This window comes from Arvicanthis niloticus, chromosome 6 (genome assembly GCF_011762505.2).
Source record: "Arvicanthis niloticus isolate mArvNil1 chromosome 6, mArvNil1.pat.X, whole genome shotgun sequence".
Classification (NCBI taxonomy): Eukaryota; Metazoa; Chordata; class Mammalia; order Rodentia; family Muridae; genus Arvicanthis; species Arvicanthis niloticus.
In genome coordinates, this window is record NC_047663.1 from 47,888,642 (window position 1) to 48,032,820 (window position 144,179).

General features: G+C 37.6%; 4 protein-coding genes and 3 pseudogenes across 8 annotated transcripts; 2 read left to right on the plus strand and 5 right to left on the minus strand.

Annotated features, from left to right (window-relative positions):
• LOC117710273 (uncharacterized) overlaps window positions 1-12,091 on the minus strand; it is a 15,607-nt pseudogene extending 3,516 nt beyond the window's left edge.
• Window positions 12,092-23,573: 11,482 nt separating this feature from the next.
• Window positions 23,574-24,508, minus strand: LOC117710274 (olfactory receptor 1468-like; annotated as a pseudogene).
• Window positions 24,509-38,623: 14,115 nt separating this feature from the next.
• On the minus strand, window positions 38,624-56,555 carry LOC117710275 (uncharacterized). The gene is given in 6 exon segments (XM_076936354.1): window positions 38,624-38,977; window positions 38,979-39,812; window positions 40,494-41,530; window positions 55,131-55,226; window positions 55,682-55,808; window positions 56,541-56,555. Coding segments are annotated over 6 exon segments (2,196 nt in total). The 3' UTR covers window positions 38,624-38,890.
• On the plus strand, window positions 44,661-48,147 carry LOC117711700 (ZZ-type zinc finger-containing protein 3 pseudogene; annotated as a pseudogene).
• Window positions 56,556-71,088: 14,533 nt separating the features above from the next.
• On the minus strand, window positions 71,089-94,625 carry LOC117710276 (uncharacterized). 2 transcript variants are annotated; one of them, XM_076936352.1, is made up of 7 exons: window positions 92,386-94,625; window positions 91,524-91,650; window positions 90,959-91,054; window positions 73,888-74,071; window positions 72,275-73,809; window positions 71,889-72,019; window positions 71,089-71,804 (listed from the first exon to the last, which is right to left on the minus strand). In XM_076936352.1, the coding sequence occupies exons 1-7, from the start codon at window positions 92,398-92,400 to the stop codon at window positions 71,406-71,408; spliced, it is 2,487 nt and encodes an 828-aa protein (XP_076792467.1). In that variant the 5' UTR covers window positions 92,401-94,625; the 3' UTR covers window positions 71,089-71,405. The 2 variants fall into 2 exon arrangements, with proteins under 2 accessions (XP_076792467.1, XP_076792468.1); XM_076936353.1 differs by having other exon boundaries at window positions 71,089-72,434; window positions 73,032-74,071.
• Window positions 94,626-94,760: 135 nt separating this feature from the next.
• Window positions 94,761-99,931, minus strand: LOC117711005 (olfactory receptor 1468-like). Of its 4 annotated transcripts, none has more exons than XM_076936356.1 (3): window positions 99,692-99,931; window positions 97,094-97,203; window positions 94,761-96,398 (listed from the first exon to the last, which is right to left on the minus strand). In XM_076936356.1, exons 2-3 carry the CDS (start codon window positions 97,107-97,109, stop codon window positions 95,443-95,445), a joined length of 972 nt encoding a protein of 323 aa, XP_076792471.1. In that variant the 5' UTR covers window positions 97,110-97,203; window positions 99,692-99,931; the 3' UTR covers window positions 94,761-95,442. The 4 variants fall into 4 exon arrangements, with proteins under 4 accessions (XP_076792471.1, XP_076792470.1, XP_034362260.1 ...); XM_076936355.1 differs by having other exon boundaries at window positions 94,761-96,422; window positions 99,692-99,930; XM_034506369.2 differs by lacking the exon at window positions 97,094-97,203.
• Window positions 99,932-113,154: 13,223 nt separating this feature from the next.
• On the plus strand, window positions 113,155-117,663 carry LOC117711106 (olfactory receptor 1468-like). Its single transcript, XM_034506528.2, has 2 exons — window positions 113,155-113,383; window positions 116,344-117,663. Exons 1-2 carry the CDS (start codon window positions 113,365-113,367, stop codon window positions 117,297-117,299), a joined length of 975 nt encoding a protein of 324 aa, XP_034362419.2. The 5' UTR covers window positions 113,155-113,364; the 3' UTR covers window positions 117,300-117,663.
• The last annotated feature ends 26,516 nt before the right edge of the window (window positions 117,664-144,179 follow it).

The following is a 144,179-nucleotide window of genomic DNA, read 5'->3' on the forward strand; positions in this document are numbered from 1 at the left end:
GGGCCATTGATCTTCCTGCATCTTTGAAGGCATGCTGCCACCCAGGTCAATCCTTTGAGATCCCCACACCCTAATCCTCTGTCAGCTTGGTTCCTTGGCAAACACAGTAGCTGTGAGTTCTGTTCCATCAACTTCATGATGCATCTTTCAGTCCACACAACTACCTGCAGTCCCAGATGCCTGCAGCCATCAGAAACCACAAGCTCTGTCTGCATCTTCAGTGGCCAACTGGCACCGTGGATAAACAGAGGTATGAAGTCACAAAATACTATGACCTCTGACTGAAAACTTGAAAACTTGTTGCCACCCAGAGCAACCCAGCTCTACCTGAAATGATAGAGACCTGAAGGTACCAGGAACTACCAGGCATGCCAATACCAGAGAAAATCAGATGGCTAAAGACAAAGTAAGAACATAATCAAAAGTGCAGGGCAATATGGTACCACAAGAACACAGCTATCCTACCAAACTAAGTCCTGTATATCATAGCAAACCGGAGGTACAAGAAAATGACCTTGAATCTAATCTTATGATAATGACAAAGATGCTTAAAAATGAAATGAATAAATCTCTTAAAGAAATACAAGAAAATAAAATTAAAAAAGGCAAAGAAAAGAATAAAAAGGTTCAATATCTGAAAAGGGAAATAGAAGCAAAGAAGAACAATTGAATTGAGGCAAATCTGTAAAACGTAGGAAAGAGAAAAGGCACTGCCTGTTGTGGGAGGTATTTGAAATGATTGCAGCCTCTTGGCTGCCAACTCTAAGATCTAATGCTGGCACCAGAGGTGCAAAGAGGACTATCAGCTTCCAGTTCAAGCACCATTTTGACAGAATGTAGCATTACTAGAGGCCACCTTGGCCCAGCAGAGTGTTCTCATCTCAACAGTCTCTCAGGCAGAACCACACTAGCCCCATGCCAGGGTCGTCCACCCCACGGTCAGCTGCAACACCACCCAACAACCAAGTAAATCAAAACTCTAGATGCTTAAAGGTAACCAATCAATGTATATATTACCAAATGCTCAATACACAAGATGCCAGCAAATTTAGCATTGTTATCCCAGTTGTTCCTCTTCCTCTCTCCTAACTCTGCCTCTCTCTTCCCTATCAAATAACAGGGCTCTCACTGCAAATACTTTGGGCAGGAAATTTCTGCCACAGTTACATATACAAGTATCACCAACAGAATACAAGCCATAGAAGGGAAAATCTCAGGTATAAAAGATACCATAGAAGTAGATACGTTATTTCTAACACAAGACATGCAGGATTTGGGAGACTATGAAAGGACAAAACCTATAATCAATAGGCATAAAATACAGAGGATTCCTAGCTCAAAGAAACAAAAAATAGTTTCGACCAAATCATGGAAGAATATTTTTCTAATCTAAAGAAAAATATGGCTTTAAACATACATAAAGCTTACTGAACACCAAATAGATTGGATTAAAAAATACTCATACCACATAATATCCAAAAGACAAATTGTGTAGAATACAGAGAGAATATAAAATTCTGCAAGAGAAAAAGGCCAAGTAATATATAAAGACAAACATCAAAATGGCACCGAAATTCTCAACAGAGAATCTAAAAGTAAAAAGGGCTTGGACATAAGAGACCAGAAATGTCAGCACAGAAACAATCCTCTGAAGCACTGAGTCACTATTGATGGGGAAACCCAAAAATTTCACCCCCAAAAAACACATAATAAAAGAATCTGTCTCTAAATCCAGCCAAATAGATGATACTAGAAGGAAAACTCAAACATTAGGAGAGAAATTATAGCCAGGGAAAAATAAATTAATTATTCATACAAGAAAAAAACCAAAAAAGAGAATCTCTCTTGTGTATATATATACACACACACTATCACCAACATCAAAGTAAAAGGAATTAACATTCATTGGTCATTAATATCTCTCAACATAAATGGATTCAATACCCTAATAAAAAGAGGCTAACCAGAGTGGATGTGTGAACAGGATGCATCATTTTGCTGCATACACAAACCACACCTGAGCAACAAAGACAGGTACTTCATCAAAGAAAAGTGCTGGATAAAACAGTTTTCCAAGCAAATAAACCCAAGAAACAAGCTGGAGTAGCCATTCCTATAACTAATAAAATAAACATTCAACCAAAAGAAATCCAAAAATGGGGAAGAACACTTTATATTCATCAAAGGAAAAATCCACCAGACAATGTCTCAATTCTGAACTTCTATGCTGCAATGAACCCACATTCATCAAAGAAACATTACTGAAGCTCAAAACATACATTGAACATCAAACACTCCTCTCTGTCACCAATGGGCTGATAATAAAAACAGAAACTAAATATAGGAATAAGAAACTAGCAGACATTATGAATCAAATGAACTTAACAGATATAAAAAGAGCATTTTGCCCAAACACAAAAGAATATACATTCTTCTCAACAGGTCACAGAACCTTCCTCATTATTGACCATCCACTTGGGCACAAAGCAAGCATCATCAGATAAAAGACTGAAATAAACATCTGGCATATTTTCAGCACACTTTGGATTAAAGCTGGACTTCAACAACAGAAAAACAAATGCCTACAAACTCATAAAAGTTGAATAATTCTCTAATCAGTAATCACAGGGTCAAAAAAGAAATAAAGAATTTTATAAGACTTTTTAAATTTCATTGGAAGTGAAGTGAAAATATGCCTAAACTTATGAGACATAATGAGAAAACTTTTAAAAGGAAAGCTTATAGCACTAAATGCTTTCTTAAAGACAATAGACACATCACATACTAGCAAATGAAAAGCACAACTGAAAGCACTAGTACAAAAAGAAGCAAACACACCAAAGAGAAATAGAGGGCAGGAAATAAACTTATGGATAAAAGCAAATGCTTAGAAACACAGATAACAACACAAAGAATCAAGGAATCCAAGAGCTGCTTCTTGTCAACAAGATAGACAATTTCTAACAGAAACTACTAAAAACCAGAGACAATATCCCAAAAAAATATCAGAAATTAAAACATGGACATAACAGACACTGAAGAAATCTAAAGAATCTAAAGAATTCTTACTTCAAAAGTCTGTACAGTACAAAATTGGACAATGTAAATGAAATGAAAGATTTTTTTGGATAGACTCCACTTACCAAAGTAAAATTAAGATCAGATAAACAGTCTAACTTAGGAAATAGAAGCAGTCACTAAAATCTTACAACAACAAAAACCTCAGGTCTAGATGGTTTTAGCAGAGAATTCTACCAGAATTTCAAAGGAAAGCTAATATGAATACACATCAAACTATGCCACGAAATAGAAATGGAAAGAACATTGCCAAGCTCTTTTTGCAGGGACACATACACCCTGATACCTAAAGCATACAAGGATTAAACAACCAAAGAGAATTTCAGACCAGTGTCCATTATAAACATTGATGCAAAAATACTCAATAAAATGCTCGCAAACCAAATCCAAGAAGACAACAACAAAAAAATTCAACATAATCAAACAGGCTTCATCTCAGACATGAAGGTATGATTCAATATGTGAAAACTGAACAATGTAATCTACCATATAAACAAACTGAAAGAACAAACAATATGATTATCACATTGGACACTGAAAAAGCCTTTGACAAAATACAACACTCCTTCATGTTAAAGGTCTTGGATACATCAAGAATATACAGCTAAACATATGAAAAGCAAAAAAAATAAACAATAGCCAAAATCAAATTAAATGGTGGGAATATTAAAGAATCAGGGAAAAGGTCAGGCTATACTCACTCTTCTCATCTCCTCAATATAGTAATTGAAGTTCTAGTAAGAGCATGACCTAACAGAAAGAGATCAAGGAGATATGAATTGTAAAAGAGGAGGGACAGTGTCATCAACCACCTTTAAAGTTTTGACCCAGAACACTCCTGTCTAAAGAAATGCAGGCACAAACATGGAGAAGAAACTGAGGGAAAATGGTTTAATGACCAGCCCAAGATGGGATACATCCTGTGGAAAGGCATCAAACTCTGACATTATTACTGATTGCATGTTGTCCTTGCAGAGAGGAGCCTAGTATGGCTGTCCTCTGAGAGGCTCAGTGTACTAGCAGCTGACAAAGACAGATGCAAACACTTAAAGCCAATCATTGGTCTAAGCTCCACAATGCCTATAGAAAAACTAGGGGAAGGATTAAAGTAGCTGAAAGGGAAGACAACCCTATAGGAAGATGAACAATGTCAACTAACCCTGACTCTGGGGAGCTCCCAGACTAAGTCACCAATTTTGGATCATATATGTGGTCTGAGGTTCCTAGCACATATGTAACTGAGGACTGCCTTGTCTGGCCTCAGTGGGAGAGAATATGCCTAATAAGGTAGAAATTTGATCCTCCATAAAAAAAGAATGTGGGGAGAGGGGAGCACCCTCTCAGAGGCAAAGGGATGTGGGATAAGGTGAAGAAATCTAGAAGGAAACAAGGGCTGCAACATATGAGATGTGAATAAATAAAAATAATTTTTACAATTCATTTTTAAAAAATAAAGGAAAAGTATTGTTATTCACAGATTACATACTAGCATATGTAAATGAGTACAAAAACATTGTCAGAGAACTCCTATAGCTAAAATCTCCTTCAGTAAATTGCATGGTTACAAAGTTAACTCAACAAAATCAGTAGCCCTCCTTCATCTTACTGGTAATGGGCTGATGATGAAATAAGGGAAATAACTACCTTCACAGTAACCAGAAGTAAAATAAAATATCTTGTTGTAACTCTAATTAAATACAGGAAACATCCATGTTACAAGAAGTCTTTATATAAAGTGAATAAATTAATAAAGAAAATAGAAGTATTTTTTCAGCTGAAGTAGATATATCACATTTATCATCTCTTCTTTTCCTCCATCATGTCCAAGGAAACATTCCATTTCCCTCACCTTCCTTCTCAAGTTGAAAGCCTTTCTTTCCCTTTTCCTTTGATTATACTTGAAGGACCTACGTGTGTGTGTGTGTGTGTATGTGTGTGTGTGTGTGTGTGTGTGTTAATCTTTTAGCTATGTGTATATACAATTACATAAAAACATCTCTGTGAATGGGTTTTTGTTATTTCTGATTATATATTGTTTAAACCATGAATATTCTGCATTAGAAAACCCATAAAGCTGACCATATGTAGTGGGAAACTAATGCTCATCTTCATTAGTTTAGTAGAATTACATGGACAGTGATGGTGACAATTAGAGGCAACAAAATAGGAAAGGGGAAGAGTTTCCAAACTGGAGCAGGAAAAAGATCAATATAAGAAAAGAGGCAAGATTTCTGACAAATGATAAAAAACTGTAGTTTTGCTAATGCTACATAAATACGTTGTTTTATATATACTTAAAATTATACAAAGTACATATGTGTATGTGTATATGATATATGTGAAGATTTTACATAACTTAGAAGGCATAAATATAACAGATACATATATATATATTATGTTACTATAGATGACAATGCTTTTAAAAGGAACCACAGACCAACTCAAATCTAATTATAAATCAGAAAAACATCCTGTCAAGTTTTATATATAAAATTATCGTTAATAATAAGGATACTTTGACACTATTCCATACATATCATCTAAAACTCATTAAATGTCTTATTACTCCAGATGTGATTTCAATAATATATATTGAATATCTATGGAGAAAAAGGACAACCTTCCATTGCTCTTGATGTTAGTGGAATTGTTTTGAGAGTCTCTTCATGCAGAAGGCTGTTGTCCTAGGCTGGTTATAAACAACCTTTACTATCCCTAGACTGTCAAGAACCATAACATAATGATGATGTATTTGTTAAAGGCTTTTTCAGAGTCTGCTGAGATTTTCCTGGGGTTTCTATGGTGTAATTGTTTATTCACTTTATTACTTTTATTGACTAAATTATGTTGAACTATCGGCATCTCTGGAATGAAATCAACTTAAAAAATGGTTGATAATCATTTATATATGTTTTAGTAAACTTTCAAAATACCTTACTGCAAATTTTAGATTCTATATAAATATAGGAAGCTGAGACACACATCTTGGTTTAGTTCTTGAATCAAATTCATAGTGGCTTCTTAAAAGAAGAAAAGAAATTGAAATGTTCCTTGAGTTCTACTCTGAAGAAAAACTTAAAAATCTAGGTTTTAGTTCTAACTTGATGGTCTATTAAAACTCTGCCCTGAATCCATTTGGCCATGGGATTTCTTTAGTTGTAAGGCTATGATTACACCTTCTTTTTTCATTAGACTATTTGTGTTGGCTTAAAGGGTGAATTTCATCTTGATTCAATGTTTGTGAGCCATAAATACAACATTCCTTAAGGTTTTATAAAATGTTTTATCCCTTTGGATGTCAAAATATTTTAGATAAATAGATGGAGCTAGGAACAATCAATAAAAATGAGGTACTTCAAGAAAACCATGCAAGGATTGATTCATGTGCTGGGTTAGTGTTTAAAAGTTGGGTATATCTGTTACATTTAGAAAATCTATGGTGACTAGGTAGCAAGTTAGAGACCATGATACATGTGTTTGGTTTTCATAGAAGTAAAAATAAAAGACAGTGTCATAAAGGAGAAATAAGGTCAAGGTTAGATCAAAAGATAGGCCACAGAATACAGAAGAACCATTATGGAGAACAAAACAGTACAGGCCAATGTTTAATGTTATGTATGTACTGGCTTTATGTGTAGGAGTGTACATGTAATCAGGGGTGCCTTGTAGAATGCTTTTTCCATCAGGAGTCTTCTGGGTATTGAACTCACATAGTAAGATTGCAATGCCAGCAGCTCTAACTTCTGCACCATTTCTCTGGTTCACACTAAATATTGTTTAATGCCATATGGAAAACTACTATTATAAAAGCTTTCTAACAAATAAGTATATGAAATGAAGTTTAAATGACATTGCAACAAATTAAAACAGACAATACAAAACTACATGTCACATGACACTACACATAGCACAAAGTACAAGGAATGGGTTGTAACTATTTAAATTATAGGCCAAAGGATCTGTAGTCCACTGAAACAACACAGGTAATGCCATACACATTTATTTTGACTCCACACCTGAGGATATGTGACCACTGCAAAGACAGCAAGTAGGTAAAGTAGCAGGAATATTGGTACTGTGCTGGATATTAAACTGGAGTTTTCACATCTACTGAATTACAGTCTTAGTATTTTTAAGTACTACTTACTTATCTATAGGAGGACAAAATTGATTATTAGTCTCAGCCATCTATTTAACCTGTGATGTGCAATGCCGACTTTCCTGTAACATATGCTCACTGGTGTAAATAACACCATGCTTTGGTAGTACCTACCACTGTTTAATTGGCATCATGGTGGCTCTGTGAGTTAAGACCTATATCTGACACTGTCTATGAGGCCAATAATCTTAGACTAAACAGATCCTGTGTTCTATATTGAAATCTACTATTATTCCTACAAATAAAAAACATAAAAATATGACTCCTAAGGATATATTGCTTTTCAAGTAGATCTGTGTGCATCACTCAACCCTCAATAGAGAAGTTTAATATGGAGTCCAAACAACTGGAAAAGTTTATAAACTGAGAGAGTTTGGAGCACTGGGTCTTATGTAGTTACCCTTATAACACCCTTCCTAATCATGCTCAGGGGCCAATGCAGAAGATGAGATAGGAGGATTGTAAAGAGCAGCAGCAGTAAGTGATGCTCAATAAACATTTCCACACACAACAAGAGTGATAGCCATATAACTCACTGAGAATGTGATATCATCCACCAGACTAATACTAAGTTCAAGGCAGATAAAACCTGAGCTTGGAGAAGGGGTAATAGGTAGAAAGTGTCACACAAGGTAAGAACCTATCCATCATACATAGATTCTTGGAGAGGAAAAAGAAGTTTTATTCTAACATTGATTCGATTAATAATATTCCATGGATTATGTTAAGGAAAATTTGCCAGCACAAAGCGGTTGGATATAAACTCAACTCAAACAAATCAGTAGCCTTCCTCTGTTCAAAGGATAAACAGGCTGAAAAAGAAATTAGGGAAATGACACACTTCACAATAGTCACAAATAATGTAAAATACCTTGGAATGAATCTAACCAAGCAAGTAAAAGATCTGTATGACAAGAATTTCAAGTCTCTGAAGGAAGAAATCACATAAGAACTCAGAAGATGGAAAGATCTCCCATGCTCCTGGATTGGCAGGATTAACTTAGTAAAAATGGCCATCTTGCTAAAAACGATCTACAGATTCAATGCAATCTCCATCAAAATTCCAAATCAATTTTTCATAGAGATAGAAAGAGCAATTTGCAAATTCATTTGGAATAACAAAAACCCAGGATAGTGAGAACTGTTCTAAACAATAAAAGAACTTCTCAGGGAATCACCGTCCATGACCTCAAACTGTACTACACTGCAATAGTGATAAAAAATGCATGGTATTGGTATGGAGACAGGCAGGAAGATCAATGGAATAAAATTGAAGATCCAAAAATGAATCCACACACCTATGACCACTTGATCTGTGACAAAGGAGCTAAAACCATCCAGTGGAAAAAGAACAGCATTTTCAGAAATGGTGATGGCTCAACTGGAGGTCAGCATGTAGAAGAATGCAAATCAATCCATTCTTATCTCCTTGTACAAAGCTCAAGTCCAAGTGGATAAAGGATCTTCACATAAAACCAGATACACTGAAACTAATAGAAGAGAAGGTGGGGAAGACTCTCAAATACCTAGGCACAGTGGAAAAGTTCCTGAACAGAACACCAATGGCTTATGCTCTAAGATCAAGAATTGACAAGTGGGACCTCATTAAATTGCAAAGATTCTGTAAGGCAAAGGACATTGTCAATAAGACAAAACGGCAACCAACAGATTGGAAAACAATCTTTACCAATCCTCCATCTGATAGAGGGCTAATATTCAAGATATACAAAGAACTCAAGAAAATATACTCCAGACAATCAAATAACCCTATTAAAAATGGGGTAGAGAGCTAAACAAAGAATTCTCAACTGAGGAAACACGAATGGCTGAGAAGCACCTTAAGAAATGCTCAACATCCTTAGTCATCAGGTAAATGCAAATCAAAACAACCCTGAGATTCCACCTCAGACCAGTCAGAAGGACTAAGATCAAAAACTCAGGTGATAGCAGATGCTGGTGAGGATGTGGAGAAAGAGGAACACACCTCCATTGTTGGTGGGATTGCAAGCTGGTACAACCACTCTGGAAATCAGTCTGGAGTTTTCTCAATAATTTAGACATAGCATTACCTGAGGATCCAGCTATACAAATCCTGGGCATATACCCAGAAGATGCTCCAACATATAATAAGGACATATGCTCCACTATATTCATAGCAGCCTTATTTATAATAGCCAGAAGCTGGAAAGAACCCAGATGTCCTTCAACAGAGGAATGGATACAAAAAAATGTGATACATTTACACAACGGAGTATTACTCAGCTATTAAAAATAATGAATTCGAGAAATTCTTAGGTAAATGGATAGAACTAGAAATTATCATCCTGAGTGAGTTAACCCAATCACAAAAGAACACACATGGTATTTACTCACTGTTAAGTGGATGTTAGCCCAAAAGCTTGAAATAGCCAAGACTCAACACACAGATCACATGAAGCTCATGAAGTAGGAAGACCAAGTGTGGATGCCTAGGTCTTACTTAGAAGGAGTAACAAAAATATTCAAGGGAACAAATATGGAAACAAAATGTAGGACAGAAACTGAAGGAGGAGCCACCTGGAGACCATTCCACTTGGGTATCCATCCCAGGTACAGTCACCAAAGGTAGACACTGATGTGGATGGCAGGAAGTGCATGCTGACAAGAGCCTGATATAGCTGTTTTCTTCAAGGTCTGCCAAAGGCTGACACATTCAGAGGCCATTGCTCACAGCTAACCACAGATCTGATCAAGGGTTTCCCAATGGAGAAGTCACAGAGAAGACTGAAGGAGCAGAAAGAGTTTGTGGCCCCATGAGGAGAGCAACAATACCAACCAACCAGAGCTCCCCAAGGTTTAAACCACCAGCCTGGGAGCACATAGGGAGGGACCCATGACTCTATCTGTACATGAAGAGGAGGATGGCCTTGTCGGGCATAGGTGGGAGAGGAGATTCTTGGTCCCATGAAGGTTGAACACCAAGTAGGGGAGAATTTGAGGGTGGGGAGGTGGGAGTCGGGGATGGGTGGGGCCACATCCTCATAGAAGCATGAGGAGGGGTTATGGGATAAGTATAGGTTTCCTGGGTGGTGGGGTAAGGGAGGTTGGGGATAAAATCTGAAATGTAAATATAGTATCCAATAAAATTAATTTTAAAAATTCTTTACAAAAGTAATAAAACAATATTTTTTCAAATCTATTTAGCAAATACATGCAACAAAAAATGAAAATAGTTAGAATACTGAATAATCTTCTACTACTTCAAAAAATAGGTATGATATACTGCATTTCAAACCACCACTCTTCAGATAAATAAGGCAAAACTCATATAAAAGCCATGGAGTACTGTTTCTCGGGTGCATTATTCTGAAGAATTTATCTAATCTCACTTCAGGATTAGATTGCTCCTTGGTTTAGAATCATCACATCACATGTTATTTCATTTCAGATTACCTGGTTCTCTTACTTCTGTCTCCTCTCTAGCAACAATCCATGGTTCTTTGTTTTTTTCAAGACAGATAATTACCTCTTGTTTTGAAACAGCAACACCTGTATATTCAAACAGACATACCATTGAATGGAGCTGGGTTCAAGCATAGGAATGTGCCATGCATGTATCATGAAAAAGAGTGAAAAATGTGTGAATTACTTTCTTATAGTCATGTCTTTCCAAAATGTTTTACTCTCTATAACTCAATTCATTTTTTAAAAAATGAATTTATGTTTAAAATTACCACATTAGAAAAGACAAATGTGAAGTCAAAGTGGATTCACATATAAATGCTGAAAACTGCCTGTACAAAATGCATGTAAGACTGAAACTTCATTAGGTTAAATGTAAAAACAAGATAAAGGTATATAACATGTTACCTTTAAATAAGTCAATAATCAATGCCTACAAAAATTTAAGAGATAGACTAATTAATGACCATCTGATCCAAATACTAATAGCAGTTTTACATCCCCAAGATGAAGTTGAAATTATGGAATAAACATAATCTTACCCACAGAAACCAGGTTGTTGTAATTCTCCAACATGACATCTCTGTACAAAGCCCTCTGGGCAGAATCCAGACATTCCCACTCCTCCTTAGAGAACTCTATAGCCACATCCATGAACGTCAATACACCCTGAAATTAATTTTAACAGTATTCCCTCATTAAATTAGCTATGTTCTTAATTTGACACATGGGAATATTAGTTAACTATGTAACTTGTTCTGCTATCAAAAACTAATATATTAATTTTTCATGAATTATAATTTGAGAACAAGAATGTTGTGACTTTTCTGCAAAGATCCAATAGGCCAGCAGTAGTCAACCTGTGGGTGATTAACCTTTTATGATCCAATGTTGTCATCACCCCTAAATGACCTAATGGTCTAATGCCTAAGTCAACAGAAAGCAGAGATATTTACATCTCGCTTCACAGAAGTAGCATAATTATAGTTATGATCTACCAATAAAAATGAATTCACAGTTAGGGTCACAACAGCCTGAGGAACTCTATTAAAAGGTTGCAGCAGTAGAAAGGCTAGGTACTACTGCAATAAGCTCTCAGTATTTTTATACAAGTTATATATCATATATATTATAGAAATTAATATATAATAATTATTATATATTATTAATGTATTAAACTTAATATACAATAACTATTATGAATTTTAATAATATACATAAATTATAACTAATAATTATAAATTAAAATAAGTTATAACTTGTATAAGTATAACAGAGTATCATATGGAAAAATAGTTCTGTAATTGTGAGTTAGCACAGTGAAGGTTTGGATGTTTAAACTATGAAGTTATTTCTGTAAGAATAATCATCCTGTCCCATACCCATCCATGCATTTACCTGAGAAGAGCACATCTTTTCTCTCTCCTTCAGAATGGAATGTTTCACAAAACTTTATACTAAAATTTCACCTTCTAGTAGCCACTCTTATTCAGAGGCAGCAGATCCTCCCTGTCTCTGGTAAAACTGAAGAGTGAAAACAGGAATCAAAGTTCCGTGCCCTCTGCACAGGTGCCGAAATGATGAGCTTTAATAGGCAGAGAAACAAGAGACTTTCCTTTCCTGCATTCAGATGCTCTGGTTTTCTCAGAAGATGTTGTATTTCTCTACAGACCTGAGAGTGTGGCTGGAGTGACCTGCTCTACACCTCATTCAGGCAGGTTGGGATTTTAAATGGAGGCTGAGCACTGTTAAAATTGATATTCACCCTTTGCTTCCTTTACCTCTGCCTGAAATGGTTTATCACAACACAATTGGTGCCTCTTTTGTAATAATGGCCAGTAGCTGTGAGGTAACCCCAGCTGAAAGTATTTCTCATAATGACTAAGCAACAGGCTTTCCTGGGGCCAAGAAGAAACAAGGCGATCAATTGTGGCCTCGCCATTGTCTCCACTGAGATACTACCTTTGGCTTCCATGTCCCATCCTAAAATACCATGATTTTGCAATTTTAAAGAAAGACCCATGAATATGTATGTCACCAGGTTCCTTTTAACAGTGACATTGCTTCTTTTGGATTATCAAAAACACTATCTGTTCATATGTAAATACAATAATTTAGAACAATTCTAATGCCTTCACCTGTCACTGAAGACAGCTGAACTTCATCCCCTAACATTTTTCTTGTTAGCACATTTAAGCTAGAAAAAGGCTAAAAAATATATGATATATTAAAGGAATCATTACCAAATAGCAGTTTGTCATTTACTTTCTACAAAGAATATACTGCACAACATAGGGAGAGACATTGTTCTCTCCTGCAAAATGCACTCATACAATTTTTTTATCAGTCTCTAAAGGAAATACTAATAAGAACTCGAATCATGCCTCAATTATTAATGGGAATTTCCATAGATTTCTCCTTCATTTCTTTTTTCTCTTTCATTCTGGTATTATTTTCACATTTTAATGATCTGTGCTATGGATGCAAGGATTCAGAAAATTCAGAAATGCAAAGTGGAGTTCTAGTTCACAGAGAGATTTCAAATAGTATTGTGTACTTTTAAATTAATACAAACTATACTGCAAGTAATTTTATCTAAGAAAAAATATACTTCACCTAAGAATATTAAGACTCATAGCACAACATAGGCAGATGGAAATACTCTGTAAAAAAGACTGGTAGCTTAAGAATGACAGAATGTTTTATTTCTTAAACTGTATGGTTTTAAGAAATAAACCCATATGGCTAAGCAGAAACTCTGAAATAGAACCATGTTGGTTTAGTAATTGGGATATCATCTTTGTATACAATCCTCCAATAAATACTAACCATGGAGCCTGGCTGTTTTAGGCCAGGAAACATTCGTGAAGCCCAAAGAGCACAAAGGAATTGATTCCAATGCAATCACATTAGGATCTCTTTAATCAAGCACAAGTTTGGGCTCCCTGCAAACCCTGACACAACAGGAAGGTAGAGCCCTGAGCCTAGTTTTAGGAAAGCATTTATAGAGGCAAGAATGCAGGCTTGTACATATCACACTGGGGAGCTATTGTGGCCTTTAACTGGTTCTGGGGGCCAAACCATAAACTTAACATCTGCTTTTCTCCTGATTAGTAGTTGATAGGAATTAAATTTTAAGGGGCAGTCTTGTAACCTGGGGATACAGATTTATTGGGAATAACCTTGAAACTGGTGCTAGACACAGGTTTTTGGGGGGAATAACCTGAAACGTGGTGCTAGATTTAGGTCTTGTTGAAGGCTAACCTGGAAACTGGTGCTAGGTACTGGCCTGTTAGTTTACTTGAATTCAACTTTAGGTCAGGTTTTCTAAAATATAGTCTGAGCCCAAAAGATTTGGTCTCTTACATTTGATGATACATCAAACAAAGTAAATATTAAATCTAAAATATTCCTGACACAAAATCTCCAATAAATCTGGCATACTGCCGGGTCAAGCATGGCTATATAAGGGGAGGTGTTACATATTTCCTGTTCCTAAAGCATGGTCAGGTCATTAATCTTCATGACCCCCATGTCTGCTGATGGTTGCTGTTGCTCTGAAGACGATCTGCTATCTTTACTACACTACTTTCAATATTTCTTTCTGAGGAATAGTATTCCCTCATTAGTCATACCTAATCATGCCATAGTAATTGAAACAAATGTGGTTTTCACCAATGAGGACTAGAGATGGTTATTAGGCTGTGGCGAACAAGGAAAAGGCCTCCTGCTTGGACTTTAGGCCCATGTGAAAATATCTAGATGACATTAACACAAAGCCCATATAAGCCTACATGGTCCTTTGTAGACATAATTTATTGCAAGACTTGGCCTTGAATTTGGAATCATGAAGAATTACTTGTACCCTCCTGTCCAATGACTACTGCCTTTATTAGCCAGGGTGAACTTGGGAATATCAAGAATACAAAGTTAAAGTGGTAGAAAGAATAAACACCATGGGAAGAAAATAGGAATTATAAATTATTTAGGAATAAATTAGTATTAGAAGGAGAGTACAAGAGGCTATGGAATTGCTAGGATGAGGAAAGAAAGATTAGAGAATTAAAAGATGATGTAGAAGCATATTAAAGTTGGTATTTTGTTCTCCTAACTATTTGAATAATTGGAGATGATACTGTCTGGAAAGATATTAGAGAGAAATAACCATTTTACTTATGTAAATTTAAAAAACTTTGTAAGAAATCATTTCTACCTAAGTAGTCTATCACTTTTCTGCTCTTACATGAAAGTAGTTACTTTATCCTGCTGTCTGATGTACCAGAAAATCATAAGAGCTGTGCCCAGCTACCTAGGAAGAACAGGCTATGTAAAACTATAAGGAAATTTGTTTTGCATTGAGTTTAGTTTTTGCACTACAGAAACAGGGGTTGGGACTACTGATTTGTGATGCAGAATTTATGTATACCTATGAACTTTTAATGATGATTAATAATGATGAAAGCCTTGATGATGCAACTTTAATAAATAAAAACCTGGGTTCAGGCTCTCTTGTAGGGAGAACGCAATATCACGAGAAAGGAGAAATCAAAAGAATGAGAAGTAAAAAGGAAATATGCTGAGGAGTAAAGAATGATGAGAATCTTGAAGGAACACAGAGAGTACCTGACCTAGCAGCTTGCATCTACTACTGACTCTGAGTCATTATTGAACCATTACCATTCCCATTCCTGACTTTCTCAGGACCCTCCTCACACTGAGGCTGAACCTCTGCACAATACCTTGAAATATCTAATCTAAGAATAATATGAATTCAATAACATGAATAATCCTAGCTCCAAGGACCAAAAATTACTTTCAACAAAATAATAGAAGAAAAGTTTCCCAACCTAAAAGAAAAAATGCCTATAAATATATAAGAAACTTACCAAACACCAATTAGACAGGACCAGAAAAGAAAATCCTCCCACATGTAGCAATGAAAACATTAATTCTACAGAACAAAGAAAGAATAGTAAAAGACACAAGTTAAAATTGCAAGGTAACATACAAAGGCAGACTCATGAGAATTATACCAAAATTCTCAACATAGACTCTAAAAGCTATAAGGACATAAACAGATATTATAATCACTAAAAAAGCTGCATATGCCAACCTAGATACTCAAAATCTCTCAATCTCCACAGATGGGGAAAACAAGATATTTCAAGACAAATCTGGATTTCAAAAATATCTATCCACAAATCCAGCTCTACAGAAAATGATAGAAATAAAACTTCAACCCAAAACGGATAAGTATATCCATAGAACAGGAAATAATTCATTCTATAACAGCAAAAACAAAACAAAAGATGTACACACACTGCATTAAAATAACAGAATTTAACAATCACTGGTCATTAATATTTCACAACACCACTGATTCAATTCCCCAATAAAAACACACAGACTAACAAACAGATCCTAAAATAAGACTCGTCATTCTGCTACATAGAAGAAACATACGTCAGCATTTAAAATATGCATTACCTGAGATCAAAGGGCTAGAAAAGATGTTTTCCAAGCAAACAGGCCCAAGACCATTCTGGAATAGCTGTTCTAATATCTAATAAAATATACTTTCAGAACCCTCAATCTTTTCCTCTACTCTTTCATAAGAGTCCAAGAGTTCCATCCAATGTTTAGCTGTGGGTCTCTGCATCACTCTCAGTAACATGTATGGGGGGGGGGGCGGCTATCAGAAGTCAGACTTGCTCAACTCTTGTCAGCAAGCTTAACAGAGTGTCATTAATAGTGTCAGGAATTGGTACGTGCCCATGGGATGGGCCTTTAGATGGCCCAGTTTTTGCTTGGCCATTCCCTCAGTCAGCTCTATGCCCATCCCTGAAAACAGGCCCAAGAGCAATCTGAAAAAGCTATTCTAATATATAATAAAATATACTTTGAACAAAAATTCAACAAAAGATACAGGGAAGAATATTTCATCCTCAGCAAAGAAAAATCTACCAAGATGTTTTCCCAATTCAGAATATCTATGACCCAAACACACAGGTACTCACACTTTTACAAAAATAATGCTGAACTTAAACTGCTCAACGACCTCACTCATTATTAGTGGGACACTGCAAGATACATCCTCTCCAATCAACCCGACATCCAGACAAAAGCTAAATAAAGAAATAATGAAACTGGTGCTATCACTCAAAAGTGGTTAACAAATATCTACAGAACATTTCACCCAAACCCAAAAGAATATGCCTGCTTCTCAGTGTTGGGGAAAAAAGGCTGGGGATCCCAGGGCTCCTCCCGCCATGCTGTGGGTACTCGGCTGGGAACGCTCCGGGTTCCTCCAGCTGGAAGTTGGGCCCGGCTGCTCATTAACTAAAAGCCTCTCCCTTGCTCCCCACGGTTACTCATAATGGCACGGCCCCAACACACAAGGAAGCCCTTGGGTTTCCAAAACTGGTTTTTCACATCGCGGGTGGTGGATGGATCTGGATGCATACCCCTCAAACCCAGGATTGACCTGAGTTAAAAGGGGAGGGGAGAAGGGGAGAGGGACTGGGGAGGAATGTTTAATCGGCTCCACCTCTGGCCTTCAGGTACCTCATTAGTATGTAAATCTCTCTAGGGCCTGTTCGTGCCCTCCACCTGTGTACATGACTGAAGGGTGGAGGTGGAATGGAGATTAGACCTCCTGTTAGGCCCAACATCTCAGCACCTCATGGAACATTCTCCAAACAGGAACATATATTCAATCACAAAGATACAAATCAACAGATACAAATCAACAGATACAAAAAATGAAAATAACATCTTGTATCTTATTGAGCTACTATGGATTTAAGCTGGAAATTAACAAAAATATTAATATCAAAAATTCTGAACACTTATGAAAACTGAACAACTTCATACTCCATCATTGGTGAGTTAGGAACAAATAAAAAATAAAAGGCATTTTAGATGTACTTAATTAATTAATTAATTAATTAATTAAAAATGTATATTCACCATCATCCCAAATGAAAAAATCTTGAAACAATCACACTCACTTTAAAATTGATAAAATAGACATCACAGACTCAGTCAAATTACATTATCTTTTAAGTAAATGATAATCAAGCTACAATCTACAGATCCAGAGAGGTTATGTAAAGAGGAGGGAAGCATAGATCTCCATGGAAGGAGAAAATAAATATACACTGAGAGTGGACTGGGGACAGATGTGGACAGAAGTAGGAGGGATGTGGTGGAGGGGAGAGATGGAGAGCGGGGGAGAGAGGACAGAGAGAGACAGCTTGAATTGGGTGTGAGGTATTTGTGGATTGGTGAGAACCTGGTGCATTGGAAACTTTCAGGAATCTATGACATTGACCCAAGATAGGACTCCTAGTAATGGAGGATACAGAGTCTAGGCTGGACATCGATTTACCAGGAAAGGTTCCCTGTAGTGGGTTATATTTAGTTAAGTTATTGGCTGTGGTGGTCCTATATACATCCCTAAACAACCCAGGGTGATACTAAGACAGAGGTTACCTCTCTGAAAATTGAGAGGTGGGCCTTATTGCCAAAAATTCCAAATATCTCATCGAATATAGAAAGGTCAATTTAGCAAAAAATGGAAGTCTTCACTTCTACATTTTCATCTCTTTAGTGCAAGAAGTTACTCTGCTTACTTTGGAAAGAGAAACCATGACACCAACCCAACAACAAAACATTCCCACCTACAATCTGTCCGGCATGCAAGATATACTGGAGCAATGGTAGTGCAGAACTTGTGGGAGTGGCCAAACAATGTTTGGTTAAACTTGGGGCTCAGTCCACAAGGGGACATATGCACCCTACACTGCCCAAATGACAGGGAATTAGCAGCTGGATAGCTTAAAGACCTAAGGGAAAACCAAACATGACTGGAAGAAATAAAATATAAAAACCAATGAAATGATTCTCAATGATATTCTGGCATACTTCTTCATCAGTGCCATGTCCAGTCATCATCAGAAAAGCTTTATCTGGCAATAGACAAAAAGGGGTTATAAAATGATAGCAGTCATAAAAGGAAAACTCAGAGCTCTGAGTGCCTCCAAAAAGAAACTGGAAAGAGCATAAGACCATACACTAGCAGCTTAACAACACATCTGAAAAGCTCTAAACAAAAAGAAGCAAATACACCCAAGAGGAGTATATTGCAGGAAATAATCAAATTCAGGGCTGAAATCAAGAAGAAACAAAGAGAACAATACAAAGAATCAATAAAACCAGGAGCTAGTTCTTTGAGAAAATCAAGATTGATAAACCCTTGGCCTCTTTTTTCTAGACAATAACCAAAGGGCATAGAGACAGTATTTAAATTAACAAAACCAGAAATGAAAAGGTAGACATAACAACAGAAAATGAAGGAATTTTAAAAAAATCATCAGATCCTATTATAAAAGCCTACACTCAAGAAAACTGAAAAATCTTGATGAAAGGATGATTTTCTAGACAGATACTAGGTATCAAATTTAAATCAGGATCAGATAAACCATCTAAACAGTCCCATAATGCCTAAAGAAATAGAAGCTGTCATTAAAAGTCTCCAAACCAAACAAAGCCCAAGACCAGATGTATTTACTGCAGAATTCTATCAGATCTTCAAAGAAGACCTAATACTAATACTCTTCAAACAATTGCACAAAGTAATAACAGAAAGAACAATACCTGATTTGTTCTATGATGTCACAGTTATGCTGATAACTAACCCACAAAAAGGCCCAACATAGAAAGAGAACTTCAGACCAATTTTCCTTATGAATATTGATGCAAAAAATACTTAGTAAAATTCTTTTAGATGACATTTTCTTCTTTATTAGATAGATTATTTATTTCTATTTCAGATGCCATCCCCTTTCCCCATTTCCCTTCGCTAGAACACCCCTATCCCATCCCTCCTCCTCCTTTTTGCTTTTGTACCATTTTAATTACATGCAAGTACTAAGGTCAGTTCTAGGTTGAGGAACTAGTAATATAATAGATGCAAATAGTCAAGGAACAAGCAAAACAATAAACATAAATAGTCAAAGAAAAAGCAAGGCAATAAACAAAATTCCATGAGCACTTAGGTGATCACTGTTTGTAAGAATTTATCAGGATGCCTAAAATATCTGAGCCAAATTCCCTGCCCTAGTCCAAAGTCATCTTCATGTCTGAAGCCTACTTCTTTATTCTAGCCTAAGGTTTGCATTCCTGCCTTGAAGAAATCACACTAAAATCGGGAACTGGACAAGGCTGTCTACTCTCTCCCTATCTATTCAATGTAGTACTCGAAGTTCTAGCCAGAGCAATTACACAACAAAAGGATGTCAAAGGGATCCAATTTTGAAAGGAAGAAACCAAAATATCACTATTTGCAGATGATATGATGTGACTGTATGCTTAATAAACACAAAAATTCCACCAGGAAACTCCTTCAGTTGATAAACAACTTCAATGAAGTGGCTGGATATAAAATTAAATCAAACAAATCAGTAGCCTTTCTTTACTAGGGATAAACAGGTTGAGAAAGAAATTGGGAAATGACACCCTTCATAATAGTCACAAGTACTATAAATCATCTTGGTGTGACTCTAACGAAGCAAGTGAAAGATCTGTATGGCAAGAATTTCAAGCCTCTGAAGAAAGAAATTGAAGACCCCAGAAGATGGAAAGATCTCTCATGATCATGGATTGTTAGGAGTAACATAGTGAAAATGGCCATCTTACCAAAATCAATCTACAGAGTCAATGCAATCCCATCAAAATTCCAACTCAATTCTTCACAGATAGAAAGCACAATTCTCAAATCATTTGGAACGACATATAACCCAGATAGCGAAAACTATTCTTAACAATAAAAAACTTCTGGGAAATCACCATCCCTGACCTCAAGATCTACTACAGAGCAACAGTGATAAAAACCACATGGTATTGGTAAAGAGACATGCAGGTAGATCAATGGAAGAGAATTGAACACCCAGAAATAAAGCCACAGACCTATGATCACCTGATCTTTGACAAAGAGGCCAAAATTATCCAGTGGAGAAACCATAGCATATTCAACAAATAAAGCTAGCTCAAGGGGCAGTTGGCATGTAGAAGAATGCAAATTGGTCCATTCTTACCTCCTTGTACAAAGCCCAAGCCCAAGTGAATCAAAGACCTCCAAATAAAACCAGTTACAGTGAATCTATTAGAGGAGTTAGTGGAAAAGAGCCTTGAACACATCAGTGCAGAAAAATTTCCTGAACAGAACACCAATGGCCCAGGCCCTAAGATCAATTATTGACAAGTAGGACCTCATAAAAATAAAAGGCTTCTGTAAGGCAAAGGACACTGTCCTCAGGACAGAACTACAACCTACAGATTGGTACAAAGTCTTTACCAATCCTACATTTGATAGAGGGTTAATATTCAAAATATATGAAGAACTCAATAATAGAGACTCCAGAGAACCAAATAAGACTGTTAAAAATAGGATACAGTACTAAACAAGTAATTTTCAGTGGAGAAATCTTGAATGGGTGACAACACCTAAAGAAATGTTCATCATCATTAGTCATCAGGGAAAGGCAAATCAAAATGACCCTGAGATTCCTCGAATACCAGTCAGAAAGGCTAAGACCAAAAACTCAGGTGACAGCAGATGCTGGTGAGGATGTGGAGAAAGAGGAACTCTTCTCCATTGCTGGTAGGATTGTAAGCTGCTACAACCATTCTGGACATCTGTCTGGCGGTTCTTCAAAAATTGACATAGTACAAACTGGGGACCCAGCTATACCACTCCTGGGCATATATTCAAAATTGACTAACATATGGACAGATGCTCCACTATGTTCATAGTAGCCTTATTTATAATAGCCAGAAGCTGGTAAAAGCCCAGATGTCCCTCAACAGAAGAATGGATATAGAAAATGTGGTACATTTACACAATGGAGTGCTACACAGCTATTAAAAAAACAAGGACTTCATGAAATTCTTATGCAAATGGATGGAACTAGAAAATATCCTGAGTAACCAAATCACAAAAAAAACCCCACATATGTTATATACTCACTGATAAGTAGATATTAGGAAAAAAACTCAGCATACGCATGATACAACTTACAGCCCATATGAAGCTCAAGAAGAAGGAAGACAAAAGTGTTGATGCTTCAGTCCTACTTAGAAGGAGGATCAAAATAATCATGGGAGGGACTTGGGAGAAAGAGAGGAGAGGGATGGGAAAAAGGGGAAGGATCAGGTTGGAGGAGACAGGGGAGATATACAGAACATCAGGAAATTTAACAAAAGTATGTAGCAGTGGGGGATGTGGAACTTGGAAGAGCAACAAAAAAGTCCCAGATGCCTGGAAAGCAAGAGGCTCCCAGGACTAAACAGAGATAGCATTAGCTGAAATACCAAACAAAGGGAAGAGGGCACCTGTAGAGACCATATCCAGAAGTTAGGCAAGGCCCTTGGTTGAGGAATGGGGTTACCCACCCATTTCAAAAAATTTAACCCAGAATTGCTCCTGTCAAAAGGAAATACAGAAACAAAGAGTGGAGCAGAGACTGAAGGAAAGGCCATCTAGAGACTGCCCCACCTGAGGATCCATCCCATATGCAGCCACTAAACCCAGACACTAGTGGTGATGCCATGACATGCTTGCTGACAGGAGGATGGAATAGCTGTCCCATGAATAGCTCTGTCAGAGCCTGAGCAACAGAGATTCAGATGCTTGCAGCCTACCATTGGACTGAGCACAGGGACACCAATGGAGGAGTTAGTGGAAGGCCTGAAGGAAATGAAGGTGTTTTCAACCCCACAGGAAGAACAACATCAACAAACCAGACCACCCAGAGCTCCCAAGAACTAAACCACCAACCAAAGAGTATACATGGAGGGTCCCATGGTTCCAGCTGCATTTGTAGACTTGTTGGACATCAGAGGGAAGAAAGACCCTTGATTCTCTGAAGGCTCAATGCTCCCTGGCTCAATGCCAGGCAGGGGAGTTGGGAGTGGGTGGGTGGGTGAAGGAGCCCCTCATAGAAGCATATGGAATGAGATATGGTGTTTGCAGAGAGGAGCTGGGAAGGAGAATAATATTTGAAATGCAAATAAATAAAATAACCAATAAAATGTAAAAAATTTTAAAAAGTTATTATATTGTTACACACCAGAGATTATGCAAAGTGGTGTGTGTATGTGTGTGTAAATTAGAGGTCTTCATCAGTTCCCTCCCCTGAGAGATCAGAGAACACCAGAGAAGAGGAGGAGGATAGATATAAAAGTCAAAGGTGGAGGATACCAGGAGAACATGGCCCATCATATCAACTAAGCAAAGCTCACATTGGGCTTACAAGACTGAAATGCCATGCACTGGGTCTACCTGGGTCTACATCAGGTCCTCTCAGTAAAGGTTAAGTCTTTTAGCTTGATGTTTTTGAGGGACTCCAAACAATGGGTTTATCATTGACTCTGTTTTTCTGTTATTAAGACTAATTTTCTCCTATTTGAGTTGTCTTGTCCATCTAAATATGAGGGCGTTTGCCTTGTGTTATTGTATGTTGTTTGGCTGTCATCTCATGAAAGAATGTTTTTCTGAAGTAGAAATGAAGGAAGAGTATATCTGAGGAGGTGGGACAAAGCAAGAGTGGATGAGGGGTTCTATTATATGGATGGGTAGTAATTTATGTGAGAAGAATCCTTTTAACAATAAGAAACAGAATTCAAGGAAAGGAGATCTCATAAAAAGTGCCTGTTTTCTAATGCTTTTCTAGAATCACCCCTGGAAAGGCAAGGGAAGGCATCACTGAGTCACTCAGGTCTCTTGCCCATATTAAACTACTTTGTAAATTCCCTTTTATAGGGATACATTTTGTAATATTGATATCAATATAATTACTAGAAAAATTTAAGGTTTAAAACTCCAGAATAGGCATTAAAATGAGATTTGCTTTTTGCAAAAGACTTTGATCAGGGCCTCTTTTATGTCTCTGTTCCTCAGGCTATAGATGAAGGGATTCAACATGGGAGTCACCACTGTGCACATCATAGACATGACAGTCTCCCTCACAGTAGAGTTATTAGCTGATGGACACATGTAGACACCAACAATTGTCCCATAGAACAGTGATACCACAGAGAGGTGGGAGCCACAGGTGGAAAAGACTTTGTGCATGCCCCATGTAGTTAAAAATTTGAGAATGGTGCAGACAATTAGTACATAGGAAACAACAATGAGTAAGAATGGGATACAGTATCAAGGCCTCCCAAGAAAAATATTATTATTTCATTAATATAAATATCAGAGCAGGCCAACTTGAGAAGAGCAGATATGTCACAGAAAAATTGGGTGATCACGTTGTCCTCACAGAATGACAGTCTGGCCAAGAATAGAGTAAAAAACATGGAATGCAGAATGATAAATAACCAGGAGAGCACCAGCAAAGAAAAACAGTTTGGGGCTCATGATGCTGGTGTAATGAAGAGGGAAGCAGATGGCCACATAGCTGCAATAGGCCATGACCACAAGAAGAAATTTTCCCATGTTTCCAAAAACCATGAAAAAATTACATTTGTGTCAGACAGCCAGCATAGGAGATGTATGTGTCCTGGCTCTGCAAGTTCTGCAGAAACTTGGGCATTGTGACAGAGGAAAACCAGAGGTCAGTGAGGGACAAGTTGCTGAGAAAAAAAGAATATGGGTGTGTGGAGATGGGAGTCCAGTAGAATGAGGATGATGATGATGAGGTTCCTCAGGACAGTGGTGAGGTACATGGCCAGGAACAGGGCATAGAACAGGTGCTGGTGCTCTGGAGGGATGGGCAGGCCCAGGAGAAACTAAGAGATGACATTCTGGTTACTCATTATCATTCTTATTCTCCAGTATTCTAATGAGAAATTATCAAGGTTACTGAAAATTCAAAATAAAACTAAATATAGATTCAAGAAATAAATTGTACAAAAAAAAGCATCTCACATTCATCATAGTAGTTATAACATCAAAACTCCAAATGTCTGTAATCATTACATTCATTAATGTTCTTTTCCAACAACTCTTTAATAGGTTTTAATCTCCTCTTTTTTTCTAGATACTTCTATGCTGTTTCTACTGAGATAAAAATGAACTAATGTTTCTCTCTCCTGCTACCTGCTCATCCTGGTTGTCTGTTGTCTGTTCATTTGCAATTTGCTCTGTTATTTTGTATATTGATGTTATTGAAGAATTTTATGAATTTTATCTTCATAATTTTCTATAAATTTCAATAAAAACTCACATACTCCTATATATTAGAATGTTCTTTCAAACTTTAACTGGAGTGACTCTGTAAAATAGACAAATTTTCTCCACTGTAAAGTACTTAACTTCATTCCATTACTTAATGACAGGCATCAGACCCTCAAAAATCCCAAGCGAAATTAATTTTTTTCATTTTTGTTGTTTCCCAAAACATTCCTTGTTCTGCCTTTCTGATCTCCTATATTACAGTAACAGAATATAAGGTTTTCATTAGAAATCAATGATTTTAAATCCATTTATATTTTCTTTCCTTAAACTGCTGTCATACATTAAACAGAGTCCCCCTTAAATATTTCTCCTGTTTCAACCATTCCTCTCTAAGCTTATATCAATACAGGAGGACCATATTTTGTCTCTACTGGACTACAGAGGCAGACTCAGTAATGATCATGTTCTCATGTCTCTTGATCCTTCTCTTCTCCTTCATCACGTTTCATTTACACTGTGGAATTCTAATAAAGGAGTTTCATTATATTTTTTCTGATTTATTTTTCAGATTACCACTATTGCTCTGAGGATAAGGTCAAAGCTCCTACAAGGACATCAATGCTGTTCATTATCTTACTGATGCCAGTGGCACATCCCATATGGTCTTGCATTGACTCTTGAATATCTCTCTTTATCAGTGCTGGGATTAGAACTCTTCACCACTTTCATTTTACACTTGCACATCCTCTTTCCTATCACTTCCCTGTTTCCCCTTCCTCTGGCTCATCCTCACTCATTGGTCAGAGATATTGATTATGACATACTAAGCTGAATTTACTCTGTTCTTCCATACTAAGTTATCTCTTCAGCTATGTTCCCTATCATCATATTCTTACCCCATGTACCTAAAATGTTATTACTGTTTAATCTCTACTCACATTAATTGTAAACTATATGTAGGAAAGGTCACATATGTCTTCATTTTGTTTGGTTGTTTACCATCTTTTAGATTTTGCAACTAGGGCCAATACCTGTCATGATGCATGAAATTGACCAATGAAGGTTTGTTACGTGCTGCTCAAAATGACACAGATTTTTTATCATCAAACATAGAAATGTACCCATGTAAATATGAAGATTTGAAAAGACTACACTGTTCTTTGCTGACCTGATGTTGTGTTTCTGAAGTACTAGAGCTAATCATCTTTATCACTCCACAGTGATACTGATGACTGCACATCATATCCATATGGTTTTATACTCAAAATGCCATTGACACTGATGCAGCAAACAAACAGGATTTTAAAAATTATATGGATTAGAAAAAAATCAACATATAGTTTGGAAACTTCACTTGAATTATTCCTCAGATGTCTATAGTGTATGATAGAGAATTTATGCATAAAGTGGATTAAGACTGATATTGATTTGGACCATACTAGTTGCTATGCAGATTTTCGCTAAATGTCATTAAAATTTGTAGACTTTCAGTAAATCACTAACACTTCCTCACAATGAGAGCTTCATGCATTCAGATAAAGGAATTATGGGAAAAGGACAATTCAGCGTAGAAAATGTTCCATCTGCGTTAGGTACAAGTGTGTAATATCCACTCTTCTCAGTACCTCCAACATTATAGATAGTTCTTCACATGTTCCTCTGATCAGTCTCTAACACTAGGCAGTTTGACCCTAGTCACATGCATCAGAAGGCATGTATGTGTGCACCCGTATGAGTGTGTACACACACAGCAAGAGACACACACACACAGAGACATCTTATCTTATGGCTCTGTACATCAATGGCTATTGAATCAATCAGGCATCAACGTTGACACAACAGAAGAAACATCAAGAGATCTAAACAACTTTCTCAAAAATATTACAACCTAATTTGACTGCTTTCACCTTCACAGACTGACAGTTTTTCAATACAGCTGAATTCAGAGACTGCACACTTTGACTTTGTGGGTTAGCATTACAGAGGATAAACCATGTAGGAAAAAACATACACCATTTAAAAATTTGTTCCTCTTACATATTCCCAACTGGCCTCAAACAAGGATCACTCACTACTGCTGCATACCAAATGCTGCCATGACAAAAACATGCCACCATACGCTTTTTCTGCTTCTCATGTAAAGGAACAGTACTTATATGTTATGTAAGAATGTGTGCCACAATAAGAATCCAGAGAAGTCACTATCCATGTTTATCACTGATCAGCCAATGAACTTTCTACCTTTTCTATATTTTTAGACAGTAGTTCTCAAATTAAACAACACGTAAAAAGGGGCTATGTTTCTAACATTTGGTACACCTGCATATCTGCTTGGGTTCTCTAGAAGTACTGAGTGTGATTGAGTAACTTTATTATAGATTATATTATAATAACACCTAAATGTTGCTATTATCATTATTGATGACCGCTACTTAGGAGCAAACACATACAATAGCAGTGACACAGATATTTGCAAACTTGTACAGATAAAATTAATCATCATTTTAAGTAGGACAGCATTTCAGAGTTTGTTCAGACCCCAGATATTAAAGTACAGTTAACAAACCCTAAGCACTAAAGAACTGAACTCCATCTCTTGGTATATTCTTGTGTTGAAGTATTATGAATTGGTAAAAATCACATAATGAGTAATTATAATGACACAACAATATGAAAGGAGTTACATGATGACCATAAAATAAATGTTATCACAGTATGACTAAGAAAAGAAGAAATGTATCATACCTGGAAAACTTGTCTTTCATAAAACAGAAATTCCAGATGACTGCAAGACACCTGATTATGTTCCTGAACGTATCCAGCACTGATAAGCCTGAGTCATAGTTTCTGGATCATGATCATGATCACATTTATTTTATTTGCAGACAAAGGAATAGCAGCTGCTGTATACACATAACCTATCTACCATTCCTACTTACAGCCTTCTGCTGCCACCACTGGACCTTAAGTGCCCAGCATCACAGAAGTGTACAGATCCTGTATAACTCATTAAAGACATAGTAATTAACTTGGGCCATTCTAGGAACAATTTATCTCAGAGATCTCTAGTGGAGACCATATTCAATTATCACTATCTCCTATACTTAAGAGACAGTAGAATTTAAAGAACAACAAGCAAAATAATAAATATCATCAGTAATAATGCCAAAAAGCATGGAAAACCATACTCATTCCATGTTCAGATAATGAACAGAGCTTCTCTTGACTGGATGCCAATTTGTGAGTAAGAGAAGAAAAGAAGGTTGAATGAAAACCACTATACATCATCAGGAAATATTTTGAATGTTATTGACTTAAAGTGTCCTCATTCAATGAAAATTTAGACAAACAGCTATGAATAGTTTTTATATTTTTGGTTGTGAGCCTACCCTGAGCCATCTCCCCAGCCCATTCAACTGTAGTGTTTTAAGCAGAATGAGACTGTAGAAAACCACACACACTTCTAAGCTTCCAAGGACAACATCACAATTAAACATGACTATATGCAAGAGGATGTAGAGCAGAGATACAAACTTCTTGAAAACTTTAAATTTCATTTTACAACATTCTGTCTGTGCCAAGATGTGAAAAGTGCAGGAATAGGGCAACCACATGGCAAGTTTAAGACTTCCTCAAGCCAATAGAAAACAGTCCATGTTCCCACACCTTTTCACTCATTTTGCCTTCTTGCCTCCCCATGAAAACATTAATTGTACCTACCACCATAATTTTCCAATGTCCCTCCATATATATGAGATTACTTTAAAGTTCCATGTTGAATGAGTTGACCATTGATCACAAGGTCGGAGGTGACATTCATAATTCCTTCAGGATAGCTTTCTGAACATGGTAGCCATCAGTAAAATGAAGTTCTGTACATAATAATGAAACACAGACTTTCAAGCCAAGAGACTCTTGATCCTTACTGATCTAACCTTTACTGAGCTCTTAGAGATGATTTACTTTTGTTTTGCATATACAAATAGGAAGTGAGATCTAAGTAAGTATTCAGGATGTTAGGCACAGTGCTGCCTGTTCAAGTTGCACAGAACCATCACATTTTGTTTAATAATCAGTTGGTTTTAATTACCCCAAGTAGAAAGATGCCATCCACACTCTGAGTTTTGGAGGATATGAGAAATGAAAGTGGTTGGATAGTAGGACCAAGATCCAATTCAATCATCCATAAGAGCAGTGATGTAAGCATACATAATTATAACTAAATAGCCTTAGTATTTTCACTGACATTCAATGAGTCTACAATGCATTTTAGAACCCATTATTCCCCCATACACAATGAACTCCTGTGTTCATTCACACATACTCTCACCTCTATCTACATGCAATTCTACTTTATGTTCTTACAAGTTTTGTTGTTTTTTTTAATTTTCTTTAATCTATTTTCCGTCCAGATTTTCTTCCCCTCCCAGTTTTTTTTATTTTATTTAATCCTTTTTCTCTTCAGATTTTATCCCCCCCACCAGTCCACTCTCCGTCTGTTCCCCATCTCATACCTCCTTCACACACCCCTGACTCCACAAGGATGTCCCAAATCCATACCCATCACCCTACCAGACCTCCTAACTCCCTAGTGCCTCCAGCATCTTGAGGGTTAGGTGCATCTTCTCTGACAAAACACAGACCAGGCAGTCCTCTGCTGTATAAGAGTTAAGGGCCTCATATCAGCTGGTGTGTGATGCCTGGTTGGAGGTCAAGTGTCTGCGAGATCTCAGGGATCAACCTTAATTGAAACTGCTGGTTCTCCTACAGTGTCGCCCTCTTCCTCAGCTTCTTCCAGCTTTCCCTTAATTCAACCACAGTGGTTAGCAGATTCTGTCCATTGGTTGGGTGCAAATATCTGCATCTGACTATTTCAGCTGATTACTGGGTCTTTCAGAGGGCAGTCATGTTAGTTCCCTTTTTGTGAGCACTTCATAGCCTCAGTAATGTCAGGCCTTGGGATCTCCCCTTGAGCTGGATCCCACTTTGGTCCTCTCACTGGTCCTCCTTTTCCTCGGGATTCTCTCTGCTGTGATTATCTCATTTCCATCCCTACAGTTCTTTCAGATAGGAACAACTATGGGTTAGAGTTTTGAGTGTGGGATGGCAACCCCATCCTCCATCTAATGCCCTGTCTTTTTGCTGGAGGTGGGCTCTACAATTTTTCTCTTCCTACTGTAGGGCATGCCATCTAAGGTCCCTCTTTTTGAGTCCTGAAAATCTCTCACCTCTCAAGTCTCTGATACATTCTGGAGGGTCCCCCTACTTCCTACTTTTCCAGGTTGCCTGTGTCCATTATTTCTACTGGCCCTCAGTGCTTCAGTCTTTTCCCCACCCAATACCAAACAATGTTCCCCTCTTCCCTGCCACTGTCTCCTTTTCCACTCAGATTTCTACATCCCTCCCCCTTTATTATTGCTTTCCTCTCCCTCCCATGCAGGATTGAGGCATCCTCATTTGGCCCCTTCAGCTTATTGACTTTTTCAGTTCTGAAGACTGTATATTGGGTATTCTGTACATTCTTTTGTGTAATATTCTCTTATTAGTGAGTACATACCATGCATGTCCTTTTGGGTCTTGAGTTACCTCACTCAGGATGATATTTTCTAGTTCCATCCATTTACCTGCAAAACTCAGGATGTCCTTGTACTTAATAGCTGAATAGTATCTCAATGTGTAAATGAACCATGTTTTCTGTATCCATTCTTCTATCATGGGACATCTGGGTTGTTTGTGGCTTCTGGCTGCAAAGAAAGCTGCTATGAACATAGTGAAATATGGGCCCCTATAGCCTGGTAGGGTGTTGGGTGCCAACTCCTAGCAGAAAGTGGCTATCATCTTTGAAGCCATCTCGGACAATATACCCTGACAAGAGACTTGTTTTCAACAGCCTACAACAGCTGAGCCCACTCTGATAAACATCTTGTTTATCCCACAAATCTTGTTTTGCTGTTTAGAGCCACCAGCTGCAAGGCATATGGTATCCATGCCTTCGAGGCTCATGTGTTATCCACACCTACAAGGCATGTGGCAAAGTGTATAAATTCCCAGGCTTTCCTTTCAATAAAGGAGACTAGAGACTTGATCAGACCAAGCAGTAGCTTGGGCCGGGACACAGTGGCCCCCCAGCCAGGCAGTGTGGGCCTCAACAGTAGGGCATCTTTTGGGTGTATTCCCAAGAGTGGTATTGCTGGCTATTCAGGTATATCTATTTCCAATTTTCAGAGGAACCTCCAGATTGATTTCCAGAGTAGATGTACCAGTGCGCAATCCTACCAGCAATAGAGCAGTGTCCCTCTTTCTCCACATCCTCCAACATGTGCTGTCACCTGAGGTGACATGTATCTTAGCAATTATGATTGGTATAAGGTGAAATGTCAGGGTTGTTTTGATTTGCATTTCTCTGATCACTTGGGACTTTGAACATTGATTTGAATGGTGCTTCTCAGCCATTCAAGATTCCTCTGTTGTAAATTGTCTGTTTAGTGTTATACCTCATTTTTGATTGGGTTGTTTGCTTTTTAGTAGCTAGCTTCTTGGGGTTTTTATGTATGTTGGATAGTACCCTCTTTTGGATGTGTGGTTAGTGAAGAATTTTTTCCTAATGCTGATTTGTCCTATTGACTATGTCCTTTGCCTTACAGAAGCTTTCCATTTTACTTAGGTCCCATTTATCAATTCTTGATCATAGAGCATGAGCCACTGAAGTTCTGTTAAGGAAATTTCCCCCTGTGCTAATGAGTTCCAAGTTCTTTCCCATTTCCTCTCCTATTGGATTCAGTGTACCTGGTTTTATATTGAGGTCCTTGATCCACTTGGAATTGAGCTTTGTCCAAGGTGGCAAGTATGGGTCTATTTTCATTTTTCTACATACAGACAGCCAGTTAGACCAGCACCATTTACCATTGTATGTTTTTGACATCTTGTTCAAAGATCAGGTGTTTGTAAGTGTGTGGTTTTATTTCTGGGTCTTTATTTCTATTCCATTGATCAACAGGTATTTGGGGATCTGAGCTCCTCTATGAGTAGGTTCCCTTAGGTCAAGGGATGAGTAAAATGGGAGATATGAGCAGGCATGTTATACAGATTATTATCATAGAATCATTCTATGGTCTTCACAAACCTAGAATTAACTGGAAAGGATCTCAGGCTGAGATCTTTGTGCCTCTTGCTGCCATCCTATACACGTTGGGAAGGATTGTTACTATCTGATTGAATGTACTTCTAATACAATGTCTAGTGTTCCCAGATTATAAACTCTGCAGTGTAGAAGTTTAGATGTGATAACTTCTCTATCCTACAACTCTCTGCCTTTCAAGCCTTCAGAGGTTAGGAACACATGATCCAGAACTCTTACTCATTCCCCTCCCCATCACCACTCTCACCCAGTTCCCTCCCTCTATCTCCCTCCTATAGCTGTCTTCTTCTCCCTTCTAAATGAGATTCAGGCATCCTTGCTTGAACTTCCTTCTTGTTTAGCTTTTTTGGGTCTGCAGATTGGAGCATGTTAATCCTGTATTTCATAGCTAATATCCACTTATCAGTGAGTACATACCATGCATGTTCTTGTGGGTATTGATTTCCTCACTCAGGATAATATTCTCAAGTTCGATTTATCTGCAAAATTCATGATGTCTTTGTTTTTAAAAATTGAATAGTATTCTATTGTGTAGATGTACCACATTTTCTTTATACATTCTTCAGTTGATAGATATCTAAGTTGTTTCCAGTTTCTACCTATTATGAATAAATCTGCTATGAACATAGGTGAGCAAGTGTCCATGTGGTATAGCAGGACAACTTTTATGTATATGCCCAAGAGTAGTATATCTGGGTCCTCAGGTAGAACTCTTCCCAGTTTTCTGAGAAACTGCCAAAGTGATTGTCAAAGTAGTTGTACAAGTTTGGAATCCCAGTGGCAATGAAGGAGTGTTTCCCTTGCTCCACATCCTCATTAGCATATCATGATATGCTATTAATTGAAATTTTTATCTTAGCCATTGTGATTAGTGTAAGATAGAATCTCAGTGTTGTTTTGATTTGCATTTCTGTGATGACAATGACTTTGGCTTTTCTTCTATTTCATCATTTATTTAGCTGTTGAAGCTCTCACACTTTTTACAAGCTGGTAAACAATGACAAATTATTTCCCCAAAGCCCTATAATCACATATTCCCAAACAGTATAAGTATATGGTTGAAATAGCATCAATAAACATCACCATTTTATTAATTATACAACAAAGCAAATGATCAAGTATCCAATTATGAAGTTTCATATATCAAAAGGCATATAAAATATTTCTGCTCATTTCATTAGCAGTTCCTACTTTTTCCTTATTGCAAGAGATTTGGAAGAGAAGGCTTAAACCATAATTTTAAAAAGTTGGAAAAATTCTGATAAGTATGTAAACACAAGAATTTCAGAAATTTTGATTAAGAATTAGTTAGTTACAACATGCATCTCTACCTCTTAAAAATAGCTACTAAATTAAAAGCATACTCTACATATCCTGCACAAGATAAAATCAACATATTACTAAAAACATTTAATAGCCTCATCTAATTTTTTTCAGGCTCTTGCTGTTAAGTTGCACCTCTGGGTGCAAACATTAAATTAACTTTAAGGCTTTTTGTCTGGAGACATTCTAGAAGAGATGTACTTCAAACAGAGTTGAATTTCAAACAGAGGTTTCTCAAAACAGAACAAAATAACAGAGAGAAATTAAGTAATTAGCACAAAATTTGATTTTTAAAAATTGATGGCTAAACAAACCTAACGTATTTAAGTGTTTTTTCAGGCATTCAAAATTCCTCTCTTGAGAATTCTCTGTTTAGCTCTGTACCCCATTTTTAAATTGGGTTCTTTGGGTTGTAGGTTTCTAACTTCTTTATAAACTTTGGATATTACCCCTCACTCAAATATAGAGTTCATGAAGATGACTTCTCAATATGTACACTGCCATCTTGTCCTATTGACAGTTTCCTTTCCCTTCAGAAGATTTACAGTCTCATGAGGTCCCATTTATCAATTGTTGATATTAGAGCCTGAATCATTGGTGCTCTGTTCAGAGAGTTGTCTCCTGGACCAATGAGTTCAAGCCTATATCCCATTTTCTCTTCTATTTGATTTAGTGTACCTTATTTTGCATTGAGTTCTTTGATCCACTAGGATTTGGTTTTCACCAGGGTGATAAATATGGACCTATTTGCATTCTTCTGCATGCATGCATCCAAATAGAGAGTACCTTTTGTTCTAGATGCTTTCATTAATTTATTTCTGTATTAATTAAAAATATTAATTGATACTTTGAGGATTTTTAAATACATGTGCAATCTGTTTTGGTTCTATCCATCCCCACACTCCTCTCAACCTCATGTCATCTTCTTTTTTATTTCCACTGAGTCTACTGATGCTCACATGTGCATGGTTGTGGTGATACCCAGGACATCATGAGCAATTTACCAGAAGTAACAGGGCAGAAGAAAACTGACTGTTATCTAGCAGCCATCAACTGACCATAACTCTTCAGGTAGATGTGAGGTCTCAGGATCCTCTCATCTTTCTGTGCAAAAATGTTGACTGGCTTGATATTATCGTCCATACAACCATAGCAGCTCTGGGTCCATGGTGTAATGGCCCTGTTACACCAAAAGGACATATTTTCCTTCAGTCCATCCTATTTTCTGGCTCCTACAATATTTCTGTCCTCTTCTTCTGTGGTTATATTTTAAGCCTTGAGGAAAAGGAGAATGATACAAATATTTATATAATGCTAAATAGCCCAGAATAACTCTTCTCTACACAGTCACAATTGTAAGTTTCTTTATAAACTTCTTTTCATTAGAGGGGGAGTTTCACTGTTAATGGTTAAGAGCTGCACTAAACTTTGAGTATAATGGCAAATATTTATAAGACAGTTTGGTACTATGTCTGTTTGTTAAAATAATAGTAATAGGGTCTGCCCTAGGTCTTATGGTTTCACCAGCCATGGATTTTTGGGCCAGGAGTTAAGTACTTGGCATGAGTTCCTTTGTTTACACTGGGCCTTTAAACCAATCTGACTGCTGTTGGATAATCCCAAACCTTTTGACCACTATTGTAGTAATGTTATGTCTTACTAGATCAATAATTATTGTAGCTTTCAGGGTTCATATTAGAATAAGGATTTTTGCAAGCTAAGTAAAAAAACCCATGAAAGGCAATATTAAGAACTAAAAATTTTCTCCTTCCTGCTTTTTTTCTATGGTTCGGGGAAATAAAATTTAAATGGATGGTGGCTGATACATTGAGTAAGGAAAAAAATGACACTAATTTGCAAGAAGATCTCAAAAGTTTGTTCAGGTTGATTATATATACATATATATGTATATATACATATATAAATAAATATAAATATACATAGAGATATAGATATATACACATATAGATATAGTTATTCCAAGTTGCCAATTGATAGGTTCAAATATTACATATATATATATATATATATATATATATATTACACACATATATATGTATGTATGTATTTTCATAGGTATGTATATATGTATATATACTTACCTAAGAATTTTTCTATATACAAATATTCCATTATATATCTATATATCATCTAACTATCTATCATCTACCAATCTATTAGAAAGTATTTTCTGAATAGAACTCCCTTTATTCCCAGGATTAAGGCCAATGATTAACAAGATGAAATTTATATACCAAAAATGCTTCAGCACAGCTAAAGAAACAAACATTGAGTGAAGTACCAAGGACCAGCTTCAGCTTGCAGAAGGGATATGAAAAGGGGGCATTTGGGAGTGATGAATGAATAAATTGAAGTCAAATTGTGGGTTATTGGCTGACGGCCTACCTTCTGTTCAAGGTAGTTTTCCAGATGGCTATCTCTTGAGACAGCTCTCTTTGCAATTCCAAAAACTGTCTGGATAGCTCCTCTCGTGTAGATCCAAAGCCCAGTTTTTATTTACAGATCAATTCAGTCTTTACTCTAGTTTGCCTTCTGATCATCCCATGAATGAGGTTGCAAGGCCAAAGCCCTGTGATTCTTAGATAGAGCTAGCTAGCCCTTTTTTATTGGATATTTTATTTACATTTCAGATGCCATCACCTTTCCCCATTCCACCCCCCAGAAAACCCCTATCCCATGCCCCCTTTTTCTTTTTGCTTTTATACAGTTTTTAAAAATGTTAATCAAAGGCTTTATAAGTTTGGTAATGCTCAATCAGAAGTGTAACCTAATACCCAGCCTAGATATATCAACTATCTTTGACTGGTGGAGACACGTGAACAACTGCCTCCATATCCCCCCTCTCTTTCTCTCTTTCTCTCTTTCTCTCTCTCATCTCCTAGCTTCTCATCTCCTTCTTCTCCTCCTCTTTGAATGGATGGTTTTCAGCTGACATTCATTCTAAAACCACGAAAAAAATCCTGGTCCAGAACTAAGTATTTTAGTTAGGAGAGACGACAGAGGTTCTGGTTAGTCAACAAAATGATGGACTGGGTATTAGGACTATCTTGTACCTCACTGGTACAAATTGGCATAATTATGCCCTAATTGCATTTTGAGAGAAAAGTTTTAACAGAAAGGGTGATATGTAGGAAGAGCTAGCCCTTTTTTATACTGCAAATGAATTCAGAGTTCTGCCAGTCTTTGTTAAGTACATACAATAAATTCTCTGGGTGGGAACTCGCTCTGAGATTACCATTGCTATCACACTTCGGGCTAATCTAGCTTTGTCTCACACTGACCTGGAACTCAGAAATCTGCTTGGTTTTGTACCTGCCAGAGAAGCTCACTCACAGTGCAGATTATTCTGTTCTTTAAATTCTCCAAAGTTCCTTATACACCTCATATTGCATCCTTTTATTTCACATAGTTGAGAAGTTATACTTTTAGAGCTCATATTTTCAGAGGTTTTTCTTATAGGCTTAAGGGAAATTTTGAAGGTCTCATATTTTATCATTTTAATGAGATATTATCCACACGCTTACCTCACTGATTTCTGCTGTCTCTAATTATCATGGAATCATTAAAATTGGCACAGATATCCTCGAAGTAGAAACATGAAAATATGTACATTATTGTATAAATTAGCATTATACCAACAGCAACACTCCTAGAGGTCCATTCCCTGCTGGCTCTGTTCCAGGGTCAGGAACATTGTCACACTGTCCCTTGAAACAGACCATGCCAGACTCAGTAATGAAGAAGAAATCCCATAGAATGGGAGAGGATCTTTGACCACTCTATTTTGACAGACAATTAAAAATCTAGAATGTATAAAGAAATACCAAGTGAAATAATAATAAAAATAACCCATTCAAAAGATGGCCCTGGGATCTCAAACAACTTTGAGAAGTCATCTTGCTACAGTCATATGGCAAATATCACCAGTGAAATTGACAGAAAATATAGCAGGGAAATAAGAAACTTCATTCATGTTTTCAAGATTGTAAACAAGTACAACTATGGAAATCAGAGGTGTAGATTCTCAAAAACTAAACTTCAATGTACCATATGACCCAGCTCTACTGACATATGGACAAAGAACTCACTAACCTACTCTGTAAATTTTTGCTCAGCCCTGCCAATTGTTGTTCTATTCGCAATAAATATGAAATGCAAACACTCTAAATATCCTTGTATTGCTTGCTTGAAATCCTGAGTTTCTAACAGGTGCTCAAGTACTGAATATGTTGTCATTTGAAATAAGTTAAAGAAGGACTTATCCATTTTATCAAACCTTTATGTTTAATTAGATGTGATTTCAATGTGTGAATTTAATTATGTTGTATCTTTGACATGTGTAACACTTCCTTTCTTTGATAACAACCTCTCACCATTCCTGATTGCAATATTGCAAACCTAGGTCCAAAATCAATCTTTGATATTTTGGATTTAATTTTTATCAGTAATTTTCTATCTGTACTTGAGTTCAACATACTTATCATGGGAATCTGTGTGGTTTAGGTTTGTATTTTTTTTACAAGATAGTTATTTATATTCACATGGAGTAAACTGAGGTCATCTGTTTAAATGGCATTTTTATTATAATATATATGAAGTTAAAATGTAAAGGAAACAAGATTTATTCCATAGGATAATAAAAAGCATACATTTCAGGAAATACTTTAGGTGGGCTTATAATATTAAGCACCTATTAATAATGCATACACAATATACCCTACATATTATAATTCCATACATCACAATATATAAGTAATGCTAAGTATAGACATTTAGGTAAAATTACACAGGTTTATTTTGGCTTACATTTTATCAGAAAAAAAAAGTCACTTAAGGAATCATCCAACCTGTCCCAATTATATAGTACCACATTTAGTATTTGACTTATTTTTCCAAGCAGTTAATAAAATTTGAGAGATTTATGCTATAAATTTGTTTTTTGTTTTTATTGCTTTTCTTCTTTGCCACAAATAGAGATTTCATATCATTAAATACAATGTACTTTCATTTAATAAAAAGAAATAAATTTCAGTATACTATACTGGGTTTTATAGTTTAAGGAAATGCTAAATTCACATTAACTTGGAGAGAAATATTCATTTTAAGCACAAAAGAAACAACATTTTCTGAGTTGTCAAGGGGAGGCACAATTTCTTATTTTTAAGACTTGTACAAATACATACTTTAGCTGCTGAATGCATTGAAAGACACCATTCTAAATATTGTTTACATTTTAATAAGTTTAAGGATCAGGTGAAATTCATGCAACATTCATTACCTTGGCAAGGTTTGCCTCCTGTGTGGATTCTATAGTGATTTTTAAGATCTGAGGACTCTATAAAGCTTTTCTCACATTCATTTGTAGGTTTGTCTCCTGTATAGGTTCTCTGGTGAGCTAGAAGATGGATAAATGATGACCATATAAATGGTTTACCACAATTATTAGATTATTAAGGTTCGTGTTCAGTTTGTATTTCATAGTGGGCTTGAAGTTTTAAGGACAGTGTACATAGTTTTCCACACTAATTACATTTATAAGCTTCATCTACAGTATGACGTCTGTGGTGAACTTTAAGGCTTGAAGAAAAGGTAAAATATTTACCACATTCATTACACTTGTAAGGTTTGTCCCCTGTGTGGATTCTGTGATGAACTTGAAGATATGAAGAATGGGTAAAGGATTTCTCACATTCATTACACTTGTAAGGTTTGTCTCCACTGTGGATTCTGTAATGTTTTTTAAGACCTGAGGACTGTATAAATCTTTTCCCACATTCATTACATTTGTAAGGTTTGTTTCCTGTATGGATACTGTGGTGAACTTTAAGACTTGAGGAATGGGTAAAAGATTTCCCACATTCATTACACTTGTAAGGTTTGTCTCCTGTGTGGATTCTGTAGTGACTTTTAAGATGTGAAGATTTTATAAAGCTTTTCCCACAGGTATCACATTTGTAACTTTTGTCTCCAGTATGGATTCTGTGGTGAACTTTAAGATCTGAGGACTGGATAAAAGATTTCCCACATTCATTACATTTGTAAGGTTTGTCTCCAGTATGGATTCTGTGGTGAACTTTAAGACTTGAGGACTGGGTAAAGGATTTCCCACATTCATTGCACTTATAAGGTTTGTCTCCAGTATGGATTCTGTAGTGACTTTTTAGATGTGAGGACTGCATAAAGTTTTTCCCACAGGTATCACATTTGTAAGGCTTATCTCCTGTGTGGATTCTGTAATGCCTTTTAAGATGTAAAGAATTTATAAAGCTTTTCCCACAGATAACACATTTGTAACTTTTGTCTCCAGTATGGATTCTGTGGTGAACTTTAAGACCTGAGGACCGGGTAAAGGATTTCCCACATTCATCACACTTGTAAGGTTTGTCTCCTGTGTGGATTCTGTAGTGATTTTTAAGATGTGAGGACTGTATAAAGCTCTTACCACAGTTATCACATTTGTAAGGTTTGTCTCCTGTGTGGACTCTGTAGTGATTTTTAAGATGTGAGGACTGTATAAAGCTCTTACCACAGTTATCACATTTGTAAGGTTTGTCTCCTGTGTGGATTCTCTTATGCATGTGAAGATTTGAAGAAGAGGTAAAATGTTTACCACATTCATTACATTTGTAAGGTTTGTCCACTGTATGGATCCTTTGTTGAGCTAGAGGAGTTGATGACTTGGTAAATGATTTCCCACACTTATTAGATTTATGAAGCTCCTGTTTAGTGTGTATTCTGTGGTGAGCTTGAAGTTTTGATGACCAAGTACATGATTTCCAACATTCCTCACAACTATAAGGTTTCTTTAGAGTACAAATTCCATGAGGGCTTTGAGGAACTGAATACTGAGCAAAGAAGTTGCCACATTGCACACATTTCCATGATTTCCCTCTAGTTTGAAATATCATAAGGCCTGGGGGTTTACTGCAATATTTCTCTAGTGTGTCAAATTTTGAGTGTTTTTCTTCTTCCGATAAATTTGAATGTGCCAAGAGATTTGAAACATTGGAATAACCATACATAGGAACTTTGGCTTTCTGAGTTCTTTCTCTATTATGCCTTGAATTATATTGAATGATATTTGAATTGAAATTCAAGGCCTTATCATATCCTGGGGTCTGGAAATGTTGCTTTATAATATGTTTCATATTCTTTCTCTCTAAGTATGATGATTCAATTAAGGCATTCCTGTAGGTATCACATGTGTATCCATTGGCATCTCCTTTAGTCCATGTTCCATTATAAACCTGAAGAATTAAGGATTTATTTAAAAGGTCATCCTTCCAGTCATTTGTATGAAGTTTCTCTGTTGTATGGTCCTGCTCTTGCAAAGATGACTGAGAACAGTGATTAGAGATAGCCTGTCTACTACTATGGTTGTAAAGATTTTCTGGAATGCATATACTTTTCCCATTTTTGCCTGGAAAGGATTCATGAAGACAATCATGTAATATGATATTGCATTGGTATAAAATTCCTCCATGTTGACTGTTTTGGTAATATTTCAGAAGAGGGCTCTTAATACAGACTATGTTAGTATTAGTTAATCTGTTTGAGTTTCCACAAGGACCTCCCACATGATATGTTCCAAGTTTCACTGCATACATGGGCATTTTCTTATGTTGATCTAAATAGCAGAACTTGTCAATAAGTAGATTTAACTGTTGAAGAGGCTGTAATAAATGTTTAGAGAAATACCTTTCACATTGATGATATTTAGTAATTTTTTCTCTTTTCCAAAATCTCCCTTGTTCATAAAGTTTTGAAGTACTGTCTAATACCGTACTATTTGATACATATTTTGTGGAAGTGGGTTTATTTGCCCAAATGTCACTGTTTAATGTTTCTGTATTTCTCTGTAGGACTGAGTTCCATTTCAAAACTTGTTGTATAATATTTCCTAGAGAAGCCTTCAACTGTAAAAATAAGAGTGACCCAGACAGAGTTCTCTGAGAAATGGCTACAACTTCTTTATTCTTTTCAGAAATGAAGCAGATGTGTTTTGCCAGCAGATAATTTTCATAATCACATATTTCAAGCTCCTCACTGCCACCTCTATATTCCCAGACCTTCTTTCTATATGGGTCCAAAAGACCACTGAGTCCAAGGCTCTGTATTTGTTTCTGAAAATAAACTTGTGTACATTCCTTTGGCAATAGCTTCTTGGTATGATCACATGACAATGCTGAAAATGATAAAGCAAATCATTATGTGTCATTTTGGAGTTTGGTGAAAATAATATGTATATATAATGCATAAAATAACACTGATCCGAGGATTATAGCAAAAGTGTATAACTCAGAATTGCAGCAACTTTGTTTCAAGGAAACAAATGTCATAAATGTAATGGATGGTAGAAGATATTTCATTAACTGTATCACATATTTTGTAATACATATGCAAGTCATCAGAATAACCAATAACATGAAACAGAATTGTTGCAATTATCACCCATTAATAAATTACTTTCTCCTCAGTTATCATTATTGGCATAAATTATCTCACAATTACTTAAAATAAAGGATTTAAAAAACATTTGTATAGAATTTTTATAAGGAAAGAAACATAAAAACTGTAAGAGTATCAGGTAAACATCATGTCAGGCATATGAGAATAGATTTAAGTTTTTTCTCAAATCCTACAGAATATTCATTGAGACAGATAAATTCCATAGAAACCTGAGAATTCTTAAACATGTTAAAAGTCTTAATGTGTCTAAAATCAATTTTCCCACCGTACTACCATGTAAATTTTTATGTCAAATTAAACTATGAAGTTCCAGATCTGAATTTTGAACAGTCCCACATTATTTTTGAAATATATTTCAGAATTGAGAATCTGCAACTAATTCCCTGGGCCATCTGCCTGCATCTTTGAAGGCATGCTGCCACCCAGGTCAATCCTGTGAGATCCCCACACCCTAATCACCTGCCAGCTCAGTTCCCTGGGAAACACAGTAGCTATGAGTTCTGTTCCATCAACTTCATGCTGCATCTTCCAATTCACACAACAACCTGCAATCCCAGATGCCTGCAGCCATCAAAAACGACAAGCTCTGTCTGCATCCTAAGTGGCCTATTGGCACCCTGGATAAACAGAGGTATGAAGTCACGAGGTACTATGACCTCTGACTGCAATCCTGGAAACTTGATGCCACCCAGAGCAACCCAGCTCTACCTGAAATCCCAGGGATCTGAAACTATAAGGAACTACCAGGCATGCCAATACCAGAGACAATCAGATGGCTAAAGGACATAGTAAGAATATATTCAAAACATGCAGGGCAATATGGTACCACAAGAACACAGCTATCCTACCACAGTAAGTCCTGTATATCATAGCAAAGCAGAAGTACAAGAAACTTACCTTGAATCTAATCTTATGATAATGACAAAGATGCTTAAAAATGAAATGAATAAATCTCTCAAAGAAATACAGGAAAATACAATCAAACATGTAGAGGACCATAATGAATAAATTAGTAAATATTAAAAATACAGGAAAATAAAATCAAACAGGCAAAGTAAAAAATAAAAAGGTTCAATATCTGAAAAGGGAAATAGAAGCAAAGAAGAACAATTGAATTGAGGCAAATCTGTAAAACATGGGAAAGAGAAAAGGAGCTGCCTATTGTGGGAGGTATTTGAAATGATTGCAGCCTCTTGGCTGCCAACTCTAAGTTCTAATGCTGGCACCAGAGGTGCAAAGAGGACCATCAGCTTCCAGTTCAAACACCATTTTGACAGAATGCAGCATTACTAGAGGCCACCTTGGCCCAGCAGAGTGTTCTCATCTCAACAGTCTCTCAGGCAGGACCACACTAGCCCCATGCCAGGGTCATTCACCCCAAGATCAACTGCAACACCACCCAACAACCAAGTAAATCAAAACTCAGGATGCTTAAAGGTAGCCAATCAATTTATATATTACCAAATGCTCAATACACAAGATGCCCACACAATTAGCATTGTTATCCCAGTTGTTCCTCTTCCTCTCTCCTAGCTCTGCCTCCCTCTTCCCTATCTAATGACAGGACTCTTGCTGCAAATACATTGGGCAGGAAATTTCTGCCACAGCTACATATACAAGTATCACCAACAGAATACAAGACATAGAAGTGAAAATCTCAGGTATAGAAGATACAATAGAAGTAGATACGTTATTTCTAAGACAAGACATGCAGGATTTGGGAAGCTATGAAAGGACCAAACCTATAATCAATAGGCATAAAAGATGGAGAGGATTCCCAGCTCAAAGGCACAAAAAATAGTTTCAACAAAATCATGGAAGACTATTTCTCTAATCTAAAGAGCATACATAAAGCTTACTGATCACAAAATAGATTGGATCAACAAATACTCATACAACATAATATCCAAAAGACAAATTGTGTAGAATACAGAGAGAATATAAAATGCTGCAAGAGAAAAAACCAAGTAATATATAAAGACAAACATCAGAATGACACCCAAATTCTCAAGAGAGAATCTAAAAGCCAAAAGGGCTTGGACATAAGAGACCAGAGATGTAAGCACAGAAACTATTCCCTGAAGCACTGAGTCACTATTGATGGGGAAACCCAAAAATTCCTCCCCCACACCCAAATAAAAGAAATAAAAAAAGAATCTTACTCTAAATCAAGCCCAATAGATGATACTAGAAAGAACACTCAAAGAGTAGGAGATAAATTATACCCAGGAAAAAATAAATTAATAATTTATGCAAGAAAAAAAACAAAAAAGATAATCTCTCTTGTACACACACACACACACACACACACACATAGACCCATACACACACACACACACACACACACACACACACACACTACCACCAACATCAAAGTAACAGGAATTAACATTCATTGGTCATTAATATCTCTCAACATAAATGGATTCAATACCCTAATAAAAAGACAGAGGCTAACCAGAGTGGATGTGTGAACAGTATACATCATTTTGCTGCATACACAAACCACACCTGAGCAACAAAGACAGGTACTTCATCAGAGAAATGTGCTTTGTGTGATAAAAAGGTTTTCCAAGCAAATAAACCCAAGAAACAAGCTGAAACATTCCTATAACTAATAAAATAAACATTCAACCAAAAGAAATCCAAAAATGGGGAAGAACATTTTATATACATCAAAGGAAAAATCCACCAGATGATGTCTCAATTCTGAACTTCTATGCTGCAATGAACCCACATTCATCAAAGAAACATTATTGGGGGACCCACCTGGAAGCGCCGCGGCGCCGCTGTGGAGCTTCCTGCAACAGAGGGCACTGGAGCCAGTGCGGCGGCCACGCGGGCGGCGCCTCCCCGACTGGCCAGCCGTGGCCCGTCGCACCCGCGAGATAACAAGTTGTGCTAGTACAGCCGTATAAGTAATTCCTGAAGTCTCAGTGTAACATGGACATTAACAGTGATGACATATAAATACAGATGCTTGGAAATTAAGTACTAGGCGAAACACTCCAAAAGAGGTCATTTAAGAGGTTCTAGTATTCTCCGAGGCTGAAGCTGAGAGTCTGAAAGCCCGAAGCTTAAACTCAATTGTAAATCATAGTTCCATCTTCAGGATATAAGGAAAAGAAACCCTATTTCCACAATGGTAGATCTTTGGTTGTACAGGTTTCCCAATGAGTGGATCATGATGACCGTATGGTAGGGACTTGCCATAGTATGGCTGCTTCCCGATCTACTCGTGTTACAAGATCAACAGTGGGGTTAAACGGCTTGGATGAATCTTTTTGTGGTAGAACTTTAAGGAATCGTAGCATTGCTCACCCAGAAGAAATCTCTTCTCATTCTCAAGTACGCTCAAGATCACCAAAGAAGAGACCAGAGCCTGTGCCAATTCAGAAAGGAAATAATAACGGAAGAACTTGTGATGTAAAACAGCAGAGTGCTCGAGAATCATGGGTAAGCCCTAGGAAAAGAAGACTTTCTTCTTCAGAAAAGGATGACCCAGAAAGGCAGGCCCTAGAGAGTTGTGAGAGAAGGCAGACAGAGCCAGCACCGCCAGTCTTAAAGAACATTAAACGCTGTCTTAGAGCTGAAGCCACAAACAGTTCAGAAGAAGATTCGCCTGTAAAACCAGACAAGGAGCCAGTAGAACACAGGAGGACAGTAGTGGACCATGATGCAGACTTTGAAGGGGCTAAACGAGCTTGTCGATGTCTTGTATTGGATGATTGTGAGAAAAGGGAAGTTAAAAAGGTGAATGTCAGTGAGGAAGGGACACTTAATGCTACAGTAGTAGAAGAAATCACAGGCTATTTGACTGTCAATGGTATTGATGACAGTGACTCAGCTGTTATAAACTGTGATGACTGTCATCCTGACGGGAACACTAAACAAAGTAACCCTGGTTCCTGTGTGCTGCAGGAAGAATCAGTAGCTGGAGATGGGGATTCGGAAACCCAGACTTTAGTGTTCTGTGATAGTAGGAAGGAGGACAGTTGTATAGACCATTTCGTGCCTTGCACAAAGTCAGATGTGCAGGTCAAGTTGGAGGACCACAAACTAGTAACTGCCTGCCTGCCTGTGGAACGTCGGAATCAGCTGACTGCTGAGTCAGCTTCAGGCCCTGTTTCTGAAATTCAGTCATCCTTAAGAGATTCTGAGGAAGAAGTAGATGTGGTGGGAGATAGCAGTGCCTCCAAAGAGCAGTGTAACGAGAACAGCAGTAACCCTCTGGACACGGGTTCTGAACGAATGCCAGTCTCTGGAGAGCCAGAACTGTCCTCTAGGCTAGACTGTGTTTCAGCTCAGATGACATCTTTATCAGAACCTCAAGAACATCGATACACCCTGAGAACTTCACCTCGAAGGGCAGCCCTGACCAGAGGTAGTCCCACTAAAAACACATCTCCTTACAGAGAAAATGGACAATTTGAGGAGAATAATCTCAGTCCCAATGAAACAAACACAACTGTTAGTGATAATGTGAGTCTCCCACAAATCCTGTCGAAATTTCTCAAGACGAAAAGGTTCTATGTTGTGACTCTGAAAACTATGGAAGTGAAGGACTAAATAAGCCACCCTCAGAGGCCAGAATGAATATTGGACATTTGCCATCTGCCAAAGAGAGTGCCAGTCAGCACACTGCCGAAGAGGAAGATGATGACCCTGATGTTTATTACTTTGAATCAGATCATGTGGCACTGAAACACAACAAAGATTATCAGAGACTGCTGCAGACCATTGCTGTACTTGAGGCTCAGCGTTCTCAAGCAGTGCAAGACCTGGAAAGTTTAGGCAAACACCAGAGAGAAGCACTAAAAAATCCTATTGGATTTGTGGAGAAACTTCAGAAGAAGGCTGATATAGGGCTTCCATACCCCCAGAGAGTTGTTCAGTTGCCTGAGATCATGTGGGACCAGTACACCAATAGCCTTGGGAACTTTGAAAGAGAGTTTAAACATCGCAAAAGACATACTAGGAGAGTTAAATTAGTTTTTGATAAAGTAGGATTGCCTGCTAGACCAAAAAGCCCTTTAGATGCTAAGAAGGATGGAGAATCCCTTTCATACTCCATGTTGCCTTTGAGTGATGGTCCAGAAGGCTCCCATCATCGTCCTCAGATGATAAGAGGTCGTCTGTGTGATGACAGCAAACCTGAAACCTTCAACCAGCTATGGACTGTTGAAGAGCAGAAAAAACTTGAACAGCTACTTCTTAAATACCCTCCTGAAGAAGTAGAATCTCGGCGGTGGCAGAAGATTGCTGATGAACTGGGCAACCGTACAGCCAAACAGGTTGCCAGTCTTGTACAGAAGTATTTCATAAAGCTAACTAAAGCCGACATACCAGTTCCAGGCAGAACACCTAACTTATATATATACTCCAGAAAGTCCTCAACAAGCAGGCGACAGCACCCCCTTAATAAGCACCTCTTTAAACCTTCCACTTTCATGACGTCACATGAGCCACCAGTGTACATGGATGAAGATAATGACCGGTCCTGTCTCCATAGTCACATGAACACTGCTGCAGAGGAGGCTTCAGATGAAGAAAGCATTCCTATCATATATAGGAGTTTACCTGAATATAAAGAACTATTACAGTTTAAAAAGTTAAAAAAGCAGAAACTTCAACAGTTACAAGCAGAAAGTGGGTTTGTGCAACATGTGTGCTTTAAGTGTGATAACTGTGGTGTAGAGCCGATCCAAGGTGTCCGGTGGCACTGCCAGGATTGTCCTCCAGAAATGTCTTTGGATTTCTGTGACTCTTGTTCAGACTGCCCACATGAAACAGATATTCACAAGGAAGACCACCAGTTAGAACCTGTTTATAAGTCGGAGACGTTCTTAGACAGAGACTACTGTGTGTCCCAGGGCACCAGTTATAGTTATCTTGACCCCAACTACTTCCCAGCCAACAGATGATGTGGAAGAGAGTGTCGGCACTTGTCCTCGTCAACACACAGCAGTGGCATCATTGTCAATGGTGTGCACGGTTTGGACACTCACAGCATGAGAGCTCCCGAGTGTTCTCGTCAAGTCCAGCTCTGCACTGTGCCTGTGGATCAGCAGCTGAACGTTCCTGGGGAGCCAAGAGGCGCCCTGGTGAGACACTCACCACCAACTGACAGCCTCGGAGGTGGGGATGTGAAATGGATGCGGTGGAAATGAGAGCACATATTAGTGCCAGAGTCAATTCCAAAGGTTTTAAAGACCTCGGTCATAAATATGATAATGAAAGACAAAGTATTTATATTAAATCAGTTTAGTAGCTTTCAGTTTTGTGAAGATAGTTTTCAGCGCAGAAACAGACTTATAGACGAAGTTTTAACCAGTGATGTGTACTCTAAAAGAACCCACTGTCTGTGGTCACTGATGCCTGGAGTAGACTGGAGCTGCTTAATGATTTGATACCTAACTTTTAATCACGATGAACTGTCCTTACCAAGAGCAAAGCGAGAGATAGCTGTGGCTTTGCTTCTGTGACCTGCTCATGGGTGTGAATGTCATGAAGTTGTCACGCAGATATATTTTTAATGTCATGTTCTATGAGATGATCATGTGACATGTACACACTATGTTGAGAAGTGCGAGTGGTAGTAACTGTAAAGTCTGACTCACACCATTAATCCCTTTAAAGTACACAGCCTTCTGCCTCTGTGTAGAGTTGTCAGTACAGCTCATCAAAGAAAACTGCCTAATATAAAAATCATATATGGTGATAATTTTCCCTCTTTTGTAGTCTGCACAAGATCCATAAAAGATTGTATTTTTATTACTATTTAACGAGTGATTAAATGTAGTCTGCACTGTGAGCAAGAGTTCACAATTCTTTTATACTGCTGGATTCTGTTGTGCATCATTTAAAACATTTTGTATGTTTCTTATCTGTGTATACAGTATGTTCTTGAATAATGTTCATTTGTCAGGAGAACTGTGAGAAATAAACTACTGGATATGTTTGTTTATCTTAAAAAAAAAGAAACATTATTGAAGCTCAAAACATACATTGAACATCATACACTCCTCTCTGTCACCAATGGGCTGATAATCAAAATGAAAACTAAATGTAGGAATAAGAAAACTAGTAAACATTATGAATCAAATAGACTTAACAGATATAAAAAGAGCATTTCGCCCAAACACAAGAATATACATTCTTGTCAAGATGTCATAGAACCTTCCTCATTATTGACTATACACTTGGTCACAAAGCAAGAATCATCAAATAAAAGACTGAAATAAACATCTGGCATATTTTCAGCACACGTTGGATTAAAGCTGAACTTCAACAAGAGAAAAACAGAATGCCTACAAACTTATAAAAATTGAATAATTCTCTAATCAATAATCACAGGGCCAAAAAAGAAATAAAGAATTTTATAAGACATTTTAAAATTCATTGAAAGTGAAGTGAAAATATGCCCAAACTTATGAGACATAATGAGAGCAGTGCTAAAAGGAAAGCTTATAGCACTAAATGCTTTCTCAAAGACAATACACACATCACATACTAGCAAATGAAAAGCACAACTGAAACCACAAAGTACAAAAAGAAGCAAACACACCAAAGAGGAATAGAGGGCAGGAAATAAACAAACTTATGGATAAAAGCAAATGTTTAGAAACAAAGATAACAACACAAAGAATCAAGGAATCCAAGAGCTGGTTTTGTCAACAAGATAGACAAATTCTGACAGAAAATACTAAAAACCAGAGACAATATAACAAAAAACAATACCAGAAATTAAAACGTGGACATAACAGACACTGAAGAAATCTAAAGAATCATTAACTCTTACTTCAAAAGTCTGTACAGTACAAAATTGGAAAATATAAATGAAATGAAGAATTTTCTGGATAGACTCCACTTACCAAAGTAAAATTAAAATCAGATAAACAGACTAACTTAGGAAATAGAAGCAGTCATTAAAATCTTACAACAACAACAAAAACCTCAGGTCTAGATGGATTTAGCAGAGAATTCTATAAGAATTTCAAAGAAAAGCTAATATGAATACTCATCAAAATATGCCACTAAATAGAAATGGAAAGAACATTGCCAAGCTCTTGCTGCAGGGACACATACACCCTGATACCTAAAGCATACAAGGATTCAACAACCAAAGAGAATTTCAGACCAGTGTCCATTATAAACATTGATGCAAAAATACTCAATGAAATACTCACAAAACAAATCCAAGAAGACAAAAAAATTGTCCAATATAGTCAAGTATGATTCAATATGTGAAAATTGATCAATGTAATCCACCATATAAACAAACCGAAAGAACAAACAATATGATTATCACATTGGACACTGAAAAAGCCTTTGACAAAATACAACACTCCTTCATGTTAAAGGTCTTGGACACATCAAGGATATACAGCTAAACATATGAAAAGCAACACAGAAAAAAAAAAACAATAGCCAAAATCAAATTAAATGGTGGGAATATTAAAGAATCAGGGAAAAGGTCAGGCTATACTCGCTCTTCTTATCTCCTCAACATAGTAAATTAAGTTCTAGTTAGAGCATTACATAACTGAAAGAGATCAAGGAGATATGAATTGTAAAAGAGGAGGGATGGTGTCATCAACCACCTTTAAAGTTTTGACCCAGAACACTCCTGTCTAAAGAAATGCAGGCACAAACATGGAGAAGATACTGAGGGAAAGATGGTTTAGTGACCAGCCCATTTTGAAATACATCCTGTGGAAAGGCATCAAACTCTGACATTATTACTGATTGCATGTTGTCCTTGCAGACAGGAGCCTACTATGGCTGTCCTCTGAGAGACTCAGTGTACTAGCAGCTGACAAAGACAGATGCAGACACTTAAAGCCAATCATTGGTCTAAGCTCCATGATGCCTATAGAAAAACTAGGGGAAAGGTTAAAGTAGCTGAAAGGGAAGACAACCCTATAGGAAGATGAACAATGTCAACTAACCCTGACTCCTGGGAGCTCCCAGACTAAGTCACCAATTGAGGATCACATATGTGGTCTGAGGTCCCTAGCACATATGTAACTGAGGACTGCCTTGTCTGGCCTCAGTAGGAGAGAATGTGCCTAATCCTGTAGAGATTTGATCCTCCAGGGAAGGAGAATGTGGGGAGAGAGGAGCACCCTCTCAGAGGCAAAGGGATGGGTGAAGAAATCTGGAAGGAATCATGGGGTGTAATATTTGGGATGTGAATAAATAAAATAATTTTTAGAATTCATTTGTAAAAATAAAGGAAAAGTATTGTTATTCACAGATTACATAATAGTATATGTAAATGAGTACAAAAACATTGTCAGAGAACTCCTACAGCTAAAATCGCCTTCAGTAAAGTGGTTGGTTAAGTACTAACTCAAAAAAAAATATCAGTAGCCCTCCTTTCTCTTATTGGTAATTGGTTGATGAAGAAATAAGGGAAACAACTACCTTCACAATAACCAGAAGTAAAATAAAATATCTTGTTGTAACTCTAATCAAATAAGGGAAATACCCATGTTACAAGAAACCTTTATATAAAGTGAATAAATTAATAAAGAAAATACAAGTATTTTTCAGCTGAAGTAGATATATCACATTCATCATCCCTTCTTTTCCTCCATCATGTCCAAGGAAACATTCCATTTCCCTCACCTTCCTTCTCAAGTTGAAAGCCTTTCTTTCTTTTTCCCTTGATTATACTTGAGATACGTACGTGTGTGTGTGTGTGTGTGTGTGTGTGTGTGTGTATCTTTTAGCTACATGTATTCACAATTACATAAAAACATCTCTGTGAATGGGTTTTTGTTGTTTGTGATTATATATTGTTTAAGCAATGAGTATTCTGCATTAGAAAACCCATAAAGCTGACCATATGTAGTGGGAAACTGTACTCATTTTCCTAACCTTCATTAGTTTAGTAGAATTATATGGACAGTGATGGAGACAATTAGAGGCAACAAAATAGGAAAGGGGAAGAGTTTATAAACTGGAGCATGCAAAAGATCAATATAAGAAAAGAGGCAAGATTTCTGACAAGTGATAAAAACAGTAGTTTTGTTAATGCTACATAAATATATTGTTTTATATGTACTTAAAATTATACAAAGTACATATGTATATGTGTATATGATATATATGTGTAGATTTTACATAACTTAGAAAGCATAAATATAACAGATACATATATATGTTTTATGTTACTATAGATGACAATGCTTTTAAAAGGAACCACAGACCAACACAAATTTAATTATAAATCAGAAAAACATCCTGTCAAGTTTTATATATAAAATTATTGTTAAATAATAAGGATACTTTGACACTCTTCTATACATATCATCTAAAACTCACTAAATGTCTTATTACTCCAGATGTAATTGCAAAATTATATGTTGAATATCTATGGAGAAAAAGGACAACCTTCCATTGCTCTTGATGTTAGTGGAATTGCTTACAGCTTCTCTTCATGCAGAAGGCTGTTGTCCTAGGCTGGTTATAAACCAACTTTACTATCCCTAGACTGTCAAGAACCATAACATAATGATGAGGTATTTGTTAAAGGCTTTTTCAGAATCTGCTGAGATTATCCTGTGGTTTCTACGTTGTAGTTGTTTATTTGATTTTTTACTTTTATTGACTAACTTATGTTGAACTATCTGCATCTCTGGAATGAAATCAACATAAAAATGGTTGATAATCATTTAAATATGTTTTGGTAAAATTTCAAAATACCTTACTGCAAATTTTGGCTTCTATATACATATAGGAAGCTGAGACACACATCTTGGTTTAGGTTTTGAATCAAATTCATAGTGGCTTCTTAAAAGAAGAAAAGAAGTTGAAATGTTCCTTGAGTTCTACACTGAAGAAAAACTTAAAAATCTAACTTTTAGTTCTAACTTGATGGTCTATTAAAACTCTGCCCTGAATCCATTCGGCCATGGGATTTCTTTAGTTGTAAGGCTATGATTACACCTTCTTTTTTTCATTAGACTATTTGTCTTGGCTTAAATGGTCAATTTTCATCTTGATTCAATGTTTGTAAGCCATAAATACAACATTCCTTAAGGTTTTACAATATGGTTCATCCCTTTGGGTGTGAAAATTTTTTTGATAAATGGATGGAGCTAGGACAGCTAATAAGAAGGAGGTACTTCAAGAAAACCATGCAAGGATTGTTTTATGTGCTAGGTTAGTGTTTAAAATTTAGGTATATCTGTTACATTTAGAAAATCTTTGGTGGCTAGGTAGCAAGTTAGAGACCATGATACATGTGTTTGGTTTTCATAGAAGTAAAAATAAAAGACAGTGTCATAAAGGAGAAATAATGTCAAGGTTACATCCAAAGATAGGCCACAGAATAGAGAAGAACCATTATGGAGAACAAAATGGTACAGGCCAATGTTTAAAGTTAAGTACATACTGGCTTTATGTGTAGGGTATACATGTAATCAGGGCTGCCTTGTAGAATGCTTTTTCCATCAGGTGTCTTCTGGGTATTGAACTCACATAGTAATATTGCAATGCCAACAGCTCTAACTTCTGCACCATTTCTCTGGTTCACACTAAATATTTTTTAATGCCATATGGAAAACTACTATTATAAAAGCTTTCTAACAAATAAGTATATGAAATGAAATTTAAATGACATTGCCACAATTCGAACAGACAATACAAAACTACATGTCACAAGACACTACACATAGTACATAGTACAAGGAATGGGTTGTAACTTTTTAAATTATAGGCCAAATGACCTGTAGTCCACTGAAACAACACAGGTAATGCCATACACATTTATTTTGACTCCACACCTGAGGATATGTGACCACTGCAAAGACAGCAAGTACGTAAAGCAGCTGAAGAACTGTGCTGGATATTAAACTGGAATCTTCACATCTACTGAATTACAGTCTTAGTATTTTTAAGTACTACTTGTCTATAGGAGGACAAAATTAATTATTAGTCTCAACCAGCTATTTAACCTGTGATGTGCAATGCTGGCTTTCCTGTAACATATGCTCACTGGTGTAAATAACACCATAAATGCTTTGGTAGTACCTACCAATGTTTGATTGGCATCATGGTGGCTCTGTGAGTTAAGACATATATGTGACACTGTTATGAGGCCAGTAATCTAAGACTAAACTCTTCCTGTGTTCTATATTGAAATCTACTATTATTCCTACAAATAAAAAACATAATAATAGCCGGGTGGTGGTGGTGCACACTTTTAATCCCAGCACTTGTGACGCAGAGGCAGGTGGATTTCTGAGTTCGAGGCCAGTCTGGTCTACCAAGTGAGTTCCAGGACAGCCAGTGCTACACAGAGAAACTCTGTCTCGGAAAAAAAAAAAAAACATAATAATATGACTCCTAAGGATATATTGCTTTTCCAGCAGATCTCTGTGCATCACTCAACCCTCAATAGAGAATTTTAATATGGACAACTGGAAAAGTTTAGAAACTGAGAGAGTTTGGAGCACTGGGTCTTAAGTAGTTGTCGTTATCACACCCCTCCTATCAATGCTCAGGCCAATGCTAAGATGAGACAGGAGGATTGTAAAGAGGAGCAGCAGTAAATGATGCTCAATAAACAACATTTCCACACACAAGAATAATATCCATATAAACTCACTGAGAATATTATACTGTCCATCAGACTAATACTAAGTTCAAGGCAGATAAAACCTGAGCTTGGAGAAGGAGTAATAGGTAGAAAGTGTCACACAAGGTAAGAACCTATCCATCATACATAGATTCTTGGAGAGGAAAAACCAGTTTTATTCTAATGTTGATTCTATTAATAATATTCCATGGACAGTGTTAAGGAAAATTTGCCAGCACAAATCTAGCTCCATGCTTAAATACATTTCTTTTGCTTCTGTTATGGTTTTCTTCTTTTCATTTGTGTGTGTGTGTGTGTGTGTGTGAGAGAGAGAGAGAGAGAGAGAGAGCACATAATATTGAGTTAAGGTGGGTAGTGGACATGGTCTGCAAGTAGATAAAAAAGAGAAAAATATGGGCAAAATATACTATATAAATTTTTTTACATAAGTAGAAAAAAAACATTTTCTCAAATCTACTTATCAGATACATGCAACAAAAAGGACAATAATTAGACTACAGAATAATCTTCAACTACTTCAAAAATAGGTATGATACACATTTCAAACCACCACTCTTCAGGTAAAATAAGGCAAAACTCATATAAAAGCCATGGAGTACTGTTTCTCGGGTGCATTATTCTGAAGAACTTATCTAATCTCACTTCAGGATTAGATTGCTCCTTGGTTTAGAATCTTCACATCACATGTTATTTCATTTCAGATTACCTGGTTCTCTTACTTCTGTCTCCTCTCTAGCAACAATCCATGGTTCTTTGTTTTGTTCCAGACACATGATTACCTCTTGTTTTGAAAAAGCAACACCTGTATATTCAAACAGACACACCATTGAATGGAGCTGGGTACAAGCATAGAAATGTGCTATGCATGCATCATGAAAAAGAGTGAAAATGCGTGAATTACTTTCTTATAGTCATGTCTTTCCAAAATGTTTTACTTTCTATAACTCAATTCTTTTTTAAAAAATGAATTTCTGTTTAAAATTACCACATTAGAAAAAGACAAATGTGGAAGTCAAAGTAGATTCACATATAAATGCTAAAAGCTGCCTGTACAAAACGCATGTCAGATTGAAACTTCATTAGGTTAAATGTAAAAACAAGATAAAGGTATATAACATGTTACCTTTAAATAAGTCAATAATCAATGCCTACAAAAATTTAAGAGATAGACTAATTAATTAATGTCTGATCCAAATACTAATAGCAGTTTTACATCCCCAAGATGAAGTTGAAATTATGGAATAAAAATAATCTTACCCACAGACACCAGGTTGTTGTAATTCTCCAACATGACATCTCTGTACAAAGCCCTCTGGGCAGAATCCAGGCATTCCCACTCCTCCTTAGAGAACTCTATAGCCACATCCATGAACGTCAATACACCCTGAAATTAATTTTAACAGTATTCCCTCATTCCATTAGCTAAGTTCTTGGTTTGACAGATGGGAATATTAGTTAACTATGTAACTTGTTCTGCTATCAATAACTAATATGTTAATTTTCATGAATTGTGATTTGAGAACAAGAATGTTGTGACTTTTCTGCAAAGATCCAATAGGCCAGCAGTAGTCAACCTGTGGGTGGTGAAACTTTTAGGATCCAATGTCTTCATGACCCCTAAATGACTTAATGGTCTAATGCCTAAGTCAACAGAAAGCAAAGATATTTACATCAGGCTTCACAGAAGTAGCAAATTATAGTTATGATCTACCAATAAACATGAATTCACAGTTAGGGTCACAACAACCTGAGGAACTCTATTAAAAGGTTGCAGCAGTAGAAAGGCTAGGTACTACTGCAATAAGCTCTCAGACTTATTATATAAGTTATATATCATATATATTATAGAAATTAATATATAATAATTGTTATACATTGTTCATGTATTAAACATTATATAACTTAATTTATAATAAGTATTATGAATTTTAATAATATACATAAATTATAATCCATAATTATAAATTAAAATGTGTTAAAACATTGTATAACAGAGAATGGTATGAAAAAATAGTTCTGTAATTGTGAGTTAGCACAGTGGAGGTTTGGATGTTTAAACTATGAAGTTGTTTCTATAAGAATAATCACCCTTTCCCATACCCATGCATGCATTTACCTGAGAAGAACACATCTTTTCTCTCTCCTTCAGAATGGAATGCTTCACAAAACTTTATACTAAAATTTCACCTTCCAGTAGCCACTCTTTTATTCAGAGGCAGCAGATCCTCCCTGTCTCCAGTAAAACTGAAGAGTGAAAGCAGGAATCAAAGCTCCGTGCCCTCTGCACAGGTGCCGAAATGATGAGCTTTAATAGGCAGAGAAACGAGAGACTTTCCTCTCCTGCATTCAGATGCTCTGGTTTTCTCAGAAGATGTTGTATTTCTCTACAGACCTGAGAGTGTGGCTGGAGTGACCTGCTCTACACCTCACTCAGGCAGATTGGGATTTTAAATGGAGGCTGAGCACTGTTAAAATTGATATTCACCCTTTGCTTCCTTTACCTCTGCCTGAAATGGTTTATCACAACACAATTGGTGCCTCTTTTGTAATAATGGCCAGTAGCTGTGAGGTAACCCCAGCTGAAAGTATTTCTCATAATGACTAAGCAACAGGCTTTCCTGGGGCCAAGAAGAAACAAGGCGATCAATTGTGGCCTCGCCATTGTCTCCACTGAGATACTAACTTTGGCTTCCATGTCCCATTCTAAAATACCATGATTTTGCAATTTTAAAAAAAGACCCATGAATATGTATGTCACCAGGTTCCTTTTAACAGTGACATTGCTTCTTTTGGATTGATTATCAAAAACACTATCTGTTCATATGTAAATACAATAATTTGCACCAATTCTAATGCCTTCACCTGTCACTGAAGACAGCTGAACTTCATCCTCTTACATTTTTCTTGTTAGCACATTTAAGCTAGAAAAGGGCTAAAAATATGATATATTAAAGGAATCATTACCAAATAGCAGTTTCTCATTTACTTTTTACAAAGAATATACTGCACAACATAGGGAGAGACATTGTTCTCTCCTGCAAAATGCACTCATACGATATTTTATCAGTGTCTAGAAGAAATACTTATAAAAACTTGAATTATGCCTCAATTATTAATGGGAATTTTCCATAGATTTCTCTTTCATTTCTTTTTTCTCTTTCATTCTGGTATTATTTTCACATTTTAATGCTCTATGCCATGGATGCAAGGATTCAGAAATTTCAGAAATGCAAGATGTAGTTCTAGTTCACAGAGAGACTTCAAATAGTATTGTGTACTTTTAAATTAATACAAACTATACTGCAAGTAATTTTGTCTAAGAAAAAAAAATATGCTTCACCTAAGAATATTAAGATTCATGCCACAACATAGGCAGATGGAAATACTCTGTAAAACAGACTGGTAGCTTAAGAATGAACATTCTCCAAACAGGAACATATATATTCAATCACAAAGTAAGACTCAACAGGTACAAGAAAAATGAAATAACATCTTGTATCTTATTGAGCCACTATGGATTTAAGTTGGAAATTAACAAAAACATTAATATCAAAAATCCTGAACACTTATGAAAACTGAACAACTTTATACTCAATGATTGGTGAGTTAGGAAAGAAATAAAGAAAGGCATTTTAGATGTACTTAATTAAGAATGTCTCCTTAACCACCCAGATGCCTACATTCCTCCTCCATTATTATTGCTTTCCTCTCCCTCCCATGCAGGATTGAGGCATCCTCATTTGGCCCCTTCAGCTTATTGACTTTTTTGAGTTCTGAGGACTGTATATTAGGTATTCTGTACATTCGTTTGTGTAATATTCTCTTATTAGTTGAATACATACCATGCATGTCCTTTTGGGTCTTGAGTTACCTCACTCAGGATGATATTTTCTAGTTCCATCCATTTGCCTGCAAAACTCAGGATGTCCTTGTACTTAATAGCTGAATAGTATCTCATTGTGTAAATGAACCATGTTTTCTGTATCCATTCTTCTATCATGGGACATCTGGGTTGTTTGTGGATTCTGGCTGCAAACAAAGCTGCTATGAACATAGTGGAATATGAGCCCCTGTAGCCTGGTAGAGCATCTTTTGAATATATTCCCAAGAGTGGTATTGCTGGGTATTCAGGTAGATCTATTTCTGGTTTTCTGAGGAACCTCCAGATTGATTTCCAGAGTAGATGTACCAGTGCGCAATCCTACCAGCAGTAGAACAGTGTCCCTCTTTCTCCACATCCTCACTAACATGTCCTGTCACCTGAGGTTTTGATCTTAGCAATTCTGACTGGTGTAAGGTGAAATACCAGGGTTGTTTTGATTTGCAGTTCTCTGATCACTCAGAATTTTGAACATTTATTTTGGTGCTTCTCAGCCATTCAAGATTCCTCTGTTGTAAATTGTACATTTAGTGTTATACCTCTTTTTTTTTTTTTTTGATTGGGTTGTTTGCTTTTTAGTAGCTAGCTTCTTTGGGTTTTTTATGTATGTTGGATAGTACCCTCTTTTGGATGTGTGGTTACTGAAGAATGTTTATCTAATCTGTAGGTTGCTGATTTGTCCTATTGACTATGTCCTTTGCCTTACAGAATCTTTCCATTTTACGTAGGTCCCATTTATCAATTCTTGATCATAGAGCATGAGCCATTGGAGTTCTGTTAAGGAAATTTCCCCCTGTGCTAATGATTGCAAGCTCTTTCCCATTTTCTCTTCTATTAGATTCAGTGTATCTGGTTTTATATTAAAGTCCTTGATCCACTTGGACTTGAGCTTTGTCCAAGGTGACAAGTATGGGTCTATTTTCATTTTTCTACATACAGCCAGCCAGTTAGACCAGCACCATTTACCACTGTATGTTTTTGACATCTTGTTCAAAGATCAAGTGTTTGTAAGTGTGTGGTTTTATTTCTGGGTCTTTATTTCTATTCCATTGATCAACAGGTATTTGGGGATCTGAGCTCCTCTATGAGTAGGTTCCCTTAGGTCAAGGGATGAGTTAAATGAGAGATATGAGCAGGCATATTATACAGATTATGATCCCAGAATCATTCTATGGTCTTCACAAACCTAGAATTAACTGGAAAAGATCTCAGACTGAGATCTTTGTGCCTATTACAGCCATCCTAGATGAGTTGGGAAGGATTGTTATTATCTGATTGAATGTACTTCTAATACAATGTCTAGTGTTCCCAGATTATACATTCTGTAGTGTAGAAGTTTAGATATAACTTCTCTATTCTACAACTCTCTGCCTTTCAAGTCTTCATAACCTCTACAAGTATATATATTATTTTAATAGTAATATTCAGTGATATCACTTGAACACTATATTCTTATCAAATTCTATCACTTTAGTATAATGCCATCTCTGTCATCCAAATAGTTTGATATAGTAATGATCTAACTGCTTTTTTTTAAATCATCAGAAGAGATTTCAAGAATTTTGTATGGGCCTTCTCTCAGAAATAGCTCTTCAATCTTTCTGAAGGATGTGATAAACTAAAATGTAGGTCAATCCATTTAACTGATTCTCTATGGGTGTTTATTAAAATATAAAATCTGAATAGAATGAAAAATCAGTATTTGAATAAAATACATTTTTAATATCACATATATTAAAGTTTACTGCATCAAGCTAGGTTACTCTTAGGTTAACTATAGATGAGAAAAGTGTAGTTTCGTGGTTCATGGAGAAATGGAGATGTTGTGCCCTCCATGCAGCAATGCATATGTACTTTCTCCTCTGTGATTTGTAGTCACACTTGACACCTGACATTGAGTCTTCTCAAGGACAAGGAACCAAACTCAAATGGTGCATGAGTTTTCAGTAGATAATTCCCACTGAATAATGACAGCAGATAGCTTGAAGTTGAAAATTATTAATGCAGCTGAATTAAACATTTTAGAAGAAAGACATCAGAAGTTGATCTTCTGCAATTTTTAATGTTTCATTTGTCATATTTAAAGTACAATGAGATTTATTGAAGTCAGAATATCACAGAGAATGAAAGCAGTGCTACCATATGTATATATAAGTGTGCATATAGATTGGGAGACAGAAAGGGAAAGAGGTAGAGAGAGTGAAGGGAAAGGGAGAGAGAGAGAGAGAGAGAGAGAGATCTTTTTAATTAATCAATTCTGTGGTCTGTAAACACTGGCCAATCTGAATTCTGTATATGGCTGCCGCCCAAGGCATTCTGGGAACCAAAGGCTTGAAACTGAAAGCACTCAGCAGCAGAGTTCTTTTTTCTTGGGAAAATTCAGATTTTTCTGTTAATGCTTCAGAGTATGTATGAAGCCTCTCACATTATGCCAGGTAATTTGATTCACTCACAGTATACTGGAGTAGATGTTAACCAAATTGCAAAATCTATACAAAATAATGTAGTTCCAGGACAAATTGATGCATAGAATTAATGAGAAGTTGGAACATGAATATTGGAGAAGGAATTGTTAAAAAAAAAATCAAGGGCAGAAATATTCCCACAGTTACTAAAATTGATACCATAATATTTTGATTCATATAGCATATTAATAAAAGTAAATAATTATTCCCAGTTTTAAAATTCACTTACATTCTTTTTTCCATATCATAAAGCAATATATTTCTTTTTATTGGAATATTTTATGTATTTACATTTCAAATGTTATTCCCTTGCTCAGTTTTCCCTCCAGAAGCTCCCTTTCCCAAACCCTCTCCCCCTGCTTCTTCCCATCCACCCACTAACACCTCACTACCCTGGCATTCTGCTACACTGGAAAATCAAATCTTCACAGGACAAAGGTTTCTTCTCCAATTGATGCCATACAATGCCATCCTCTGCTATGTATGTGGCTGGAGCCATGGGTCCCTCCATGTGTATTCTTTGGTTAGCAGTTTAGACCCTGGGAGCTTTGGGGTAACTGGTTGATTGATATTGTTGTTCTTCCTACGATGTTGCAAACCTCTTCAGCTCCTTCAGTTCTTTCTCTAACTCCTCCATTGGGAACCCTGTGTGAAGTCCAATGATTGGATACAAGCTTCTATCTCTGTATTTATCAGGCTCTAGCAGAGTGTCTCTGGACACAGCTATAACAAGCTCTTGACAGCAAGCACTTCTTTGCATCCACAATAGTGTCTGGGTTTAGTGTGTGTATATTGGATGGATCCCCTGGTGGGGCAGTCCCTGGATGGCCTTTACTTCAGTCTCTGATTCACACTGTGTCTCTGTATTTCTTCCCATGAATATTTTGTTACCTTTTCTAGAAAGAACTGAAGCATCCACATTCTGGTCTTCCTTATTCTTAAGCTGTATGTGATCTGTGAATTGTATCTTGGGTATTCTGACCTTTCTTTCCTACTATCCACCTATCAGTGAGTGCATATCATGTGTTTTCTTTTGTGACTGGGGTATGTCACTCAGGATATTTTCTAGTTCCATCCATTTGCTGAAAAATTTAATGAAGTTACCATTTTAATAGAAGAGTAGTAATCCATTGTATAAATGTACCACATTTTCTGTATCCATTCCTCTATTGAAGGCCATCTGGGTTCTTTTCAGCTTCTGGCTATTATAAAATAAGGCTGCTATAAATATAGTGGAGCAGGTGTCCTTGTTATATATTGGAGCATACTTCGGATATATACCCAGTATTGATATAATTGGATCCCCATGTAGTACTATGTCTAATTATCTGAAACTACCAGACTCAGGTAGAAATTCAATTTCATTAATGGAATAGATTGTAGACCCAGAAATGAACCCACATACCTATGGTCAGTTTATCTTTGACAAAGGACCTAAAACCATCCAGTGGTGGAAAAAACAGTATTTTCAACAAATGGTGCTGGTTCAACTGGTGGTCAGCATGTAGAAGAATGCAAACCAATCCATTCTTATCTCCTTGTACAAAGATCAAGTCCAAAAGGATCAAGGACCTCCACATAAAACCAGATACACTGAAACTAATAGAAGAGAAAGTGGGGAAGACCCTCGAATACCTAGGCACAGGGGGCAAGTTCCTGAACAGAACACCAATAGCTTATGCTCTAAGAGCAACAATTGACAAATGGGACCTCATACATTTGCAAAGCTTCTGTAAGTCAAAGGACACCATCAATAGGACAAAACAGCAACCAACTAATTGGGAAAAGATCTTTACCAATTCTACATCCAATAGAGGGCTAATATCCAATATCTACAAAGAACTCAAAAATATAGACTCCAGACAATCAAATAATCCTATTAAAAATGGGGTGCAGAGCTAAACAAAGAATTCTCAACTGAGGAAACTTGAATGGCGGAGTAGCACCTAAAGAAATTTTCAGCATCTTTAGTCATCAGGGAAATGAAAATCTACCCTGAGATACCACCTCACACCAGTCAGAATGACTAAGATCAAAAACTCAGGTGATAGCAGATGCTGGCAAGGATGTGGAGAAAGAGGAACACTCCTCTATTGTTGGTGGGATTGCAAGCTGATACAACCACTCTGGAAATCAGTCTGGCAGTTCCCCATAAAAAATGGACGTAGCATTACATGAGGACCCAGTTATACCACTCCTGGGCATATACCCAGAAGATGCTCCAACATATAACAAGGACATATGCTCCACTATGTTCATAGCAGCCTTATTTATAATAGATATAAGTTGGAAAGAACCCAGATATCCTTCAACAGAGGAATGTGTACAGAAAATGTGGTACATTTACACAAATGAGTACTACTCAGCTATTAATAACAATGAATTCATGAAATTCTTAGACAAATGGATGGAACTAGAAAATATCATCCTGAGTGATATAATCCAGTCACAAAATAACACATATGGTAGGCACTCACTGATAAGTGTATATTAGCTCAAAAGCTCACAACACCCAAAATTCAACTCACAGACCACATGAGGCACAAGAAGAAGAAAGACCAAAGTGTGAGTGCTTTGGTCCTTCTTAGAAAGAGTAACAAAATACGCAATGGAGCAAAACTGGAGACAAAGTGTGGGACAGAAACTGAAGGAGGGGCTGTGGGGAGACCATGGCATATGGGTATCCATCCCATGTGCAGTCACCAAAGGCAGACGCTGATGTGGATGCCTGGAAGTGCATGCTGACAGGAGCCTGATACAGCTGTCTCCTTAGAGGACTGCCAGAGCCTGACTTACAGAGACAGATGCTCACAGCTAACCATAGAACTGATAATGGGGTTCCCAATGGAGAAGTTAGAGATAAGACAGAAGGACCTGAAGTGGTTTTTGGCCCCATGGGGAGAGCAACAATACCAACCAACCAGAGCTCCCAGGGTCTAAACTACTAGCCTGGGAGCATATAGGGAGGGACCCATGGCTCCATCTGTATATGTATGGAGGAATGCCTTGTCAGGCATCGGTTGGAGGTCCTTAGTCCAGTGAAGGCTGGATCTCCCAGTGTGGGGGAATTTGAGGGTAGGGAAGAGGGAGTTGGTGGGTGTGTGCCAGTACATCCCCATGGAGGAAGGATAAGGGGGAATGGGATAGAGGGTGTGTGGGTGGGGAGGTGGGCAATGAAACATCTGAAATGTAAATAAAATAATAAAAATTAATCTTAAAAAGAGAAACGTTCAACATCCTTAGTCATCAGAGAAATGCAAACCTATCCTGAGATAACACCTCACACCAGTCAGAATAGTTAAAATAAAAAACTCAGGTGAAAGCAAATGTTGGCAAGGATGGGGCAAAAAAGGAACACTCCTCCATATCTGGAGATATTGCAAGCTGGTACAAAGCCTCTGGAAATCAGTCTTGTGGCTCCTCACTTTACAGTGCTAATGCTGTAGCTTCTGCTGGTCATTTTTCCCACAAGCATTCCCCCCATCCCCTATCCCTTTCTACTCTGAGATGGCAGAGCACACCCCAGGTATCCCTCTACCCTGACACATAAAATATGCCTGCTTATGTTCATTTTCTCCCACTGGGGCCAGACATAGAAGCCCGGGTAGAAGAACATATGCCACAGACAGGCAACAGCTTTTAAGATACCTTACAAAGTTGTTCAAAAGCCATATGAAGACTGGGCTGCACATCGGCTATATAAGTGCAGGGGGCCAAGGTACAGCCTATGTATGCTGTTTAGTTGGTCTCTGAGAAGCCCAAGGGTACTGGTGAGTTGACTCTCTTGGTCTTCCTGTGAAGTTTCTATCCCATTCAGGACCTTCACTTCTTCCCTCAACTCTTCCATAAGAGTCCCCAAATTCCATCCAAGGTTTGGCTGTGGGTCTCTGCATCAATCCGAGTCACATGTATGAGGGGGTCTATCAGAAGAGAGACTTGCTAGATTCCTGTCAGCAAGCTTAACAGAATATCATTAATAGTGTCAGGAATTGGTACTTGCCCATGGGGTGGGCCTTTAAATGGTCTAGTTTTTGCTTGGTCATTCCCTCAGTCAGCTCTATGCCCTATCCCTGAATACATTTTTGGTTGAAAATTTTGTTGATGAGTTGATGTCCCCATTGCTCCACAAGTGTTCCTACCTGGCTACAAGAAGTGGTCTCTTCAGGTTCCATATAGTCAATGCTGTGAATCACAGCTAAGGAGACTCTCATAGATTCTTGGTCATCTCTCCTATCCCATGTCTCTGGGGCATCCTTGAGATGACTCCCACCTCCCCACCCCTGCCAGTTGTAGATTTCCATACATTCTCTTGGCCATCTGACCATCTCTCCTGTCCCTCCTCACACATGATCCAGAACTGTTACTCACTCCCCTCCCCATCCCCACTCTCACTCAGTTCCCTCCCTCTATCTCTCTCCTATAGCTATCTATCTTCTTCTCCCTTCTAAGTGAGATTCAGGCATCCTTGCTTGATCTTCCTTCTTGTTTAGCTTCTTTGGGTCTGTGGATTGGAGCATGTTAACCCTGTATTTCATGGCTAATATCCACTTATCAGTGAGTACATACCATGCATGTTCTTATGGGTCTTGGCTTCCTCCCTCAGGATGATATTCTCAAGTTCTATCTATTTGCCTGCAAAATCCATGATGTCTTTGTTTTTTAAAAATTGAATAGTATTCTATTGTGTAGATGTACCGTATTTTCTTTATCCATCCTTCAGTTGATGGACATCTAGGTTGTTTCCAGCTTCTAGGTATTAGGAATAAAGCTGCTATGAATATAGCTGACAAAGAAATTAAGTAATTATCACAAGATTTGATTTTTAAAAATTGATGGCTAAACAAACCTAACGTATTTAAGTGTTTTTTCAGGCATTCAAAATTCCTCTCTTGAGAATTCTCTGTTTAGCTCTGTACCCCATTTTTAAATTGGGTTCTCTGGGTTGTAGGTTTCTAACTTCTTTATAAACTTTGGATATTACCCCTCACTCAAATATAGACTTCATGAAGATGACTTCTCAATATGTACACTGCCATCTTGTCCTATTGACAGTTTCCTTTCCTTTCAGAAGATTTACAGTCTCATGAGGTTCCATTTATCAATTGTTGATATTAGAGCCTGAGTCACTGGTGCTCTGTTCAGGGAGTTGTCTCCTGGATCAATGAGTTCAAGCCTATTTCCCATTTTTCTCTTCTATTTGATTTAGCGTATCTTATTTTGCATTGAGTTCTTTGATCCACTAGGATTTGGTTTTCACCATGGTGATAAATAGGTATCTATTTGCATTAATCTACATGCATGCATCCAAATAGAGAGTACCTTTTGTTCTAGACACTTTCATTAATTTATTTTTGTATTAATTAAAAATATTAATTGATACTTTGAGGATTTTTAAATACATGTGCAATGTATTTTGGTTCTATCCATCCCCACACTCCCCTCAACCTAATGTCATCTTCTTTTTTATTTCCACTGAGTCTATTGATGCTCACATGTGCATGGGTGTGGTGATACCCAGGACATCATGAACAACCTACCAGAAGTAACAGTGCAGAACAAAACTGACTGTTATCTAGCAGCCATCAACTGACCATAACTCTTCAGGTAGATGTGAGGTCTCAGGATCCTCTCATCTCTCTGTGCAAAAATGTTGACTGGCTTGATATTATTGTCCATACAATCATAGCTGCTCTGGGTTCATGGTGCAATGGCCGTGTTACAGCAAAAGGACATATTTTCCTTCAGTCCATCCTATTTTCTGGCTCCTATAATATTTCTGTCCTATTCTTCTGTGGATATATTTTAAGCCTTGAGGTAAAGGAGAATGATACAACTATTTATATAATGCTAAACAGCCCAGAATCACTCTTCTCTACATAGTCACAATTGTAAGTTCCTATATATACTTCTTTTCACTGGAGTGGGAGTTTCTCTGTTAATGGATAAGAGCTGCACTAAACTTTGAGTATAATGGTAAATATTTGTAAGACAGTTTGGTACTATGTCCATTTTGTAATATAATATTAATAGAGTCTGCCATCAGTCTTATAGTTTCACCAACCATGGATTTTTGGGCCAGGGGTTAAGTACTTGGCATGAGTTCCTTTGTTTACACTGGGCCTTTAATCCAATCTGACTGCTGTTGGATAATCCTAACCTCATGATCACTATTGTAGTAATGTTATGTCTTACTAGATCAATCATTATTGTAGCTTCCAGGGTTCATATTAGAATAAGGAATTTTGCAAGCTAAATAATAAAACCATGAAAGGCATTATTAAGGACTGAATTTTTCTGCTTCCTGCTTTTTCTATGATTCAGGGAAATAAAATTTAAATGGCTGGTGGCTAATAAATTCAGTAAGGAAAAAATGACACTATTTTGCAAGAAGAGCTCAATAGTTTGTTCAGGGTGATTATATATACACATATATGTATGTATGTATGTATATAAACATATAAATAAATATAAATATGCATAAAGATAGATATATACACATATAGATATTCCAAGTTGTTAACTGATAGATTCATATATTACATATGTATATATGTAAATAGGTATTTTCATATATATATATATATATATAAATATATACCTAAGAATGTTTCTTTCTATATACAAATACATCCATTATATATCTATATATCATCTAACTATCTATCATCTATCAATCTATTTGAAAGTATTTTCTGAATAGAACTCTTTTTATTCCCAGGATTAAGGCCAATGATTGACAAGATGAAATTTATATACCAAAAATGCTTCAGCACAGCTAAAGAAACAAACATTAAGTGAAGTGCCAAGGACCAGCTTCAGCTTGCAGAGGGAATCTGAGGAATGAGCATTTGGGAGTGATGGATGAATAACTTGAAGTCAAATTGTGGGTTACAGGATGATGGCTTATGTTCTGCTCAAGACAGTTTTCCAGACAACTATCTCTTGAGACAGCTCTCTTTGCAATTCTAAAAATTCTCTGGATAGCTCCTCTCTTGTGGATCCAAAGCCCAGTTTTTATTTACACATCAATTCAGTCTTTAGTCAAGTTTCTCTTATGATTAAACCATGAGTGAGGTTGAAAGATTCGAGCCCCATGATTCTTAGATAGAGTTACCAAGCACACAATAAGTTTGCTGGGTAAAATCTCTCTCTGAGATTGCCATTGCTATCACGCTTGAGGCTAACCCAGCTTTGTCTCACACTGACCTGGAATCGTTATAATTGGCACAGATATCCTCAAAGTATGAGTATGAAAATATGTACATTATTGTATAAATTAGCCTTATACCAACAGCAACACTCCTAGAGGTTCATTGCCTGCTGGCTCTGTTCCAGGGTCAGGAACATTGTCACACTGTCCCTTGAATTGAATATTGTCCCTTGAATTGGCTGTGCCAGACTCAATAATGAAGAAGAAATCCCAAAAAAAAATGGGAGAGGATCTTTGACCTCTCTATTTTGACAGAGAATTAAAAATTTAGAATGTATAAAGAAATGACAAGTGAAATGATAACAAAAATAACCCATTCAAAAGATGGCCCTGGGATCTCAAACAACTTTGAGAAGTCATCTTGCTACAGTCATATGGCAAATATCACCAGTGAAATTGAGAGAAAATATAGCAGGGAAATAAGAAACTTCATTCATGTTTTTAAGATTGTAAACTAGTGTGACAGCTATGGAAATCAGTGGGGAAGATTCTCAAAAACTAAACTTCAATGTACCATATGACCCAGCTCTACTGGCATATGGACAAAGAACTCACTAACCTACTCCATAAATTCTGGCTCAGCCCTGTCAATCATTGTTCTATTCACAAAAATATGAAATGCAAACACTCTAAATATCCTTGTATTGCTTGCTTGAAATACTGAGTTTCTAACAGGTACTCAAGTACTGAACATGCTATCATTTGAAATAAGTTAAAAAAGGACTTACCCATTTCATCAAACCTTTGTGTCTAAGTAGATATAAATTCGATATATGAATTTAATTATGTTGTTTCTTTGACGTGTGTAACACTTTCTTCTTTGATAACAGCCTCTCACCATTTCTGATTGCAATATTGCAAAACTAAGTCCAAAATCAATCTTTGATATTTTAGGTTTACTTTTTATCAGTAATTTTCTATTGGTACTTGAGTTCACTATACTTCTCATGTGAATTTGTGTGGATTAGGTTTGTATTTTCTTACAATTGTATTTAGGTATATGTATACACATGGAATAAACTGAGGTCATCTGTTTAAATAGCATTTTTATTATAATATATATGAAGTTATAATGGAAAGTCAACAAGATATATTCTATAGGATAATAAAAAGCATAAATTTCAGGAAATACTTTATGTGGGTTTATAATATTAAGCACCTATTAATAATGCATACATAATACACTCTACATGTTATAATTACATACATCACAATATATAAGTAAGGCTAACTATTCACATTTAGGTAAAATTATACAGGTTTATTTTGGCTTACATTTTGTCAGAAAAACTCCCTTAAGGAAACATCCATCCTGTCCCAATTGTATAGGACCACATTTAATATTTGACTTTCTTTCCCAGTGGTTAATGAAATTTGAGAGATTTAATGGTATAAATATGGTTTTTGTTTTTGTTGCTTTTCTTCTTTGCCACAGATAGATTCCATACCATTAAATACATTGTACTTCCATTTAATAAAAAGAAATAAATTTCAGTATACTTTAATGGGTTTCATAGTTTAAGGAGATGCTAAATTCACATTAACTTGGACAGAAATACTCATTTTAAGCACCAAAGAAACCACATTTCCTGAGTTACCAAAAGGAGTCATCAGTCATCTTAATTTTAAGACTTGTACAAAGTTCAGACTTTACCTGCTGAATACAATGAAAAACACAATTTTAAATATTGTTTACATTTTGATAAGTTTCTTTCCAGGTATATAAAATGTTATCAGATAGATTTTACTGATATAATAATTAGTGCTTAATTCATTGGCATTTTCATCCTTTAACAAATTGTAAATCCAATTTAATTGAAAAACACAAACAACTTCCTTCTTGTTTGAACAACAAATATTTTCCTAAAATTGCCATTTCCAGCTTGTTTCCATCAATGGACCTGGCTGCTGTGCCAAGGGAATAGTTAAAAGACAGAAACAACAAATAAAGGGATCAGTAAAACAGCGAGATTCAGATGTGATCCTAGTGTTGTGATCTACAATGTTGAACCACTGTACCCGGAAAGCTCAGCAAGTGCATTACATACGGGTTAACAAGGAACTCAGGTTAATACCCCAAACAAGAAGAACAGCAGCGCTATTGTATTCAGGCAGGGAGAGGCAGCTTGGGCTCATCTTAGTTGCTACATTAGGTACAATTGGAACAATACTTTGGACTAAAATTCTCTGAGGAAATATTCTATGGTGGACAATATTTACCACACACTATGATTATCAACCTTTGGACCAGAGGAGTATTTGTCATCTTAAATCTTCAACCTCCTGGACCCACAATGTCTCTACTTGGAAGTTTTCCATATACCTGAAGCCATGTTTCTTGAAATGGCAGTGACTTTATCCATAAAACACACACACACAGAACCCTTACACACACTCACACACAGAAACACACACACTGAAAAAAAAACCAGTTTTTCCTCTGCTCAGGATATACACTCTGCCTGATTGCTTTCTTGATACTTATCCAACACGATCAAATTTATCTTTTATGACATGTTTCTGTTGGCATTATCAATCAGGAAATGGAATACAAGCATGGTACCATTTCAGAAGAAATATATACTAATCACACTAAAGCAATAATAATAGAAAGACAGTTACAGTATGTTTATCTGGTAAGATTAATCACCAGAATAATACTTGGTGAGAGATTTTTTTCATATTTTGTTTTCTAAATAACTACTTAATATGAATATCAGTTGTGTTTCTGGGTAACATGTTTCCAATTCCTAATAAAGTACAGGTCTTTCCTCTGGGAGTTCTCTGATAAAGACTAAGGTTTCAACACTATGTAAATTCTTACTAATATGTTTCTCATTGTAGAAAACAGGTTTCTATGTAATGATAGGACAGTAATTACTTATCAACTTAGTCTATTGCATAGATCTTCTATGTGGTCTGAGGTTTGAGGTTGTGCTAAATGATTCTCCATATTCTTTACATTTGTATGGTTTGTCTCTAGTACTCATGCTATGTCAGGTTTGAAAATATGATTTCTGTGTGAAGGACATTCTACATTCTTTACATTGGTAATGTTTGTTTGCGGTATGGATTCTGTGATCACCTTGAAGATCGAAGGACCAGCAAATACATTTTTCACATTCATTACACGTTTAAAGTTACTGAGAACAGTTTAAAAGATTATCAAAGTTCACTATATTTGAAAGGCTTGTCCCCAGGATGGATTCTGTGATGAGGTTGGAGTTGAGGACCTGGGAAATCAAGTCCAAACTTACTGCATTTGTTAGGTTTGTCTCCTATATAGGTTCTGTGGTGAGCTAGAAGATGGATAAATGATGACCATGTAAATGATTTCCCACAATTATTAGATTATTAAGGTTCATGTTTAGTTTGTATTCTGTGGTGGGCTTGAAGTTTTAAGGACAGTGTAAATGATTTTCCACACTAATTACATTTATAAGCTTCATCTACAGTATGACGTCTGTGGTGAACTTTAAGGCTTGAAGAAAAGGTAAAATATTTACCACATTCATTACACTTGTAAGGTTTGTCCCCTGTGTGGATTCTGTGATGAACCTCAAGATATGAAGAATGGGTAAAAGATTTCCCACATTCATTACACTTGTAATGTTTGTCTACAGTGTGGATTCTGTAGTGTTTTTTAAGATGTGAGGACTGTATAAATCTTTTCCCACAGTTATTACATTTGTAAGGTTTGTCTCCTGTATGGATTCTGTGGTGAACTTTAAGACTTGAGGACTCGGTAAAGGATTTCCCACATTCATTACACTTGTAAGGTTTATCTCCTGTGTGGACTCTGAAATGCCTTTTAAGATGTGAAGACTTCATAAATCTTTTCCCACAGATATCACATTTATAAGGTTTGTCTTCAGTATGGATTCTGTGGTGAACTTTAAGACCTGAGGCCTGGGTAAAGGATTTCCCACAGTTATTACATTTGTAAGGTTTGTCTCCTGTATGGATTCTGTGATGAACTTTAAGACTTGAGGACTGGGTAAAGGATTTCCCACATTCATTACACTTGTAAGGTTTATCTGCTGTGTGGATTCTATAGTGCCTTTTAAGACATGAAGACTGTATAAAGCTTTTCCCACAGTTATTACATTTATAAGGTTTGTATCCTGTATGGATTCTGTGGTGAAATTTAAGATTTGAGAAACTGGCAAAGAATTTCCCACATTCATTACACTTGTAAGGTTTGTCTCCTGTGTGGATTCTGTAATGCCTTTTAAGGTTTGAAGACTTTATAAAGCTTTTCCCACAGGTATCACATTTGTAAGTTTTGTCTCCACTATGGATTCTGTGGTGAACTTTAAGACTTGAGGACTGGGTAAAAGATTTCCCACATTCATTACACTTGTAAGGTTTGTCTCCTGTGTGGATTCTGTAGTGATTTTTAAGATGTGAGGATTGTATAAAGCTCTTACCACAGTTATCACATTTGTAAGGTTTGTCTCCTGTGTGGATTCTCTTATGCATGTGAAGATTTGAAGAAGAGGTAAAATGTTTACCACATTCATTACATTTGTAAGGTTTGTCCACTGTATGGATCCTTTGTTGAGCTAGAGGAGTTGATGACTTGGTAAATGATTTCCCACACTTATTAGATTTATGAAGCTCCTGTTTAGTGTGTATTCTGTGGTGAACTTGAAGTTTTGATGACAAAGTACATGATTTCCAACATTCCTCACAACTATAAGGGTTCTTTAGAGTACAAATTCCATGAGGGCTTTGAAGAACTGAATGCTGAGCAAAGAACTTGCCACATTGCACACATTTCCATGATTTCCCTCTAGTTTGAAATATCATTAGGCCTGGGGGTTTATTGCAATATTTCTCTAGTGTGTCAAATTTTGAGTGTTTTTCTTCTTCCGATAAATTTGAATGTCCCGAGAGATTTGAAACATTGGAATAACCATACATAGGAACTTTGGCTTTCTGAGTTCCCTCTCCATTATGGCTTGAATTATATTGAATGATATTTGAGTTGAAATTCAAGGCCTTATCATATCCTGGGGTCTGGAAATATTGTTTTACAATATGTTTCATATTCTCTCTCTCTAAGTATAATGATTCAATTAAGGCATTCCTGTAGGCATTACATGTGTAGCCACTGGCATCTCCTTTAGTCCATGTTCCATGATAAACCTGAAGAATTAAGGATTCGTTTAAAAAGTCATCCTTCCAGTCATTTGTATGAAGTTTCTCTGCTGTATGGTCCTGCTCTTGCAAAGATGACTGAGAACAGTGACTAGAGATGGCCTGTCTACTACCATGGTTGTGAAGATTTTCTGGAATACATGTACTTATCCCTGTTTTGCCTGGAAATGATTCATGAATACAATCATGTAATATGATATTGCATTGGTATAAAATCCCTCCATGTTGATTGTTTTGGTAATATTTCAGAAAAGGGCTCATAACACAGCATATGTTAGTATTAGTTAATCTGTTTGAGTTTCTACAAGGACCTCCCACATGATATGTTCCTATTTTCACTGCATACACGGACATTTTCTTATGTTGATCTAAATGGTAGAACTTGACAATAAGTAGATTTAACTGTTGAAGAGGTTGTAATAGATGTTTAGGGAAATATTTTTCACATTGATGATATTCACTAATTTTTTCTCTTCTCCAAAATCTCCATTGTTCATAAAGTTTTGAAGTACTGTCTAATACCATACTACTTGATAAATATTTTGTGGAAGTGGGTTTATTTGCCCAAATGTCACTGTTTAATGTTTCTGTATTTCTCTGTAGGACTGAGTTCCATTTCAAAACTTGTTGTATAATATTTCCTAGAGAAGCATTCAACTGTAAAAATAAGAGTGACCCAGACAGAGTTCTCTGAGAAATGGCTAGAACTTCTTTATCATTTTCAGAAATAAAACAGATGTGTTTTGCCAGCATATCATTTTCATAATCACATTTTTCAAGCTCCTCACTGCCACCTCTATATTCCCAGAACTTCTTTCTATATAGGTCCAAAAGACCACTACGTCCAAGGCTTTGTGTTATTTGTTTCTGAAAATAAACTTGTGTACATGCCTTTGGTAATAACTTCTTGGTATGATCACAAGACAATGCTGAAAATAATAAAGCAAATCATTATGTGTCATTTTGGAATTTGGTGAAAATAATATACATATATAATGCATAAAATAACACTGATCTGAGGATTATAGCAAAAGTGTATAACTCAGAATTGCAGCAACTTTGTTTCAAGGAAACAAATGTCATAAATGTAATGGATGGTAGAAGATATTTCATTAACTATATCACATATTTCGTAATACATATGCAAGTCATCAGAATAACCAATAACATAAAACAGAATTGTTGCAATTATCACCCATTAATAAATTTCTTTCTCCTCAATTATCAACATGGACATAAATCATCCCACAAACACTTAAAATAAAGGATTTAAAAACATTTGTATGGAATATTTGTAAGGAAAGAAACATAAAAAATGTAAGAGTATCAGGTAGAAATCATGTCAGGCATATGAGAATAGATTAAATTTTTTTCTCATATCCTATGGAATATTCATTAAGACAGATACATTCCAGAGAAACTCTAGAATTCTTAAACATGTTAAAAGTCTTAATGTGTCTAACATTAATTTTCCCTCCATACCACCATATAAAACTTTATGTCAAATTAAAATATGTAGTTCTGGATCTGAATTTTAAACAGTCCCACATTATTTTTGAAATCTATTTCAGAATTGAGGATCTGCACCTAATACCCTGGGCCATTGATCTGCCTGCATCTTTGAAGGCATGCTGCCACCCATATCAACCATGTGAGATCCCCACACCCTGATCCTCTGCCAGTTTGGTTCCCTAGCAAACACAGTAGCTGTGAGTTCTTTTCCATCAACTTCATGCTGCCTCTTTCAGTCCACACAACTACCTTCAGTCCCAGATGCCTGGAGCCATCAGAAACCACAATCTCTAACTGCATCTTCAGTGGCCCACTGGCACCATGGATAAACAGACGTATGAAGTCACAAAGTACTATGACCTCTGACTGCAATCTTGGAAACTTGTTGCTACCCAGAGCAACCCAGCTCTATCTGAAATCCCTGAGACCTGAAGCTATCAGGAACTACCAGGCAAGCCAATACCAGGGACAATCATATGGTTAAAGGACACAGTAAGAACATAATCAAAAAAAAATGCAGGGCAATATGGTACCACAAGAACACAGTTATCCTCCCACAGTAAGTCCTGTATATCATAGCAAACCTGAATTACAAAAAAGTGACCTTGAATCTAATCTTATGATAATGACAAAGATGCTTAAAAATAAAATGAATAAATCTCTTAAAGAAATACAGGAAAATAAAATCAAACATGTAGAGGACCATAATGAATAAATGAATAAATACTAAGAAATACAGGAAAATAAAATCAAACAGGCAAAGTAAAGAATAAAAAGGTTCAATATCTGAAAATAGAAAAGAAGCAAAGAAGAACAATTGAATTGAGGCAAATCTGTAAAAGGTAGGAAAGAGAAAAGGAGCTGCCTGTTGTGGGAGGTATTTGAAATGATTGCAGCCTCTTGGCTGCCAACTCTAAGTTCTAATGCTGGCACCAGAAGTGCAAAAAGAACCATCAGCTTCCAGTTCAAGCACCATTTTGACAGAATGCAGCATTACTAGAGGCCACCTTGGCCCAGCAGAGTGTTTTCATCTCAACAGGCAGGACCACACTAGCCCCATGCCGGGGTCATTCACCCCATGGTCAGCTGCAACATCACCCAACAACCAAGTAAATCAAAACTCTAGATGCTTAAAGGTAACCAATCAATGTATATATTACCAAATGCTCAATACACAAGATGCCCACACAATTAGCATTGTTATCCCAGTTGTTCCTCTTCCTCTCTCCTAGCTCTGCCTCCCTCTTCCCTATCTAATAACAGGATTCTTGCTGCAAATACATTGGGCAGGATATTTCTGCCACAGCTACATATACAAGTATCACCAACAGAATACAAGACATAGAAGGGAAAATCTCAGGTATAGAAGATACAATAGAAGTACATATATTTGTCAAAGAAAATGCCAAATCCAAATTATTTCTAATACAAGACATGCAGGATTTGGGAGACTATGAAAGGACCAAACCTATAATCAATAGGCATAAAAGATGGAGAGGATTCCCAGCTCAAAGACATAGAAAATAGTTTCAACAAAATAATGTAAGAATATTTTTCTAATCTAAAGAAAAATACGGCTTTAAACATATATAAAGCTTACTGAACACCAAATAGATTGGATCAAAAAAATACTCATACCACGTAATATCCAAAAGACAAATTGTGTAGAATACAGAGAGAATATAAAATGCTGCAAGAGAAAGGGGCCAAGTAATATATAAAAACGAATATCAGAATGACACCCAAAACTCATCAGAGAATCTAAAAGCGAATAGGGCTTGGGCATAAGAGATCAGAGATGTCAGCACAGAAACTATCCCCTGAAGCACGAAGTCACTATTGATGGGGAAACCCAAAAATTCCTCCCCCCCAAAAAAAACAAATAAAAAAGAAAAGAAAAAGAATCTTTCTCTAAATCCAGCCCAATAGATGATACTAGAAGGAAAACTCAAACAGTAGGAGAGAAATTATACCCAGGAAAAAATAAATTAATAATTTGTACAAGAAAAAAATTAAAAAGAGAATCTCTCTTGTACACACACAGAGAGAGAGAGAGAGAGAGAGAGAGAGAGAGAGAGAGTGTCTCCAGTCCAAACCAGTGAGTGAGGGTAGCACTAGAGGTAACCAGATGGCAAAAGGCAAGTGCAAAAACATAAACAACAGAAACCAAAATTACTTGGTATCACCAGAACCCAGTTTTCCCACCATAGCAAGCTATGAACACCACATCACACCAGAAAAGCAGGATACAGAATTAAAAATCACTTCTCATGATGATGTTAGAAAACTTTAAGATGGTCATAAAAACACTCTCAAAAAATTTGAGAACACAGGAAAACAGATAGAAACTTTTAAAGAGGAAACACAAAAATCCCTTAAAGAATTGCAAGAAAACACAACCAAAAAGGTGAAGGAATTAAACAAAACCATCCAGGGTCTAAAAATGGAAGTAGAAACAATAAAGAAATCTCAAAGGGAGACTACCCTGGAAATAGAAAACCTAAGAAAAAGACCAGGAGTCATACATGCAAGCATCACCAACAGAATACAAGAGATAGAAGAGAGAATCTCATGTGCAGAAGATACCATGGAAAACATTGACACAATTGTCAAAGAAAATGCGAAATGCAAAAAGCTCCTAACCCAAAACATCCAGGAAATCCAGGACACAACGAGAAGGCCAAACCTAAGGATAACAGGTATAGATGAGGGGGAAGACTGCAACTTAAAGGGCCAGTAAATATCTTCAACAAAATTATAGAGGAAAACTTCCCTAACCTAAAGAAAGAGATGTCCTTAAATATACAAGAAGCCTACACAACCCCAAATAGACTGGACCAGAAAAGAAATAACTCCCTTCACATAATAATCAAAATATCAAATATACAAAACAAAGAGAAGATACTAGAAGCAGTAAGGGACAAAGGTAAAGTAACATAAAAAGGCACACCTAGATGAAAGAGAGAAAGAGGGGGCAGACCGAGAGGCAGATATTCATGTATCTCCACCAGTCAAAGATAGTTGTTATATCTAGGTTGGTCAGTGGGTTACACCTCTGATTGAGCAATTCCAAACTTATAAAGCCTATGATTAACATTATTTTAAAAAAATGTATAAATGCAAAAAGGAAAAGGGGGCATGGGATAGGGGTTTCCTAAGGGGGTGGGGGGGGGGGGGAATGGGGATAGGGGATGCCATCTGAAGTGTAAATAAAATATCTAATAAAAAAAGGCACACCTATAAGAATTACACCAGACTTCTCACCAGAGACTATAAAAGCCAGAAGATCCTGGACTGATATCATACAGACCCTAAGAGAACACAAATGCCAGCCCAGACTACTATACTCAGCAAAACTCTCAATCACCAATGATGGAGAAACTAAGATATTCCATGACAAAACCAAATTTACACAATATCTTCTCACAAATCCAGCACTTCAAAGGATAATTGATGGAAAACTCAAACACAAGGTGAGAAAATAAAACATAGACAAAGCAAGAAAGTCGTCTTCCAACAACCCCAAAAGAAGATAGTTACACAAACCTAATTCCACCTCCAATAACAAAAGTGACAGAAAGCAAAAAATTATTTTTCCTTAATATCTCTTAATATCAATGAACTCAATTCTCCAATAAAAAGACATAGGCTAGCAGACTGGATACATAAACAACCCAGAATTTTTCGGCATACAGGAAACATACCTCTATGACAAAGACAGACACTACCTCAGAGTAAAAGGATGGAAAACAATCTTCCAAGCAAATGGTCCCAAGAAACAAGCTGGAGTAGGAATTCTAATATCAAATAAAATTGATTTTCAACCAAATGTAATCAAAAGAAGGACACTTTATACTCATCAAAGGAAAAAAGTACCAAGATGAACTCTCAATTCTGAACATCTATGCCCCAAATGCAAGGGCACCCACATACATAAAAGAAACTTTGCTAAAGCTTAAAGCAGTCTCTATAAATTGGCTAAGTTCTAGAAGCTATGCTTTGTGCTTCCCACAATTATAGTTAACTCAGTCACTCTGGAATTCTGATGGGATTGAAAACTTATAGCCTCATAGCAAATCCTGGCTATTTACCTTGAGAGAAAAGAATTGAGTGGATGGTCTTCAGCTGACATTCATTCTAAAGCCAAGGAAAAAGCCAGGTTCAGAACTAAGTGTTTTAGTTAGGATAGATGACAGAGGTAATGGTTAGTCAACAAAATGATGGACTGGGTATTAGGACTATCTTGTACCTCAAAGGTACAAATTGGCATAATTATGCTCTAATTGTATTTTGAGAGAAAAGTTTCATTTTAACAGGAAGGGTGATACGTAGGAGGAGCTAAGGTGGGAGGAGTACTGAGAGGAAGAGAAGGAGCAAGGAGAGGAGGAGAAGAAAGAGAGGAGATGCTAGGTGATGAGAGAGAGAAAAAGGGGGTAGACAGGGAGGCAGATGTTCACGTATCTCCACCAGTCAAAGATAGTTGATATATCTACGTTGGGTAGTAGGTTACACCTCTGATTGAGCATTACCAAACTTATAAAGCCTTTGATTAACGTTTGTTTTAAAATGTATAAGTGCAAAAAGTAAAAGGGGGCATGAGATAGGGGTTTTCTAAGGGGGAGAATGGGGAAACGGGATGACATCTGTAGTGTAAGTAAACTATCCAATAAAAAATGAAAAAAAAAAAACAAAAAAAGAAATACTCAACATCCTTAGTCATCAGAGAAATGCAAATCAAAACAACCCTGAGATACCACCTCACACCAGTCAGAATGGCTAAGATCAAAAACTCAGGTGATAGGAGATGCTGGCGAGGATATGGAGAAAGAGGAACGCCCTTCCACCCCTCTCCCGGATCTGAGGCCTGGACCAGACCTCTGCCGGGTCTGCTGTTGTGTGGAACCCGGATTTCGCCAGAGACATTCTGGAGGCTCCACGGATCCCACAGCCAGCTTTAGGTAGGAAGACCCACATACTGCCCTAAGCCCATAGCTAGGTGCTGTGAGCGCTCAGATTCCAGCAGATGCCCCCCTCCCTGCCCCTGCGGACTAGCACTCCCCTTCCGCCCCCTCCCGGATCTGAAGCCTGGACCAGACCTCTCCCGGGTCTGCTGTTGTGTGGACCTCGGATTCTGCCTAAGACATACTGGAAGGTCCACTCAACCCAGAGCCACAGAGGACCAACTGAACTCAGAGCATCAGACAACATATCCTGAGATATCCTAGAGGAGACACTGCACCCAGAACAGCAGACACCTAGCTGGACTGCTACCTTGGAGGCACCAAATCCTGAGGCATCCTAGAGGTACCACTGTAATCAGTACAGCTGGAAAAGATCACAGAGATATCTGGACCCCTAGGAGATCAGACACAAGCGAGATAACTGGAAAGGCAGGCTTCAGTCAGAGACAGCAAATACAGGCAGCACTAGAGTTAACCAGATGGCAAAAGGCAAGAGCAAGAACATAAGCAACAGAAACCAAAGTTACATGACATCATCAGAACCCAGTTCCCCCATCATAGCAAGCCCTGAACACCCATTCACACCAGAAAAGCAGGATTCAGAATTAAAATCACTTCTCATGATGATGATAGAGGACTTCAAGAAAGACATAAATAACACTCTCAAAGAACTCAAGGAGAACAAACGGGAAAAGGAATTATAGAAAACCATGCAGGATCTAAAAATGGAAGTAGAAACAATAAAGATATCACAAAGGGAGACTACCCTGGAGATAGAAAACCTAAAAAAAAAAAAAAAAAAAAAAAAAAAAAAAAAAAAAAAAAAAAAGATCAGGAGTCATAGACACAAGTATCACCAACAGAATACAAGAGATGGAAGAGAGAATCCCATGTGCAGAAGAAACCATGGAAAACATTGACACAACTGTCAAAGAAAATGCAAAATACAAAAAGCTACTAACCCCAAATATACAAGAAATCCAAGACACAATGAGAAGGCCAAACCTAAGGATAATAGGTATAGATGAGAGGGAAGACTCCCAAATTAAAGGACCAGTAAATATCCTCAAGAAAATTATAGAGGAAAACTTCCCTAACCTACAGAAAGAGATGTCCATAAATATACAAGAAGCCTACAGAACTCCAAATAGTTTAGACCAGAAAAGAAATACTTCCTGCCACATAATAGTCAAAACATCAAATGTACAAAACAAAGAAAAAATACTAAAAGCAGTAAGGGAAAAAGGCAAAGTAACATATAAAGGCAGACCTGTAAGAATTACACCAGACTTCTCACCAGAGACCATAAAAGCCAGAAGATCCTGGATATCATACAGACCGTAAGAGAATACAAATGCCAGCCCAGACTACTATACCCAGCAAAACTCTCAATCATTATTGATGGAGAAACCAAAATATTCCATGACAATTCCAAATTTACACAGTATCTCAACACAAATCCAGCACTTTAAAGGATAATTGATGGAAAACTCCAACACGAGGGAAACTACAACCTAGAAAAAGCAAGAAAGTAATCTTCCAAAAACCGTAAAAGAAAGTAGCTACACAAACATATCTCCACTGCCAATAACAACAATAACAGGAAACAACATTCATTTCTCCTTAATATCTCTTAATATCAATGCACTCAATTCTCCAATAAAAAGACATAGACTATCAGACTGGATACATAAGCAGGACCCAACATTTTGCTGCATTCAGGAAACACAACTTTGTGAAAAAGACAGACACTACCTCAGAGTAAAAGGATGGAAAACAATCTTCCAAGCAAATGGTCCCAAGAAACAAGCTGGAGTAGCAATTCTAATATCAAATAAAATCACTTTTCAATCAGAAGTAATCAAAAAAGATAAAGAAGGACACTTCATATTCATCAAAGGAAAAATGTACCAAGAGGAACTTGCAATTCTGAACATCTATGCCCCAAATGCATACATAAAAGAAACTTTTATGCAACCACATACATAAAAGAAACTTTACTAAAGCTTAAAGCATACATTGCACCCTACACAATAATAGTGGGAGATTTCAACACCCCACTCTCAGCTATGGACAGATCATGGAAACAGAAACTAAACCAAGAAACAATGAAACTAACAAGTTATGAACCAATTGGACTTAACTGACTTCTATAGAACATTTCGTCCTAAAGCAAAAGAATATACCTTCTTCTCAGCACCTCATGGTACCTTCTCCAAAATGGACCATATAATTGGTCACAAAACAGGCCTCAACAGATACAAAAAGATTGAAATAATCCCTAGGACCTTATCAGACCACCATGGACTAAGACTCATCTTTGACATGGACAAAAACAACAGAAAGCCCACATACACTTGACAACTGAACAATGCTCTACTCAATGATAACTTGGTCAAGGAAGAAATAAAGAAAGAAATTAAAGACTTTTTAGATTTAAATGAAAATGAGGACACATCATATCAAAACTTGTGGGACTCACTGAAAGCAGTACTAAGAGGAAAAATAATAGCTCTAGGTGCCCACAAAAAGAAATTGGAAAGAGCATACATTAACAACTTGACAGCAAACCTGAAAGCTTTAGAATAAAAAGAAGCTAATATACCCAAGAGGAGTAGATGGCAGGAAATAATCAAACTCAGGGCTGAAATCAACCAAGTTGAAACAAAAAAAAAAAAGCTATACAAAATAGCAACAAAACCAGGAACTGGTTCTTTGAGAAAATCAACAAGATAGACAAACCCTTAGCCAGACTAACCAAAGGGCACAGAGACAGTATTCATATTAATAAAATCAGAACTGAAAAGGGAGACATAACAAAAGAAACAGAGGAAATTTAAAAAATCATCAGATCCTACTACAAAGGCCTATACTCAACAAAATTGGAAAATCTGGATGAAATGGACAATTTTCTAGACAGATACCAGGTACCAAAGTTAAACGAGGAGCAGATAAACCATCTAAACAGTCGCATAACTCCTAAAGAAATAGACACAGTCATTAAAAATCTTCCCACCAAAAAATGTCCGGGGCCAGATGGTTTCAGTGCAGAATTCCTTCAGACCTTCAAGGAAGACCTAATACCAATCCTCTTCAAGCTATTCCATAGAATAGAAACAGAAGGAACACTACCCAATTCATTCTATGAAGCTACCATTACACTCATACCTAAACAATAGAAAGACCCAACACAGAAAGAGAACTACAGACCAATCTCTCTTATGAATATTGATGTAAAAATACTCAATAAAATTCTTGCAAACCGAATCTAACAACACATCAAAATAATTATCCATCAAGATCAAGTAGGCTTTATCCCAGGAATGCAGGGATGGTTCAATATTTGGAAATCCATCAATGTAATCCACTACATAAATGAACTCAAAGAAAAAAACCACATGGTCATCTCACTAGATGCTGAGAAAGCATTTGACAAAATTCAACATCCCTTCATTTTAAAAGTCTTGGAAAGATCAGGAATTCAAGGCCCATACCTAAACATAGTAAAAGCAATATACAGCAAGCCAGTAGCCAACATCAAACTAAATGGAGAGAAACTTGAAGCAATCCCACTAAGATCAGGGACTAGGCAAGGCTGCCCACTATAGTACTGGAGGTCCTAGCTAGAGCAATTAGACACCAAAAGGAAGTCAAAGGGATACAAATAGGAAAGGAAGAAGTCAAAATTTCACTATTTGCAGATGATATGATAGTATACTTACGTGAACCTAAAACTTCCACCAGAGAACTCCTAAACCTGATAAACAACTTTAGCAAAGTGGCTGGATATAAAATCAACTCAAACAAATCAGTATCCTTCCTCTATTCAAAGGATAAACAGGCTGAGAAAGAAATTAGGGAAATGACACCCTTCACAATAGCCACAAATAAAATAAATTATCTTGGAGTGAATCTAACCAAGCAAGTGAAAGATCTGTATGACAAGAACTTCAAGTCTCTGAAGAAAGAAATTGAAGAAGATCTCAGAAGATGGAAAGATCTCCCATGCTCCTGGATTGGCAGGATTAACTCAGTAAAAATGGCTATCCTGCCAAAAGCAATCTACAGATTCAATGCAATCCCCATCAAAATTCCAAATCAATTCTTCATAGAGATAGAAAGAGCAATCTACAAATTCATCTGGAATAACAAAAAACCTAGGATAGCAAGAACTATTCTCAACAATAAGAGAACTTCTGGGGGAATCACCATTCCGGACCTCAAACTGTACTACAGAGCAGTAGTGATAAAAACTGCATGGTATTAGAACAGAGACAGACAGGATGATCAATGGAATAGAATTAAAGACCCAGAAATGAACCCGCACACCTATGGTCACTTGATCTTTGACAAGGGAGCTAAAACCATCCAGTGGAAAAAAGACAGCATTTTCAACAAGTGGTGCTGGCTCAACTGGAGGTCAACATGTAGAACTTTGCAAATCAATCCATTCTTATCCCCTTGTACAAAGCTCAACTCCAAGTGGATAAAGGACCTTCACATAAAGCCAGGTACACTGAAAATATTAGAAGAGAAGTTGGGGAAGACCCTTGAATACCTAGGCACAGGGGAAAAGTTCCTGAACAGAACACCAATGGCTTATGCTGTAAGATCAACAATTGACAAATGGGACCTTATCAAATTGCCAAGATTCTGTAAGGTAAAGGAAACTGTCAATAACACAAAACAGCAACCAACAGATTGGGAAAAGATCATTACCAATCCTACATCTGATAGAGGGCTAATATCGAATATATACAAAGAACTCAAGAAATTAGACGCCAAACAACAAAATAGCCCCATTAAAAAATGGGGTACAGAGCTAAACAAAGAATTCTCAACTGAGGAAACACAAAGGGCCGAGAAGCACCTTAAGAAATGTTCAACATCCTTAGTCATCAGGGAAATGCAAATCAAAACAACCCTAAGATACCACCTGACACCAGTCAGAATGGCTAAGATCAAAAACTCAGGTAATAGTAGATGCTGGCGAGGATGTGAAGAAAGAGGAACACTCCTCCATTGTTGGTGGGGTTGCAAGCTGGTACAACCACTCTGGAAATCAGTCTGGGGGATTCCTCAGAAAACTGGACATAACATTACCTGAGGATCCAGCTATACCACTCCTGGGCATGTACCCAGAAGATACTCCAACATATAATAAGGACATATGGTCCACTATGTTCATAGCAGCCTTATTTATAATAGATATAAGCTGGAAAGAACCCAGATGCCCTTCAGCAGAGGAATGGATACAAAAAATATGGTACATTTACACAATGGAATATTACTCAGCTATTAAAAATAATGAATTTGAGAAATTCTTAGGTAAATGGATGGAACTAGAAAATATCATCCTGAGTGAAGTAACCCAATCACAAAAGAACACACATGGTATTTACTCACTGATAAGCGGAGATTAGCCCAAAAGTTTGAAACAACAAAGATTCAACTACCAGACGACATGAAGCTCATGAAGAAGAAAGAACAAGTGAGGATGCCTAGGTCTTACTTAGAAGGAGTAACAAAATACCCAAGGGAACAAATATGGAGACACAGTGTGGGACAGAAACTGAAGGAGGGGTTGTCTGGAGACCATTCCACCTGGGTATTTATCACATGTACAGTCACCAAAGATAGACACTGATGTGAATGTCAGAAAGTGCATGCTGACAGGAGCCTGATATGGCTGTCTCCTTAGAGATCCCAGAGTCTGACATATCCCGAGGCAGATACTCACAGATAACAATTGATCTGATCAAGGGTTCCCAATGGAGAAGTTAGAGAGAAGACTGAAGAAGCTGAAAGGGTTGGTGGCCCCGTGAGGAGAGCAAAAATAGCAACCAACCAGAGCTCCGCAGGGTCTAAACCACCAGCCTGGGAGAACATTGGGAAGCACCCATGACTCCAGCTGTATATGTAGGAGAGGATGGCCTTGTTGTGCATAGGTGGGAGAGGAGATCTTTGGTCCCATGAAGGCTGAACATTGAGTGGCGTGGAATTTGAGGGTGGGGAGGTGGTGGGGGTAGGTGGAGTACACCCTCATAGAAGCAGGAGGAGCGGGGATGGGATAAGGGGTTCCTGGGTGGTGGGGGGAATGGAGTAAGGGGATAAAATTTGAAATGTAAATATAATATCCAATAAAAAAGGAAAAAATATATAAAATTTATTAAAAGTGAAGCAAAAATATGCCCAAACTTATGAGACATAATGAGAGCAGTGCTAAAAGGAAAGCTTATAGCACTAAATGCTTTCTCAAAGACAATAGACACATCACACACTAGCAAATAAAAAGCACAACTGAAACCACAAAGTACAAAAAGAAGCAAACACACCAAAGAGGAATAGAGGGCAGGAAATAAACAAACTTATGGATAAAAGCAAATGTTTAGAAACAAAGATAACAACACAAAGAATCAAGGAATCCAAGAGCTGGTTTTGTCAACAAGATAGACAAATTCTGACAGAAAATACTAAAAACCAGAGACAATATCCCCCCCCAAAAAAAAAATACCAGAAATTAAAACATGGACATAACAGACACTGAAGAAATCTGAAGAATCATTAACTCTTACTTCAAAAGTCTGTACAGTACAAAATTGGAAAATATAAATGAAATGAAGAATTTTCTGGATAGACTCCACTTACCAAAGTAAAATTAAAATCAGATAAACAGACTAATTTAGGAAATAGAAGCAGTCATTAAAATCTTACAACAACAATAAAAAAAATGCAGGTCTAGATGGATTTAGCAGAGAATTCTATAAGAATTTCAAAGAAAAGCTAATATGAATACTCATCAAAATATGCCACTAAATAGAAATGGAAAGAACATTGCCAAGCTCTTGCTGCAGGGACACATACACCCTGATACCTAAAGCATTCAAGGATTCAACAACCAAAGAGAATTTCAGACCAGTGTCCATTATAAACATTGATGCAAAAATACTCAATGAAATACTCGCAAAACAAATCCAAGAAGACAAAAAAATTGTCCAATATAGTCAAGTATGATTCAATACGTGAAAATTGATCAATGTAATGCACCATATAAACAAACCGAAAGAACAAACAATATGATTATCACATTGGACACTGAAAAAGCCTTTGACAAAATACAACACTCCTTCATGTTAAAGGTCTTGGACACATCAAGGATATACAGCTAAACATATGAAAAGCAACACAGAAAAAAACAATAGCCAAAATCAAATTAAATGGTGGGAATATTAAAGAATCAGGGAAAAGGTCAGGCTATACTCGCTCTTCTTAACTCCTCAACATAGTAATTGAAGTTCTAGTTAGAGCATGACATAACTGAAAGAGATCAAGGAGATATGAATTGTAAAAGAGGAGGGATGGTGTCATCAACCACCTTTAAAGTTTTGACCCAGAACACTCCTGTCTAAAGAAATGCAGGCACAAACATGGAGAAGATACTGAGGGAAAGATGGTTTAGTGACCAGCCCATTTTGAAATACATCCTGTGGAAAGGCATCAAACTCTGACATTATTACTGATTGCATGTTGTCCTTGCAGACAGGAGCCTAGTATGGCTGTCCTCTGAGAGGCTCAGTGTACTAGCAGCTGACAAAGTCAGATGGAGATACTTAAAGCCAATCATTGGTCTAAGCTCCACAATGCCTATAGAAAAACTAGGGGAAAGGTTAAAGTAGCTGAAAGGGAAGACAACCCTATAGGAAGATGAACAATGTCAACTAACCCTGACTCCTGGGAGCTCCCAGACTAAGTCACCAATTGAGGATCATATATGTGGTCTGAGGTCCCTAGCACATATGTAACTGAGGACTGCCTTGTCTGGCCTCAGTGGGAGAGAATGTGCCTAATCCTGTAGAGATTTGATCCTCCATGGAAGGAGAATGTGGGGAGAGAGGAGCACCCTCTCAGAGGCAAAGGGATGAGGGATAGGGTGAAGAAATCTGGAAGGAAGCATGAGCTGTAACATTTGTGATGTGAATAAATAAAATAAATTTTAAAATTCATTTTTTAAAAATTTAAAAAAGGATTATTATTCACAGATTACATAATATCATATGGAAATGAGTACAAAAGCATTGTCAGAGAACTCCTACAGCTAAAATTGCCTTCAGTAAAGTGGTTGGTTAAGTGTTAACTCAAAAAAATCAGTAGCCCTCCTTTCTCTTATTGGTAATGGGCTGATGAAGAAATAAGGGAAACAACTACCTTCACAATAACCAGAAGTAAAATAAAATATCTTGTTGTAACTCTAATCAAATAAGGGAAATACCCATGTTACAAGAAGAGTTTATATAAAGTGAATAAATTAATAAAGAAAATACAAGTATTTTTCAGCTGAAGTAGATACATCACATTCATCATCCCTTCTTTTCCTCTATCATGTCCAAGGAAACATTCCATTTCCCTCACCTTCCTTCTCAAGTTGAAAGCCTTTCTTTCCCTTTTCCTTTGATTATACTTGAGGTACCTACTTTGTGTGTGTGTGTGTGTGTGTGTGTGTGTGTGTGTGTGTGTCTTTTAGCTATGTGTATTCACAATTACATGAAACATCTCTGTGAATGGGTTTTTGTTGTTTGTGATTATATATTGTTTAAGCAATGAGTATTCTGCATTAGAAAATCCACAAAGCTGACCATATGTAGTGGGAAACTGTACTCATTTTCTTAACCTTCATTAGTTTAGTAGAATTATATGGACAGTGGTGGTGACAATTAGAGGCAACAAAATAGGAAAGGGGAAGAGTTTATAAACTGGAGCAGACAAAAGATCAATATAAGAAAAGGGGCAAGATTTCTGACAAGTGGTAAAAACAGTAGTTTTGCTAATGCTACATAAATATGTTGTTTTATATGTATTTAAAATTATACAAAATATATGTATATGTGTATATGATATATATGTATGGATTTACATAACTTAGAAGGCATAAATATAACAGAAACATATATATTTTACGTTACTATAGATGACAATGCTTTTAAAAGGAACCACAGACCAACACAAATATAATTATAAATCTGAAAAACATCCTGTCAAGTTTTATATATAAAATTATTGTTAATAATAAGGATACTTTGACACTATTCTATACATATCGTCTAAAACTAATTAAATGTCTTATTACCCTAGATGTGATTTCAAAAATATATATTGAATATCTATGGAGAAAAAGGACAACCTTCAATGGTTCTTGATGTTAGTGGAATTGCTTACAGTTTCTCTCCATGCAGAAGGCTGTTGTCCTCAGGCTGGTTATAAACCACCTTTACTATCCCTAGACTGTCAAGAACCATAACATAATGATGATGTATTTGTTAAAGGCTTTTTCAGAGTCTGCTGAGATTATCCTGCGGTTTCTATTTGTAGGTTTTTATTCACTTTATTACTTTTATTGACTAACTTATGTTGAACTATCTCCATCTCTGGAATGAAGTCAATTAAAAATGGTAGATAATCATTTATATATGTTTTAGTAAAATTTCAAAATACCTTACTGCAAATTTTAGTTTCTAAATACATGTAGGAAGCTGACACACACATCTTGGTTTAGTTTTTTAATCAAATTCATAGTGGCTTCTTAAAAGAAGAAAAGAAATAGAAATGTTCCTTGAGTTCTACACTGAAGAAAAACTTAAAAATCTAGGTTTTAGTTCTAACTTGATGGTCTAGTAAAACTCTGCCCTGAATCCATTTGGCCATGGAATTTCTTTAATTGTAAGGCTATGATTACACCTTCTTTTTTCATTAGACTATTTGTGTTGGCTTAAAGGGTGAATTTCATCTTGATTCAATGTTTGTAAGCCATAAATACAACATTCCTTAAGGGTTTATAAAATGGTTCATCCCTTTGGGTGTCAAAATATTTTAGATAATAGATGGAGCTAGGACAATCAATAAGAACGAGGTACTTCAAGAAAACCATGCAAGGATTGCTTCATGTGCCGGGTTAGTGTTTAAAGTATATAAAGCAGCTGAAGAACTGTGCTGGATATTAAACTGGAATCTTCACATCTACTGAATTACAGTCTTAGTATTTTTAAGTACTACTTGTCTATAGGAGGACAAAATTAATTATTAGTCTCAACCAGCTATTTAACCTGTGATGTGCAATGCTGACTTTCCTGTAACATATGCTCACTGGTGTAAATAACACCATAAATGCTTCGGTAGTACCTACCACTGTTTGATTGGCATCATGGTGGCTCTGTGAGTTAAGACTTATATCTGACACTGTTTATGAGGCCAATAATCTGAAACTAAACAGATCCTGTGTTCTATATTGAAATCTACTATCATTCCTACAGATAAAAAACATAATAATATGACTCCTAAGGATATATTGCTTTTCCAGTAAATCTGTGCATCACTCAACCCTCAATAGAGAATTTTAATATGGAGTCCAACAACTGGAAAAGTTTAAAAACTGAGAGAGTTTGGAACACTGGGTCTTATGTAGTTATCCTTTTTTTGATATTTTATTTACATTTCAGATGCCATCCCCTTTCCCAATTTTCCCCACCCTAGAAAACCCCTATCCCATGCCCCTTTTCCATCAATGCTCAGGGCCAATGCTAAGATGAAACAGGAGGATTTTAAAGAGCAGAGGTAGTGAATGATGCAAAATAAACATTTCCACACACAACAAGAATAATGTCCATATAAAATCACAGAGAATGTGATAGCATCCACCAGACTAATACTAAGTTCAAGGCAGATAAAACCTGAGCTTTGAAAAGAGGCAATAGGTAAAAAGTGTTACACAAGGTAAGAACCTATCCATCATACATAGATTCTTGGAGAGGAAAAACAAGTTTTATTCTAATGTTGATTCTATTAATAATATTCCATGGATTATGTTAAGGAAAATTTGCCAGCACAAATCTAGCTCCATGCTTAAATACATTTCTTTTGCTTCTGTTATGGTTTTTCTTCTTTGAGAGAGAGAGAGAGAGCGAGAGAGCACATGATACTGAGTTAAAGGTGGGTAGTGGACATGGTCTGAAAGTAGATTTAAAAAGAGAAAAATATGAGCAAAATATACTCTATAAAATTCTTTACAAAGGTAATAAAACAATATTTTCTCAAATCTACTTATCAGATACATGCAACAAAAATGACAGTAATTAGAATACAGAATAATCTACTACTTCAAAAAATGGGTATAACATACTACATTTCAAATGACCACTCTTCATTTGTAAAATAAGGCAAAACTCATATAAAAGCCATGGAGTACTGTTTCTCTGGTGCATTATTCTGAAGAACTTATCTAATCTCACTTCAGGATTAGATTGCTCCTTGGTTTAGAATCACCACATCACATGTTATTTCATTTCAGATTACCTGGTTCTCTTACTTCTGTCTCCTCTCTAGCAACAATCCATGGTTCTTTGTTTTGTTCCAGACAGATGGTTACCTCTTCTTTTGAAACAGCAACACCTGTATATTCAAACAGACATACCATTGAATGGAGCTGGGTACAAGCATAGAAATGTGCTATGCACGCATCATGAAAAAGAGTGAAAGATGTGTGAATTACTTTCTTATAGTCATGTCTTTCCGAAATGTTTTACTCTCTATAACTCAATTCTTTAAAAAAAAAAAAAAAAAAAAAAAGATTTTCCGTTTAAAACTACCACATTAGAAAAAGACAAATGTGAAAGTCAAAGTGGATTCAAGTGTAAATGCTAAAAACTGCCTGTACAAAATGCATTTAAGACTGAAACTTCATTAGGTTAAATGTAAAAACAAGAAAAAGGTATATAACATGTTAGCTTTAAATAAATCAATAATCAATGCCTACAAAAATTTAAGAGATAGACTAATTAATTAATGTCTGATCCAAATACTAATAGCAGTTTTACATCCCCAAGATGAAGTTGAAATTATGGAATAAAAATAATCTTACCCACAGAAACCAGGTTGTTGTAATTCTCCAACATGACATCTCTGTACAAAGCCCTCTGGGCAGAATCCAGGCATTCCCACTCCTCCTTAGAGAACTCTATAGCCACATCCATGAACGTCAATACACCCTGAAATTAATTTTAACAGTATTCCCTCATTCCATTAGCTAAGTTCTTGCTTTGACAGATGGGAATATTAGTTAACTATGTAACTTGTTCTGCTATCAATAACTAATATATTAATTTTTCATGAATTATGATTTGAGAGCAAGAATGTTGTGAGTTTTCTGAAAAGATCCAATAGGCCAGCAGTAGTCAACCTGTGGGTGGTGAAACTTTTAGGATCCAATGTCTTCATGACCCCTAAATGACCCAATGGTCTAATGCCTAAGTCAACAGAAAGCAAAGATATTTACATCAGGCTTCACAGAAGTAGCATAATTATAGTTATGATATACCAATAAACATGAATTCACAGTTAGGGTCACAACAACCTGAGGAACTCTATTAAAAGTTTGCAGCAGTAGAAAGGCTAGGTATTACTGCAATAAGCTCTCAGACTTATTATATAAGTTATATATCATATATATTATAGAAATTAATATATAAGTTATACATTGTTCATGTATTAAACATTATATAACTTAATTTATAATAAGTATTATGAATTTTAATAATATACATAAATTATAATCCATAATTATAAATTAAAATGTGTTAAAACATTGTATAAGTATAACAGAGAATGCTATGAAAAAATAGTTCTGTAATTGTGAGTTAGCACAGTGGAGGTTTAGATGTTTAAACTATGAAGTTGTTTCTATAAGAATAATCATCCTTTCCCATACCCATGCATGCATTTACCTGAGAAGAACACATCTTTTCTCTCTCCTTCAGAATGGAATGCTTCACAAAAGTTTATACTAAAATTTCACTTTCCAGTAGTCACTCTTTTATTCAGAGGCAGCAGATCCTCCCTGTCTCCGGTAAAACTGAAGAGTGAAAGCAGGAATCAAAGCTCCGTGCCCTCTGCACAGGTGCCGAAATGATGAGCTTTAATAGGCAGAGAAACGAGAGACTTTCCTCTCCTGCATTCAGATGCTCTGGTTTTCTCAGAATATGTTGTATTTCTCTACAGACCTGGGAGTGTGGCTGGAGTGACCTGCTCTACACCTCACTCAGGCAGATTGGGATTTTAAATGGAGGCTGAGCACTGTTAAAATTGATATTCACCCTTTGCTTCCTTTACCTCTGCCTGAAATGGTTTATCACAACACAATTGGTGCCTCTTTTGTAATAATGGCCAGTAGCTGTGAGGTAACCCCAGCTGAAAGTATTTCTCAAAATGACTAAGCAACAGGCTTTCCTGGGGCCAAGAAGAAACAAGGCGATCAATTGTGGCCTCGCCATTGTCTCCACTGAGATACTACCTTTGGCTTCCATGTCCCATTCTAAAATATCACGATTTTGCAATTTTAGAGAAAGACCCATGAATATGTATGTCACCAGGTTCCTTTTAACAGTGACATTGCTTCTTTTGGATTATCAAAAACACTATCTGTTCATATGTAAATACAATAATTTAGACCAATTCTAATGCCTTCACCTGTCACTGAAGGCAGCTGAACTTCATCCTCTTACATTTTTCTTGTTAGCACATTTAATCTGATAAGAGACTGAAAATGTTATATTAAAGGAATTGTTACCAAATAACGGTTTGTTATTTACATTTTACAAAGAATATACTTCAAAACACAGTGAGAGACATTGTTCTCTCCTGCAAAATGCATCCGTATGATTTTTTTATCAGTGTCTAGAAGAAATACTTATAAGAACTCAAATTGTGCCTCGATGACTAATGGGAATTTTCCATAGAACTCAAATTGTGCCTCGATGATTAATGGGAATTTTCCATAGATTTCACTTTCATTTTGTTTTTTCTCTTTCATTCAAACATGATTTTCACATTTTAAGGCTCTATGCCATGGATTCAAGGATCCAGAAATTTCAGAAATGCAAGATGTAGTTCTAGATTTAAAATCTTATTGTGTGTTTTAAATTAATACAAACTGTACTGAAAATAATTTTGTCAAAGGAAAAAGTACACTGCACCTAATAATATTTAGACTCATGACACAACATAGACAGATGGAAATTCTCTGTAAACCAAGCTTGTAGCTTAAGGATGACAGAATGTACAGTTTCTTAAACTGTATGGGTTCATTAAACAGACACTCTGAAACACAAACACATTACACATTGGTTTAGTGTTTGGACAGTATCTTTGTATGCAATTGCCTCCAATAAATACTAACCATTGAGGCTGGATGTGTTGTGCCAGGAAATGTTTGTGAACCCCAAGAGACCACCAAGGTGTTGATTACAATGCCATCACAATAAGGTCTCTTTCTTCAAGCTCAAGTTTGGACTCTTCACAAACCCTAACACAACAGGCAGGTGGAGCCCTGAGCCTAGTATTAGGCACACATTTATAGAGGGAAGAAGGGGGTAACTAGCCTGATATACATCAGATTTGGGTATAAACCATAAATTTAAATTCTGCTTTTCTCCTGATTGCTGGTTGATAGGAATTGAATTGTCAGAAGCAGGCTTGTAACCTGGGGGGAGGGGGTGCAGATTTTTGGGCAATAACCTGGAACTAGTGCTAGACACAGGTTTTATTGCAGATTAACCTGGAAACTGGTACTAGGTACTGGCTTGTTTACTTGAGTTCAACTTTTGGTCAGGTTCTCTAAAATGAGGTTTGAGCCCAAAAGATTTGTTCTCTCACATGGGATAATACACCAAACAAAAAAAAAATATTAAATCTAAAACATTCCTAACAAACTATCCAGGAAATTGGGGATACTTCTGGGTACAGCATGGCTGTATAAAGGGAGGTGTGACACAATTCCTGCCCCTAGAGCACTGTCAGGCCATTGATCTCCATGATCCCCATGTCTGCTGATGGTTGCTGTTGTCCTGAAGCTGATCTGCTATCTTTACTACTCTACTTTCAATATTTCTTTCTGGGGAATATTCTTCTCCCTCCCTCCCCCCACCCCCGTTACTCATAGCTAATCATACCATAATAATACAGTCAGATGTGGTTCTCAGGAATGAGGAATGCAGATGGTCATGAGGTTGTGGAGGACAAGAAACAGGCCTTCTGCTTGGCCTTTGGGCCCATGGGGAAAGATCTTGATGGCATAACTACAACGGCCATAAAAGCCTACATGGTCCTTTGTAGAAATAGTTTACTGCCAGACTTAGTCTTGAATTTGGAATCATGAAAAAAAATACATGTACCCTCTCAATCTCCACAGATGGAGAAAACAAGATATTTCAAGACAAATCCAGATTTAAACAATATCTATCCACAAATCCAGCTCTACAGAAAATGCTAGATAGAAAACTTCAACCTGAGAAGCAGGAAATAAATAATTCTATAACAGCAATAACAAAACAAGGGAAACATACCCACACTATGTCAAATAACAGGAATGAACAATCACTGGTCATTAATATCTCTCAACATCATGGACTCAATTCCTCAATTAAAGGATACACACTAACAAATGTATTCTAATACACAACATATCTTTCTGTTACATACATGAAGTACATCTCAGCATTTAAGATATGAATTTCCTGAGACCAGAGAACTAGAAATGTTTCCAAGAAAAGAGACCCAAGAAGAAAGCTGGATTAACCATTCTAATACATAATAAAATATACTTTCAAACAAAATTAATCAAAATAGACAGAGAAGAATATTTCATCCTCATCGAAGAAAAATCTACCAAGATTTCTCAATTCAGAACATCTGTGCAGTGTATCTTATTGTTGAAATACATTTTGTACTATCAATATCGATATAATTACTAGATAAATTTAAGGTTTAAAACTCCAGTATAGGCATTAAAAGAAGATTTGCTTCTTGCAAAAGACTCTGATCAGAGCCTCTTTTATGTCTCTGTTCCTCAGGCTGTAGATGAAGGGATTCAGCATGGGAGTCACCACTGTGTACATGAGGGTCATGGAAATCTCCTTCACAGTAGAGTTATTAGCTGATGGACAAATGTAGACACCAATAATTGTCCCATAGAACAGTGAAACTACAGAGAGGTGGGAGCCACAGGTGGAAAAGACCTTGTGTATGCCCCTTGTAGATGAAAACTTTAGAATGGAGCAGACAATCTGTACATAGGAAACAACAATGAGTAAGAATGGGATGATAATATCGAGTCCTCCCAAGATAAATATCATTAGTTCATTAATATAAATGTCAGAGCAGGATAACTTGAGCAGGGCAGATATGTCACAGAAGAAGTGGGCAATTACATTGTCCTCACAGAATGACAATCTTGCCAAGAGTAGGGTGTGTAACATGGAATACAGAATGGTAAACACCCAGGAAAGGACCACCAGAGACACACAGAGTGTGGGACTCATGATTCTGGTGTAATGAAGAGGGAAGCAGATGGCCACATAGCGGTCATAGGCCATGACCACAAGAAGAATGTTCTCCATGTTTGCAAAAACCATGAAAAAGTACATTTGTGTCAGGCAGCCTGCATAGGAGATGGATGTGTCCTGGCTCTGCATGTTCTGCAGCAACTTGGGCATTGTGACAGAGGAAAAGCAGAGGTCAGAGAAGGACAAGCTGCTGAGAAACAAGTACATGGGTGTGTGGAGATGGGAGTCCAGAAGAATGAGGATGATAATGACCAGGTTCCCCAGGATGATGGTGAGGTACATGACCAGGAACAGGGTGTAGAACAGGTGCTGGTGCTCTGGGGGGATGGGCAGGCCCAGGAGGAGAAACTGAGAGATGACAGTCTGATTGTTCATTATCATTCTTGTTCTCCAGTATTCTATTGAAAAAATTATCAGGGTCACTGAAAATTCAAATAATATTCAAATTAATTCAAAATAAAAATGAATATATATATGAAATATATTGTACAAAAATGGATCTTACATTCATCATAGTAATTATAACCTCAAAACTCCAAGTATTTGTATTCATTACAATCATTAATGTTCTTTCTCAACTTCTTTTTAATAGGTTTTAATCTCCTCTTTCCTAGATACTTGTATGCTGTTTCTACTGAGATACAAGATGGACTAATGCTTCTATCTCCTGCTACATGCTCATCCTAGTTGACTTTTGTTTATTCATTTGCAATTAATTCTGTTATTTTGTATACTGATGTTCTTTTAAAAAAAATCTTTATAAACATTATCATCATAATTTTATGTAAATTTCAAGAAAAACTTGCATACTCCTATGTATTAGATTACATTTTCAAACTTGAACCAGGATGACTCTGTAACATAGACATTTTTCCTCCACTATAAACTCACTGTAAACTAATTAATTAACTTCATTCCATTACTTTTTGACAGATACCAGACTCTCAAAAGCCCCAAGTGAAACTCATGTTTTCATTTTGTTGCCTTCCAAAGCATTCCTTGCTCTACCTTTCTGGTTTCCCTTGAGTTAGTAAAAGAAAATAAGGTTTTCATCAGAAATCACTGATTTTAAATCTATTTATTTCTTTCTCACCTTGAACTGCTGTCATACATCAAACAGAGTCCCCCGTAAATTTTTCTCCTATTTCTTCTATTCCTCTCTGTAAGCTTATATCAATATTTTAGGGCCAGATCTTGTCTTTCCTGGAATACAGAGGCAAACTCAGTAATGATCATGTCCTCATGTCTCCCGATCCTTTTCTTCTCCTTCATCATTTTTCGTTTCCACTGTAGCATTCTAACAAGGAAGTTCCATCATATTTTTTTCTGATTTATTTTTCAGATTACCACTACTGCTCTGAGGATGAGGTCAAAAATTCTCCAAGGACATAAATGCTCTTTCATTTTCTCACAGGTGTCAGTGGCACATCCCACATGGTCTCACTTCTCACTCTTCACCTCCTTCATTTTAGATTTGTTCCTCTTCTTGCCTATCACTTCCCTGTTTCCCCTTCATCTGGTTTATCATCACTCATATCTCACAGATACTGCTTATGACACACTGAGCTGAATTAACTCTGTCCTCCCATACTAAGTTATACTTTCAGCTACGTTCCCTAGTGTTATTTCCCTATCCCATGCAGTTAATATGTGGTCACTGTTTAACCTATATTCATGTTAATTGTAAACTGTATGTAGGAAAGGTCAGATAACTATTCATTTTGTTGGGTTGTTTATAATCATTCAGATTTTCCTTTTTTTTTTTTTTTTTTTTTTTTTTTTTTGGTTTTTCGAGACAGGGTTTCTCTGTGTAGTCCTGGCTGTCCTGGAACTCACTCTGTAGACCAGGCTGGCCTTGAACTCAGAAATCCACCTGCCTCTGCCTCCCAAGTGCTGGGATTAAAGGCGTGCGCCACCACTGCCCGGCGTCATTCAGATTTTCTAACTAGGGCCAATACCTGTCATGATACATGAAATTGGCCAATGAACAACTGTTACATGCTGCTCAAAATGATACAGGATTTTTTATCATCAAACATAGAAATATACCCATTTAAATATGAAGATTGGAAAAGATAAAGACTACATTGTTCCTCACTAACCTGATGTTGTGTTTCTGCAGTGCTAGAGTTAATTATCTTTATCACTCCACAGTAATACTGATGACTGCACATCATATCCATATAGTTTAATACTCAAAATGTCATTGACACTGATGCAGCAAACAAACGGGATGAAAAATTATATAGATTAGAAAAAAGAAGCAACAGATAGTTTGGAAGCTTCACTTGAGTTTTTCCTCAGTTGTCTATAGTGTATATGATAGAGAATTTATGCATCAAGTGGATTAAGACTGATACTAATTTGGACCATACTAGTTGCTATGCAGATATTCTCTAAATGTCATTAAAATCTGTAGACTTTCAGTAAGTCACTAACACTTTACTACAGGGTGAGGTTCATGTATTCAGATGAAAGAATTAGGGGGAAAAGATAATTTGGTGTAGAAAAATGTTGCATCTTCTGCCTTAGATACAAGTGTGTAATATCCACTCTTCTCAGTGACTCCAACATTCTAGACTGTTCTTCAAATATTCGCCTGATCATTCTCTAACACTGAGCAGTCTGTATCCTAGTCAGATGCATGGGAAGGGATGTATGAGTGCACACACAGTAGTGTGCATGTGTGAGTGCACACACGCATGGACACACACATACACACACATCATCATCATCATGATCTGTGATTCTGGATATCACTGGCTATTGAATCTATCACAGGTATGAAAGCTGAACAACAGAAGAAATATCAAGATATCGTAACAACTTTTTCAAATACTCTACAACCTAATCTGACTACTTTACCTTCACAGACTTAGTGTTTCAATACAGCTGGATTCAGATTGCACACTTAGAATTTGTGGATTAGCATTACAGAGGATAAACCATGTAGGAAAAAATATGCACCATTTAAAAAGCTGCCCTTTTTATGTAACCCATACTGTTCTCAAACTTGGAGCATTCACTGCCTCTGCATCCCAAGTACTGCTTTGACTAAAATGTGTCACCATTTCCATTTTCTGCCTCTCATGTAAATGAACAGTACTTTTGTGTTATGTATGCATGTGTGCCAAGATGAGAACCTGAGAAGTCACCATCCACAATTATCACCGATGGGTCAATGAACTTCTTACATTCTCTATATATTAAGATTGTGGTTCTCAAATTAAACACCACACAAAAACCATAAAGGGTTTCTAGTACTTGGCACACCTGCATATCCATTTGGATTCTGTAGGAGTACTGAGTTTGAGTAACTTTCATTGTGGATTTACATTAACACCTAGATAATGTTAATATCATTCTTGATGAACTGTACTTAAGAGCAATCACACAATAGCAGTTAAACAGATATTTGCAAACTTGTACAGATAAAATTAATTATCATTTTAAGTAAGACACTATTTCAGAGTTTGTTCAGAACCCAGCGGCGAAAGTATAGTAAACAAACCTTAAGCACTAAAGAACTGAACTCCATCTCTTGGTACATTCTGGTGTTGAAATATTGTGATATTGGAGAAAACTCATAACAAGTAATAGTAATGAACACAGCAATATGAAAAGGGTTACATAATGACTATGAAATAAATACTATCACAGTATGGCTAAGAAAAGAAGAAATGTATCATACCTGAAAAACCTGTATTTCATAAAGCAGAAGTTCCAGTTGATTGCAGGACACCTGCTTATTTTCCTGAATGTATCCATCACTGAGGAGTCTGAGTCACAGTTTCTGGTTCATGATCCTGATCACTTTTATTTGCAGACACAGGAATGGCAGACACTGTATGCACACAACCTATCTGCACCATCCCTACTTACAGCCTTCTGCTGCCATCCCTGGACATTAAGTGCCCAGCTTCCCAGAGGTGTACAGATCCTGTATAACTCATTAATGACATAGTAATTACCCTGAACCTGTCTAGGACCAATTTACCTCAGAGATCTCTAGTGGAGACCAATTATAGTCAATTATCACTATTTCCTACACTTAGGAGATGGTAAAATTTAAAGAACAAACAAAATAATAAATATCAGTAATAATGCCAAAAAGCATGGAAAAGCATACTCGTTCCATGTGCAGGTAATAAACAGGACTTCTCTTGACTGAATCCCATTTTGTTAGTGAGAAAAGTCAAGGAGGTTGACTGAAAACCACCTCACATTTTCAGGAATTATTATGAACGTTTTTGACTTAAAGTGTCTCATTCAACAAAATTTAGACAAACGGCTATGAATATTTTTTTAAATTTTGGTTGTGAGCCTAGCCTTTAGGTTCTGAGCCATCTCTCCAGCCCATCCACCAGTAGTTTTTAAGCAGAATGAGAGTGTGGAAATCCACCCACACTTCTAAGCTTCCAAGGACAACATCACAATTCAACATAACTATCTTCAAGAGGATGTAGGGCAGAGATACAACCTTCCTGAAATTTTTAAATTTCATTTTACAACATTCTGTCTGTGCCAAGATGTGAAAAGGGCAAAAATATGGCAAGCAGATGGCAAGTTTAAGGCTTCCTCAAGCCAATAGAAAACAGTCCATGTTCCCACACCTGTTCACTCATTTCACCTTCTTGCCTCCCCATGAAATCATTAATTGTACCTACTAACCATCATTATCCAACCCCTCTCCATATATGTGAGATTACTTTAAAGTTCCATGTTGAATGATTTGACCATTGACCACAAGGTCAGAGGTGACATTCACAATTCCTTTCTTCAGTATAGCTTTCTGAACATGGTAGCCATCAGTAAAAATGAAAATTACATAATAATGAAACACAAACTTTCAAGCCCAGAGAATCTTGATCCTTAGTGATCTAACCTTTATGGAGTTCTTTGAGATGATTTACTTTTGTTTTGAATGTTGAAATAGTAAGTGAGATCTAAGTAAGTGTTCAGGACGTTAGACACAGTGCTGCCTGCTCTAGTTGCATAGAACAACCACATTTTGCTTCCTACTCAGTTGGTTTTAATTACCCAAAGAAGAATGATGTCATTCACTCTCTGAGCTTTGGATGATATGAGAAACAAAAGTGGTTGGATGGTAGGACCATGATCCAATTCAATCATCCCTAAAAACAATGATGTACACATGTATAATTATAACTAAATAGCCTTACTATTTCAGTGTCATTCGAGGAGTCCACAATGCATTTTAGACCCCATTATTCCGCCAAAGAATTCCTGTGTCCATTCACACATACTTTCACCTCTAACCATCTACAGGTAATTCTAATTTATGCTCTTACAGGTTTTTCTATTCTTGATAGTTAATGTGAATATAAGCTCTTCCTGGCTGTGTCTTTCTATTAGAATATTTTCAAGCTATGCCTGTGTACCAACAATTAACTTTTTATTGTGAAATAATATGTCATTGTACAGACATGCCATAATTGTTTACATAATCATTTGCTGATGGTTATTTCCACTTTTGACAACATTAAGTAATGCTTCTGTGAATATTAATAAGTAATCATTTGTTTGACTCAATTATAGTAGGTATGTACCTAGTCATATAGTAATTCTACATTAAAAGTCTTCTCCCATTCGAATTTTTAGCTAATTCTAAATAAAAATATTTTATTTATATTAGCCTACAAGGCTGTTGAATTCATAGTGGATATTTATTTATATTCCCATCATTGCCCCCCCTCCTTTTTCCTTCTCCCGCAGTTCTTCATTCTATTCCTGTTCATCATTGCCTCTGAGAGTGTGCTCCCCCCACCAGACCTCCTCCTTCCCTGGGGCCTCATGTTTCTCAAAGATTAAGAGAATTGTCTCCCACTGAGGATTGACCAGGCAGACCTCTGCTATATTTGTTCCAGGCATCTCAGACAAGCCAGTGTATGTGTCTGGTTAGTGGTTCAGTCTCTAGAAGATGCCTGGGATCCAGGTTAGTTGAGACCGCTGGTCTTCCTGTGGAAGTTTCTCAGAAAAACGGAAATAATTCTACCTGAAGACCCAGCTATGCTGCTGGGTATATACCTAAAACATGCTCAACCATACCAGAAGGAGAGATTCTCCACAATGTTCATAGCAGCTTTATTCATAACAGCCAGAAACTAAAAACAACCAACATGTTCCCCAACTGAAGTGTGGGTAAGGTGGCTGGGAACACTGAGAGGGTTCCTCCAGGGGGAAGTCAGGCATGGCTGCTGTGGCTCCACGGTTCTTCATGGCGCAGCCCCAATGACACGAGAAAGTCCATGGGTTTTTACAGGCTTTAATGTCATGGCATATGGTGGATGGATCTGGTTGCACCCCCCAGAAGCCCAGGGCAGACCTGAGGGAGGGAGAGAAGGGAGGGGCTGGGAAAGAATGCTTAATTGGTTCCACCCTCTGGCCTTCAGGCATCTCATTAGTATGTAAATCTCTCTAGGGCCTGAGGCACTGTTCCTCATGAGTGATGGTCATAGAACTCTCTATGGAAGGGGTTGCTAGAGGGCTGAAGCTAAATGAAAAGAGCCAGGGCCTGGGAGCAGAGCTAAATTCCTGCCGTCCAATAAGGTTCTGGGGTTCCAAGCTCGTGCTCGACCAAGCACCCAGCTGCTTCTCACAGCCCACCACCCCATACTGAAGAATGGATATAGGAAATGTGGACCTCTGCCCGGTCTGCTCTTGTGTGGACACCGGGTTCCACCAGAGACATCCTGGAGGCTCCACTGATCCCAGAGCCATAGGTAGGAAGACCCACACACTGCCCTAAGCCCATAGCTGGGTGCCGGGAGTGCTCAGATTCCATCAGATACCCAACCCCCCAGCCCCTGCGGAATAGCACTCCCCTTCTGCCCCTCTCCGGGATCTGAGGCCTGGAACAAACCTCTGCTCGGGCTGCTTGTGTGTGGACACCAGATTCCACCCGAGACATTCTGGAAGGTCCACTCAACCCAGAGCAGCAGAGGTACCACTGAACCCAGAGCAGAAGAGGAACAACTGAACTCAGAGAGACAGACAACATATCCTAAGATATCCTAGAGGAGCCACTGCACTCAGAACAGTGGGCACCTTATCCTGAGACATTCTAGAGGAGACACTGCACCCAGAACAGCAGACACCTAGCTGGTCTGCTACCTTGGAGACACCTTATCCTGAGTCATCCTAGAGGTACCACTGTACTCAGAGCAGCTGGAGAAGATCACGGAGACATTTGAACCCCAAGGAGATAACAAGCAAGATAACTGGAAAGGCAACATTCAGTTAGAGACAGCCAGTACAGGTAGCACTAGAGTTAACCAGATAATGAAAGGCAAGCCCAAGAATGTAAGCAACAGAATCCAAAGTTACATGGCATCATCACCACCCAGTTCCACCATCATAGGAAGCCCTGAACACCCCATCACACCGGAAAAGCAGGATTCAGAATTAAAATCACTTCTCATGATGATGATAGAGGACTTTAAGAAGGACATAAATAACACTCTCAAAGAATTTAAGGAGAACACATGTAAACAGATAGAAGCCCTTAAAGAGGAAACACAAAAATCCTTTAATAAATTGCAAGAAAACACAACCAAACAGGTGAAGGAATTAAACAAAACCATCCAAGATCTAAAAATGGAAGTAGAAACAATAAAGAGATCACAAAGGGAGACTACACTGGAGATAGAAAACCTAGGAAAAAGATCAGGAGTCATAGACACAAGTATCACCAACAGAATACAAGAGATAGAAGAGAGAATCTCATGTGCAGAAGATACCATGGAAAACATTGACACAACTGTCAAAGAAAATGCAAAATACAAAAAGCTATTAACCCAAAACATACAGGAAACCCAAGACACAATGAGATGGCCAAACCTAAGGATAATAGGTATAGATGAGGGTGAAGACTCCCAACTTAAAGGACCAGTAAATATCTTCAACAAAATTATAGAGGAAAACTTTCCTAACCTACAGAAAGAGATGTCCATAAACATACAAGAAGCCTACAGAACTCCAGATAGTTTAGACCAGAAAAGAAATAGCTCCCATCACATAATAATCAAAACATCAAATGTACAAAACAAAAAAAAAAATACAAAAAGCAATAAGGGAAAAAGGTAAAGTGACATATACAGGTAGACCTATAAGAATTATACCAGACTTCTCACCAGAGACTATAAAAGCCAGAAGATCCTGGACTGATATCATACAGACCCCTAAGAGAACACAAATGCCAGCCCAGACTACTATACCCAGCAAAACTCTCAATCAATATTGATGGAGAAAACAAAATATTCTATGGCAAAACCAAATTTACACAATATCTCACCACAAATCCAGCACTTCAAAGGATAATTGGTGGAAAACTCGAACACAAGGAGGGAAACTACAACCTAGAAAAAGCAAGAAAGTAATCTTCCAACAACCCTAAAAGAAGGTAGCTATACAAACATAACTCCACCACCAATTACAAAAATAACATAACAGGAAACAACATTCATTTCTCCTTAATATCTATTAATATCAATGCACTCAATTCTCCAATAAAAAGACATAGACTATCAGACTGGATACATAAACATGACCCAGCATTTTGCTGCATTCAGGAAATGCACCTCTGTGAAAAAGACAGACATTACCTCAGAATAAAAGGATCGAAAACAATCTTCCAAGCAAATGGTCCCAAGAAACAAGTTGGAGTGGCGATTCTAATATCAAATAAAATCGATTTTCAACCAAAAGTAATCAAAAAAGATAAAGAAGGACACTTCGTATTCATCAAGGGAAAAATGTACCAAGAGGAACTCGCAATTCTGAACATCTATGCCCCAAATGCAAGGGCACCCACATACATAAAAGAAACTTTACTGAAGCTTAAAGCATGCATTGCACCTCACACAATAATAGTGGGAGATTTCAACACCCCACTCTCAGCAATGGACAGATCATGGAAACAAAAACTAAACCGAGACACAATGAAACTGACAGAAGTTATGAACCAAATGGACTCAACTGATATCTATAGAACATTTCATCCTAAAGCAAAAGAATATACCTTTTTCTCAGCACCTCATTGTACCTTCTCCAAAATAGGCCATATAATTGGTTACAAAACAGTCCTCAACAGATACAAAAAGATTGAAATAATTCCTTGTACCCTATCAGATCATCATGGACTAAGACTCATCTTTAATATGGACAAAAACAACGGAAAGCCCACATACACATGGAAACTGAACAATGCTCTACTCAATGATGACTTGGTCAAGGAAGAAAGAAAGAAAGAAATTAAAGACTTTTTAGAATTTAATGAAAATGAAGGCTGTTTATACCAAAACTTATGGGACACAATGAAAGCAGTGCTAAGAGGAAATCTCATAGCTCTAAGTGCCTACAAAAAGAAACTGGAGAGAGCATACACTAGCAACTTTTCCTTACTAACTTAATGCTTTAGTTCATTTCAAAAATGGCTGATTTCTGGTCTTTTCTCTTTAGATTATAAAGCAGAAGCAGGTATTTCAGAGGAATCTTATAGACCTTCCTTCCCTCCTTCTTGCCTTTCTTCCTTCTGACTCATCTTGCCAGCCCTAATTATTTATATAAAAATAAAACTTTATGAGTCATTGCAAGGCCAAACAGCCTTGAAACTATTATTATAAGAGTGTTCCCTGACATCTCTGTCAGGATTATTTATTTGTTTGGTGCTATGGTAGTCATTTTCTCACTGAACTATATTCTATACCTCAGGCAATCTTATAGAGACTTTTTTGGATGTTTTTATTATGAAAATGTGCACAGCACTAAGACTTCTCTCAAGATGTCACCTACTATTAAATATTGAGTGACATCTCAAGTGGCAACTCTACTTCTGTGTCAGTATCTGAGGTCTTCCAGAAGCCCTGAATCAGGACAGCCATCACTATTACCCACACCTTATTTCTTTCCAAAAACTCTAGGCCTCTTGAAAGAGCCTATGACAGGCTCATCTTTGCAATGTGGTTTTAGAGTAGGTGAGACATAAAACCTTCTGCGTGCATGTGAAGAAAGCTGGATGCCTGTAGTTTCTGAACGTATTTGGGAGTTAGAGGTAAGTCTTCTCTGGAAAGAGAAAAAAATCAGACTAGAAACATAAGTGTGCTGTACTTTGTGTGTCCCCTCATTGTCTCTTTAAACACCGCATTGCAAACAAGTCTTTTTACCTAGTTAACCACTCTCCAGAGAATGGCCACCACCAAGTGTCCAAAAAAAAATGCAGTCCTATATAGTCATAGTTCCTTCATTGTGGTGTCTGTACCTAGTGTTGATTAGATTTTATGACTGAAAATCTCTTAAGTGGCCTTATGCCAAGAAGGTGCTAGGACAGGAACATAAGTCTGGGATACAAAGTAGAGCTTTTTCATATTCTGATCAAGAATGCAATGTCCCAGTTACTTTCCAAGGCCTTTATGTAACTGGATTTGACAATCCAGCCTTGGACAACCAGATGTGAGTCTCCGTAAATGAGGACTCATGTGTGCTTTCTGGAGAAGTCAGATTTCTTCTTGGCAACTTGTTCTGCTGATTGATGGGCAGAACATCATTAGTAATCACACGCAAATCACACTGGTGGATAACTAAAGCACACACCTTCCAGACATTCTCGATTACTCTGTTGTTTTAAGTCTTTAGTGTGTCAGCCAACCATTCTTTTCTTGTTCTTTGTACCCTCAATGTGTACCTTTGTCCCTAACTGATCTAGGTTTATAAACACAAGATTTTGTCTTGACATTATCTTACTCTGCTGTATCCACGTCACATGCCTTACTTGTCCTTAGGGAGTAGCAACTGCCCTTGGCCCTGGACTCCTCCCAATAACTAATCTTATTTCTGATTACTTTACTTTGGATTTTTTAAAAAAATATATACAACCCTGTTACTATTTTTATTTCCATTGAAAGAAAGTGTGCTGTGAGATAAAATTAGACATGCACAACATTTCAAACTTCTATATAAACTTGGAGTGCAAACTGTAAGAAAATTCTGTATTTTATTTCTTTTTTAAAAATTTCCATCAAAATTGTTCTTTAGTAATTTTCTAGATGTATGTAATGCATGCTAACTGGTCTCACCCTCTCACTCTCTGGTTTTTCTCTCGCTCCTCCCCCTGCTTCATTACAAGTTCCTCTCCCACATCCATATCATACTGCTTTACTTTGGGAACCAGTCAGTTGAAGAAGAGCTACCCATATGAGCAGGGTTGGAAGTGACCCCAGTCCTACTTAGAAAATCCTTTTCTCTGCCCATGTCTGGTAGTGTTTTCCTTTCCTTTTCATACAGAAGTTTCAGAATTCTGCGTTTTATGTTGAAGTCTTTGATCCAGTTAGAGCTGACTTTTGTGCACTAAAGGGAATCCTTCATTACAGATAACATGATTCTATATATTAAAAAACCCTGGGATACCACCAGAAACTCTTGGCTCTAACAAACTGTATAAACTTTGTAAACTCTTACATCGGCAAATAACAGAATATAAAATTAACACATAAGTCAGCAGCATTCCTATAACAACACTGTTTTGAAAAATAAATTAAAGATACAATTCCACCCGCAGCATATGTTCAAAAACACCTGCAAATAAAAAATATCACACAGTGAAATTAATCAGACCCAAAGTTTGTAATGATTTTCTATACACTTAGAATAGCTATTCTGAAGCTGCAGAGCTTTAAACTAGATTTTACACTTTATCAAAATGATTTCAATCACTTGTCCACCACCAAAAAATAAACAATCCCAGCTGAGTTAAAACTAGAAAAAGAATCAGCTTCTTACTCATTTTCATGAGTCAAGCGTCCTTTGCCTATGTTCAGTCATTCCTCATCCCCTAATAATGATTCTTTCATGCTTAAGAAAGTTATATTGTAATGAATCATTTCAATAATTGAAATCTAATTCTAATTTTAAGAGCTACAGTCAAGAGACTTATAATTCACCTATTAGAGTATACAATATAGTGGATTAAAAAATATTTTGAAATAAACTTAACTAATGAAGTGAAAGACCTCTTTAGTTGAAACTTTAAGACATTGATGAACTAAATTAAGGCAAAAGTTACAATATGGAAATAATATGAATGTTCGTGGATTGGAAAATTTAATATTATTAAAATGGCCATGCTACCAAAGGCAATCTTACAGATTTAATGCAATTACAAGCAGAATTTTAAAGAAAAATGTCACACAAATAGAAATAACAATCTTACATTTGAAGTTGTATTTTTAAAATCCCACAACATCTCAAGCAACCCTTAGGAAAAAAAAAAAGAACAATTCAGGAGATATTATAATATCTAAGTTGAAACTATAGTATAGAGTGATATAAATAAAAACAGCATGATACTAGCTTAAAGAAAACTGTAGATCATTGGTTCTCAACCTTCTTAATGCTGTGACCTTTAATACAGTTCCTCAAGTTGTGGTGACCTCCAACTAAAAATTATTTTATTGCTATTTCATAACTATAATTATTGTACTTTTATGAATCACAATCTAAATATCTGATTTGTAGGATATTTGATATACAACCCCTATGAAAGAATTGCTTACTCCCAAAGTACCCACCACCCAATGGTTGAGGACTACTGCTGTAGATGAATGGTACAGAATAGGAGACCCAGAAAGAATCCCATTTAACTTCAGTCACCAAAGTTTCTAAGTTTTCTTTTTCTAATTTATTTTTTTGAGCACTGCACAGATGTATGCCCTATCATGTCATTCTCATTCCTCCCTCTTGCCCTCAAACTTTTTCTGTGCTCTCCCATTCCTCTGAAATTCATGATCTTCCTTAATATCATTGTTACATTTATATAGAAATATATATTGAGAAGGAAGCCAAAATTACCCATTGGAGTAAATACAAAACCTTCAACAAACATTGCTGGCAAAACTGCATGTGTATATATAGAAGACTGAAACTAGATTTCTAGTATGAGAGATGTGGTCAACATATTATATGTGATTATATGAAAACGAGAAAAATTAAAATTAGAAGTGATTTCTATAAATGTTAGATATTAGTACATTCTTTTTGTAAACTCAAAGATCCTAAAATTCTGTCCATGTGAGTGAATTTTCTTTTCCTCAAGATGGATATGCTATTTCCTTCTTTCAAGCTGTTTGGTTGTACCAAGATAGAGTCAAATGGATGAGGATTGGGTGGAGGAAACCAGGAAGAAAGAGTCAATCACTGCTGGTGCTAGATTACTGTAGCCTCTGATTCCAAATGCAACTTCTGTCCTAGCACAGAGTGTGTCTGATCAGCTAAGAGGTTGAGTATCCCTTCTGAGGAAGATGCACATTGAGTTACCTGAGTCCTAAATGGTGGGGGCTTAAGGACTTGAGTCTTTCCATTCATAGTTGACCACAAGACACTAAATTCTCATCCTGATAAGTAAACCTGCTAGTGTCACAATCCAGGGATTCACGGAGACACTTATGTTTAGAACTGGGACTGATATCTGCTTCTCCTAAAGCTTTCTATTTTCTCTAACTTCTGTTTCCGAATGAAGATGGTAAAAAACCTCATCATATGTTCAGTGGAATCTTTGTTAAAGTTGGTTTGTAAACTCATGATCAATTATACAATTATTTACTAAGCATCAATTCTTTGACTGTAATATAAAGACAAGAACTATATGGACCATATCCAGATTGTCAGGCCCTGGAGTTATTGGGTAGTGGACTTCAGAGAGAACCATGGATTTGTGTGAAGGAGATATCACTGGAAATGCAAGAGACAAGCAAAGATGCTGTCGTGGCCTCTTTTATGTGGAAAAGGGAAGGAATAATATGTTTCTGCTCAGATTGACTACATCAGGGTAAAAAGGAGGGGAATCTCTATGGGAAAGACTCATTTTGAAAACTGTGGAGCACCTACAAGGAGGTCACAAGTGACAATAGTGGAGCCAAGGCCACAGTACTCATCTGAGCAATAGTGTCAACATCCCTAAGGGTGAAGTTAAGGAAAAAGAGTTGAGTGCACACTCTGGATACAGGGACCTGTGTTTGCACTTGGTGCTGCCAATTACCATTTGTGTCATGAAGATGTTTATCTAATATCCTCTTCTTGACCAAACTCTGGTGCACCCACCTCAGAGGGTTGAATTGTTTCCAGTTTTACTCAAGAAAGTTCATATTCATGTTTACTCAGATTGCCATTCATTTTGTGACTCCGTTTATTCTCCCAAGTTCCCTGGATATTGGTATAAATTTTATTCTTTCCTATATTAAAGGACACATGCTTGTAAACATTGAAGGGGACTTACAAGAGTGCCTGACACTTAGCAGATAGTATGCAAAATTTCCATCATGCTTTATTAAACATGTACTATTGGTTTTTAATTCCCATATATTCATTTTACCTAGTACCTGGTGTCATGGAAAAATCTTTTCAGTCTATCATATGCTTTGTCTGTCTTAACTGTCCATCCTACTCCTTTCTCTTCCCTGCTAATGCCGGCTTGTAGTTTTATATGTCTATATAAAATTACAACCTACAAAGAGGAAAAATTATGGCCCTATTGTTCTTTTATGTATGGCTTGCTAACCTAATAAAATGCACCCATTGTCAAGCAAATGGCATGTTTCATATAACTTTATGTCTGAATAAAATATCATTATGGGGAAAATTACCTAATCCATTCTATCATCCCAAAACCTAAGCCACACAAAGACTCAATAAAGAAAGACTTTCAAAACAATTTTGCTTATAAACATCAACCTAAATATACTCAATAAAATTCTCACAAACCAAATTCAAGAATACACTAAAAACATCATTTCCCATAATCAAGTAGGCTTCACACCAGGGATACCAGGCTGTTTCAATCAATATAGGAAAATCCATCAAAGTAATTCACCATTTAAACAAATCGAAAGGAAAATAATCACATGACCATCTCAAATGACTGATAAGCACTTAAAGAAATGTTCAGTGTCCTTAGGCATAATGGAAATGCAAATCAAAATGACCCTGAAATTCCATCTCACACTCATCAGTATGCCTAAGATCAAAAACTCAAGTGACAGCACAAGTTGGTGAGGATGTCGAGAAAGGGGAGCATTATACTCCTCCATTACTGATGGGATTGAAAACTGCTACAACCACTCAGGAAATCAAGCTGGTGGTTCCTCAGAAAATTGGAAGTAGTTCTACCTAAAAACCTAGCTATACCACTCCTGGTAATATACCCAAAAATACTCCACCATCCCACAAGAATACATGCCCCACTCTGTTAATATCAGCCTGATTTGTAACAGTCAGGAACTGGAAACAATGCAGATGGCCCTCAACCAAAAAAATGGATAAAGAAATGTGGTTCATTTACACAATAGACTACTGCACAGCTATTGAAAACAGGGGCGTTATGAATTTTGCTGGCAAATGGATGGAACTAGAAAATATCATCCTGAGTGAGGGAACCCAAACAAAAGACTACATGCACAGAAGCTAAGGGCCTGGAACAGACAATGACTCACTTCAGTGAACACTTCCAAGTAAAGCTATTTGGGAAAAGGGTACACTGTGTGACACACCTTGATGTGAACCAGCTTCAAAGGCAAGCTGTTTTGTTTTGTTTTGTTTTGTTTTGTTTTGTTTTGTTTTGTTTTGTTTTGTTTGATGAGGAAGGTTGAAAAGAAAGAGGTTGAATATAGAGGGACAGGGGGATGTGAGGAATTGGGGTGCAGGATATGAAATTCACAAAAAGACAATATAAAGTCAAAAAAAGAGGAAAATCCATAAGAATATAGAATTAAATTGCCTGGGGTGGTTTGAAGTGAGAGTGTATGTGAATGGGCACAGGAATTCCTTGGGGGGTTGTGGGTTCTAAAATGCATTGTAGATTGCTTTAAATAACATGGGAAATACTAAAGCTGTTTAATCAGTTTATTGAATAAATATCTCAGTTATTAGGGATGGTAGAATTGGGACTTGAGCCTACCATCCATCCACTTTTGCTTCTTGTGTCAACCAAATCACAGAGAATAGACACATCATTCTTGATTAAAACCAATCAATAGCAAGCAAAATGTGGTTGTTCTACACAAGCAGAGCAGGTAACACTGTGTCTAAAATCCTGTACACATGCTTAGATCCCACTTACTGTTTACACATTCAAAGACCTACGTTAATCATCTTGAAGAGCCCAATAAAGATTAAACTAATAAGGATCAATATGTCCTAGAGTTAAAACTTTGTGTTTCATATTCACAGACAGAACTTCTTCTAATCAATGACTTCCAAATTCATAAAATTATCCTGAAGGAAGAAATTATAAATGGTGAACTTTTACAACATGGAATTATAAAATAATCTTACATACATGGAGAGGGGTTGGATAATGGTGGTAGTAGGTATGATTAACATTTTTATATTAGAGGTAAGGAAACAAAAATGAGTAAACAAGCATAGAAAGATGGATGAATTTTCTGTTGGCTTAAGAAAGTATGAAACATGCCATGTGCTTACCATATGCCTGCCCTTTTCACATATTGACACAGGCAGAAAGTCAGGTGATGACATTTATTTTTCTAGAAGGTTATTTGTCTGCCCTAAGTCGTCTTGCTAGTAATCTGTTGTGTTTGATTGAGATGCTGCCCTTGGAAGCCTTCCCAGAGTGTATGATTTTCTATGGTCTCATTATGCTTAAATGATGCTTAAATGTTGGATGAGCTGCAGAGATGGCTCAGCACTTAAACTTTAGGCTCAAAACCAAAAATATAAAACATATTGATGATGATTTCTTGTGTAAATTTTTGTTGAGACCATTTAAGTAATTAACAATAAGAATAATGAGTGATAAGATAGGGTGATTTTTCAGTCACCCTTCCTTACCCACCCCAATAAAGTGAGCTCCAGTCAACAGAAGCCCTGTTCATTACCTGAACAAGCAAGAAGTATGCATCTTTCCAGGGATTTTTTGGTTTTCTTACTGCTGCTAATTGTTTATCAGTTTTGTTTGTTTTTGTTCTTTTAATTGCACCTTCTCCTAAGTGTAAGAAATAGTGGTTGGTGATTATAATTGGTCTCCACCAGAGATCCCTGAAGTCAATTTGTCCTACAAAGGTCCTGGGTAATTACTTTGTCCTTGGTGAGTTATTCAGGATCTGGACTCCTCTGGGATGAAGGGCCCATAAGGCACAGAGATGGCAACAGGGGGATGTGAGTAGGGATTGTCCAAATAGGTGATGAGTACAGAGGCTGGGAGTTCTGGTGTCTGCAAATAAAATAAAGGTGAGCAGGATCATGAACAAGAAACTTTTACTCAGCCTCAGCAGAACTGTGTACATTCAAGAAAATAAGCATGTGTCTTGCTGTGAATCCACATGAATCTCCAGTGTGATGTGGGGCAGTTTTCCAGGTACGATAACATTCTTCTTTTCTGTCTCCAGGACTGCACTATACTGCACAAGTATTTGTTTCATGGTCCTCATGTAACCTCGTTCACATTGACAGATTCATTACAATTGCCCATTATATCCTTTTTTCTCTCAATATCCTACCATTTCAACACAAAAGCAGTCCTGGGAAATGGAGTTCATTGCTGTCATGCTGAAGGGTTGTTCACTATTCTTTCACCAATGGATCTTCACAAACTGAACAGTGTCCTCCCCAAAATAATAATCTATTTTATCTGCACAAGTTCACAAATCTCTGTTTTATTGGTATTGTATGAGACTACTGCTGAGTGTAGTCCTTCAAGGGTGACATTGATATCATCTAGGTGTTCATGTAAATATATAATGAAAGCTCCTCAACCAAATTCAAGGATTCTATAGAATCCAAGGTGATATGCAAGTGTACCAAGTGTTAGAAACAATTGTCCTGTGATTTTTTTCATGTGGTGTTTCATTTGAGAACTGTAGGCTTGACATCTACAGAAGTTATAGGTACATTAACCCATCAGTGCTAATAGTTAATAGTGAGTTCTCTGGCTTCTGATCTTTGTACACATTTATTAGAGAATCCTGCTATTAAGGTTCAGTCACCCATGAACAGATGGCTTTCTGAGATCTGCACAAGATGGAGGACATGCTTCCTGAGTTAGGCTTCCCAGTTTCTGCCTGACTTTGTCTGAGAGTATCCCTGAACACAGGTGGCTGGGCTTGTATGAAAAATGACCTGGTACAGAGAACTCTGCAAGGCTACATAACTCTGCACACAAGTCCTGAGCTAGCTTCCTACCTGCATGATAATTAGGCGCTGTAATATGACCAATCAGCCTTCACACAAGCTTGTTGCTATGACCAATTAGCTCTTTCCACTTGCACCCCTATAAAGCCCTTGCACACCTTATGCTGGGACAATAAAGTAGACTTGTCTCACTGCAGTGATATCTGAGAGTCCTTCTGTCATACTCAGAGGGTTGAACCCTGCTCATCGCTTCTGCTTCCTTTTTCCTCATGGACTGTTGGCCAACACCCTCTGAAGAGTAGGGAAGTCCACAAACAGGCACACATAAGATAAGGGCACTTTTCATTTACATGAGAAGCAGAAAACTGGTAAGGCTACATGTGTCTGCATCCCAGTATTCAGAACACAGAGGCAGCACTGTTGCATATTTGAGGTTGGTCTGGGATACATACGAAGATCATCTTTTTAAATAGTGCATATTTTTCCTACATTATTTCTGCATTGCTAACCCACAATGACTAAGTATGCAAACTCTGAATTCTGCTGCAGTAAACACTGCCAGTCTGTGAAGATGCATGCAGTCAGACTAGATTATAGCATTTCAGAGAAAGTTGCTAAGTTTTTTTTACCTTTCTTCTGTTTTGTCAGCTTTAAGAAATGTGACTGATTCATTAGCCAGTCTTGTCCACAATCACATGAAGGCACGTATTTGGTGTGTATGCACACACATGTGGGTGTGTGTCCATGCATATGACTTAAGGGAGAGAATGCATAGTGTTAGAGACTAATAGAGGAACATTTAAGGCACTATCTAGAATATTGGAATTCCTCAGAAGAGTAAAGGTTACACACTTGCAACTAAAGCAGAAGATCAAATTTTTTTTTCTCTAGTCATCCGTCCTTTTCCCCTAATTTCTTCATCGGGTTTCATGAAGTCCATCATTTGATAAAGTGTTAATTATTTACTGAGTCTACAGATTTTAATGACATTTAGGAAATATCTACATAGCAACTAAGATTTGTCCTGAAAAAGTGGGAGCCAGTCAAACAGAAGTCTTAACTATTGTCTAAACAAGGAATGAGTGTGCATCTTTCCATTCTTTGATTGACACTATTTTTGCTATTTCTTTATTTCTTTTTTGTTTTTTGTTGTTGCTGCTGCTGCTGTTGTTGTTATATAAATTCTACCTTCCCATAAGTGTAGGAAGGAGAGATTGGTGACTATAGTTTGTTTCCATTAGCGATCCCTGAAGTAAATTGGTACTAGAAAGGTCCTGGATAATTACTATGTCTTTAATGAGTTATGCAGGATCTAGCCTTCACTGGGATTCAGGGCACATCAGGTCCAGTGATGGCAGCAGAAGAATGTGAGATGGGATGATGCACATAAGTGCTGAGAATAGAAGCCTGTTCCTGTATCTGCAAATAAAGTGAAGGTGGGCAGGACCATCAACCAGAAACTTTGAGTCAGCCTCAGCAGAGCTGAGGACATTTAAGAAAATAAGCTGGTGTCTTATCAGTTCACACCAAATTTCCAGGGATATTCAAGACAGTTTTTAAGGGACACACAGTTCTGACTCAAACCTGAATTGCATTCTTTATTCTATGGGGGACTGGAGAGGTAGAAGAATATGGAATCCTTTAAGAAACAACAAAATGAAGACATGAATTTCACTTGGGGTTTGAGCTCCTGATGCCTGGCATACATGCAATGGAAAGAAGATGATTAGTTAACAGTGGAGGATAAATATGTATGTTATAGGGACATGCACACATGAGTTTGAAATGGTAATCTAAGGCATTCGAGAATTTGAGTTGTTCATGACATTTATATAAAATTATGATGACAAAGTTTAATCACATTCTCCAAAAACATCTATATAAGAAAAACATAGAGCAACTTACAAAAGAACAAACAAGAATCACCCAGGATGAGCAGGTAACAGGAGAGAGAAGCATTAGTCCATTTTGTGTCTTAGTAAAATAAGGCATAGAACAGTCTAGGAAAAGAAGAGAAATAGAACCTTATTAAAGAACAGTTGAAAATATTAATGACAGTAATGATTACAGATATTAGAAGTTTTGAATATATAATAACCGCAAAAATCCATTGTGTTAGAATATGTGTCCTAGATATATGTTCATTATTATTTTGAATTTTAAGGAACATTGATATTTTCTAATTAGGATACTGGAAACAAAGAATGATAATGAACAACAAAACTGTCATCTCTCAGTTCCTCCTCCTGGGCCTGCCCATCCCCCCAGAGCACCAGCACCTGTTCTATGCCCTGTTCCTGGCCATGTACCTCACCACTGTCCTGGGGAACCTCGTCATCATCATCCTCATTCTTCTGGACTCCCATCTCCACACACCCATGTACTTGTTTCTCAGCAACTTGTCCTTCTCTGACCTCTGCTTTTCCTCTGTCACAATGCCCAAGTTGCTGCAGAACATGCAGAGCCAGGACACATCCATCTCCTATGCTTGCTGTCTGACACAAATGTACTTTTTATTGGTTTTTGGAGACCTGGAGAGCATTCTTCTTTTGGTTATGGCCTATGACCGCTATGTGGCCATCTGCTTCCCCTTTCATTACATGAGCATCATGAGCCCCAAGCTCTGTGTGTGTGTGGTGCTGCTATCCTGGGTATTTACTGTGTTGTATTCTATGTTTCACACTCTACTCTTGGCTAGATTGTCTTTCTGTAAGGATAACGTGATCCACCACTTTTTCTGTGACATATCTGCCCTGCTCAAGTTGGCCTGCTCTGACATTCATATTAATGAATTAATGATATTAATCTTGGGAGGGCTTGTTAGCATCATTCCATTCTTACTCATTGTTGTGTCCTATATACAAATTGTCTGCTCCATTCTAAAGATTTCATCTGCTCATGTTTTACACAAGATCTTCTCCACCTGTGGGTCCCACCTGTCTGTGGTCTCACTGTTCTATGGGACAATTTTTGCTCTCTACTTATGTCCATCAGCTAATAACTCTACTGTGAAGGAGACTGTCATGGCTATGATGTGCACAGTGGTGACTCCCATGCTGAATCCCTTCATCTACAGCCTGAGGAACAGAGATATGAAAGAGGCCCTGATCAGAGTCCTTTGCAAGAAAAAAATCTCTTTATAATGATACCAATGTGATTTTTAACTAGTAAAATAGTAAATTTAACTAGTAAATATATTGATACTATTATAACAAAATGTACTTCTGCAAGAGACCCACTTTCAAGAACATACTACTTAATATTTCTATTTGCAAACATGAGTTTTGCAATGTAGTTTGGTTAGAGAAGGGCCCTTGAGTGACTCCGCATTGCCACCCTCTACTTTGCACATGTGATTCTAGAAAAATCATTAGGTAACAGCCACTGTTTTATCAGATCTCCCTTCTTTACATTCTTGTTATACCAAGATTTTGTAATGTCAGACAACTTTCTGTGTTGACTGCAGTACACTTTTTAAATATGAATAAATAATATAGCATGATCCTATGTTAATGTTCAGTAGCCTTTTTCTTTTCTCTTTTCTTTTTATTATTCTCTCATATAATGTATTCCAAGTGCATCCTCCCTTCCTTCAACTCTTTCTAGACTCCCCACAACCTCTCTACTCCCTCAGATCCACTGAACCTCTTTTACCCATAACAAGATGCAATAAGACTAAACACAATGCCTCATATCAAGACTGGACGAGGCAACTCAGGAGGAAGAAAAGGATCCCAAGGGTAGGCAAAAGAGTCAAAGATACCCCCATTCCCATAGAAGTCCCATAGAAACCCAAGCTAAACAATCACAACATGTATGCAGAGGGCCTAATGCAAACAGGCCCATACAGGCTCTGTGATTACTGTTCAGTCTCTGGAAATCCTTATATCCATGCTTAGTTGTTTCTGTGTGCTGTGTTCTCCTGGTGTCTTCTACCCCTCTGTCTCCTACAATCTTTCCTCCCAGTGTTCTCAAGGGTTGCCTGAGCTCCACCTAATCTGAATCTGCTCCCATCAGCTGCTAGAGAAAGCCTCTCTGATGATGATTGAGCTAGGCACCAATTTATCAGCATTAGCAGACTATCATTAGGAATAATTTCATTGACTTTATGTTGGTCATTTATATTTGATTCTACCCTAGGTCTCTGAGTTATCCAACTTTCTATTCCTGGCCATCCAGGGAGTGTCAGGAATAAGCTTCCTCTCAGTGGCTTGGGGCTAAAGTTATACTAGTCATTAGTTTCCTACTCCCCTAAGCTCTGAGCCAATTGCCTCAGCACATCTTGTAGGCAGGACTGGTGTAGGGTTTGTGGCTCAGTTGGTGTACTAGTCTCATCACTAGGACCCTTGCCTGGTTACAGAAGATGGCTGGCTAAAGCTCCATGACCTCCATTGTAAGGGTCAGCGCCAGCAGTGAATGGGATCCAGAGAGGATATAGAGAACAGGCAAGGGGAGGGATGAGTCAGACACCAAGACTAAGATGCTTTGCAACTTCTGACTGACTTGCAATCTGAAATTTTCTTTATTCATACAGATTCAAAAATATTCATGATTTCAAGAGGTACAGTCTTGGCCATACTTACTTTTCTAGTATGCCCAGGGTTACAGGTTAAGCATAAGATAATAAAGATTTTATTATCGACAACCCCATGTCCTTATTCCTAAAATTCTACAAATCATTTTAGATTAAGCAATCAAGCAAGCATGTAACATCCTGTTCTCAGGCTGGCAGCACTTTGCATTGCAGCATGGTTAGAATGAGAAAAGATAGAATCCGAGTCAATCCAGGCAAACTGTCCTGCATTAAGATACATTACTACCTTTTAATGGTCAATCATATTACTTACAGATTCGCCTAAGCCTGATAATTCAGGCTTAGGAGACATTGCAGCTGTTACTTATAATTTTATGAGTTTGTTCAATGAAGGAATAGTTTTGTTTCCATATTAATTAATGTTACAGCAACCTGGTGTAAACCAATCCTTTCAAGAATGACAAATACCAATACCTTATTCTTCTTACATTTTTTATACCACTTATGCATATTATTATATTATCTTAATCTTTCTAGCTTCTGTTGCTGAGTTCTTACCAGGGGCTTAGTATGTATGGCTTAGATAATCGATTATCTTGTAAGTTATAATTCTAAGAAATTAGAAATGTACTATAAAAGAGTTCTCTGCTCTGATCTGTTGTCACTTCTGTTCTGCTGAAACTTCTCAGCCTCCTCTGAGTTCAAATTATTTTAATTATTTTGTTTCATTAATTAGCTTAGGGGCAAATAATCTCCAAGGTACAAAGAAGACTCTCAAGTAGGGTCAACTAAGATTACTTCCTTGAGAGTAGGCGGTAGTACATTTAGGACTTTCTCAGGGGAATACAGAATAGATGTTGTCAGAGAAAACATGGGCAAATCATTATGCTAATAACCCCCCAAGAGTGCCCCCACGGAGACTCAAACTTATAAAAAGGGCATCAGGTCAAGGAGCTCTGCTTTGCTAGTACCTTATTAAAACAACTGGCCTGGCTTCATGACTTACACTGTTTCCCTAGGAAATGGCTGTGCCATTCCATTACTAGGAGTCCTCACTAGGTCACCCTCATAGGCTCCAACTAGTTTCTACTGCAGTAGGTTTCAATGCCCTACTATTCTAGTTGTCTTTCCACTTACTAATCTCTCCCAACATCCCTCACTCACCTACCTGATACCTCCTGTTCCCATCTACACACAGCCCATCTGCAAAATCTATTCTATTTCTTCTTTCCAGGGTAATCCATGTGTCCACCTGCCCCTGAGCCTTCCTTGTCACATAGTCTCTCTGGGTCTGTGGATTGTAGTGTGGTTATCCTTTACTTCGCAGCTGATATCCACTTATAAGTGAGTACATACCATGTTTGCCTTTCTGGGTCTGCATTGCTGACAAGAACCTTATATAGATGTCTCCTTAGAGGTCTGCCAGAGACTGACACATTCAGAGGCCAATGCTCACAGTTAACCACTGATCTGATCAAGGGTTTCCTGATGGAGAGGTTAGAGAGAAGACTGAAGGAGCTGAAAGGGTTTGTGACCCCATGAGAAGAGCAACAATACCAACCAACCAGAGAACCCCAGGGTCTAAACCACCAGCCTGGGGGCACATAGGGAGGGATCCATGACTCCAGCTATATATGTAGGGGAGGATGACCTTGTTGGGCATAGATGGGAGAGGAGATTCTTGGTCCCATGAAGGACAAACATCAACTGGGGGAGGGGGGAATGTGAGGGTGGGAAGGTGGCAGTGGGGGGTAGGTGGGGACACAGCCTCATAGAAGCATGAGAAGGGGGGATGAGATAGGAGGTTTCTGGGTGGTAGGGGGAAGTGGGGTAAGGGGATAAAATCTGAAATGTAAATATAATACCCAATTAAAAAAACATATATTTTAAATGGGGTAAGAATATTTCTAGCCTTTTTTAGTACCTTTTTCAGTATGGATGCCCCAAATACTCATTAATTTTGTGTGTCAACCTGCCTTGGCCATATTATTAGTTTTGTTTAGATTTTTTTAATTTGGTTAACATTTACCTCAGTATATGTTGAGTGAATCAAATTGTCTGGTGTTTTGTAGAGTGCTTCATACAGTCAATTGACAGCATTAACAGAAAAATCTACAATCTCCCAAGGAAGAAAGAACTCTGTTGACATGTACCTTCAGTTTCAAGCCTATAGTTCTAGGTCTAACCTGGATATTAGCTCAAATACTAGATTGGCTACTTTCTGTAGTGCAGTGAGATGATTTACTAAATTGAAACTTAATTCACTCTTTTTCTCCCCAATACTAACCCCTATACCTATGCTCACTCAAATGTGAATATGGTCTCACTGCTTTCAATCCCTACAATATTCTGACTTTAATGGATCCCACTGGGCCTTAAATCTGACAAATAGAACATGTAGAGTTGTGGGAGACCCAACTGCTGAAATGTTCCTCACAAAATGTTTAATTCAGTGACATTAATGTTTTTTAGAGTTTCAGTCTGCTCTCAGAGCTGATCCTGTGCCACAGCTCTCTATACCCAAATACCACCTGGAGAGAGCTTGTCTCCCAAGAGTGTTGGCATACCTGTGAGCACAAGTAAGACCACCACTTCTGCTCTGAGGGACCTGCCTGGAGACCTCAGGACACAGGAACAGAGGAGAAGCCAAGGACAGGATCCTTCCAGTATCCTTCTGGACCCGGAGCTGATCCTGTGTCAAAGCCCCGGGAGCTGATCCTGTGCCAAAGTACTCCATACTCAAACACTGCAGAGAGAAGGCTGGTCTCCCAGAAGTGCTGGCACACCCGTGAGCACAGGTAACACCACCACTTCTGCTCAACTTCTTAGCCCAAGAGGGACCATCCCAGAGTCATCAAGACACAAAAAACAAAGAACAGTCAGGTTCCTTCCAAACAGGATCCTTCAGGTTTCTGTCTGTACCCTGGAGCTGACCCTGTGCCACAGCTCTCGATACCCAAATTCCTCCTGGAGAGAACTGGTCTCCCAGGAGTGCTGACACACAGGCTTACAGGAGTGGCAAGCTACAGTCAGAGACAGCAAGATCAACTAACACCAGAGATAACCAGATGTCGAGAGGCAAGGGCAAGAACATAAGCAACAGAAACCAAGGCTACTTGGCATCATCAGAACCCAGTTCTCCCATCACAGCAAGACCTGGATACCCCAACACACCAGGAAAGCAAGACTCTGATTTAAAATCATATCTCATGATGATGATAAAGACTTTAAGAAGGACATAAATAACTCCCTTAAAGAAACACAGAGATAAACAAGTAGAACCCCTTAAAGAGGAAACACAAAAATCCCTTAAAGAATTCCAGGAAAACACAACCAAACAGGTGAAGGAATTGAACAAAACCATCCAAGATCTAAAAATGGAAATAGAATCAATAAAGAAATCACAAAGGGAGAAAACCCTGTAGATAGAAAACCTAGGAAAGAGATCAGGAGTCATAGGCGCAAGCATCACCAACACAATACAAGAGATAGGAGAGAGAATCTCAGGTGCAGAAGATACCATAGAAAACATTGACACAACAGTCAAAGAAAACACAAAATGCAAAAAGTTCCTAACCCAAAACATTCAAGAAATCCAGGACACAAAGAGAAGACCAAACCTAAGGATAATAGATATAAAAGAGAACAAAGATTCCCAACTTAAAGGGCCAGTAAATAAATATCTTCAACAAAGTTATAGAAGAAAACTATCCTAACCCAAAGAAAGAGCTGCCATAAACATACAAGAAGCCTACAGAACTCCAAAATATATTAGACCAGAAAAGAAATTCCTCCTGTCACAAAAAAAGTCAAAACACCAAATGCACAAAATAAAGAAAAAATACTAGAAGCAGTAAGAAGAAAAGGTCAAGTAACATATAAAGGCAGACCTGTCAGAATTTCACCAGACTTCTCACCAGAGACTATGAAAGCTAGAAGATCCTGGGCAGATGTCATACAGACCCTAAGAGAACACAAATGCCAGCCCAGGCTACTATACCCAGCAAAACTCTCAATTACCATAGCTGGAGAAAACAAGATATTCCATGACAAAATCAAATTTACACAATATCTTTCCACAAATCCATCCCTATAAAGGATAATAGAAGAAAAACTCCAAACCAAGGAGAGAAACTACACCCTAGAAAAAGCAAGAAATTAATCTTCTTTCAACAAACCTAAAAGAAGATAGCCACACAAACATAATTCCACCTCTAACAACAAAAATAACAAGAAGCAACAACCATTATTCCTTAATATCTCTTAACATCAATGAACATAATTCCCCAATAAAAAGACATAGACTAACAGACTGGATACATAAATAGGATCCATCATTTTGCTGCATTCAGGAAACTCACCTCAATGTCAAAGACAGACACTACCTCAGAGTAAAGGGCTGGAAAACAATTTTCCAAGCAAATGATTCCAAGAATCAAGCCATTCTAATATAGAATAAAATTGACTTTTAACCAAAAGTTATCAAAAAAAGATAAGGAAGGACACTTCATACACATCAAAGGAAAACTCTACCAAGAATTCTCAATTCTAAACATCTATGCTCCAAATGCAAGGTCACCTACATTCATAAAAGAAACCTTACTAAAGCTCAAAGCACACATTGCACTTCAAACAATGATAGTGGGAGACTTCAACACCCAGCTCTCAGCAATGGTCAGATCATGGGAACAGAAACTAAAAAGAGATACAGTAAAACTAACAGAAGTGATGGACCAAATGGTTTTAACAAGTATCTATAGAGCATTTCATCCTAAAACAAAATAATATACTTTCTTCTCAGCACCTCAGGGTACCTTCTCCAAAATTGACCATATAAATGGTCTCAAAACAGGCCTCAACAGATACAAGAAGATTGAAATAATCCCATGCATCCCATCAGATCACCATGGACTAAGACTGGTCCCTCCCTCCCTCCCTTCCTTCCTTCTTTCTTTCTTCCTTTGCTTCTTTCTTTCTTTCTTTTGTTCTTTGTTTTTTTACCAAATATATTCAAACAGGAGTCAAACTGAAAAAAGAAACTTCAGTTGAGAAAATGTCTCCATCAGATTGTATAGTAGGCAAAAGATGATTGAGTATTTTCTTGACGAATGATTTACTGTTGCTGGTGCCATCCCTGAACAGCTGGAATAAGAAATCAGTCCACACAAGATAGTAATTCTATTCATTCATGACCTCTTCTTCAATGCCTGCCTCCAAGTTTATGTTTGATTTCCTGTCCTGAATACCATCCAAAATGTACTGTAAAATATAAGATGAAATAAACTGATTTATTCAAAAAATACTGAACAACAACAACAATAAAAAGACAACTAAAGGCTTCTGGAAATGCAAAGAAACAAACAAATAACAAATAAACAAAAGAAACACTGTGTCTTTGGGGCACAGAGCAAAATCAAAGTGCATAGAGGAGGGTTTATCAAGAATACCTAGTGTCCTTTCCTATATTACATACCAATTGCCCAGTTTGTGAACTGAGAATTATATCATCAAAAGATATTAACATGACCATATATGTTAAATCTCAGAACCAGAAGGCATCGTGGTCAATGTGCTGCAGTAAGGATCAAGCTCTTTTGGACAGGAGATCCATTCAAAGTTTCAAAGCTAAGGACTTGTTAAAAGAAAGCTTAAGGACTCCAGCATTGTCCCTACCATAAAGAGTTGTTATTAGGTTAAAATATAAAAAGTTTGTCCAGCAAGTAATTCTAACAAACCACATTGATACAAAAAAATGATTATCAATGTAACTGTGTGTAGATTTGTGGGCCCGTCTGCTCTACCACTGGGCACAGCAACTTGGGGAGGCAGAAGAGGCAGAGTTTGTTTGTGCTCATCCCACGCTGCTTCTGGGGCAGGTGCTGAACTCTAGAGAAGCACCAAAACACTAATCTGTGGGTGGGAAAGCACAGTCTCAGATATGGGACAGCCAGAGCTGGTTGGGGGGCGGGGGCAATCCTGGGCCTGTAATGAGGCTGGGCCATAGGATTCTCAGACTATTGGACATCCAGGCACCGATAGGAGTTGCAGAAGAGCTGAGAATGGAATCAGGGGTGGGTAGGGCATGGGATGGGAGCAGTGTCTATCCTGGGGCCAGGGGAGAAAGGGGAGCTCTGGCTTGTCTCATGGGGATGATTGTCCTTAGCTTGAGGTGGCAGGCTTGGTGGTGGTTGTGGCTAGGAGCACAGGGAGGCCTTCTATGGGAGATTAGGCTGTGGCTCTGTAGCCAAAGGCCTTCTTCATGGCTTCCTATGGCAGATCTTGGTGAAAAGAGGCAGACCATGCCTCTAAACAGTTTATTTGTCATGGTGGAAAATGGGTACATAAAGCCATACCCCACTTCTCAGGGTGGGCCTGAGATTAAATACCTTTTTCAGGAAGGAATGTCTGAGAAGGGAAGTTTATTGGCAATGCCCTCCAGGCCTCTATGTACCTCATTAGCAAGGAGAACTCTGTTTTGAGCCCACTTGACTGTGGTTATGTCTCTTTTTCTATTGCCTTGGTCTGAGATGTTAGGGATGCCTCATCTACATGTTGAAGGTATTGGGAAGTTGCCCTTACATGACTGATGGCCACAAATCTATGCAAATCTATGGGGGGCTGTGGGTATGTGACAGGGGCCTGGTGCCAGGAGCAGGTGAAGCTCTTACCATCCCTTCAGGGTCTCTAGGGCTTCTAGCCTTTAGCTTAACCTTACCAGGATTCCTTTCATGGTCCACTACCCTGCAACTGTAGACCAAGGTATTTCTACAGACTGACAATGTGTTGCAAAGTATGCAGATGGTAAAGAATATTATCATACTTGAAAATTGCCACGAAATATCATAAGACTGGGAATGCAAAATACATAGTTTGGAGGACAGTAAGGTACACCCTGACAATTTATCTAGGATGACTGAAGGTGTATTGAGATTCCTGCTTCAGATCCTGGTTATCTTTACTTATTATAAGCACAGGAAAGGACATCTTCTGCAGTCAATACCTCCTTACAAGTTCCCTTATAGCCATTGCTGAACCCAAGGGGCTCTGCATACCAGAGGAGTCCAGATCCTGTGTATCAGAAAAATATGGTAATTACCCATGACATAAATAGGACTAACACCCAGAGCCCTGAAATGGAGACTGAGGATGGCCACTGATCACTCCTGAGTATCTGTAGTGGGGAGGTGGAAATGAAGAGAGCGTCATGGACAGGATTTATGTGTAATAAAGCTTAGATTTTGGTAGAGTAAGGGTTGGTTATTTGAAAACCACTGAAATAATTGTAAAGGCTTTGTGTTTAAGGAAATTGGCTGCTTTGATATAGATTGTCCATTTTCGGGATAGAGATGTTCACAGCATTCTGTTACTGAGTTTTCTTGACATGAATGACATGTCTCACATGAAGACAAAGCTTCACATTTGTTACATATGTGTAGGAGGCCTTGGTTGTCCATTCAGTCTCTGTAAATCCTTATCGGTCCAGGCTCGTTGATTCTGAAGGTTAACCAATGACTACATATCTATGTGAGTTTCATGCTATCTCCACCTTCCCCATAAACTTAGCCAGATATGATTAGCAGTGCAATCAGTCACAACTGTAGGACTCTTAATTGGTCCTGATTAATGGGTGTCTATACTGAGTTGTTTCAGGACCTGAACTCCTTAGGCTTAGGGATGAGTAGAATGGCAGATATGAGCAGGGATAGTACACAGATTATGGCCACAGAAGCATTTTTATGGTCTTCACAAACTTGTAATTTATTAAGGACACAGGATCTTAGGTTAGGGTTTTAGAGCCTCCTGCAGATATTCTAGGGGAGTTGGGAAGGATAGTCACTATCTGACTTAATGTTTTCCTAACCCAAAGGTCGAGTGTTCTTAGACCGAATGATATTTTGCAGAGTAGTTTTTTTTAAAAAATAAGTGTATGCATTTATTCATTTATTCATTTACATCCCAAACTTTGCTCCCCCTACTGGTACTCACAGAATCCTTATCTCCTTCTCCTCTGAGAGGGTGGAGCCCCATCCTGGTACATTAAGTCTGTCAGATTAGGCACATCCTCTTCCACAGAAGCCAGATGAGGCCATCATGAAGACTGAGCTGCCAGTCTATTACATATGTGCTTGTTCCAGATCACGTATATTCTTTGGTTGGTAACTGAGACTCTGAGCTCTCCCTTGGTTCTGGTTTGTTGACTCTGTTTGTCTTCCTGTGGGGGCTCCAATCCCCTTCAGGGCCTTCAATTCTTCCCCCCACTCTTCTACAAATGTCCCTGGCCTCTGTCTAATGTTTGATTGTGGGTATCTGCATCTGCTTCAGTCTGATGCTGGGTAGAGCCTCCCAGAGGACAGTTATGCTAGGCTCCTGTCTGTAAGCATAACAGAATATCATTAATAATTTCAGGGATTGGTGCTTGCCTAGGGGATGGGTTTTGAGTTGGGTCAGTCATTAGTTGGCCTTTCTTTCAGGAACTCTGTGAGAACAGAAAGTAGAATGGAATTGGCTGTAGATGTTTGGTGATGACAGTATGTGTAAATGAACCCAGGAGTCCTTTGGGGAATTATGGCTTCTGTAAAATTGTAAATTGCCGTAAATTACATTGAAAAGACTAAGATGACTCTCCTACTGCCTCTCCTCCACCTCTATTAGATTCCTGACCCATACAGGTAAGCTTCCCTTCCCCCACCCTACTTCCCTGCCCTCTGAGATTTCTGGGCCAAGACAACCTTTCCTGAACAGCCTGATGTCCCAAGGGAACATTCATTCTCCTGCCACCTCTCTGTCCACCTTTATCAGACCTGAGGCATACAGAACTGCAGGCCCAAAACCAGACAGCCCAAGGATATCCATTAGAGACCTGCCACACCAGGACCATCAAGGTTCACCATCTCCCAGTACTGACTGTTAGTATTCTGTTTATAAATACTTCACTGACTACAACAAGAACATCCAGGGACCAAAACCATCCAGAAGGCTAAAAACCCTTGAAAGAACACAATCAATAGGGTCCAGGGCAATATGACACCTCCAAAGCACAACTACCCCAGTACAGCAAGGCCTGGATATCCTAACACAACCAAAACACAAGAAACTGACCTTTAAATCCAATCTTATAAAGATGAGCAAGGCCTTTAAATATGAAATGGGTAAATCCCTTAAAGAAATACAAAAAAAACAATAAACAGATAAAGGTATTTAAAAGAGAAACAAATCTCTTAAAGACTTACAAGGAAAATACAATTAATAGAAAAGGAATAAATAAAATTGTACAAGACCTTAAAGTGAAAATAGAAGCAATTAAAAAAAAAAAACCCCACAAACAGGGAATCCTGGAGAAGAGAACAGGAAAAACAGATGCAAGTGTCACCAACAGAATATAAGACATGGAGGACAGAATCTCAGGCATAGACAATACAATAGAAGAAATTGATACATCAGTCAAAGAAAATGTTAAATCTACAAAATTTCTGGCACAAAACACCCAGGAAATCAGAGACACCGTTAAAAGACCTAACCAAAAATAATGGAAATAGAAGAGTCCCAGCTCCAAGTCCCAGAAAATATTCTCAACAAAATCATAGATGAAAACTTTCCCAACCTAAAATAAAAAGATACCTATATACATACAAGAACCTTAGAGAACACCAACTAGACTAGACCAGAAAAGAAAATTCTCCCAGCACATAATAATCAAAACACAAAATCTACAGAATAAAGAAAGAATATTAAAAGCAGGAAAAGAACAAGGCCAGTTAACATACAAAGGCAGGCTTATCAGAATTACACTTCTCAACAGAGACTCTAAAAACTGGAAGAGCCTGGGCAGATATCCTGCAACCTCCAAAAAAACCACAGGTGCCTACCAAAACTACTTTACCCAACAAAACTCTCAATCACCATAGAGGAAGAAAACAAGATATTTTAAGACAAATCCAAACCCAAAAACATCTATCCACAAATCCAACCCTATAGAAAATACTAAGAGGAAAACTCCAACCCGAAAAGGATAACTACATTCAAAAAAAAAAAAAAACCCACAGGAAATAAGTAATTCCATACCAGCAAAAACAAAGAAATCACACACACACACACACACACACACACACACACACACACACAAAACATCACCAACATCAAAATAACAGGAAATAACAATTACTGGTCATTAATCTCTCTCAATATCAATGGACTCAATTCCCCAATAAAAGACAAAAACTAACAGAATGGATGTAAAAACAGGATCCATCATTCTACTGCATACACAAAACATGCCTAAGCCATAAAGATCGACATTATCTCAGAGCAAAGAGATGGGAAAAAGTTTTCCGAATAAATGTAGTAGCCATCCTAATATGTAATAAAATAGACTTGCAATTAAAACCAATCAAAAAAAACAGGGAATGACACTTCATACTCACCAAAAGAAAACCTACTGAGATGATATCTCAATATTTAACAGCTATGCCCCAAACACAAGAGAACCCACACTTGTAAAAGAAACATTGCTAAAGCTTAAATCTTACATTGAACCCCAAAAATTAACGGTGGGAGATTTTTTTTAAATAAATCTTTTTTTCCCAAAACACTTTATTTGTCAGTATTTGTATATACATACATACTTATACATGTATACATATATACATACATATATGAACAATAATTAAATAAAATATACTTGAAAAGTATTAGGGGTTGGGAAGAGTGGGAGGAAGGAGAGAAAGAAAAAAATTATGTAAATACAGTACTCATATATGAAATTCTCAAAAAGGAATCCATTTTTTAAAAAATGTTCAACAGATTAACTTGCAATTTACAATATGAAAATAAATATGACCTATAATTATGTTGAAGGACATTTTAACTCACTACAAACTTTGAAATTTAAAATGAAATCAATAAAAATTATTTTACCCAGCATACTAACAAAAACCACAATAACATTTTATAATTCAAAGTATTTCTGAGAACAAGAAACTGGATTGTCAGAAGCTAAGTCAGCAGAGGCAGGGGGACACTGTGTGTTATTTCTTTTCTTTTCATTTCTTTTTTTTCTTTTATTATTATTATCAAATCATAATTTTTACTTTTTAACACAGGGGTTATAAACACGAAAATGCAGGATGTGGGGAAGGGGATGTCACAGGAGCATAGATGTTCAGGGGGAGTACAGATATCTTTCAGGACAGGGTATCAGCTGGGTGAAGGTTCAGGGGTCAGGTCACTATGACTCTGCCTATGATTCACTTGTCCTTATCTAAGTTGGTACTATCCACCAAGGCTGCCTATTTACAAGGTCTATAACTACTCAAGCTGGTAGATTTCCACAAAAGCTGCCTATTTACAATAGTTTATAGACATCTGTTTCAGTATTTTTCCAAAGACCCAAGACTTTGTGTTAGCAGGCATGTATGTCATGCCTATTGCTGATTTTAGGCTTATGGCTGATTTTAGGCCTTCAGTGTATAAGCAGGGCAGCCCCTGACATCTCCTCCCTTCTCCAATTATAGAAGGGCTGTGGCGATTCTAATCTTGCCAAGGCAGGGATAGAGGCCTGACCTCCAGTAATTAAAGGGGACCTTGTAATGGCTCCAGTCCTCCTGTCGTTGTCCAGTGAGGCATGAGGGCCATACCTGTCCCGATGTCTTTTTCCTGGAAAGGGGATACTTTTGACATCAACCCCTATGCTCAGGCTTGTCCCTCAGGGAACCCAGAAACATATTTTTAACTTTTATTTATATTCCCTTGCAGTACTTAGCCTCGCAGCCTAAGCAATAATTCAGATCGCCAGTCAGAGGGGGTTCTGGGTGGCCCCTCTCTGCTTGGTCTAGGGGCAGAAGTCCCCTCTTTTAAGTTGGGTGGAGATGGGTCTTGGGAGCACCCTGGATAGAGTAACAACCTCATCTAGAGTCTCATGGTCCTCCATAGCTAACTTATGATAATGTATCTGAATAGATTTTGCTATCAGATTATCTATCTGTTGTTTCACAAAGTTAGTCAGCCTATTTAAGGCCCAGGAACCAAAGGAAATAAGAAAAATAACCTAATTAATGGTCCCAAGATGGAAGGAAGTAGGGTTAACAATCATGGAGAGGTTGAAGAGTAATTCTTGTACAAGCTCTCATTTTTCTCTTTCTCTCTCTGTCTTTTCTCAAGACCTTCTCTGGCCTTTTTCATGCTCTCTTTAATCATCCCTGTTTTGTCTATGTAAAAGCAGCATTCATCTTTAAGGGCTGTATACAGTCTAGAGCTGTACACAGTCTTTTCTATTGTAAAAGAGAAAATCAAGTCCAATAAAGTCCTTTGCAATTTGGGGGGATTGCATCAGACATCGAAACGAGGGATTTATTCAGATTAGTGATGTCAGTCTATAGCTATTTGAATGGTGGGAGATTTTAACACACCGCTCTCACCATCTGACAGGACATTTAGACAAAAACTAAACAGAAACAATGAAACTAATAGACATTATGGATAACATGGACCTAACAGACATCTATAAACTATTTCACCCAGAAACAGAAGAATGCACCTTCTTCTGAGTACCTCATGGATCCTTCTCTAAAATTGACCATATAAAACAAGCCTCAACAGATATAATAAAATTGAAATAATGCTTTGTATTTTATCAGACCACCATGGATTAAATCTGCGCTTCAACAATAACAGAAGCACTGAAAAGTCTACACATTCTTGGAAATTGAATCTCTCTCTCTCTCTCTCTCTCTCTCTCTCTCTCTCTCTCTCTCTCTCTCTCACCTACCTGCTTCAGGAATCCTTGGCAATACCTCCTTCTTCTACTAATAAAAAGCCATTTTGTATTGCTGTAGCTTCTTGTGCTTTCTGCATTTTTTTTCCTAAATGTATTCATTGAAGACATTGGTTTAGTTCTTGAATAGAAAAAAATTTTTAAACGCAGTGAAATGAAGTTGTGTTTCTTGATGGCCTAGTAATTGTATTATGAAAAATCTTTATAGTTATTCCTTCCAAAAAACACAATTCTTCATTTAAAATTTTTTCTAGGCGCCTAAAAATGGAATTTGACCCATTTGGATACCTTATCTGTACTTTGCATATCTATATTGCATAATTTCCCTGCCCATGAGCTTGAACAGAGACTCTCTGTATAGATAATTAGCAAGCATTTCTTCTTTCTTCAAGCTTAAGTAAGACTGACCTTATACTTTCTAAGCTGTACTCTACTGTTCATGACTCAAGCATTTATGTATTGCAAGTGCCTGAAAATATTCTAAACTTCAGTTACTTTGGAATTTAAATAGTCAGATGTTGGGTTGTAGTATGCGTGGGACCTGTTGTTGGGTTGATGTGTAGGTCCCGTGTCTGACTCACCACCTGGATAGGCCGGCCTCTCATGGGGACAGAGGCATGGGAATTTGACTTTGCTCACTCCATGCTGGTGCTGGGCAGACATCGGATTATGTGAAGCCATGGAACTCCACTCCAGAGCACAGTCTGAGGTCCCGCGGGGAGCCAGAGTTCTTAGCTTGGGGGTCCCCAGGCCAAAAGGCTGGTTCTCAGGCCCTTGGGCCTCTAGGCACCACTGGAGGTGTGCCACAGAAGGGCCGAGAAGGAAGTGAGGCCATATGAGCTGGATTTGCCCACAGCCAAAGCGGGGAGGGGGAGAAGCTCTGGCTGTACCCCCGCAGGGAAGAGTTCTTGGTCCAGGAAGCTCCTTTGGCTGGGTCACGGCTGGCTCAGCTTGCTTGCTTAGGTTGGGTTGGCTGGTAGAGAACTCAGAGAGGTCGTCAGCGTGGTAATTCCCTGTGGAGGGGCTAGGCAGAATTCTCCTACATGACTGAAGGACTCCACTCTATGGAGGACTGTGGGGCTAGTATCAGGAGCCTAGAGTCTGAGAGAGTGCCGAAATGCATGCCATTCCTTAGGATCATCTGGGGTCTCTGGCAATTTCTAGCCGGTGCTCTATCAGAAACCATGCTGTCCTTTCACAGTCCTACAGTTAAACTCATGATCAAATTTCTGTTTTGAACAAACATTACCAATCAAATGGCCTCTGACCTCCTTAAGTATTTAATGGCCATCAGTTGACAGCTTCACTGGTCCCAGACTCCCAGAATGAAAAACATTTAAACTCGATTTTATTTTCATTTGGGGGAAGAAAGGAAGAGCAAATTGATTTTGTTAGGTTTACTTGTAACTGAATAGGTGTTTTGAGTTTTTTAAAATATTCCTAGCAGTGCAGAACTAAATGGATATCTACATGTAGAAGAATTCAAACAGATCCATACTTATCACCCTGCACAAAACTCAAGTCCAAGTGGATCAAGAACCTCAACATAAAACCATATACACCAGATCTCATAGAAGAGAAAGCAGGAAATACGCTTGAACAAACTGGTACAGAAGACAACTTCTTGAACAGAACACCAGTGGCACAGGCTCTAAGATCAATAATTGATAAGTTGGGACCTCATGAAACTGCAAAGCTTTTGTAAGGCAAAGGACACTCTCAATAGAACAAATTGGCAGCCCACAGATTGAGAAAGGATCTTCACCAACCCTCCATTTGACAGAGGGCTAACATCCAAAATTTACCAAAAACTCAAGAAGTTAGATACCAACAACTCAAATATCACAATTTTAAAATGAGGTGCAGAACTAAACGAGGAATTCTTAACAGAAGAATCTCAAATGGCCAAGAAGCACTTAAATAAATGTTCAAATCCTTAGTCATCAGAGGAATGCAAATCAAAACAATTATGAAGTTCCACCTTATACCCATCAGTATGGAACCTGAAGAGGCCACCTCCTGTAACCACAGGAACTGTAGTGGGGAGATAGAGACACCGACCCACCCACAATACTTTCAACCCAAAATTTATCCTGTCTGTAAGTAATGCAGGCATAAGGGAGGGAGCAGAGACTGGGAGGAATGACCAACCTATAACCAGCCCAACTTGAGACCCATCCCATGGGCAAGCACCAATCCCTAACACTACTAATGATACTTCGTTATGCTTGCAGACAGGAGCATGTCGTCCTCTGAGAGGCTCCACAGAGCAGCTGACTCAGACAGATGCAGATGCCCACAGCCAAACAGTAGATGGAGCTTGGGGACTCTTACTGAAAATAGGAGGAAAGACTGGGGGCACGTAAGGGGATACGAACTCCACAGGAAGACCAAGAGTCAACTAACCTGGACCTTTGGGGTTCTCAGAGTCTGAACCACTAACCAAAGAAAGTACCCAGGCTGGACCCAGGCCTCCCCTATTATATATAGCATGTTCAGCTTGACCTTCATGTGGGTCCTGAACAAATAGGATGGGAGCTATCCCAAAATCTGTTGTCTGTGGGTGGATATGTTTTAATAGCTGTGCTGCCTTGTCTGGCCTCAGTGGAAGAAGAAGTACCTAGTTTCACAAAGCTTTAAAGGGCCAGGGTGGTGGGGGACATCTAGAGACCCCCCACCCAAGGAGAGGATAGGGGAAAGGGGTGTGGGAAGGATTGAGTGAGGGGGAGACTGGGAAGGGGCAGTGAGTGGGATGTAAAGTGAATAAATAAAAAAAATAAAAATTAAATTAAGTTTGAAATGAAGAAAGAAAATACTAAGCTATTTATACTTATGGAAGTGAATGTCACAATTCTTAGGAATTATTGAATTAGAACTTGAGCCCACCATAAAACCACTTTTGCTTCCTATGTCAAGCAAAACACGGAGTATGTGCATCATTCCTCTTGGAGTTCCTCTTGAAAGCAATCCATTAGAAAGCATAATGTGTTTATTCTAGACAACCAGAGCAGGCAGCACTGTGTCTAAAATACTAAACACATCCTTGGATCCCACTTACTATTTACACACACAAAGACAAAAGTTATTCTTTAAGAACTCAATAAAGGTTAGACCAATAAAGATAAAGATTCCTTGGGTTGAAAGTTTGTATTTCATTATTATGTACAACACTTCATCTATATTATGACTGCCTAGTTTAGGAAATTATCCTTAAGGACGGTATTATAAATACCACCTATGGCCTCTTGACCAATGGTAAATTCATGGAACATGAAAGTAATCTCACATGTATGGCAGGTGGTTGAATACTGGTAGTAGTAGATACAATTGCCGTTTTCATAGAGAGGTAAGAAGACAAAATGAGTGAACAGGCACAGACACATGGACTGTTTTCCTATTGGCTTGAGGAAGCCTTAAACATGCCATCTGCTTGCCATTTTTCTTCCATTTTCACATATGGGCCCACATAAAAAGTTGGACGATGAAATTTAAATTTTTCTAGAAGGTTGTATATGTGCCCTAAGTTCTCTTCTTACATGTGCTCAGTCATGTTGAATTGAGAGTCTGTAATTGGAAGCATTCCCAGTGTGTGTGGCTTTCTATGTTCTCATTCTGCTTAAAAACTACTGTTGGATGGGCAGGAGATATGACTTTGCTATTAAAGGCTAGGCTTACAACCCAAAATATAAAAACTACTGATGACTTCTTATGCAAATTTTTGTTGTGTGAGACACTTTAAGTCATTAATAATCAGAATAATTCCTGATGACATAGGGTGGCATCCTCACTTTTCCCTGTAACAAATTGGGTTCCAGTCAACAGAAGCCTTGTTTGTTATCTGAACAATGAGTATGCATCTTTTCATGATTCTTTTGTTCTGCTTTTGCTATTTGTTTCTTTGTTGTATTGGCTGTTGTTCTTTAAATTTTATTTTCCCCTAAGTGTAGAAAATAGTGATTGGTGACTATAATTGGTCTCCACTTGAGATCCCTTAGGTAAATTGGTCCTAGAAAGGCCCTGCATAATTACTATGTCTTTAATGAGTTACTCCAGACCTAAACCCCTCTGAGATGCAGGGATACAAAGGCCCAGGGATGGCAGCAGTGGGTGTGAGTATGGAGATGCAGATAGGTGATCAGTACAGACAGATCCCGCACCTGCAAATAAATGAAGGTGAGCAGGATCGTGAACCAGAATGTATGACTCAGTTTCAACAGAGCTGGATACATTCAGGAAAATGATGTGTCTTGTGTGAATTCACATGAATTTCCAGTGTATGCAGAACAGTTTCCCAGGTATGATAACATTCTTCTTTTCTCTCTCTCCCAAAACTTCACACGGTGTAAGTATTTTTTTCATGATCATATTACCTCTTTCATATTGGTGGGTTCATTACAATTTCTCCTTATGTATTTTTCTCTCAATATCCTACCATATCAACACAAGAGCAGCCCTGTGAGATGGAGTTCGGTACTATAGTTCTGAGGGGTTGTTTATTAATACTTTTACCTGTGGGATCCAAACAAACTCTAAACTTGCCAAGATGATGATTAATTTTATTTGTACAAGCTCACAATTTCTGTTTTACTGGTATTGTATGTGATTGCTCCTAAGTGTAGTGCATCGGGGTAACACTAATATCATCTAGGTGTTAATCTAAACTTACAGAAATTATTACTCAAATAAAGTCAGTGATTCTACAGAATAAGATGATGAGCAGCTGTACTAAATATTAGAAATATATCCCTCGTGGGTTTTATGTGCTGTTTCATTTGAGCAATGTGGGCTTGGCATCTAAAGGTTATGAAGTCCATTAACCATGAGTAATAATACTTGATGGTGATTTCTCTGGCTTCTGATCTCCACACACGTGCCTACATAACACAAAGGCACTGTTCATTTAGATGAGAACCAGAAACTGGGCATGGCCACATGCCTGTCATCTCCATGCTCAAGATGCAGAGTCAGGACTGTTACACGTTCAAAGCAGTTTTGGATACATGGTGAATCTTTTTTTCATATGTAGTTCCCCCCCCCCCTTAATGCTAATCCACAATGTCTAACTATGTACACTTTGAATTCAACTGGATCAAACTCTGTCAATCTGTGAAGCTGAAAGCAGTCAGACTTGGTTGTAGCATTTCAGGGAAATATTATTTAGGTCTCTTGATATTTTTCCTGTTCTGTCAACTCTGAGACAGAGGGTTGATTTATTATTCAGTGTTGTCCAGAATCACAGGTTAACATTCGTGTGTGTATGTGTGTGTGCATGTGTATATGTGTGCATACCTGTGTGTGTGCATGTGTGCTCATATGTGCATACATGTGACTATGATATAGACTGCATCATGACGGGTACTAGCTCTAGTTGGAGATTAAGAACAACTGTAAACAACCAAATGGAATGAAGGCATGTGTGACCTTTTCTACATACAGTTTATAATTGACGGGAAGAAAGTTTAAAGAGGTGACCAAAGTATAAAGCGCGTGGGATATGTATAGGACTCTAGGGAACGTGGCTAGATACCTCGCTTAGTATACAGAGACAGAATAAAATTAGCTGAGTACGTGAAATGTAATATGCCTGATATGTGAGTGAGGATGAGCCAGGTGAAAGGGACACAGAGGGGAGGAAATGATGGGCAAGAAGAGGAGCAACTGTAAAGGGCAGGAGGCAGAGAGATTTACTCCAGCACTAAATAATGAGAGAAAATAATGTAAGACCGTATGGGATGTACCACTGGAACCTGTGAAATAGTGAAACAGCTTTGTTTCCCTGATAGGAGCTTTGACTTATCCTCAGAGCAACAGCAGTAAAGTGAAAAATAATTCATAAAAGATGTGAAGAGACTCCTCTGATAGAATGCTACAGTGTAAATGAAGCATGGTTAAGGAGAAGAGAAGGGTCAGGAGACATGAGATCATGGACATGACTGAGTCTGCATCTGTGTTCCAGTAAAGATAAGATGTGGTCCTGATATATTTATATAAGCCCACAGAGAGGAATAGATAAAAATGGAGGAGAGAGGGGAAAGACAGTGGATAATGTATGAAGGCAGTTTAATTAAGAAAAATGAATAGATCAAATTCACATAGATCTGACTCAAACCTGAATTTTTTCCATTATACTATGTCAGACTGGAGAGGTGAGAGAATGCTGAATTTGGAGACAATAAAGTGAACACATAAATTTCACTTGGGGCTTTTGAACTTCTGGTGTCTGTCACACATGAAATGGAAGGAAGGTAATTAGTTAACAGTGTAGCAGAAATCTGTGTGTTACATAGACATGTACATCTGAGGTTGAAATGGCAATCTAATATATTATAATATGTGAGTTTTTCTTGGAATTTATATAAAATTATGATAATAAAATTTTTAAAAATTCTTCAAGAGCATCAATATACAAAATAATATAAAGAAAAATACAAATGAATGGACAATAGTTACCCAGGATAAGGAGGTAGCAGAAGAAAACTAGTCCATTATATATATCTGTAGAAAAGCCACAGATAAAACTGGGAAATTGCGAACACTGGTTCCTTCCGGTCTGGGCCAAAACACTGAGCAGATCTTGGGTGGCAGCTCTGCCCCTAACATCCAAGAACCCAGAGGAAGCAGGGATCCCAGGAGCTGGAACTCAGGCAGTATCTTAGGTAAGCAGACAACAGGGCCCGCCCTAAACAGGGAGTCACTGGGAACCAAAAGGACCCAGGAAGTCACTCCCAGCCCGGAACACTGGTTCCTTCCGGTCTGGGCCAGAGCATTGGGCAGATCTTGGGTGGCAGCTCTACCCCCAACATCCAAGAACCCAGAGGAAGCAGGGATCCCAGGCACTCGAACTCAGGCAGTATCCTAGGTAAGCAGACAGCAGGGCCCGACCTAAACAGGGAGTAACTGGGAACCAAAAGGACCCAGGAAGTCACTCCCGGCCTGGAACACTAGTTCCTTCCGGTCTGGGCCAGAGCACTGAGCAGATCTTCGGTGGCAGCTCTGCCCCCAACCTCCGAGAACCCAGAGGAGGCAGGGATCCCAGGCGCTCTAACTTGGACAGTGTCGTAGAAACTAGTTCTCAGATCTGAGGCCTAGATCAGACCTCTGCCAGGTCTGCTGTTGTGTGGACCCCGGATTCCACCTGAGACATACTGGAAGGTCCACTCAATCCAGAGACACAGAGGAACAAATGAACTCAGAGCTTCAGACAACATATCCTGAGATATTCTAGAGGAGACACTGCACCCAGAACAGTAGACACCTAGCTGGACTACTACCTTGGAGGCACCATATCCTGAGGCATCCTAGAGGTACCACTGTAATCAGTGCAGCTGGAAAAGATCACAGAGACATCTGGACCCCTAGGAGATCAGACACAAGCTAGATAACTAGAAAGACAGGCTTCAGTCAGAGACAGCAAGTACAGGCAGCACTAAAGTTAACCAGATGGCAAAAGGCAAGAGCAAGAATGTAAGCAACAGAAACCAAAGTTACATGGCATCAGAACCCAGCTCCCCCATCAGAGCAAGCCCTGAACACCCCATCACACCAGAAAAGCAGGAATCAGAATTAAAATCACTTCTCATGATGATGATAGAGGGCTTTAAGAAAGACATAAATAACACTCTCAAAGAACTTAAGGAGAGCACTGATAGACAGATAGAAACCCTTAAAGAGGAAACACAAAAATCCCTTAAGGAATTTCAAGAAAATGCAACCAAACAGGAAAAGGAATTAAACAGAACCATGCAGGATCTAAAAATGGAAGTAGAAACAATAATGAAATCACAAAGGGACAATACCCTGGAGATAGAAAACCTAAAAAAAAGATCAGGAGTCATAGACACAAGTATCACCAACAGAATACAAGAGATGGAAGAGAGAATCTCATGTGCAGAAGATACCATGGAAAACATTGACACATCTGTCAAAGAAAATGCAAAATACAAAAAGCTACTAACCCAAAATATACAAGAAATCCAAGACACAATGAGAAGGCCAAACCTAAGATAATAGGTATAGATGAGGGGGAAGACTCCCAACTAAAAGGACCAGTAAATATCCTCAACAAAATTATAGAGGAAAACTTCCCTAACCTAAAGAAAGAGATGTCCATAAATATACAAGAAGCTTACAGAACTCCAAATAGTTTAGACCAGAAAAGAAATACTTCCCGCCATATAATAGTCAAAACATCAAATGTACAAAACAAAGAAAAAATACTAAAAGCAGTAAGGGAAAAAGGCAAAGTAACATATAAAGGCAGACCTATAAGAATTACACCAGACTTCTCACCAGAGACCATAAAAGCCAGAAGATCCTGGACCGATATCATACAGACCCTAAGAGAACACAAATGCCAGCCCAGACTACTATACCCAGCAAAACTTTCAATCATTATTGATGGAGAAACCAAAATATTCCATGACAAATCCAAATTTACACAGTATCTCAACACAAATCCAGCACTTCAAAGAATAATTGGTGGAAAATTCCAACACAAGGAGGGAAACTACAACCTAGAAAAAGCAAGAAAGTAATCTTCCAAAAACCCCAAAAGAAGATAGTTACACAAACATATCTCCACGGATGTTAGCCCAAAAGCTTGGATTAGCGAAGACTCAACCCACAGACCACATGAAGCTCATGAAGAAGGAAGACCAAGAGGGGATGCCTCAGTTCTACTTAGAACAAGAAATAAAAATGCTCAAGGGAGCAAATAGGGAAACAAAACATGGAACAGAAACTGAAGGAGGGGCCATCAGGAGACCTTTCCACCTGGGTATTCACCCCATGTACAGCCACCTAATCTGTTATTGACCCCAGGTGGAAAGCAACAATACCAAACAACCAGAGCCCCCCAGGGTCTAAACCACCAGCCTGGGAACACATAGGGAGGGACCCAAGACTCCAGAGGTATATGTAGGGGAGGATGGCCCTGTCCCATAAAAAAAAAATGAATGAAAAATGAATGAATGAACACACAGTGGGGGAGGATGTGAGGGCGGGGAGGGGATAGTGAGGGGGGTAGGTGTGGTCACTGCCTCATAGAAGCATGAGGAGGGGGATGGGATAGGTTTCTGGGTGGTGGGAGGAAGTAGGCTAAGGGGATAAAATCTGAAACGTAAATACTACAACCAATTTTAACAAGTGAAAAAAAAAAGTCTTCAGAACCATCATCTTTAAAAAAAAAAAAAAGTCAGCCCCCTGGGGGTGGGAAATTTTTTTTTCTTGATACTAAAACTTGTTCTGAGAATTGTATATTGCAGAATACACAGCCTTGGTGTATCTACTCATCAAGCATACTGAGCAGACCTGCCCAAACCTCTGATGTCCTGGAATTCCATCTGGATTCAGTGAAGACACAGCATCAGAGGCTTATCAACTTACTCTCCCCCCCAACCCCTCTTCTAAAATCTCAACACCCTTAATCAGCTTGAAGAAGTTAAAGAAGAGTCAGCGCCCCTATTCCCTGAGCTTGGGGACTAATGTGGTTAATAATGGTCTGTCTTTCTAGGGACAAGTAGTGGTTTTGTTGGAACAGGGGGGATTCGCTAGGACTTATTGCATAGCCATAACCTACTGGTATAAATCTGTATAATTATAATCAAGATGAAGTTATAATTTCTTAAATGGTACAAAATTTACTTTGATCTCAAATTTAAGGTTTTCATTGGTACGAGCCTCTTATTAATATAAAAATGAGATGAATATTGATACACTCATGGGCATTGTGCCTGTATAACACATTTAGGAATACAATGCCTAGACCCAGCCCTTTTTTAACTTTTTTAACTGATTTGGGACGGTTAACCTATGAGTTAAGGGACTATAGCAAATTCATATTTTTGAGTTTATTGTTAGGGTGTTTTCCATATTTTACTTAGAAATAGCTGAGAGGAGTTAACGGAAAACAGTCCAGGTTACCTTACATGGATAGTTGGTTTTCAAAACATCAGAAGTCCATAGAACTGATGCTACAAATATTTATATATTAATGTTCATATTGATTAGAGACCTGTCTGCTCCTGACAGCTTCCTGTCGTGGATTCTAAGAAGAAATCGAGCATCCTTGGAGTTACTCCAGTTGTGTGGTAACAGCCACTAGGCAAGAGTTGCCTCTCTCCATCTACAGACAAATTACTGTCCAGAAAAGGACACACATGCAGAATAGTCGACTGATTATATCTGCCTAGACAGAGTAATCAGTCCTTAATAATCCTGCATCACCAAGGTCTGTCAGATGATTCTGGACCAGAAGGCTGAAGATTTGATGCTCTAACGTTCGGTAGTATAGGGGCTTTTCAGGTGTTCAGAGGTCTCTATAAATTGGCTAAGTTTTAGAAGCTATGCTTTGTGCTTCCCACAATTATAGTTAACTCAGTCATTCTGGATTTCTGACGGGGTTGAAAACTTATAGCTATTTACCGTAAGAGAAAAGATTTGAGTGGATGGTCGTCCGCTGACATTCATCCTAAAGCCAGGTTCTGATTTATGATTATAGTAGACTTCATTAAAAATCTCATTGTTTTTTGGTTTGGTTTGGTTTGGTTTGGTTTGGTTTGGTTTGGTTTGGTTTGGTTTGGTTGTTTTGCTTGTTCTGGTGAGTTTAACCCTAGGTTTCTGGGAAACCCAATCCCTGGTTCCTGGCTATCCATCCAGGCAGTATAGAGCATAAACTTTCTCTTATGGATGGCCTCAAGTTAAACCAAATGTAAGTTGGACACTCCCACAAGTTCTGCACCACCAGTATTGCATCATGTTTTGCAGGCAGGACAGATTGTAGGTGGAGAGGTTTGTGACTGAGTAGGTATCCAGGTTTCTCTTTCTGAAGCCTGCAGAGTAACTCCCTGAGCCAAAAAGACTAGAATGTAGGGGAGAAGGCTCCAAGCCCCCAACAACTCAACTTCTGTTTTCAATGAGATATGTGGATGTTGTCCTCAATAATGGGGGCCCATTGTCAGTTATCAGAGAGCTAGCCTCTGTCCTAGCATCATCCTGGGTTATTTAGAAAGCTCTATGGGAACTCCTAAGGCAATAACTCAACCCAATTCAATAAAGTCCTACCACTGGGAACCTTGGCTTGCTAGAAAAGAAAGTCACTTCAGACTCTGCTTCCATTAGTGGGAATCCTCAATAGATTCACCATCATAGATTGCAGGAAGTTTCCACTGAACTGTCTCTACACCATTCCCAAAATGCCTCCAATTTCAGCTATCTCTTCCCACACTCTCTTCCTCCATCTCTTCTCTCCTACCTGATTCCTCATGCTTCTGTACCCACATGTCAACAGTTTAACCACAGAATATATTTTGTTTCACCTTCACAGGGAGATCCATGTTTTTCCTCCTATATCCCTCCTCTTTGCATGACCTTGCTGGGTCTGTGGGTTGTGGCTTATCATTTCCTTAACAGTTAATATCCAATTATAAGTGAATGAGTAGTGTATTTGTCTTTCTGTGTCTGGGGTACCTCACTCAGAATGAATTTCTGTAGTCTCAATCATTTGCATACAAATTGTACGATGTCATGGGTTGTTTTGTTATAATAGTTGAGTAATATCATGTAAATGTATGGTATTTTCTTTATCCATTTTTCAGTTGAGAGATATCTAGATTGTTTCCAGTTTCCAGATATTATGAAGAAAGCCACAAGAAATAGAGTTGAGCAAGTGTCCTGGGGATAAGATGGGCGTCTTTTGAGTATCTACACAAGAGTGGAATAGGTCTTAAGATAGACTGATTCTCAATTTTCCCAAGATTTTTTATTTTATCCAAATTCCTGTTGACTATCCAAATTCCTCTGTTAACTGCAGTATAATATTTAAATGTGAATAAGTAATATATCATAATCTTTGGCTGATGCTTCACAGCATCCAAATATCTCAAACACAACTTTTTTCTAATGTCTCCTACTGTTCTTACTACACTGTTTTTTCACATCACTTCCTCTTTTAACTTTCCCTTCTCTTTTTATATTTGTTTTACCTTTTCTGGCCTGTTCTCACCCTCAAGAAAGTTCTGAGATCCTCTTGCATAATGGTGTTATTTGTGCCATTTTTCTTTTCTGAAATTATTAGCAAGCAGCCATTTAAGTTATATTCACAAAACCATGGGAAAAAGCAGAAATCAGAAAAAATAGCTTTTAGCATTGTGTCTCATATACTCTTTAGTTTGCATGTAATGTTCCTTATGTAGATATTTTACAGTACTTGAAAACTATGCTGTGTATGACAGGCAATTAAAACCTATCCCTGATTAGCTTACAAATAAATGAGACTCAGACTGCAGTTATTTTATTTGGCTCTGACAATTACTGGATGGTAACCCCTACTCATCTCTTATAACTGCTGGCCTGACTACTTCCCCAAAGGTGTACCCCAGATACTTGCTGTTTTTCCAACCATGTGTTCATGTTCCATCACCCCTCATGATGGTATTTTGGTAGATTTTTTGCCTTATTTTGCTTTGGGAAATTTTTTATGTCATATGGATCTTTTATGTCTTGGCATCCAGTTTGTGTGGTGTGTGTGTGTGTGTGTGTGTGTGTGTGTGTGTGTGTTTTGTTTGTTTGTTTGTTTGTTTGTTTGTTTTTTAAAAAAAAGAGAAAAGGCATGGAGTGGCTGGGTAGAGAGGTAGACAGGATCTGGGAGGAGTAAAAGGAAGAGAAAGCATAAACAAAATACATTGTATAATTTTTTTCACTTAAAGACAGAGCTGGGCAGTG

Coding starts and splice junctions, on each gene's coding strand:
- LOC117710276 (XM_076936352.1), bottom strand. Junction 91,055..91,523: donor CAACAACCTGGTTTCTGTGG/GTAAGATTATTT, acceptor TTGAATATACAG/GTGTTGCTGTTTCAAAAGAA. Junction 71,805..71,888: donor GTGGGAAATCCTTTACCCAG/GCCTCAGGTCTT, acceptor AGATTTATGAAG/TCTTCACATCTTAAAAGGCA.